This window comes from Lontra canadensis, unplaced genomic scaffold (genome assembly GCF_010015895.1).
Source record: "Lontra canadensis isolate GAN:19392208 unplaced genomic scaffold, GSC_riverotter_1.0 scaffold206, whole genome shotgun sequence".
Taxonomy (NCBI): domain Eukaryota; kingdom Metazoa; phylum Chordata; class Mammalia; order Carnivora; family Mustelidae; genus Lontra; species Lontra canadensis.
In genome coordinates this window covers 1,221,019-1,363,811 of record NW_022631200.1, presented here as the reverse complement: position 1 = coordinate 1,363,811, position 142,793 = coordinate 1,221,019, and the positions used below count along the sequence as shown (strand labels likewise).

At 47.5% G+C, this 142,793-nt stretch overlaps 8 protein-coding genes and 1 pseudogene across 8 annotated transcripts in view; all 9 read left to right on the top strand.

Annotated features, from left to right (window-relative positions):
- The first annotated feature begins 7,323 nt into the window (after positions 1-7,323).
- On the top strand, positions 7,324-12,974 carry LOC116861794 (leukocyte immunoglobulin-like receptor subfamily A member 6). Its single transcript, XM_032848629.1, has 8 exons — positions 7,324-7,413; positions 7,572-7,607; positions 7,808-8,092; positions 8,532-8,834; positions 9,032-9,328; positions 9,537-9,845; positions 12,219-12,269; positions 12,406-12,974. The coding sequence occupies exons 1-8, from the start codon at positions 7,380-7,382 to the stop codon at positions 12,537-12,539; spliced, it is 1,449 nt and encodes a 482-aa protein (XP_032704520.1). The 5' UTR covers positions 7,324-7,379; the 3' UTR covers positions 12,540-12,974.
- A 16,213-nt stretch (positions 12,975-29,187) lies between these two features.
- On the top strand, positions 29,188-34,616 carry LOC116861848 (leukocyte immunoglobulin-like receptor subfamily A member 6). Its single transcript, XM_032848722.1, has 10 exons — positions 29,188-29,221; positions 29,375-29,410; positions 29,593-29,880; positions 30,025-30,327; positions 30,552-30,848; positions 31,072-31,374; positions 33,062-33,104; positions 33,184-33,221; positions 33,425-33,477; positions 34,470-34,616. The coding sequence occupies exons 1-10, from the start codon at positions 29,188-29,190 to the stop codon at positions 34,614-34,616; spliced, it is 1,542 nt and encodes a 513-aa protein (XP_032704613.1).
- A 10,143-nt stretch (positions 34,617-44,759) lies between these two features.
- Positions 44,760-48,922, top strand: LOC116861800 (leukocyte immunoglobulin-like receptor subfamily A member 6). The gene is given in 10 exon segments (XM_032848642.1): positions 44,760-44,793; positions 44,949-44,984; positions 45,161-45,423; positions 45,425-45,446; positions 45,597-45,880; positions 45,882-45,903; positions 46,129-46,425; positions 46,643-46,945; positions 48,471-48,521; positions 48,664-48,922. Coding segments are annotated over 10 exon segments (1,449 nt in total). The 3' UTR covers positions 48,801-48,922.
- Positions 48,923-62,557: 13,635 nt separating this feature from the next.
- On the top strand, positions 62,558-85,453 carry LOC116861870 (leukocyte immunoglobulin-like receptor subfamily A member 6). Its single transcript, XM_032848739.1, is given in 18 exon segments — positions 62,558-62,617; positions 62,774-62,809; positions 62,991-63,278; positions 63,420-63,722; positions 64,450-64,752; positions 66,460-66,591; positions 80,633-80,639; positions 81,189-81,322; positions 81,473-81,508; positions 81,683-81,967; positions 82,110-82,325; positions 82,328-82,411; positions 82,663-82,860; positions 82,863-82,958; positions 83,178-83,388; positions 83,390-83,472; positions 84,958-85,005; positions 85,106-85,453. Coding segments are annotated over 18 exon segments (2,670 nt in total). The 5' UTR covers positions 62,558-62,583; the 3' UTR covers positions 85,282-85,453.
- A 4,927-nt stretch (positions 85,454-90,380) lies between these two features.
- On the top strand, positions 90,381-96,368 carry LOC116861869 (leukocyte immunoglobulin-like receptor subfamily B member 3). The gene is made up of 11 exons (XM_032848738.1): positions 90,381-90,388; positions 90,491-90,858; positions 91,002-91,304; positions 91,528-91,824; positions 92,038-92,340; positions 93,585-93,701; positions 94,030-94,072; positions 94,152-94,189; positions 94,395-94,447; positions 95,192-95,353; positions 95,428-96,368. The coding sequence occupies exons 1-11, from the start codon at positions 90,381-90,383 to the stop codon at positions 95,572-95,574; spliced, it is 1,839 nt and encodes a 612-aa protein (XP_032704629.1). The 3' UTR covers positions 95,575-96,368.
- A 7,907-nt stretch (positions 96,369-104,275) lies between these two features.
- On the top strand, positions 104,276-107,385 carry LOC116861846 (annotated as a pseudogene).
- Positions 107,386-113,720: 6,335 nt separating this feature from the next.
- LOC116861806 (leukocyte immunoglobulin-like receptor subfamily A member 6) lies at positions 113,721-117,746 on the top strand. Its single transcript, XM_032848651.1, has 7 exons — positions 113,721-113,754; positions 113,909-113,944; positions 114,113-114,397; positions 114,542-114,844; positions 115,583-115,891; positions 117,421-117,465; positions 117,610-117,746. Exons 1-7 carry the CDS (start codon positions 113,721-113,723, stop codon positions 117,744-117,746), a joined length of 1,149 nt encoding a protein of 382 aa, XP_032704542.1.
- Positions 117,747-128,930: 11,184 nt separating this feature from the next.
- LOC116861849 (killer cell immunoglobulin-like receptor 3DL1) lies at positions 128,931-136,768 on the top strand. Its single transcript, XM_032848723.1, is given in 10 exon segments — positions 128,931-128,972; positions 128,974-129,046; positions 129,239-129,274; positions 130,066-130,350; positions 131,051-131,350; positions 134,267-134,573; positions 135,176-135,219; positions 135,946-136,050; positions 136,378-136,430; positions 136,527-136,768. Coding segments are annotated over 10 exon segments (1,392 nt in total). The 3' UTR covers positions 136,674-136,768.
- A 5,147-nt stretch (positions 136,769-141,915) lies between these two features.
- FCAR (Fc fragment of IgA receptor) overlaps positions 141,916-142,793 on the top strand; it is a 9,837-nt gene continuing 8,959 nt past the window's right edge. Inside the window, exon 1 of the mRNA XM_032848737.1 lies at positions 141,916-141,949. Coding sequence (XP_032704628.1) covers positions 141,916-141,949 — 34 coding nt within the window. The remainder of the gene's footprint in view (positions 141,950-142,793) is intronic.

The window sequence follows — 142,793 nt, the reverse complement described above, 5'->3', positions numbered from 1 at the left end:
GTCCCTTGGGGCCCCGTGCTCCAAAAGGCTCTGGACTTGGTTTAATGATTTACTGTGACCATTTTGAAATTGTTAATGATGGGTGAACAAGGGACGCTACATTTTCACTTGTAACACACCCCACCGATTGTGTAGGTGATTCCTGGATGGAAATACAGGAAGAGAAGAGGCCTGGGACAAAGCGTCTGAGAACGGTGACATTGAAGGGATAGCAAGAAGGAAAGGAATTTGGACAGGTCCTGGGCGGCAGCCAGAGGAAGAGGGCCAGAGAGACAGGCTCCAGGAGGTCAGGGAGATAGCACAGTCCCTCCCTGCAGTTTCAAAAGCAGGTCAACTATGATAACAAGTTTCACTGGATTTAGTAACAACCCAGAGACAGCTGTGGTCTGGGTGAGCTACAGGGGACTGGCACTGGAAGCCAGACAGGGGTAGGTGGGGGAGGCAGGGGAGAGGAGGTGAAGACCCTGGGGGGGTCTGGCAGTGATAGGAAGGAAGGAGAAATAGGGTATCTGGAGGCAGAGGTAAGGGTCAGAGAAAGAGTTCTGTTTCTTTGGTTCGTTTGGACACATTTGGTATCTTTTTGTTGTGGCTGTTTTTTATTTTTAATGTAATTTTTAGTTACACAGCTAATACATGAGTATACCCTGTTTGTAAAGAGAGAGAAAGAGAGAAATAAACCTTGACTAGTAAGGTTTTGATGACCTCCTGCAATCCAATCTCCATCTCATGTATCCCCCTGAAATTAGTTTGGGGTGCACAGCTCCCAAATAGGCTGGGTCCTTGCAAACACACAGACCAGCATTTTCCACCTGTTTGCTATTGCCATTTGGGGCTGGATCATTCTTTGTCATGGGGGGGTTGTCCTGTGTATTTGGAATGTTCAGCCACATCCCTGGCCTCCACCCACTGGAGGCCAGTAGCTCCCCTTGCCCCCACCCCCAGCATGGTCGACCAACAGTATTTCCAAATGTCCCTGGTCGGGGGATATTGCCCCTTTCTGAGACCTGCTGATGGAGATGGTGCTCCAAGAAAACATTTTAAATGCACAAATGAACTCCTACTGGATGATTTGGAGCTACTGCTTTTTTCTTTCCCACTTAGCCATTTCTTTTGGGAATCATTGATTGTTACTGCAGACAGATTTTGTTTTACTTTATTTTTTTTAGGTGATCTCTACACCCAACACAGGACTCAAACTCACAACCCCAAGATCAAGAGTCATATGCTATACCGACTGAGCCAGTGAGGAGCCCCTACATAAAAGCTTTTTTTTTTTTTTTCAAAAGATTTTATTTATTTATTTGACAGACAGAGATCATAAGCAGACAGAGAGGCAGGCAGAGAGAGAGAGAGAGAAGCAGGCTCCCTGCTGAGCAGAAAGCCCTATGCAGGGCTCCATCTCAGGACCCTGGGATCATCACCTGAGCCGAAGGCAGAGGCCTAACCACTGAGCCACCCAGGCACCCAAAGATTTTTTTTTAATTAATTTTTAAACATGGTTGGATAAGTTAGCTACTGCAGCTATTAAGGTGTGCAGGTGGGATTTGAATTCAGGCAGGCCGACCCTGACAGAGAAGGAGGATGGAATATACAGGAGAGGCATGTTCTGTGATGGAGGGGACCCCCCTGGATAAGGAAGACAGGGATCTGCCCAGTGGGACTTTCTGGAAAGATGAGAATGTCTTATTATCTGCGCTGTACACTATGGTAGCCCCATGTGGTGGCTGAGCACCTGAAATGTGGCTAACAGAACTGAAGAACTGAAATTTAAATTTTACTTAATTGACTTAGAAGGAAATTGCCAGTAGTGGCTGGTACTGGCTGTTCCAGGTCCAGAGCACATGGAGGGGAGTTAGCCCAGGGCAGGGGTGCTGCTTCTTGAAAGAGCAGGTGGAAGGTGGAGGGGTGACTGCAGCCTAGGTCATCTTATGAGGGGGTAAGGTAGGGGTGGGCAGGTGCTGGGGAGGCTCCCCCCCAGGCCTGGATCCTGGCACCAAGGGGGCTGGGGTGGACAGGCAAGGTGTTTGTTCAGCTGTGCTAGACAGGAAGGGGAAGCGGGCTCAGATCTGAGCCCCAGAACTGGTGGACAACATCTATGGAGCCCTTGCTGTGTGCCAAGCCTTGTTCTAAGTACTTCTCAAATATGATCTCACGTAGTCCTCACATCACCCTTGAAGTATGTGCTATTATTATGTTCACTGAACAGATGAGGAAATGGAGGCCGGGATAGTAGGGGTCATAGGGTGCAGTGACCAATGCACAGGCTATGGGATGTGAATGGGGGAGGCTGAGGGACGGGGTGACCCAGAGTCAGGTTTTGCCATCAGAAAGGTTTTCCAATACCCAAAAGGACTTTGAAACCCTCCCATCTAGGTTCAGAGGGAGAGGAGAAAGACCCAGAGAGGAGAGGGACAGGGACAGAGATAGAGATAGAGAGGCAGACACACACACAAAGAGGGAGAGAAATTTATGGAGAGAGGAGGCTCTGGAAAGATGGTGACAGAGAGAGAGGGAAGGATGGAAGAGGGAGTGAGGGCCATGCCAGCAGAGGGAGCCCCAGGAGAACAATTGCACTGAGACTGTGACCTGCAGCCAGTCTGCCTGCTTTCCAGGACAGCTGAGCTCTGTCTCTGGGGTTCCCTCTCATGAGTCTCAACTCCTTCCTCCTTCTGCTGAGCCATCTCACCATGCCCCATGCAACCAAGACCATTTACAGTTCCTTCCTCCTCTGCCCCAACCCCACCAGGAGAAGTTCCTGGGAGCCTACTGCAGGTTCTGTGAGAGAGAGGAGCAACTTTTCTGGTACAGGTGGCAAAGGTGAGGAAGGAGGAAAAGGCCAAAAGGTGATCCTTGCAAACTCCTGGCCAAAGTGCTTTGAGACCTGGTCTTCCCTCTGGGGTGGAGGAGGGGATTCCTAAGGTCCTTCTCTTCTTGATGCTAAATGTGGGCAGGTGGGATTGTGGCAAAAGCCCATTTGTTGGCATCAGACAGGTTTGGCTGCATGTCCCACTTCCACCAACTCTTGCCCTGTGGCCCCAGGCTGATCACTTTCAACTCTTAGTTCCAGTGTCTTCATCTGTGTCAGCTATCAGCAATCTTCACAGTAATCTACAGAAGCAACTACCATTCCGGAACACAGGCAGTTTTTCAGGCTGTGTCTTGGCACATAGCGACAAGGGTAATGATGATGATGATGATGATGATGATGATGATGATGATGGTAATAATGGTAGTAACAGCTCCCATTCTTGCATGACTGCTAACTATATGTCAGGCACTTTACACCACACATCACACATAGAAACGGTTTAGTTTCTTACCAAAACCCTATGAAGTAGGTCCTAGCATTATCCTCATTCTATAAATGACAACACAGAGACATGAGGGTGGCTTCCCCTAAGTGACAGCATAGTTAATGAGACAGAGCTATGATCAAATCCTGGGCTGCCTGGCCCCAAATCCTGCCCTCATAGCTAAACTTTTTGCCTCCTGTGAAAAGCAGAGTATAATAATAATAATCTCTGACCATCAATCTTCCAAACATTCCTATGAAGCAGGAACCATAATCACTGCAGTCTTACAGAAAATCAAAGTGAGCCTCAAAGAAGTGAGATGATATTCCCAAGGACACAGGGCTAACAAGAGGCAGCTCTAGGTTTTGAAGCCAGTTTGATGTGCCCCCAAATCTGATATCTTTTGGTCATACCCAATAGCTGGTACCCTGAACTTGGTCTGGTAAGATATGTTCTGAGGCAGATAGGGAGAGCTAACATTATATGACACCTCGAGCTGTCCCAGTGGCTGGCATGTTGGGTGTGGGGCCAACATCCTGAGCTTCCAAATTCTATCTCCATTCAGGATGCACAGATTGCCAGGGGAGTTTGAATTAATGTCAACTACAGACATCCCCCTGTATTTTTCCAATTTACCTTCACTCTCCGACTGAGTATTTTCTTTTCTTTTTTTTTTAAAGATTTAAAAAAATTTATTTATCAGAGAGAGAGAGCGCAAGCGAGTGCAGAAGCAGGCAGAGAGGCAGGCAGAGGCAGAGAGAGAAGCAGGCTCCCTGCTGAGCAAGGAGCCCGATGGGATGCGGGACTCGATCCCAGGACGCTGGGATCATGACCAAAGCCAAAAGCAGCGGCTTAACCGACTGAGCCACCCAGGCGTCCCTGACTGAGTATTTTCTATTTGACTCCTGTGTGGAGGCTATATAGGACCAACCATGGGGGCTCACTGAGGCCAACTTGCCAACCAAGATATCAGAATAGGGCAACTTTGTTGCTCCCACAGACTCTGGCCATGGTGCTGAAATGGATGGTACAGCCAAGTGCCAATCAGCACCATGGACAGCAACACAGAGCCCACCCTCCTGGAGTGGGGTCCCCATGGATGAAATGGGGAGGGTGTCTATACACAGGTCCAGGGGTGCTAGGGACACCCAAAAAAGACAATTTTGCAGTAGGCAGGGAAGCTCAACATGTAGATGAGGATGACCTTGACCACAGAACGCTGTCATCTGGGGAACTTAATTTCTTTTCTACTGTACACTGAGAGACAGCAAACATCAAAGCATGCTGGACTTGGTTTGGTCATAATGTTGTCCTTTCTGGATACAAGTATATAGTGTGACTGTGATAAAAATCCACACTCAAAATGTCAGGACTGTGCTGCTCGCTTTACAAACATTACATCTTTGCTTTTTTCCCTATTGGTGTAAAGTTCATAAATGTAAAATTGACCACTCACCATTTAAAAAGTGTACAATTCAGTGGCATCTGGAATACTTACAATCTTGTGCAATCATCACCTCTAACTAGTTCCAAGGTATTTTCATCCCCAAATTAAACCCTGTACCCATTGTATCATCTAGAGGACCAGATGCTTTTTCCCTGAAATCCACCAAAGGCATGCTTGCACACGTGGACTTCCACGGCACCCTCTCATGGTTTGTAGCATGTCCTGCTGAGCCCCTACCCTCTCCCCAAGGTCCTGCTCAGCTGCTAAGTACCACCTTCTCCCTCTGGCATCACCTCCACACCTGGACAAGGTCACCTAAGCAAGGGTCACTGACTTGGAGGTGGTCAATGCCAACAGCTATATCTATAGGGCTGAGTTTCAGCAGAGCGTCACCACCCTTTCCTCCTGCTTCTTCAGGAATCAAGGGTGGTTGCTTTCACATAGAAATAGAACTGCCTTTCTGGGGAGAGTGGCCCTGACCCCAGGCCCCAGTTTCCCTGAAGCAGGTGGGGGGACACTCTCTGTGGGAGCCACATGGCCTCTGAACCCACAGGGCTGCTTCCTGGGCTGTGTCCATGGCAGAGCTCATAGGTCTGGCCTTCTGTTCTTTGAGGCTGGGGAACACAGAGGTCAGGGCATCAGACGTGCAATTTCAGGCCAAGAATCATAGAGCAAGTGGGCCTTGATGCCCGGAGGGATGGCGGACATAGAGAGCTTGATTCTCTTGTCCTGGAAAAACAGTGGCGACAGAGGCTGGGTCTGCCCTGGGCTTGTGCACCAGGTCTGGGGAGAGCCCCACATCTATGCCCCTGGTCCAGGAACACACCACAGACCCCTTTCTCTCCCTATAAGACCTCGCCTTGCTGACCCCAGGATCCCCTAGGCAGTCCCTTCCTCAGGACTTGAGCTCTGCCTGGGAACTCTCATTTCTCTCTTTGACTATGACCAAATGTTTTATCCAGAACTTCTTTGCATTTGGAGCAGAGGGGGCCTCTGAACATGGGCCTGGTCTGCTACCTTGACTATGAAGTCTTACCCCATAGTCATTATCTTTTAAAAATTCATACTGGGGCACCTGGATAGTTCAGTCAATTAAGCATCTGCCTTTGATTCAGGTCATGGTCCCAGGGTCCTGGGATCAAGCCCCACATTGAGCTCCCTACTCATCAGGAAGCCTGCTTCTCCCTCTCCCATTCCCCTTGCTTGTGTTCCCTCTCTCTCTGAGTCGCTTTCTGTCAAATAAATAAATAAAATATTTTAAAAAATAAATAAAATAAAATAAAATTTATATTGGTAAAAACAATTAACAGGAGATCAACCCTCTTAACAAATTCCCAAGTCTATAATCCAGTATCATTACCTAAAGGCACAATGTTGCACGCAGGTACTTAGGGCTTGCTCATCTTGTAGAACCGAAGGTCTACACCTGTGGAACGTCGTCCCCCTACCTCCCCTCACCCTGAGCCTTGGCAGCCACCATGCTACTCTCTGCTTCTATGTGTCTGACATTTTAGATTCCTCACATCAGTGGATTCATGCAGTATCTGTCCCTCTGCGACTGGCTTAGTTCACTTAATACTGTGTCCTCAGCATCCATCCATGTTGTTACAAATGCTAGATTACCTCCTTCTTGAGAATATTTCCGGAATAATACCCCATGGTAGGTGGGTACCACATGTACTTTATCCTTCCAACCACTGATGGGCACTTAGGTTGTTTCCATGTCTTGGCCACTGTGAATAATGCTGCAATGAACAATAGAGTGCTAATTTTCCTTTGAGATTCTAATTCAGTCCTTTTGGATCAATACCCAAGGGTAGGATTGTGGGATCATATGGCAGTCCTATTATTAATACTTCGTAGAGCCTCCATACTGTTTTCCAGCAGTGGCACCATTTTGCCTTCCCACCAACAGTGTACACAGGTTCCAATTTTTCTGTATCCTCTTCAGTATTTTTTGTCTTTGTGTGTGTGTGTGTGTTTGAGAATAGTCATCCTAATAGATGTGCAGTGATATCTCCCTGTTGTTTTGATTTGCATTTCCCTGATGACGAGTAATGGTGAGTGCATAATCGGTCCTTAAGGATACCCCATCAGAATGGGTACAAGGTTTTTATTTTTAAATATACAGCTTATAATTCCTTACTGCTATATATTTTCATATTTCTGTGCATTTCTCTTTTTCAGATAAGTAACTGTGAGATCCGTTACTGAATGGCTGTCTTCTGATAATCTGAGCCCTCACTGTGACTACATCTTCTCGTTCACAGATGAATGTTCAGGGCCTGGAAAAAAATCTGAGGGTTCAAATGGACATTGGCTGGGTGAAGGGCTGACAGAAAGACATCCCCATAAATGGAAATCTTGAGAAGGGAAGTGGTATTCCCTTGGGCACACCCAGGTTGTAGTGGCCAACAGAGCCGACTCAGGACTGGAAATGTCTCCACCCTCTTCAGGAAGAAGGTCACGCCTGGTAGATGGAAGGTCGGGCACACCACAGATCAGGTCTCACTTGTCTGCAGGGAAGCAGGCATCCTCTGGAGCCCCTTCCTCTGAGCCCAACGATGGGAAAGCCCCCTGCTGCCTGCATCCTGCCCAGGCATCTGTCTGTGAAGGCTTGTCCAGTGGGAGGCAGCACCATGACCATCACCTTTATGGTCCTTCTCTGCCTTGGTGAGTTTTCAGAAGGATGGGGATAGACACCTGTGTGGGAGAGGGGAGCCCTCTCAAAGCCAGGCTGTATTCTCTCAGATCTCATGAACTTGGGGTGCTTAGAAAAGGTGGGGATCTGCTCAGGAGTCAGTGGCCTCTCACTGGGATCTCTCTTCCAGGACTGTGTCTGAGCCAGATGATGCATGTGCAGGCAGGTGAGCCTATCCCCAGGGGTCCCAGGTCCCACCTCCTCCTTGGGCACAATATAGGACCCCCCCCGCCCGGACATCTGGAGGATAGAGGAGAGGAATCTTAAACTGATCAATAAAAACATGTACAAGGGGCCCCAGGGCTGAAAACCAGGGGAAACTGAGGCATAGAGAATACCAGGACTGCAACTCTGACTCTATTCCAGAGACGCTGCCCATACCCATCATCTGGGCAGAGCCAGATCCTGTGGTGGCCCAGGGGAAGCCTGTGAGCATCTGGTGTCAGGGATCTCAGAATGCTGACCAGTACTGCCTGTACCAGGAAGGGGTCCCAGAGCCCTTGAGGAGGGAGTTTCCCCTGGAACCCAGCGACAAGGCTAAGTTCCCATTCCCACACATGACCTACCACCTTGCTGGTCGCTACTCCTGCTTGTATCACAGACAAACAAGCTGGTCAGTGCCCAGCAAGCCTCTGGACTTGGTGGTCACAGGTGAGCCAGCTTTTCTGTCTGCACAGGTGAGGTGGCTGTGCCCCGGGAGGGACCTTCCTTTCTATAGCACAGTCCCATCGACCATTGGGGGTGGTGTTCCTTCCCCCCACCCAACATGAGATCTACCTTCTTCACAAACTTCTGAGTGCCCAGCACAGTACTGTTATAGGCACAGGGCTGCACAGCAGATCTCCAGAACTGAACCGTCTTGCAAAACTGAAACTGTACACATGACCCTCCCTCTTCCCCTCCTTGCGGCCCCTGGCAACCACCATTCTACTCTCTGCCTCTACGAATCTGACCATCTTTAGGTTCCTCATAGACGCAGAATCATGCAGTACTCATCCCTCTCTGCCTACCTTATTTCACTTAACGTGATTTCCTCAGGTGCCCCCCCCCCACCCCGCCCTTCTAACATACCAGGCTTGTTCTCTTCCAGGAATGTTCAACAAACCCAGCCTCTCAGCCCTGCCCAGCCCCATCGTGACCTCAGGAGGGAGCGTGACCCTCCAGTGTGGCTCATGGCAGGAATTCGACTGGTTCGTTCTGTGCAGTGAAGAAGGAGAGGGCCACCTCAGGCACTTGGACTCACAGCACCAAGCTGACGGGTGGTTCCAAGCGCTCTTCACCGTGGACCACGTGAGCCCAAGTCACAGGAAGACATACAGGTGCTATGGTTATTTCTCGAGCTCCCCCTATGTGTGGTCTACCTCCAGCCACGTTTTGGAGCTCCTGATCTCAGGTGAGGAATTCAGGGCAAGGCTCTAGAACTCCTTGGTTCTCCAGACCAGTGAGAGGAGCATCATCCCAGGTGGGGCACTGGGGACGATGAAGTTGGGGCAAAAGAGCTCAGGACGCTGGGAGCCAGCAGTGGGAGGCCTGCGGGAGGAGCAGGAGAAACCTGACCCTCTTGGAATCCAGAACCACCTTTTCTCCCAGGTGTGTCTAGGAAACCATCCCTGTCAGTCTTGCCAGGGCCCGTGGTGGCTCCTGGGCAGAGCCTGACCCTCCAGTGTCACTCTGATGTCGGCTACGACAGATTCGCTCTGTCTAAGGAGGGCGCAGGTGACCCTCCCCAGCGGCTTGGCCGGCAGACCCAGGCTGAGCTCTCTGGGGCAGACTTCCCCCTGGGCCCTGTGAGACCCTCCAACGGGGGCCGGTACACGTGCTACGGCGGACACACCCTCTCCTCCGAGTGGTCGGCCCCCAGTGACCCCCTGGACATCCTGGTCGCAGGTAGGAGCCATATCCCAGCCCACACTCCCACTTTTCCTGGGCTGGCATCTCAGGCACTTGTTGGAAGTGCGGGCGGGGAGCACAGGCAGAGAGAGGCGCCAGGGCGGGAAGCGCGAGTTTAAGACAACCGGACAGAGAAGAAGCCTGGAGCCGCGCTTGGGTGGGGCACCTGCGGAGCCGCCCCTAACACCCGACTCTCTCCTCCCAGTCCAGCTCCCACAGGGGCCACCTCCCACCCTGTCTGCGCAGCCAGGCCCCGCCGTGGCCGCAGGAGAGAATGTGACCCTGCGGTGTCAGAGTGCCAGCTTCTTTGATGCGTTCCTTCTGTCCAAGGAGGGGGAGGCTGGGCCGCCCCTGCACAGCAGGTCTCAGCACCAAGATGGGGAATTTCAGGCGGACTTTCCCTTGCGCGCCGTGACTCTGGACCGCGGCGGGACTTACAGGTGCTACGGCTCACTGAGCAGCACCCCTTTCCTGCTGTCGCACCCCAGCGACCCCCTGGAGCTCGTGGTCACAGGTGAGGGGCTCTCTGAATGTCTTCCTCCCCATCCCCTCTGTCTCGTGTCTGGAAGTCCTCCCAGCAGGCGCCTCTCTGGAGGCAACTTGTCCTTCCGTCCTCTGCCCCACACCTCCCACTGGTGCGTGGGATCCCACTGGGCCGGGATCCACGCGTGAATGCAACATCTCTGAAAAAGCCAGAAGCCAGGAGTGCATTCGCATGGTGCATCCCGGAAACTGTTCACAAATGGGCTACAAAAAGAGTAGTTACCTTGCAGTCTCCGCTACCACTTGCTCAAACCCCAAATCAACCCCATCACACTCGGCTACCTTTTCCCCCCAAACATTCAGGGAGACCCTACAAACATCTTCCGCGAGTGGACAAACATCAGCATCTTATAGACACAGTTCTGACCAGCTCTGTTTTGTTTTGTTTTTTAATGAAATGATACATTCTAAAGAATCATCTGATATCAGTAATATAAATCTCTTTTAGACTTTTTAATGGTTGTATGGTAGTTTCTCGCTTGAATGTGTCAGGATAAATGTATCCAATACCCTATACTTTGGCAGTTCGTTCGTTCCCAGGCTTTTGATATTTCAAAGTAACCTATGATGAATATCCTTGCACGTACCGATGCACAGGGGTATGCAGAAGCAATTACTCCTTCTCTCTTGGTTAAATTCTTAGAACAGAATAGCTTAGGCAAAGGCCGTGGACATTCATCATGTGATAAATATTGGCACTCTCTCTTCCTATGCCTCACTGTCACCCTTCCGTGTTGACTTAAAATCCTCTTCCAAATGTCACATTGGCTGTGACCCTATACAAATACCTCATTAACACCTTTTGTAATTTTAAAAAAGTGTTTGATCAGTCCTAAATGTATTACAGACTTTTCTATTTATAGCTCCACTTTATCTGATACACATTTCCCCCCTCCTTCTCCTCCTTCTTTTTCTTCTTCATTGGGTATGGAGCCCAATGCAAGGCTTGAACTCACAACCCTGAGATCAAGACCTGAGCTGAGATCAAGAGTCAGATGCTTAACCAACCGAGTCACCCAGGCACTCCACATTTTTCTTCTTCTTCTTCCCCTTCTTCTACTATTACTACTACTACTTCTTCTTCTTCTCCTTCTCCTTCTTCTTTCTTAAGATTTTATTTATGTACTTGACAGAGATCACAAGTAGGCAGAGAGGCAGGCAGAGAGAGAGGGGAAGCAGGCTCCCTGCTCAGTAGAGAGCCTGACGTGGGGCTCGATCCCAGGACCCCGAGATCATGACCTGAGCTGAAGGCAGAGGCTTTAACCCACTGAGCCACCCAGGTGCCCCTCCACATTTTTCTTCTTAATAAGAACATTGATTATTCTTTATTACCTTCACCAAGACACACTTGGGCATGCTGGTACCACATACCGATGTGTATTGTATACTTACAAGTGTCTCACCACATATGTCTTATTTACATACAGATATACATAGTATATAAAATACATTATATAATACATAATATGTATATCATATGTATTTATGTGTAGTACGTATTTCATACATTTTTATGTATAAACACATCCTATACCATACGTGTCAATAATGTACATAAATACACACATATGTATGTAAGTACGTCTGTTATATTTTCAGACGGTCTGTAACTAGTGGCTCTAGTGAATGAATGAATGTGTGAATGAATGAATGAATGAATGAAATAACAAAAGAAAACCATTTGAAGGTTCTTTTGTTTTAAAGATTTTATTTATTTATTTGACAGACAGAGATCACAAATAGGCAGAGAGAGAGAGGGGAAAGCAGGCTCCCTGCTGAGCAGAGAGCCCGATGTGGGGCTCAGTCCCAGGACCCTGAAGACCATGACCCAAGCCAAAGGCAGAAGCCTAACCCACAGGTGCTGTGAAGGTTCTTAACATAGGTGTAGGATGAGACTGACTGGGCCGAGGCTGAGGAGAGACTGGTAGCCTGGGGTGCCCACCCCTTCGTGTTTCTGACCCTCAGGAATCCGTGGGCGCCCACCTCCCATCCCTAAATCCAGGATTCCCCGATGAAGGTTAACTCGGGACTCTCTTCCCCAGGAAATCAAGCTCAGGGTGGGCTGTTGCTCAGTCTGATAAGAGAGCAAGAGGACATGAGGGATTTCCGCTTGTGGCATGGAGCGTGGCTGAGCCTTTTTTGTCATCAAGACCCCAAAGCAAAGTCTAAATGCAAAGGAGTTGGAGACAACGGGGTTCACACCTTACCTGTGGCTGCAGGAGGGATCACTGTGAGGACGAGCTTGTTCCTCAGGACAGGAGAAGGGAGAATTGATCATTCAGATCCTCAGGGGAATGCTGGGCTGAGCAGCCCCAACTACTCATGTTCTCTGCTTTCCTCTCAGGGGTTCCTGCTGCTGTCACCTCATCACTGCAGACCCCAGACTCCACAAGTGGTGAGTAACGGGACATAGGCATCCTGGGGTGCATATGACCTGTTCAAGGGGAAGGGAGACCTAGATCTCCCCTCTGCGTGTGGTGGTAGGCATGACCTGTCCTGCCCTGCATGACCCTCTGCCCCACTGTCCCTAGCCTCACGCACAGATCACACGCTGGAGAACCTCATCCGAATGGGTCTGTCTGCACTGGTGCTGGTGGTGCTAGTGGTGTTGGTGTTTCAGGCATGGCACAGCCAGACAGATTCCCAAGGTGAAACCAAGAGGTAAACGGAGGATGGCGCTGCACATGCTTTGGGGTTTGAGAATCTTAGAACAGAATCACACATACACAGAAGGTTGCATTAACCCAGAAGATTCTGAAGCGGTCCATGAACTGTGTGAACTCTGCGCTGAAAACCTAAAGGCAATGAAGCGGTGTTGTCTGTGCAGGAGGCAAGGACAAGGCTGGGAGAGCTCCCCAGAGGAGGGTCCTCCACCATGAACCCTGCCCCCTGCCTTGCTGTCTCCTTAGTGTCCGGCTTCTCTTATTCCCTCACCATGATGACATGAGACTTTATCCACATGAACGTTTGTGTCCATAACTCCACTCAATTTTTTTGGTTCTGCTCCAACACTGTGTATCACAAAAGTCTTTTTACCACATGCACACTCCCTGATGTGAGTTTCCAGTCAGTGCCTCCAGCTCTAAGTGCAGAGACTCAGGTAATGAGCAACTGTTTCGATGGATTGAAATTTATATCCAGCCTGGAAGGTGCAAGCCCAGAATGACATCCCAACCCCTGTCTGGATTCTGCAGGCTTCTCTCTCTTCACCAGGTGCTTCCTGCACGGCTCCTCCCCCAGCATCAGCACCTGGAATCAGCACTCTCCCGCGTAAGCCTCTGGTGCTTTCCCGTGTGACTGTTAGTCATGATGCCTCTTTCAGGGCTGTGGTGCCAATTAAATGAGATTGTGAATTCCAAGATGATAGATAGATGTTTGCTGTTTGTTTTGATTTCAATATTAATTTCTGGGGAGCAGGTAGCATCTCACAGACCTCTGGTAGGTGTGTAAATTGCTCCAGCCAGTTTGGTAGGGGGTAGTGTGGATTTCCTGGTTTGGGGGAAAAGATATGCAGCTATGATCAAGCAGTCCAGCACCTAGAGGTTTGCCCTGGAGAACCCTGTGCACATATACCCAAGGATATAAAGCACCAGAGTCAGGGGAGAAGCATTGCTCCCACTAGCCAAAAACTGTAAACAACAAAATTCCACCAACTGAAGGATAAATGAGTATTTTGTGTTACTTTTATACAGTGGAATGCAATACAACAGTTAAAATGCATAAAGTAGGATGACAAACAGAAAAAAATACAGCTTGATCTCACAAATACAACGATGAGTGAAAGAAGGAAGCCAAAAAGAATGTATGTGATATTATTGCATTATTAACAGGACACAACATAAATTATGTAAGAGTCATAAAAGGTACAAAAACCATGAAAAGGGGTGAAATGATTAATTTAAAATGATGGTCACCTGTAGAGAGGGTGCAACCGCAGGGTATGATCACAGTGAACATTACTATGGGAAACCATGTGGGAAATAGCAGATTGTCTGAATCCCCAACCCAGGCTCTGGTCTAGAGAGGAATCCAGTACCCTGGTTGTATGTTAACATCGGGTGGGATAGCCTTGTATGGGGTGGACGTCTGACTTTTTAAGTCTTATGGGAATGATCAATATTGCACAGGGGTTATGGGGCAAAGATGGTCAATCTGGACTTTGGGGTTTAATTCATTATCCATTGGGCCCAGTACAGTTAAGCAATGGGTGGGGATCAGGCATGGGATTTATTCTATTCTGATAAAATTTTTTCTTTGTCCCACTAAATTGATAGTCTAAAGAGAACTATGTACACATGGAGAAAGGCAGAATCTAGCAAATTGTCAGAAAGACCTAACTGGGGGGGACAACTGACAATACTCCACAGACAATACTCTAATGCTGGCATTTTGGGGTCTCCCCACCATGTGACAGTAAACTCCCCGAATGGTCCACATTAACTAAATCCAATCAGAACACCAAGCAACTTGAAGTTGGAGCCGGGACTTTTCCTTCCCAATGTCATGTAAGTTACTACTGAAGATGAATCCCAGAATACCCATGTCCCCCAATTAAAATGGAAGTCAACCATTTATTTCAATTAGGTAGTGTTTTGAGTATCCACAAAGGTTTGATTTTAATGGAACACACTCAGGAATCAGCTAATTTTTTTTTATTTCTTAGGATTTTTTATTTCTTCTCATGTGTGAAGATTCACCCATTTGAAGACCTTTGCTCAAGATAGTCTACAGTACTTCCTTCTTCCTCTTAACCCCACTTAATTTCTGTAATGCCAATTCATTCTTGGCATGTAGCTGCAACTTACATAATTTAATTTTCCCTCATCACCTTCAATCTGAAATCCATAAAGTAGGTTATATCTTTATCTTATGTTGTCCTGTTGCTTTAAAGCTTTCCTCTGTGGGACTAATCCTTGTCCCTATGTTAGACTTATTTGTGTAATTGGTTTATTATAAAGAATTTATTTATTTATTTGACAGAGATCACAAGTAGGTGGAGAGGCAGACAGACAGAGAGAGAGAGAGAGAGAGAGAGAGGAAACAGGCTCCCTGCTGAACAGAGAGCCTGATGTGGGACTCGATCTAGGACCCTGGGATCATGACCTGAACCAAAGGCAGAAGCTTTAACCCACTGAGCCACCCAGGCGCCCCATGTGTAATTGGTTTATTAATTGGGCTTTCCCAAAGACTCTAGACTTCACATGAGGCCAGAGAATATATCCGCTTCGCTCAACGTTGTCTCTTCATTTCCTGGGGCAGCTGCGGGTTGACATGGTTAGAGATTTCTGAAATGTACAGGGGTAAGATTCCTGAATGGTGAATGAGTGAATAAAGGAGTAAGAAGTCTTGGGCTGGCTGTGGTAAGGAATCATATCACCGGGGGAAAGAAAAACCTCATGGCATTTTCTAGCCTTTAAATTAGTGTGAGTGACTCTGAAAGCAGGAGCTAAGACAAGAATATGACTGCAGGTGGTTTATTTGGAAGCAAGAGTGAGTGAGATGGGGAGAGGGGTTCCTGAAATAGGGATGCATTCTTGAGATCACTGCAGTAGGTCACGTGGATAAGACTCCCCCAGATCTCTAAGACAGAACAGAATACCACCCAGAATTTTCCTTCCAAACAATGAGACATTTGGGCATATGCTTACGGGCTCCCATTCCCTATTGCTTTGAGTTTTCCTCCAGGAATTGTAAGATCCTTCAGTTTGGGGTTCAGTTTGCTTCCGATGAAGTCCTTATTCCAAATGTGGGGAGATGCATGGGCATCTTTGAGATGGGGTAAACACACACACACACGCGCACGGTTCTGAATTGTGCTGGTCTGTCAGTGATATCTAAGAGGAAGTCAGCAGTCATCCAGAGGGAGATGAAATGGGGATGCTTTAAAACATAAATTCAGTGGATTTAATGCAATATCTGCTAATTTGACTCCTGGCCCTTCTGCAAGTTTCCTTTTTTTATGCCTTCGTGTGTATTTTACTAGTATATAAAAAATTGATTTATCCCAGAACACTCAGGAATCACAGAAAAGTAGGAAGAAGTAAAAACCTAATAATCCCATAATCCAACACTAGCAGGTGTTTTCCTGCTAGTCTTTTCTCTCCATGGGCATAATAAAAAATTAAGATCACCTGTAAATATATATCCCTTCATTCCCTGACTTCTTTGCTCAGTAAGATCTGTTTCTTCTCAGATAATTGAACGTCCTTAACTCTGATTTTAACTAGCTGGGGGTGGTCTGTAACCAGAACTGGACTGACCATATCTTCACTGAAAGGTGGGTACTCACAGCATTTCCACTTTTCAGGGGTCATAAACAGTCACCTCAGGCAACACAGAGCTCACTGGTCATTGTCCCCTTTGCTTTGAGTGTCTTCAAAGACCCAGTCATTTGACCAAAGAAGCCAGAACCTGCTCCCACAAATGTAGGAAAGAAAGCCCTCAATTTCCACAGCGAACACACAGGTTAGCCTGGGGATAACCTTCAAGTTTGGCTTTGATCAAACCTCTGCTTCTTTGCCTTCTGGACCACAAGATGGAATGACTTCACTTTTGCTTTGAGCCCAGCTTCCTCTTTCCCCTCCATCTTCTGTTTCACTTCCGAAATCGGAAGCCCCTTTCATCCTTTTTAGGGAGAACGGAGCTGAACGGCGGCCTAGCAAAGACCACAATATCAGATCATTCCAGGTCATACCCATTGGAACGGATAGTCAGCTGGAGCTAGATGCTTGCTGGGCTCACTACAAGTAGGCATCTGAGGGTGGAAACCACATCCTGGCCGGTGAGGACAGCTGTCTGAGCAAAGCAGAAAGACAAGCAGGCACTGGTTACTTGCCTGCACCTTCAGCATGTGCTCAGGGGTAGCTGAGAGGATAGGAGAAACCTGGAGTGGAGGGGGTTGATTATGCTATAGGAAGAAACATCTAAGAATTTTCTGGAAGGCCAAGGTAAAGAAAGCATCATAGCCAAAGGGCCTCCTGCCTTAGCATGTCACTGGGTCCCCTCAGCTCTTAAAGAAGCTCTAAGAGGGAGCCTGGCTCATTCAGAGGAGCATGTGACTCGATCTTAGGGTCATGAGTTTGAGCCCCAGTAGAGACTACAAAAGAAAAAAACGAAAAGAAAAGAGAAAGAAACTACTTCTGGAAGTTCTGGCTTAGGAAAAAGCATTTATTCCTTTTGTTTTTCTTATCATTTTGTACTTTTGGATTCTTTTTTTTTTTGTAACACCATTGACTCTCCAGATTAGACATATATTTACAATGCTTGTATTTCCACAAATTTTTCATTGTGCTCTGTGCTATGAAAACAGGCCAGTTACCAAGGAAAAACAAGGAGGGTATAAGACTCAGAATGGGCCATAGCCACTTTTTTGTTTTTACTGAAATTTTGGCAATGCAAGACCTTATGCTCTTGTGGATTGTGGTGGTTCTACTCTGGTGGCGACATTGAGTGGAAAACAGAGCTGAAAATGCAGGATGAGCCAGTTCTTTGAAGACTTTGAGTAGCGGGAGAATTTGATTGTGTGGTCGTTAGGGAACTGGACAAACAGGGATGTGGGTGAGGAAGGCTGTGTCACGAGTGAGAGTGCATGGCAAGAAAGCCCTAGGAATGCCATGATAAAAGCCACTCAGTGGTAAAAAATATCAAATACACTCAACTAATAAATCATTGAACATTATATCAAAAACTAACGGTGTACTATACCTTGGCTAAATGAATTTAAATAAATAAAAAATATCAAATGTGTTAGCTGTTACAAAATTAATTTCTAGGAACAGCTCTCATACACACAAATAAAACCCAACCTCTTTTATTGAAGAGATTGTCTTTTTTCCACTGTATATTTTTTCCTGCTTTGTTGAAGATTATTTGACCATAGAGTTGAGGGTCCATATCTGGGCTCTCTACTCTGTTTTACTGGTCTGTGTTTCTGTTTTTATGCCAGTACCATGCTGTCTTGGTGATCACAGCTTTGTAGTAAAGCTTGAAATCAGGCAACATAATGCCCCCAGTTTTGTTTTTCTTTTTCAATATTTCCTTTTTTAAAAAAAATTTCTTTTCAGCGTAACAGTATTCATTGTTTTTGCACCACACCCAGTGCTCCATGCAATACGTGCCCTCTCCTGTACCCACCACCTGGTTCCCCCAACCTCCCACCCTCCGCCCCTTCAAAACCCTCAGGCTGTTGTTCAGAATCCATATTCTCTCATGGTTCACCTCCCCTTCCAACTTCCCTTAACTCCCTTCTCCTCTCCATTTCCCCATGTCCTCCATACTATTTGTTATGCTCCATAAATAAGTGAAACCATATGATAATTGACTCTCTCTGCTTGACTTATTTCACTCAGCATAATCTCTTCCAGTCCTGTCTATGTTGCTACAAAAGTTGGGTATTCATCCTTTCTGATGGAGGCATAATACTTCATAGTGTATATGGACCACATCTTCCTTATCCATTCATTCGTTGAAGGGCATCTTGGTTCTTTCCACAGTTTGGCAAGCGTGGCCATTGCTGCTATAAACATTGGGGTACAGATGGCCCTTCATTTCACTACATCTGTATCTTTGGGGTCAATACCCAGTAGTGCAATGGCAGGGTCATAGGGAAGCTCTCTTTTTAATTTCTTGAGGAATCTCCACACTGTTCTCCAAAGTGGCTGCACCAACTTACATTCCCACCAACAGTGTAAGAGGGTTCCCCTTTCTCCACATCCCCTCCAACACATGTTGTTTCCTGTCTTGCTAATTTTGGCCATTCTAAGTGGTGTAAGGTGGTATCTCAATGTGGTTTTAATTTGAATCTCCCTGATGGCTAGTGAAGATGAACATTTTTTCATGTGTCTGATAGCCATTTGTATGTCTTCATTGGAGAAGTGTCTGTTCATATCTTCTGCCCATTTTCTGATATGATTGTCTGTTTTGTGTGTGTTGAGTTTGAGGAGTTCTTTATAGATCCTGGATATCAACCTTTTGTCTGAACTGTCATTTGCAAATATCTTCTTCCATTCCATGGGTTGCCGCTTTGTTTTGTTGACTGTTTCCTTTGCTGTGCAGAAGCTTTTGATCTTGAAGAAGGCCCCAAAGTTCATTTTCGCTTTTGTTTCCTTTGCCTTTGGAGACCTATCTTGAAAGAAGTTGCTGTGGGTGATATCGAAGAGGTTACTGACTATGTTCTCCTCTAGGATTCTGATGGATTCTTGTCTCACGTTGAGATTTTTTATCCATTTTGAGTTTATCTTTGTGTATGGTGTAAGAGAATGGTCGAGTTTCATTCTTCTACATATAGTTGTCCAGTTTTCCCAGCACCATTTATTATTATAGACATTTTAACAATTGATGCAGAAAAAGCATTTGACAAAATCCAGCATCCATTCCTGATTAAAACACTTTAAAGTATAGGGATAGAGGGAACATTCCTGAACTTCATAAAATCTATCTATGAAGAACCCACAGCAAATATCATCCTCAATGGGAAAAAGCTCGCAGCCTTCCCGTTGAGATCAGGAACACGACAAGGATGCGCACTCTCACCACTCTTGTTCAACATAGTATTAGAAGTCCTAGCAACAGCAATCAGACAACAAAGAGAAATAAAAGGTATCCAAATTGGCAATGAAGAAGTCAAACTCTCTCTCTCTTTGCAGATGACATGATACTTTATATGGAAAACCCAAAAGACTCCACCCCAAACTACTGGAACTCATACAACAATTCAGTAATGTGGCAGGATACAAAGTCAATGTACAGAAATCACTGGCTTTCTTATACACTAACAATGAAAATACAAAAAGGGAAATTAGAGAATTGATTCCATTTACTAGAGCACCAAGAACCGTAAGATACCTGGGAATAAACCTAACGAAAGAGGTAAAGGATCTATACTCAAGGAACTACAGAACACTCATGAAAGAAATTGAAGAAGACACAAAAAGATGGAAGACCATTCCATGCTCTTGGATCGGAAGAATAAACATTGTCAAAATATCTATACTGTCTAGAGCAATCTATACTTTTAATGCATTTCCAATCAAAATTCCATGAGCATTGTTCAAAGACCTGGAGCAAATAATCCTAAAATTTGTATGGAATCAGAAGAGATTCTGAATCGCTAAGGAAAAGTTGAAAAACAAAAATAAAACTGGGGGCATCACGTTACCTGATTTCAAGCTTTACTACAAAGCTGTGATCCCCAAGACAGCATGGTACTGGCATAAAAACAGACACATAGACCAGTGGAACAGAGTAGAGAGCCCAGATATGGACCCTCAACTCTATGGTCAAATAATATTCTACAAAACAGGAAAAAATATACAGTGGGAAAAAGACTGTCTTTTCAATAAATGATGCCGGGAATACTGGACAGCTATATGTAGAAGAATGAAACTGACCATTCTCTTACACCGTACACAAAGATAAACTCAAAATGGATAAAAGACCTCAATGTGAGACAGGAATCCATCAGAATCCTAGAGGAAAATATAGGCAGTAACCTCTTCAATATCAGCCACAGCAACTTCTTTCGAGATATATCTCCAAAGGGAAAGGAAAGAAAAGTGAAGATGAACTTTTGGGACTTCTTCAAGATCAAAAGCTTCTGCACAGCAAAGGAAACAGTCAACAAAACAAAGCGGCAACCCATGGAATGGAAGAAGATATTTGCAAATGACACTACAGACAGCAGGTTGATATCCAGGATCTATAAAGAACTCCTCAAACTCAACACACACAAAACAGACAATCATATCAAAAAATGGGCAGAAGATATGAACAGACACTTCTCCAATGAAGACATACAAATGGCTATCAGACACAAGAAAAAATGTTCATCATCACTAGCCATCAGGGAGATTCAAATTAAAACCACATTGAGATACCACCTTACACCACTTAGAATGGCCAAAATTAGCAAGACAGGAAACAACATGTGTTGGAGGGGATGTGGAGAAAGGGGAACCCTCTTACACTGTTGGTGGGAATGCAAGTTGGTGCAGCCACTTTGGAAAACAGTGTGGACATTCCTCAAGAAATTAAAAATAGAGCTTCCCTATGACCCTGCCATTGCACTACTGGGTATTGACCCCAAAGATACAGATGTAGTGAAAAGAAGGGCCATCTGTACCCCAATGTGTATAGCAGCAATGTCCACGGTTGCCAAACTGTGGAAAGAACCAAGATGCCCTTCAACGAATGAATGGATAAGGAAGATGTGGCCCATATACACTATGGAGTATTATGCCTCCATCAGAAAGGATGAATACCCAACTTTTATAGCAACATGGACAGGACTGGAAGAGATTATGCCGAGTGAAATAAGTCAAGCAGAGAAAGTCAATTATCATATGGTTTCACTTATTTGTGGAGCATAACAAATAGCATGGAGGACAAGAGGAGATGGAGAGGAGAAGGGAGTTGAGGGAAATTGGAAGGGGAAGTGAACCATGAGAGACTGTGGACTCTGAAAAACAATCTGAGGGTTTTGAAGGGGCGGGGGGTGGGAGGTTGGGAGAACCAGGTGGTGGGTATTAGAGAGGGCACAGATTACATGGAGCACTGGGTGTGGTGCAAAAACAATGAATACTGTTACGGTGAAAAGAAATAAAAAATAAAAAAAGATAACATAGACGGGTGCCTGGGTGGCTCAGTCAGTTAAGCATCTGCCTTCAGCTCAGGTCATGGTCCCAGGTTCCTGGGGTGGAGTCCCACATCAATTTTCCTGCTCAGCGGGAAGCCTGCTTCTCCCTCTGCTCACTCCTCCTGCTTGTGCTTGCTCTCTCATTCTGTCAAAAAATAAAGTCTTTAAAAAAGTGAAAATAAAAGAGAGTTCAAAATCCAGATGCAGTGCCAAGAAATAATGGAAATTGGGCTACATAAAAATTAAACACATCTTTTCATGGCAAAAAAATAAGAGAAGGTCCAAACACAGATGGAGACTAAGAGAAAATATTTATAACATACATCAAAGGTTCTGTATGTATGTGTACATGCATATACATATATGAGGATATTACATATATATATGAATGTCAATTATAGAAGAAAAATAGGCAAATGGTAAACTATACAAGTACGAAATTTTAAAAAGATTAAAATGGCATTTATGATGAACACAGGTGATGTATGGATATATTGAATCACTACATTGTACACCTGAAACTAATATAACTCTGTATGTTAAGTATTATAGAATGTTTTTAAAAAATCCTTAAAAAATTAAAAACATTAAAAAATTAAAAATAATAAAAAATAAATATCCAGAATATTTTTACTCCACAATGACAAAGGAAATGACCCAATACATGTTTATTATAATGTGCTCTATTCTTTTCCAGATTAATTTTAGTATTTTCCATGAAAATGAACATTCTTCTACAGCATAAAATAGAATAAAATGCCACTTTAACATACGAAAATTTGTTCAGATTTATTTCTATAAAAAGAAATGCAAATTTAAACTAAACTGAAATGGTTTTTTTTTCATATTTTTTTAATCATTTTTTTAAATTTATTTTCAGCATAACAGTATTCATTGTTTTTGTACCACACCCAGTGCTCCATGCAGTCTGTGCCCTCTCTAATACCCACCACCTGGTTCCCCCAGCCTCCCACCGCCCCCACCTCTTCAAACCCTTCAGATTGTTTTTCAGAGTCCATAGTCTCTCATGGTTCACCTCCCCTTCCAATTTCCCCCAACTGCCTTCTCCTAACTCCCCATGTCCTCCATGCTATTTGTTATGCTCCACAAATAAGTGAAACCATATGATAATTGTTATTTTTCTATTTGGCAAAAATTAGAAGCTTGCCAACTTGCTTTTACAAATCTGAATAAACAGAATAAATAGAAATGTTCTCATATTGTTGGTAGGAATGCAAGATTGAAATATGGATACATAGAAAGCTGGCATGTGTGGAAGGTATTGTTATGTTTTAGGTAGTAAATGAAAAATTTCAGTCTCACTCTAGTATTTATCTAAATACATAGCCACCCAGATCCTCAAAGTCCATATTATATCTTTGGGAAATACCAATTTCCTTAAGTTGAAGGGATTGCTTTTTGGTGTAAAAAAAAAAAATTGGGCAGTTCACAATTAGGGGAAATTGTCATTATTTACCAAGCAACATATGGCAATTATGCTTCTGCCCCAGGAAATGCCCTTCAAAAATATGAAAAGATATGTCCCAAGGCTACTGATTGAAGTATTATTTGTACTTGTGAGATACTGGGAAACTGGGTTAAATAAACTCAGGTTCATCTCAACATGGAGCCGTTTACCACTGCACAGGAAAAGAGAAAGTTAGTTTCTTTTTTTCATTGGAGGATATTTGACACATAATGTTAAATTGGTGTCAGGGGCACAACGTTGCGACTTAACTTCTCTTCATGGTCCCTCTGTACTCACCACAAATGTAGCTCCCATCTGTCACCACACACACTATCACAGTATCATTGACCATATTCCCTGTGCTGTGTCTTTTTTTAAAATTTATATTTATTTATTTATTTTTTTTAAATTTTCAAATTTATTTTCAGCGTAACAGTATTCATTGTTTTTGCACCACACCCAGTGCTCCATGCAATCCGTGCCCTCTCTAATACCCACCACCTGGTTCCCCCAACCTCCCACCCCTGCCCCTTCAAAACCCTCAGATTGTTTTTCAGAGTCCATAGTCTCTCATGGTTCACCTCCCCTTCCAATTTCCCTCAACTCCCTTCTCCTCTGTGTCTTTTAAAAGATTTTATTTATTTATTCATGAGAGAGAGTGTGAGGCAGAGGCAAAGGGAGAAGCAAGCTCCCCACTAAGCGGGGAGCACTTGATCCCAGGACCCTGAGATCATGACCTGAGCTGAAGGCAGAGTCTCAACCCACTGAGCCACCCAGATATCCTGGACTGTGCCTTTTATTCTCATGACTTATTCATTTCGTAGCTGGAAGCCTGTGCCTCTGGTTCCCTTTCAAGTCCTTTAGCACATCACCCTCCATTGCCCTCCCCTCTGGCAACCACCAGTTTGTCTTCTGTATTTGTAGATCTGATTCTGCTTTTTGCTTCTTTGTTTATCCATTTATTCTCTCTCATTTTTTACCTTCTGCATATGAGCAAAGTCATATGATATTTATCTTTCTCTATCTGACTAATTTCACTTAGTGTAATACCCTCTAGGTCCAGCCATGTTGTCACAAATGATAAGATCTCATCCTTTTTAAGGCTGAGTAATATTCCATTACGTGTATATGCATATGTACATCTCATCATCCTTACCCACACTTCGGTTGCTTCCATATCTTGGCTACTGTAAATGATGCTGTTGTAAACATAGGGGTGAATATGCCTTTCTGAAAATATTTATTTTATTTAGTTTAGAGAAAGAGAGAGAGCAAGAAGGCAGGGGTAGGGGCAGAGGAGAGGGAGAGAAAATCTCAAGCAGACACCCCACTGATCTCGGAGCCTGACTCAGGGGTCGACTTCAACCCCAAGATCATGACCTGAGCCCAAATCAAGAGTTGGCCACTTACCCAGGGGTGAATATGTCTCTTCAGATCAGTGTTTTTTTTTTCCTTTGGATAAATATCCAGTAGTGGAATTATTGGATCATATGGTATTTCTATTTAAATTTTTTTGAGGAATCTCCATAGCGTTTTCGAGTGGCTGCACCAGTTTGCATTCCTGCCAACAGTGCATGAGCGTTCTTTTTTCTCCACATCCTTGACCACTCTTGTTTCTTCTCTTTTCATCTCTAGCCACTCTGGCAGGTGTAAAGAGATATCTCATTGTGGTTTTGATTTGCATTTCCCTAATGATGAGTGATGTGGAGCTCTGTTCATGTGTCTATCGCCCATTTGGGTGTCTTCTTTAAAAATATTTATTCAGGCCCCCTGCCAATTTAATTGGATTATTTGTGGGTTTTTGGTGTTGAGTTGTATAAATTCTTTGTATATTTTGGATATTAACCCCTTTGTCAGATATGTCATTTGCAAATATATTCTCCCATTCCATAGGTTGCCTTTTTATTTTTTGATGGCTTCCTTTGCTGCATTTTATTTTGATGTAGTCCCAATCGTTTAATTTTGCTTTTGTTTTTCTTGCCTGAAGAGACATATCTGGAAGAAGGTTGCTATGGCCAGTTTTGGAGTAATTGCTGCCTGTGTTCTCTTCCAGAACTTTCATGGTTTCAGGTCTTACATCAAGGTCTTTAATCCATTTTGGGTGTATTTTTGTGCATGTTGTTAAGATAGTGGTCCAGTTTCATTCTTTTGCAATAAAGTTATCTTTACATACAGTGAATTTTAGGGTGGACTTTTAAATGAAAAAAGGAAATGGTAAAGAGAAGAAAAATAGTGCTGGGAGAACATCAGATACCACTAATCAGAAAGCCAGACGCCTTTGTTTATTACGGCAGAGATAAATACAAGGAGTATCAGTCACAGTTTCACAAGCGTTTAATAGCAACAAGATACTATCAACATTGTTATTTCCATAGCAATGAATCCAGAGGGGGAAAGAGAAGGCATTTGCCTCAGCATAATAGTCAGTGGCTGATAGAATGAGCTAAGTGGAAGTTTAATGGGGAACATGTTGTGTACACACTCTCAAAGTATCTCCCTACAAATCAAGTAGTAATTACAAAAGGCAAATAACGACGTTACTATGGAGAAACCTGGGGGATGCCAAATTAACCAACTTATGAAAATGAAAATCACCCATAAGGAAAAATAAGGACAGTGGCGCTGGAGTGGTATTCCACTGTCAAATGCACGACCTGAATCTAAGTGGGAGGTGCCCTTGGACAAAGCTCTTCTTCTGTATGCATCATGGTTTCTTTCCCTTCAGAGCGTCCCCCTTCTCCTCGGCCCCTGAGTCATTGCCCCTCACCACAGCCCCATGACCAATGGCTGGGAGGAAAGGCACCCAAGGTCTCCATTCATGCACTTGTTTTAAACGTCATTAATTCGGATGGCATTCCGTGAGCTAGGGGAGCTCTGGAAGTGCACACAAACCACACGAGTGTGGGGAGAGGTGGTGACTTGGGCAGGACCCAGGAATCTTCTGACCGTCCAGCTCTGAACCAGGCACTGGGCAGTCTTCCCTCGATGGCTCATTTGGACAGTGCCTAAAATGTAGAACTGTGCACTTACAGCAGGTAGAAATGGTTTTCTGACAAAGGAGAAGCCCACATTTTCTTTGGGACCAGTACAGAGACTGACAAATGAGGAAGTAGCCATTCTGCTTCCGGTAAAATGTCGGTGTTGAAACACAGCGGGGATGGGCAGGTAATGCACGCCTACCCACGCATCCTGTTTCTCAGTGTGGCCTTTCAGACTCTGCCCCCGGGGCCCCTCTGCACAGCTGGGGCAGGCAGGAAAGTCACCAAGGTTGCAAAAATCACCATCCTGCTCTGCCTTATGCTGCAGGGAAGGAAAGTGAGTCATATTTTTATGATATCATTTTGTACTTTTAGAATGAGCCTTGAATTCCACTTTAAAATTCGCCTCAAGTTATCTTCTCGGTGGTGTCTTACCAATTTACTATTCATGAATAAATAGTCTTAAATTGAGCATTGGCAATCAATTAAGCAATTATCAACCAATCATTGATAAATGTAGTCATTTGCTGTGTAAATATTCGTTTATTGTCTTCTACAGGCTGAAGTTCAGTGTGAGGTGTGCTCATGATTCAACGATGAGAAGATACAGCTTAGAATTCCATGGGTGATTTATGGCTTAACTCCTGCTTGTTTACAGAATCATTCTAACAAATTCTCAGATATAACTCCCTACCTTACCAGGGACGATTATTTATGAGGCATGGAGAGACACTGACTGTGTAAGTAGCATAAGATCAGTTTGAAATGCAAAATTAGTCACTTCTGTGTAGGTCCTAGACACCTGTGAGATTATGTTGGATCTGTAGGGGAAGGGGACCCTTGGGTGGGACTTCAGGAGAGATGGGAGTGGGGACACCAAGAGAGGCAGACTCAGATCTGGTATTGACTTTGAAATGGGAAGTCAGAAAGTGGGAACTTCTATTTAGGAGAAATGGGTTGAGGAGTTTTTTCCAGTAGAGTCTGTTTCTTCAGAGAGGAGGAAGATCAAATGAGTTGTGCGTCATGCACATTCAGTTTTCAGAAAGTGTGCAGGAAGTTGAGAGTGGACAGAGTCTCCATTCCCTGGGCACAGGCTTCTCCCCTCATTTAAAAACAATGTCATTGCCTTCTTCACTGGTAAAATAGTAACCTGTTTCCTCCTGCGGATATTTTCTCCCCTAAAACGTGCCTTGTTGATCTTACCATTTTGTTAAATATTCAATTATTTCTGGAGGCTCCCAAAACACTGAGCTTTCTGCGTGGACCAGTGAGAGTGGAAGCTCAAGGAGGAGGTGTGATTAGTGGGTCCCTGGACCCACCCTTGTGGTTATTTCTCTCATTCTGGAACAGACACCCTCAACAGCAGACACGGGGTTTCTGATGCACGGAGTAAGAGATTCAGTGAAGGAAAGGCCTGGTGGAAGGTGCTGGAAACACCTTCCCTACCAGAATAGGGAAACAAGTAAGTCTGCACTCTTGGAGAGATTACAGATTCATGCCATCACCAAGAACTCAGAAAGACACAAGTACCAGGGATGCCTCCCACTCCTCACTCGACCTGCCTGCTTAGTTTGCACAAAGAGAGACGGACCTTGGAGAATTGGGTTCTTGTACACCAGGTGATTCTAATTTCCACTTCTGTCCAGCTGAAAACTCATATAGAAACCTATCTCCCGGCACCAGGTGCACAGCTGTAGATTGGTGTGTTTATTTTCTTGGGTCCGCCCATAAAGGTCTTCAGGTTCAGTTTGCCTTTAGTTCTCAGAGCCAGCCACACACTGTCCGCGTCCACACTTGTTCTGGTCCATGTCACGTGTTCAGCCCTGCTCATCTCCAGCCCTGCGCGCGTCTCCAGCCCTGCACGCGTCTCCAGCTCTGTGTTATCCAGGCTGCGGGGACCGTGACTGTCCCTCCATTGCAGAGGACATCACTCAGGTCCAGTACACACCATGTGGATTCCATCTGTGAAACAGGAAGTAGCAACTATGCTAGTGCTTTGTAAGATGGTAGGAAATAAATCTCCCCAGATTTCAGGTTCTTGCCACCTTGGTGACATTTCCTGGACTCCAGCTGCCTGAGACATGTTGAGATACCCCACCCAAGGTGAAGACTCATTGCTCCATCGCATCCTCCTACTAATGAGACAATAGCTCAGTCCCTAGTGGGCCATCTTTGGAAGGTGGAGACAACATACGGCTCCCTGGGCGTGCTACTGCTATGCACTTACTGAGTGTCTGGAGAGGCTGTTGGTTTTGAGTGGAGTCCCGGACAAGAGAAGTCCTTGCGACGGGCCCAGGCTGCAGAAAGCCCGAGATTTATGATCCCAAAGATCCAGTGGTGTTTGGAGCTTTGGTGGCAGATGGGGTTGACATGGTTTGGCAGGGAACTATATAGATGAAGCACAACACAGACATTAAAGATTTTGGAACCACACTATGCTGATTCTGCAGAGAACTACTCTCCTTTTGTGAAGCAGCTCAGGGTTGCTCCTGGGCTTTAGTGGAGGCAGAGTGCTTGGCCGTGAGTCATCACAAGGGTCCTCATGACTGAAGGAGGGGGTCAAGGGGCCAGAGATGAAAGGAGGGCGGCAAGGCATATGGGCAAGGCACCCAGCTTGGAAAGGAAAGGGAATGGATTCGCCCCCAGGGGCTCCAGAAGGAGCACAGCCCAGGACACCTCAACAGTCACTCAGGGGTGTCCATGTTGGAATTCTGCCCTTCGGAACGATAAGATAATACGTCTGTGCTGCTTTAACCCACCAGCTTGTAGTGATTGGTTACGGCAAGAACGCAACGGGAAAATAATACACCAGACAGTCCTTTTTTGATTGTGCTTTTTTGCTTTTAGTTTTCTGTTTTGCTAATCTGAGCTCCGCAAACTAGCTCTAATCAGGCTAGTCCAGTCTAGTGTTTCTGGACCAGACAAAATGCAAGCATTCAATAAAACCTGTTGGAGCTTGGTCCACAAGGCGGGGTATCGGGCCAGGAAGACAGGAGTTCATGGGTCGGGGGAGCCTTAGAGGTGGTCAGAAAAATCTTCAAAGCACATTGCCTGCCCCAGCCTCAGCCCTGGGGATATGACAGCCACACTGTTCCCCTTCCTGTGGGACAGCTGACGTGACAAACCCGTGATGGGGAGGGCTGGCCTCCGAGTGCCCACACCATGTGTGTCTGCCTGTCCTGCGGTCACAGTGGGCCCTCCTTCTGCACAGCCGGAACCAGAAAGAGGAGACACCATGACCCCCACCCTCATGGCCCTGTTCTGTCTTGGTGAGATCTGAGGAGGGGAGGGAACAACCTCGTCTTGGAGGGACCCGCCCAGCCAGGACCTGGTCTATTGGAGACCCCAGGCTCAGGAAGCTCATGGGGAGGAGGGGTTCTGCTAGGATTTGGGGCAAACCTCTCACAGGGACTCTCTTCCAGGGCTGAGTGTGGGTTCCAGGACCAGAGCGCAGACAGGTGAGTCTGTCCCCAGGGGTCCCAGCCCCACCTCCTCACTGTGGACAGGGTTCACCCACCAGGCAACGAGGGATGGAGAACAGCAGTTCTAGGCAGATGGAGGGGGAATGTCTGGGGGTTTGGGGCTGAGCTGGGACCTGGGGTTGGGGAAGGTCTGTGTCCCAGCCTCTGTTTCCTTCCAGGGACCCTCTTCAGACCCACCATCTGGGCTGAACCAGGTTTTGTGATGCCCTGGGGGACACCTGTGACCATCTGGTGTCAGGGGAGCCTGGAGGCCCAGGAGTACCTCCTGCGTAAAGAGGGAGAGTCAAGGACCTGGGACAGACAGAAGCCGCTGGAGCCCAGGGACAAGGCCAAGTTCTCAATCACACACATGACAAATGTACATGCAGGAAGATATCACTGTAGCTACTTCAGTCCCACCGGCTGGTCAGAGCCCAGTGACCCCCTGGAGCTGGTGGTGATGACAGGTGCGAGCCCACTTAGGGTCCCAGCCCCAAGCTCTGCCCTCAGGAAGGGGGTGGGCTCTCAGGGGTCTCTCTAACACAGCCCAGCCTGGGGATAATGTGGGGGGTCTGAGCCCCATTTCATACCACCTCCTCCTTCTCTCCTAGGATCCCAGGGCAAACCCAGCCTCTCAGTCCTGCCCAGCCCTGTCGTGACCTCAGGAGGGAATGTGACCCTCCAGTGTGCCTCATGGATGGGATTCCACAGGTTCGTCCTGATGAAGGAAGGAGAAGGTCAGCCCTCCTGGACCCTGGTCTCCAGGCCAGTCCCCCATGGGGGAACCCAGGCCCTGTTCCCTGTTGGCCCCGTGACCCCCAACCACAGGTGGATGTTCAGATGCTACGGCTATTACAGCAACACCCCCCAGGTGTGGTCAGACCCCAGTGAACCCCTGGAGCTGCTGGTCTCAGGTGAGAAAGTCTGATTGTTGCCCCATCCGTGTTTTGAGGCACCAGACATGTTAACAGGGACTCTGCTCCCAGGGGAGCCTCAATGAGAGGGTGGGTGAGGGGACCACGGGGACTCACAGGTCAGAGTCATGGAGGGTGATGGACAGTGAGACCCTGGGGTCAGGAGGGGAGAAGAGAGGTTTGGGGAGAAGCAGCCCCTGCCATCCACAGCTGGTCTCTTCCAGGTGTGTCAGGGAAGCCCTCCCTCCTGACCCAGCAGGGCTCTGTCGTGACCTCTGGACAGAGCCTGACCCTCCAGTGTTGCTCTAATGTTGGCTACGACAGATTTGCTCTGTCAAAGGAGGGGGCACCTGACCCTCCCCGGCAGCTTGGCCGGCAGACCCAGGCTGGGCTCTCTGGGGCAGACTTCCCCCTGGGCCCGGTGAGACTCTCCCACGGAGGCCGGTACACGTGCTACGGTGGACACACCCTCTCCTCCGAGTGGTCGGCCCCCAGTGACCCCCTGGACATCCTGCTCGCAGGTGAGGGCTCACGGCATCAGTCAGGACCCTAGATTCTGCACAGGTCCTGCCAGGGGAGCCCAGGTGGTGGCCGGGACCAGGGGTGTGGGGTCCCCAGGGAGGGAGAGACAGAGAGACAGACAGAGAGAGAGGGGGGATGGGAAGGGACAGACTCGGAGGACACAGACACACTCAGTTCAGATCAAGGGCTGGACAGCCCCTCACCCGCCCTTCCTCTCTCTAGGACAACTGCCCTACACACCCTCTCTCTCGGTGCAGCCGGGACCCACGGTGGCCCCAGGAGAGAATGTGACCCTGCTGTGTCAGTCACGGAGCCCTGTGGACACTTTCCTTCTGTCCAAGGAGGGGGCAGCCGATCCCCCCCTGCGTCTTAGATCACAGTACCGAGCTGAGCAGCACCAGGCTGAATTCTCCATGAGTCCTGTGACCTCAGCCCACGGGGGGACCTACAGGTGCTATGGCTCTTCCAGCACCTCCCCCTACCTGTTGTCACAGCCCAGTGACCCCCTGGAGCTCCTGGTCTCAGGTGAGAGTCGCTGACCCTGTTCCTTCTGTGTCCCAACATTGTCTTTAGGCTCCTGGGACCAGGAGGGCTCTGGTCTAGGATGGGAGTGAGGGGCTCCAAGGGAGCGTCCGCAGAGGGGTCCACCCCTCAAGCTGCAGAATGGAAACAAGATCCTCCCACCCTTGCCCGTCCCTTGCCTCAAGCCCCAGGATTCTTCTGGTGGAGGAGGAGCCACAGGGCACATGAGGAGGAAGACCGTGAGCAGTGATAGGGTCTCAGGGGAAGCTCCAGCCTCCCCCCTACAGTCCTGTATTTTCCCCAGGACCCTCTATGGATCTCGGCCCCCCGACCACGGGGCCCCTGCCCACAGGGCCAGGCTCAGCGGACTGTGAGTCACAGGGGCTGCTGTCCAGGGTCTTTTCTTCTAGGCTCTCAGAGATCCCAGGGGACAACGGGGCTCTGGAGGCTCTGAGGCTGGTGGAGGGCAGGGGTCCCGAGTGGGGGAGGAGAAGCCAGATGCAGTGGGGAGCACAGCAGGTCCTGCACCTCACCCTTTCTGACCCCAGGAGTCTCCGAGGGTGAGTGAGGGTCTCTGTCAGCCTTGGTGAGTGGGTCCATGGGGAGCACTGAGCTGCACCCTCAGTTAAGGGTCCTCTGGAGGTGCTGGGTTGCACATACCCCTCCCCTGTGTGGGCCTCAGTTTCCCCAAGTGTAAAGGAGAGAGTCGTGGACCAGAGTAGATTTCCCCTCAGTTCCGACTGTGGCTCTGATCCTGGGAGAGGAGGGCTCATGGGGAAGCCCCCCAGGTCATGATCTATGGGGGGGATCTGTCCCTTTGCAGTGATGACAGTGACATTGTACAGGGAAGGGAGGGAGGACAATGGCTGGGAGCATTCAGGTAATAAGGGGAATCTGGAAGGACTCTTGGCTCTAGAAGAAGATGCTAGGACAGGCTGTGCCCCAGATGAAGGGCCCAGAGCCCTGAGCTGGTGTACCCACAGGGGAACACAGGGAACCCATGGCCCTAGTTCCAGTCTCAGCCCTGCTGTGTCCATGCTGGGCGACCTGAGACATATGAATGACCTCTCTGTGCCTCAGTTTTCTGTCTGTGGAGTGGGCGGGAGGGGCAGCAGTCGTCTGCTGGGTGATCGTTGATGGGGTCAGAGCTGAGTGCACAGAGCCCAGCAAGTGCCTGGCACACAGTAGGTGCTCAGGTAAATGGCATCACTGGCTCATTCATCATGTAGCTCCTGCCCAAGGTCCCCACTGGTACCTGTATGTACTCATCGCGGCCGCGGTGGCCTTTGTCCTGCTGCTCGGCCTCCTCGTCTTCCTCCTGTTTCAACACTGGCATCGGGTCAAATGCAGAAAGCCAGGTGAGAAGAGGAGGGGGTGGAGGGCTCCAGGGGTGGTGGCTGCCCCATGGGCCAAGAGGGTGGGCTCAGGGCAGCGGCCAGAGGGAAGCCAGAGTGGTGGGAAAGTCTGTGTAGGAGGACAGTTGTGCAGAATCTCAACTCAGAGAATCTAGAAAGAAACCCCCAGGTCGGCCCCCAAATGCCAATTGAAGGTTTTTCCCTCTATTCAATCTGGGGAGATGGAGAAACACACAGACAGTATATATGAAGGGTGCCTTTCCCTGGAATCACATGGTTAGAGGGGAGTTGTACCCTCAAAGCACAGAAGGAGACTGATTCCCAATGTCCTGCAGGGGCTGCAGACCCGGAGCCCCAGGACAGAGACCTGCATCACAGGTAACTCCTGCCCGCAGTCCCCCAGACTCCCACCCACCTTCCCCCACTATGCCCCCCTAACACTCTGTCTCCTCCCCAGCTCCAGCCCAGCCCTTGCCGCCCAGGAGGAGAGCCTCTGTGAGAGAAAGGGGGCCGCCCTGGGGGGTGGGCTGGGAGGGTCCGGCGTCGGGGGTGAGGACTGAATTCCCACATGCCCCTCAGCCCACTGCTGAATCCCTGGCATGGCAGATGCCCTATCTGGGAGCAGGGTGGGGTCTGCAGCCCTCAGAGGAGGGCTCAGGGGACCTTGCCAAGAGACATACCCTGTTCTGTCCCAGCAGACGCTGCCATGCAAGACACTCAGCCTGAGGAGGGGGTGGAGCTGGACCATCGGGTGAGACCCCCACTCTTGTGCGGACTCCAGGGCCCTTGTGGTGCCAAACTGACTCCAGTGGACACTTCCATGTCCTCACACCACCCAGTCTCAGTAGTGTCCTTCAGAGGCCCTCACACTCCTTGGGCACCCTGGGTCAGCCCACTGTGACCTTGTGGGGTCTCCTCTGTGCTCCCCTTGTCTGGCTCCCCAAACACTGTCTGATTTCTGGTTGTTGGGGTGCATGCCCACGTCTCAAGAGGGTGCATGAAGAAATGATTCTCCCACTGGTCACGAAGCCCCTTCATTCATTCAGCCAGCAAAAGGCACAGGGAGCCCAGCATTTGCCAGGCCCCACCTAGTGCTGCCGGCATAGCTGTGAGCAAATCTGACCTCCCTCCATGAGCTCACTTTGTGGGTGGTGGGCAATATGCACGGAATTGGGCAGCATCCTCGAGGGTGACGTGTGGCCAAGGAAAATAAAACAAGGGAAGAGGGTAGCAGGTGCAAAGGTCTTGAGGCAGCAACATGCTTTATCGGGAACATGGCCCATGCAGCTGCAACCAAATGAGCAAGAAACACTGTCTGGAATAGAATCAGAGCCAGAGTAAGAATTTTACACCTCAAGGCTCAGGAAGCCCCTGCAGAGTTCACCAGGAAAGTGACCTAATGGGCATGAAAATTTGGAAGCATCACTGTGGCAACCATGGGGAAAATTGTCTGAGGTGGTCGAGGGGAATCAAGGAGACAAACCTCCCCCTCACTGTCTGTCCGCAGCAGAACACACAAGATGAAGACCCCCAGGGACCAATGTACGCCCAGGTGAGCCCGTCAAGATCAAGACTCAGGTGGGGACTGGCTACTTCTCCTTCCCCCATGTCAGAGGGATTGCTGGACTCGGAGGACAGAGAAGCAGAGAAAGAGAGGCAGACGGACTGTCAGGTGGGTCCCTTCTCTGAGTTCCCAGGCTCCCCCTCCTCAATCACAAGCCTCCCCTCTCTTCCCCACTGCAGGTTGCTGCATCTGACACCCTCCAGGGTGTGACCTATGCCCAGCTGCACCCCTTGGCCCTCAGACAGGAGACAAGTGCATCCTCTCCCTCCCAATCAGGGGAGCCCCCAGCAGAGCCCAGCGTGTATGCTGCTCTGGCCATCCACTAGCCCAAGAGGGGCCCAGACCCCACACTCCACGGAGGGGGACCACAGGGACCCTGGAGGGCACAGGAGCTGCCCACAGTGGGTGCCACCTAATGACAACCCCAGCCAGCCTGGACTCTTCACATGGACCAGTAAGACTCCTGGGACCCTCTGGGAGTCCTGATTCTGCCATCAAAGATAGTAATACCCCTACACTTTGGAAATCAAAGCAACAGGCTTCCCAATTACCCGTGAATGAAATGAGAAAATCCAAATGGAAATGAGAGAATGTTTACACTGAAGGACAATGTAAATGTTACACATCAAATCTATGAAATGGGAAAATAAGAACCAAGAACCATCTATTAGAACAGAAAAAGACTAAAATAATTAATGACAAAACCTATTCTATCGAGAACTTGGAAGAATAGCAAGTTTTTCCAAACAAAGGTAGAAGGAGGAAAATAATAAAGACAAGACCTAGCTAGTAATGAGGACACATTTAAAAGTAGAGAAAAATCAATGAAGCTGAAAGTGTTCCTTTTTGTAAGCAACGGTCACATTTATAAATCGTAGCCACAAATCCAAGAAAAGGGTGGGGGGAAGGAGGCACATATCACCATTATTAGGATGGCGTCCCATCCTACAGACTTTAAATTTAGAATGGAACATTATTAACTCTTTTATGCTGATACATGAGACAATGTAGATGAAATGGATAAAATTCTTGAAATAGAAGCTACTAAATTGATGGAGAAGTAGAAAATATGTATCACTTTATGAATACATTGAATGCATTGACTGTGATCAAACCGTCCCCCAACTGAAGTATGTGGAAACTGAGAGAAATGGAGAGCAGAGTGGTGGCTGGTGGGGCTAGACTGTGGAAATGAGGAGGTGTTGGTCAGGATTATAGATAGAAGAAGAACAAGTTCTCTACAGTTGTAAGACCACAAGTTCTGGGGATCTCACGTACAGCATGATGACTGCAGTTCATAACACCGTACCCTATTCTTGAATGTTGCAGAGAGTAGATCTAACTGTTCTCATCACATACATGAAAGGCAGCTGTGGTATGGCATGGAAGTGTGAGCTAATGGCATGGCGATAATCATTTTGTAACATACATTTGTGTCTGTCAATGAAGCTTCATTGGCAATTTCCTAAACACTTATGCCCTTAGGAAACACACACACTCTCGCACCCACGTGGATACAATGCATACATGCACACACGCATACTCACATGCACACACACACACATGCAAACACTCACACAGAAGCATACGCTCAAACACATTCGTGCATACACACAATAAAATTATACAGGCCCTTCCTGAGAATAAAAAAAAAAGAAGAAAAATTGCATCAGGCTAAGAAGAAATAGACACCAAAACTAGGCCAGGAAATTCCAGAATGGAAAGGCACAGAAAGTTCCCTCACATAAACTCAGATGTGAATCTCTAAATGAAACGTTCACAGATGAGATTCAGCAATGTATAAAAAGGACACTAAATCATGACAGCACTGGATTTGGGGGGTAGGGGAAGGCAGAGTAGCTGAAAATATTGAAACTCAACCAATATAATGCAATACATTATCAGTAGAAGTAAAAAATGACCTTCTCACAAACCAGGGGGGAGGGGGATGGGGAGATGGGTGAACAGGTGTACAAACTTCCAGTTACATAATAACGGTGCCCAGGGGTGTAAAATACAGCTTAGGGAATATAATCCATGATATTGTAATAATTTTTGTGTGACACATGGTAACTGCACATCTTATAGTGAGCACTGCATAATGTATATAAATGTTGGCTCATTATGTTGGACTAATATATTATATGTTGACTATAATTAAAAACTTAGCACTGGGTGTTGCACATAAACAATGAATCTTGGAACACTGAAAAGATAAAATAAAAATTTTAAAAACCCTATGGAAAAAAAAGAATTAAAACATAAGAAATAATTTAACAGATGCAGACAAAGCTTTTGATAAAACACACCAACAATTCATAATGAAAACAAAAACTCAGCAGAAATAAAAAGGTGCTTCCTTCCATTTATGAAGGCATGATTAGCAATTAGTATCTGGACATCAACTTTTAAGGTGGGAACCCTCTTATACCATTGTTGGGAATGCAAGCTGGTGCAACCACTTTGGAAAACAGTATGGAGGTTCCTCAAAAATTTAAAAATAGAGCTACCCTATGACCCAGCAATTGCACTACGGTGTATTTACCCTGAAGATACAGATGTAGTGAGAAGAAGGGCCATATGCACCCCAATGTTCATAGCAGCAATGAACAATAGTCCACAATAGCCAAACTGAGGAAGGAACTGAGATGCCCTTCAACAGATGAATGGATAATGAAGATGCAGTTCATATATACAATGGAATATTACTCAGCCATCAGAAAGGATGGATACCCACCATTTACATCAACATGGATGGGACTGGAGGGGATTATGCTGAGTGAAATAAGTCAAGCAGAGAAAGACAATTATCATATGGTTTCATTGACATAAGGAACATAAGGAATAGCATGTAGGACATTAGGAGAAGGAAGGGGAAAATAAAGGTGGTGGGGGGAATCAGAAGGGGAGACAAACCATGAGAGACTCTGGACTCTGGGAAACAAACTGAAGGTTTCAGAGGGTTGTGGTTTGGGGTAATGGGTTAGCCTGGTGATGGGTATCGAGGACAACATGTGTTGCAGCGAGCCCTGGACTGGATGTTATATGCAAACAATGAATCATGGAACACTCCATCAAAAACAAGTGAAGTACTATACAGTGACCAACATGATGTAATAAAAAATTTGTATATAAATATAATATATATATATAAAATATGAATGTGAGAACTTGAATTCCTTCTCTCTGTGATGGGGAATGATCCAAGTATTTTTTTTTGACCATTTGTATTCAGCACAGCAATCAATTCATAATTGGAGGTACCAACTAATTAAATGAAACAAAACAAAAGGATAAGCACTGAAATGGATAGAATAATACCTGTATTGCTCCATAATTTCACAGTTTTGAACATAACTAATGAATCAGTGAACATTGTATAAAAAACTAATGATGTACTATATCTTGGCTGATTGAATTTATATTAATACATAAATAAAATAAAAATAATATAAAGATGTATTTCCCAAATTGAAAAGGAGAGGGGGAGATGAACCATGAGAGACTGTGGATTCCCAGAAACAAACTGAGGGTTATGGAGGAGAGAAGGTGGGGGGATGGGTGAGCCTGGTGGTGGGTACTAAGGAGGGCACATGGAGCACTGGGTGTGGTGCATAAACAATGAATCTTGGAACACTGAAAAAATAAAATTAAATTAAAAATAAAAAACAACGAAAAGGAGTTTTCCAGATTCACTGCATACATGGTCAATATTTAGAAGTCAATTGCATTCAGAATTCTGGTTCTGAATGAAGATGACATAAGTGAATGTTTCCCTATTCCTTGACTTTATATCTGTTAGACTCTATTTGTACTTCTGACCTCCAGAATTTTAACATAATCTATTTATGTTGTTTAAAGACACCAAATTTGTGGTAATTTGTGACAGCAGTAGTTGGAAGCTAATTCAATGACTTCAATATTCTTTGGATTAGTGTTTGTGTTGTACATTTTTCTTTCTCCTACTTTTTAATTTAATTTATTTTGTTTAAGATAGGGTAAATCATTTTTTAAAAACATTTAATTTATTTATTTGACAGAGATCACAAACAGGCTGAAAGGCAGGCAGAGAGAGAAAGGAAGAGAAGCAGGCTCCCTGCTGAGCAGAAAGCCTGATATGGGGCTCGATATGGGGCTCAATCCCAGGACTCTGGGATCATGACCAGAGCCAAATGCAGAGGCTTTAACCCACGTAGCCACCCAGGCGCCCCTCTCCTACTTTTTTAATGTAGTTGAATATACAGAACATGAAATTTACCATTTTAATCACTACTAAGATATATAATTCAGTGGCATGAACTACATTACCAAGTTAGACAATCATCACCACTATTTCTAGAACATTCTTAATATCCCAATGCAAAGTCCCTACCCATTACATAATTATTTACAGGTGGTGCTTTTGCCACCAGCCCCTGTCAATCTCTGCTCCACTTCCTGTCTCTTGAATTTGCCTCTTCAGGTCATATAAATGGAGTCACACAAGATGTGACCTCTGTGTCTGGATTTTTTTTTCTTAGCATAGTGTTTTCTAGGTTCATACACATTCTTCATTCTTTTACTTTTAACCTATTTACATCATCACATTTGAAGTGAATTTCTTACAGACACAAATAGTAGAGTCTTGCTTATAGTTGTTTTTCTTGTACCCATCTTACAATCTTTGTCTTAAGTGTTGTGTTTAGACCACTGACATATAATGTAAATACAGATGAGATTGTTATTAGATCACCACTTTACTTTTGCTTCTCCCCTCTTTTGTTTGTCCTACTATTTCCATTATCTGCCTTTTTTTGGCTTTAAGAAATCTTTTTAGGAATCCAATTGAATATCCTTATTGGGGTTTTAACTATACCTCTTGGGTGCTGTTAAGCAGTAATCTAGATATTATCATATGCATACCTAACTTAACACAGTCAACTTAGAGTTAGTATTTTACCTCTTCAAGTGAAATGTAGGAACCTGAAAACATCTAAATGAGTGTATCCTCACCCTTTTACATTGTAGTTGTTATATGTATTGTATCTAATGACACTTTCAGGATGTGACAGGCCCCATGGGACCAGGCACAGATGGGTGAGCCCTCCCCAGAAAACTTGCTTCAGCCCAACAACCCCACTGGGCAGCTGGGGGACACAGAGGGGCAGGGCTGATAATGACAAAAGTGGGAGGGCCCTTGGGGTTACAAGTGGGGAAATGAGAGGAGAAGGGCACCCTTACAACTCTCCATCTGATTCATTTCTAGGGGGTCTTCCCAAACCCTTCCTCTGGGCTGATCTTAGCCCCGTAGCCACCAAGGGGAGCCCTGTGACCATCTGGGGTCAGGTGTCTCTGCAGGCTGATGTCTACTCTCTGTATAAAGAGGGGGTCTCTGAAGCTTTCTTCATGAAGACCTCACAGGATTCCAGCACCAAGGCCAGTTTCTCCTTTGCATCCATGAGCTCACACGATTCAGGGTGATACCAGTGTGCATATCAGAGCAGGAATAGCTGGTCACAGCAGGGTGACCTCCTGTACCTGGTAGTGACAGGTAAGGGCAGGAGCTGGTTCCCTACCCCAGGCATGCCTTCTTCAAGCATAAGGGAAGAGACTGTGGCCTCAGGAGGATCTCATGCTCACAGTCCACACCAGGGAAAGGTGGGTGATGGCCCTATTTAGCACACTACCTCCTTCTCCCTCGGGAGTGTAGACTACAATTCTTTTAGTTCATTTCCTACCAATCACTCTATCTAGATGGCAAACTGAATGAGTAATTGGATTTATGTTAATTGTGGTAATCCTTCCTCCTAGACAGATTGCATGGTGGGTTGCAGAGATCCCACCATGTCATTCCTTAAAATAATATATGGCCAGATTGAAAAACAGAATGTGCTGTGGGAATAGATAATCCCAAGTCAGGGACCAGAAGGAGTTGGATGATGTGCTGGGATGAAAAGGCGGACCCTGCTTTTCACTCCTCTACTTTCCTGATTCTCAGGACAAAATGAAGCCTCACATGTTTACTTTTGCCTCCTAATTAGATGGAAGGTGAGACACTGGAGATGCTCAACACAAGGTATTGAGATGGTATTATTTAGTTTCAGGAACTCCCTAGAGATGAGGGAAGGGAATACTTAGGCATTCCTATGTCTCCTCAACCACAGGCTCTATTTTTGACCCTCTGGTGTAGCTGATACTCTCAGACCATCACAAAACAAGTCAGACTTCAAGAAAGGTGAGTGAGGAGGAATTGTGGGTTAGTGCCTGGGTCAGAGGGTCACATCCTGTCAAAGATGCAGTTGACCCCAGTGGACATGCAGGGATCCCTGGGTGATTTCAGTCTGCCCTGACCACTGTAATCTCTAGCCTCAAACAGCCAGGATTACGCAGTGGAGAATCTCATCCAGATGGGCATGTCTGCTGTGATCCTGATGGTTCTCGGGTGCTGCTCTTTCAAGTGTGGCAGTCAGAGAAGACCCCAAGATGCAGCCAGGAGAGAAATCTGAGAGAGAGAAGACTGTCTGTTCAGCAAGGTAGATCCTCACCACTGAGTGGGGTAAATTCTGGAAGAAAATCTGGAGCATTACACTGAGGGAACTATGTGTTGAGAATGTCCAAAGGAGTAAATATGGTTCTCATGTAGGAGATGTGTGGAGAGAACATTTCTTCCTTGTAGAGGACTTTTCTGCCATTAACCTGGTTATTTTCTCTCTACCGATAGTGATTGTCCCTGACCGGTCCCTGCCTTTCTCACTCCCATGACATGAGACTGCATTCATATTTCAGGCGTAGACCCACACGTATGCACATCCTCACAGGCTGGTCCACTTCTATATATATACACATTCTACTTCATTTTTTTTTTCAATGGAGATTTTTAAAAATTTCTTTTCAGCGTAACAGTATTCATTGTTTTTGCACCACACCCAGTGCTCCATGCAATCCGTGCCCTCCCTAATACCCACCACCTGGTTCCCCCAACCTCCCACCCCCTCCCCTTCAAAACCCTCAGGTTGTTTTTCAGAGTCCATAGTCTCTCATGGTTCACCTCCCCTTCCAATTTCCCTCAACTCCCTTCTCCTCTCCATCTCCCCTTGTCCTCCATGTTATTTGTTATGCTCCACAAATAAGTGAAACCATATGATAATTGACTTTCTCTGCTTGACTTATTTCACTCAGCATAATCTCTTCCACTTCCATCCATGTTGCTACAAAAGTTGGGTATTCATCCTTTCTGATATTAACCACATCCTTTGAAGCATACTTCTGTTCCTTATAGAACACAAAATCTGGTTTTTAATCACTGAATAGATGGGGTAAAAGTAGGGTCTACTTGGAAACAGATAATGGAAGACCATTCCCTAAACCCTCTCTGGACTCATAGAGCTCTTCTCTGCTCATCTGATGATAGCTGGCAGAGTTTTCCAGAAAGGCCATCAGTATTAGGGAACTCAGGGGTGTTTGAAGGGACAGCCTGGAGGTGAGCTGCTACACTGGCTCTAAGAAATAATCAGTTTTTAAAAAGCTGTCCTTCATGGCATTTCACCTTTTCTTTAGTGTAAATACACCCATCATGACCAATATCAAGGACCTCTGTGAAGGCACTGTGTGCCCAGGTGGGAGTCATGGATACACTGTCTTTCATATGTGAGTGTGATCCAGCTACAGGCACACCTCACTGGTGACCCCAACATGCATATATACCTCCTTCTATTTTATTTTTTCCCTTTCTTTTCTAAGTAGACTCCAGGTCCAGCATGGAGCCCAACACAGGGTCTGTAACACAAACCTGAGATCAAGTCCTGAGCTAAGATCATGAGTTGGATGTTTAATGGACTGAGCCACCCAGTGGACCCTCCTTCTATTTTAAACATTTATTTTACTTATTTGAAAGACATAGAGATAGAGATAGAGAGAGAGAGAGAGAGAGAGAGAGTAGGGTAAGGGGACAATGGTGAAGCGGAGGGGAAGGGAGAGAGTCTCAACCTGACTCACCTCTGAGCATGTTCACCAACACAGGGCTCAATCTCAAGTCACTGAGATCATGATCTGAATCAAAACCAAGAGTCAGACACTTCACTGAATCACCCACCAATGTGCCCCTTCTGGTGCCCAGAGTCTCCTTGGACTTGGAAATGTGGGCCCTGCTGACCCTTTTGCCTTTCTCCCTTCACAATCCCATGGGTGAGTAAGCATTCTTCACTCATCATTCCTTACAGGTGTTTTTCCCAAATCTCTATTTTTCTTCTGTTCAAAGGTCAGCTTCCGTCAACTTCCTTTACTCCACCATGAGATATGGAAACACAGATTTCATGGACACTTCCATGAATACCAGCACCTGCCTGTTTTGTCTCCATCTGTAAAACACCTGACTATTGGCCAATGCGACTGTTCCCTGACACCCTCCTCACGGCTCTCCTTCTGGAACTCACAGTACCCAGTGTCCTTCCTGTTCCCCAGATAGCTGCAGGCTTTCATTTCTGTTGTTTTGCATCCAATAAAACGTCCTCAGCATTGTCTTCCAGTTTCATGTTCTGCTCTTCAGCTGTGTCTTCTCATAGATGAAACAAGTACTTGCATTCTGTTGTATCAAGGACTTATTTATTTATTTTTATTATGTACAGTTAGCCAATATATAGTATTACATGTTGGCTAAGTTTTATTATTATTATTATTATTATTATTATTATTATTATTTTACCTCCAGAGTATTTGACTAATTCACTTCCAATTTCTATCTTCTTCCATAATATAACTTCTGTTATTGATTCAAAATCCAATGTTGGCTTTTTCAGTATTTCATGTGCTTAAAGGAAAACGAGTTTCCCATATTCTGGCTGTTTCACTGGACTATGATGGATGATTCTGTGCACAGTCTTCCATAGCACCCCTTATCACATTGGGGACACTCTCTGATATCCATTCCTGTTGGATACTCACCTCCCACACCCCTGAGTTCCAGAGACAGTTGCTCCCAGACCTGTTCTGAAGCTCAGGACTGTAAGGGGCAGATGGTCACGGCCCCAGTTACCCCTGGCATCCACCCTTCCAGCTTGGCACCTCAGCTTGGATGTGTCTGGCAGGATGTCTCCCTTGGGAGTCGCACACTCACACACAGGCAAGACACCACTCAGCTGAGGGTGCACTGGATAGAACCATTCCACACACATACACAGAGGACACGGCTCAGTGCTGACCTCTGTGCTGGGTCAGTGGGCATAGACATGTCAGTCCCCACTCCACACATGGTGGAAGGGTCACTACTTCCACAGTCAGCCAGAAACTGGATGCCCTTCCTGCTTGTGAAGTCCTGGCCACCCACCTGACCACAAGGAGGCAAAAATCAAGTTTGACCACCCCTAACTTGACCCCAGGCACTGGTGGTCACTCAGCTTGGGTCTCTGTTCTATTGAAGTTCCCCAAATTCCAGAAATGTCTGTTTCTCTTTTCTGAAATAGGCTGTTGTCAATAATTTCAGAAACATAAGTAGCATTTCTGAGTGTGAACAGCCCATGGGGTCTCTTGAGAGGTGCATCACTGGTCCACCTTCACTGTGGGATCTGACACATGGACCTCCTCGGTCTTAACCACACGCCTCTTAATCAGGTCAGGAATCTAACAAGATTGATCCCATCCAAATTCTAGGTCCCTCTGACCCCACAACCACTCTGAGAGTGGGGTTCAGGACAGCATGCTACAGACCAGGTCACTGTGCTCAAGATCACCCGGGCAGTGGACACTGGACACTGCTAACCCACCTCCTCATGTAATGACATGAGAATCAGCTCTGTCTCCCATATCAGAGCACTCACCCACGTATTGTTCCCTACAGCTTACAGGCAAGACCCCAGGGTGGTCTTGCTCTACAGCAAGGGGCACTGAGGAGCCAGGAGGGACTCACACAGGCATGTGCCCATGAATGGGGTGTGGATCATGTCACAGGAAAATAGAGAAGTCCTTGGAGGCTGTGACAAAAAGGAAGCCCACACTCTGGGGCCAGGAGAGGGGCCGTGTTTCCTTCCCTAATTGCCCGTTTTTCTCCTCTGGGCTCATTGCCACCATGACGTCGACCTGAGCCATTTAGAGAAGTCACACAAGTGTCTGTGCTGACATGAGCTCCCCAGCACAGCAGGAACCCATGTCCCCTGCAGCATCTCTGAATCTGGGGACCCGTCCATGCTGAGGACCCAGGGGTGTGCTGGGATGAAGGAGACCCAGGGGGAGGCTCTGGGAGGGAAGGACCTGCCCTGGTCTCCTCACCTGGATGGATCATCTCAGGAAGCCTCGGGGTCTACTCACTGCACTGTCATGGACACCAGAGCCAGCTGGGCCCTGCATAAGTGCTGTTCCCCTTCCTGTGGGACTGCTGACGTGACAACACTGTAACAGGTAAGACTGGACTCTCTGTGGCCACACCCTGTGTGTCTGTCTGTCCTGTGGTCACAGTGGGCCCTCCATCTGTACAGCCAGAACCAGAGAGAGGAGACACCATGAACTCCATCCTTACAGCCCTGCTCTGTTTCAGTGAGATCTGAGCAGGGGAAGGGACACCCTAGTCTGGGAGGGACCTGCCCCACAGCCAGGCCCTGGTCTGTCAGAGGTCCCTGGCTCAGGAGGCTCAAGGGAGGTGGGGATCTGCTAGGATTTGGGGCAAATCTCTCACAGGGACTCTCTTCCAGGGCTGAGTGTGGGCCCCAGGACCCAAGCGCAGGCAGGTGAGTCTGTCCCCAGGGGTGCTAACCCACCTCCTCACTAGGGACGGGGCCACCCACTAGGCATCAGGGATGGAGAACAGCAGTTCTGGGCTGACAGAGGGAATGTCTGGGCTTTGAGGCTGAGCTGGGTCCTGGGAGTGGGGAAGGTCTGTGTCCCAGCCTCTGTTTCCTTCTAGGGACCCTCCTGAAACCCACCCTCTGGGCTGAGCCAGGCTCTGTGATGCCCTGGAGGACACTTGTGACCATCTGGTGTCTGGGGGCCCTGGAGGCCCAGGAGTACCGCCTGCATAAAGAGGGAGACTCCAGGACCTAGGACAAACAGAAACTGCTAGAGCCCAGGGACAAGGCCAAGTTCTCCATGAAACACATGACAGATGTATATGCAGGAAGATATCACTGTGACTATTTCAGTCCCACCAGCTGGTCAGAGCCCAGTGACCCCCCTGGAGCTGGTGGTGACAGGTGCGAGCCCACTCAGGGTCCCAGACTCAAGACTCTGCCCTCAGGAAAGGGGGTGGTCTCTCAGGGGTCTCCCTCTCACAGCCCAGCCTGGGGATACTGTGGGGGATGGGTCTGAGACCCATTTAACACCACCCCCTCCTCCTCTCCTAGGATCCCAGGACAAACCCAGGCTCTCAGCCCTGCCCAGCCCTGTCGTGACCTCAGGAGGGAATGTGACCCTCCAGTGTGCCTCACGGATGGGATTCCACAGGTTTGTCCTGATGAAGGAAGGAGAGCACCAGCCCTTCTGGACCCTGGTCTCCCAGGCAGCCACCCGTGGGGGGACCCAGGCCCTGTTCCCTGTGGGCCCCGTGACCCCCGGCCTCAGGTGGACATTCAGATGCTATGGCTATTACAGCAACACCCCCCAGGTGTGGTCGGACCCCAGTGAGCTGACCCCTGGAGCTGCTGGTCTCAGGTGAGAAAGTCTGACTGTTGCCCCATTCATGCTTTGAGTCACCCGACAGGTTAACAGGGACTCTGCTCCCAGGGGAGTCCCAATGAGAGGGTGGGTGTGAGGACCACGGGAACTCACAGGTCAGAGTCACAGAGGGTGATGGACAGTGAGACCCGGGGGGTCAGGAGGGGAGAAGGGAGGTTTGGGGAGAAGCAGCCCCTGCCTTCCATGGCTGGTCTCTCCCAGGTGTGTCAGGGAAGCCCTCCCTCCTGACCCAACAGGGCCCTGTCGTGACACCTGGACACAGCATGACCCTCCAGTGTCACTCTGATGTCAGCTACGACAGATTCGTTCTGTCCAAGGAGGGGACACATGAACCTTCCCAGCGGCTTGTCCGGCAGCCCCAGGCTGGGCTCTCGGGGGCAGACTTCTACCTGGGCCTGGTGAGACCCTCCCACGGGGGCCGGTACATGTGTTATGGTGGAAACACCGTCTCCTCTGAGTGGTCGGCCCCCAGTGACCCCCTGGACATCCTGCTCGCAGGTGAGGGCTAATGGGTTCAGTCAGGACTGCAGACTCTGCACAGGTCCTGCCAGGGGAGCCCAAGGTGGTGGCAGCTGGGACCAGGGTTCTGGGGTCCCCAAGGAGAGAGAGAGACAGAGAGAGATGGGGGATGGGAAGGGACAGACCCGGAGGACACAGACAGACTCAGTTCAGAACAAGGGCTGGACAGCCCCTCACCCGCCCTTCCTCTCTCTAGGACAACTGCCCTACACACCCTCCCTCTCAGTGCAACCTAGACCCACGGTGGCCCCAGGAGAGAATGTGACCCTGCTGTGTCAGTCACGGAGCCCTGTGGACACTTTCCTTCTGTCCAAGGAGGGGGCAGCCGATCCCCCCCTGCGTCTTAGATCACAGTACCGAGCTGGGCAGCACCGGGCTGAATTCCCCATGAGTCCTGTGACCTCAGCCCACAGGGGTACCTACAGGTGCTATGGCTCTTCTAGAATCTCCCCCTACCTGTTGTCACAGCCTAGTGACCCCCTGGAGCTCCTGGTCTCAGGTGAGGGGCCCTGACCCTGTGCTGTCTAAGCTCTGTCAGCTCAGGACACACGTCTCAGGAAAGCCTGACACAGTAATACATGTAGGGTCACGGGGGCTCCACAGAGGAGGGTCCTGCCCTGGAGAGGTTGGGAAGATCCACAGTGTGCACCCGGTGTCCCCCATCCTGCGGTCTCAGCAGAGTAAGGAGTAGGGGCTGCGTGGGGGGTGAGTGAGGATGATGGTGAGTGGACAGTGCCTCCCACTCTCCTCCTGTCCCTCCATAGCAGAATCTGATGGTGTTGTCAGCCCCACGGGACACTCTCCTGGACAGAATCCTCCCCACCTGCGGGCACTGCTCTGCTGCCCCCGTACTCACCTGGGCGCCTCCATGCCCCTTGGTGCACACCTGAGACCCAGGAGGGGCCAATCCCGGCTCACAGGAGTCCCCAGGGAGGCTGCACCCTATGTCCATGTGCACTGGTGTCCACTCTGCATTGTGTGTGGACCCTGGTCCAGTGTCCCTGTGTCTGCTTCTCACACCTTCTAGAGCAGCACCTGCAGATGAGGACAAAGGGAACTCAGGTGACAGGGACACCAGACTCAGAAACCAGTCCTCCTTCTCCTGTGTGCATTGGGGTTATATAGATTCACAGGGTCCTTGTGGGGCACAAGCTCTGGGCACTCCCGGGTCTTAGCATGTTTTCAATGAGTCTCATTTATTTTTTGTTCATTTATTTATTATTTTTTTTAAATTTTCTTATGTAGCTCTTCTTCCCATCTCCATCCACACTGCATGAAAGCAATAAGGGTGTTCCTATGACCTAGTAACTGACCATCACCTTTCATGGATACATATTTATATGTCTGTTGTAGATGTGCACACACAGATCTCTCTCTCTCTCTCTCTCTCTCTCTCTCTCGGTCTCTGTGTGTGTGTGTCTGTCTGTCTGTGTGGCACTGTGGGTATCTGTAAGTAAATGAAGAATGAATTAATGAACATAGCCAAGGAGGAATACTGTAGGTACAGAATAAAGTGCAGACCCTGAAGGAAGGGAGCTGGTTGACATGGAGCGACAGGAACCCGACTCCAGACATCAGCCCCTCTGTGCTCCTGACAGTCAGGAGCCCCTGACTCCCGCTCCTCGTCCATGGATGCTGCTGGGACCTCGGCTACTGAATAAGTGGGAACTGTCATCTACAGGGACATGTGCCCAGGAGGTCTTGTGTCCCAGACAGAACGGAGAACATGTGAGGACATGATGATTTCTGTGCTGGGAGGACATTTTTCCCTGCAACCCTGAGCTGGTGGGGCACAGCCAGAATCTATCCCGAGTGACTCAGAAGCAGAGTCTGAAATCAAAGAGAAGAAGGAGGCTGAAGGAATCCAGTGAGGAGAGCAGAGGAAAGCCCCTAGTGCAGAGAAGGACTAGTTCAGAAACTGTACAAAAACCACATAGTGACAGGCTGAGGATAGAGACACAGAGCAGAGGACAGGCTGGATGGGGGTCTCCAGCTCCTTCCATCTGCTTCCATCTTCCCTGCAGAAGCCACTGGCACCGTGAGCCCACCCCAAATCAACTCAGACCCCAGCAGTGGTGAGTAGGAGAAATTCTCAGTGATGGGGCTGGTGTGGAGGGGGTGTCCTGTCTGGGGAAGCAGGTCCCCAGGGTGGACATGCAGGATATGGGTGATGTGGGTCCTCTCTGACCTCTGCAACCTCTCTGTCCTCATTCCTAGCTTCAGACCCCAGAGATTACACGGTGGAGAATCTGACCCGCCTGGGCGTGGCTGCCTTGATCCTGGTGGTCCTTGGGATTCTGCTGCTAGAGGCTCAGCACAGCCAGAGAAGGACCCCAGATGCAGCCAGGAGCTAAACACGAGTGGGAACAAGGCCACCATTCCATGTGGCAGAGCTGTGGGCATGCATTCCAGGTGCCCAGAGAGATCTGGAGGAAAGTCTGCAGCTCACCCTCGCTGATCTGTCTGCTGACAACATCGAGGGGGAGCATGGTTCAGGTGGCAGGCCATGTCTGGGCTGCTCCCTGTCCGGGACTGATCCCTCATGACTTGTGGTGGTTTCCCTCCTGCATTGTTGGACATCCTTGACTGCCCGCATCTTTCCTCATCCCTGTGACTTGAGGCTTCATCCCACACAGCAGGGCTGCTTCATACCTTCCTACAGCGGCAGCTCTGGTCCAGCTTCGTGGGATACATTTTCCTTCACTTTCCGTTTCCACCTTCCCTGATGTCCACTACTGCCCTCCGTCCCTTCAGCCCAAAACACAGTCTCTGTTTTCATAAGTAAATAAGTGGGTGAAAATTTGGACCACGTTTTAACAGATGAATCCAAAACCATTCCCTGAACCCTTTCTGGACTCACAGAGCTCTTCTGTCCTCATGTGGCGACACCTGGTGGAATCTTCCAGAAACACCATCAGTTTGAGTGAGCTCAGGGGCGTTTGAGGTGAAGTCAGGTGGGAGCTTCTACACTGACTCCATGGATTAAAAGTTTGGGTTTTTTTTTTTTTTAAGTTGTGATTCGTAGTATTTGCCCACTTCTTTGGTGTAAACACTCCCGTCATGGGCAACATCAAGGAGCCATGTGAACGCACTGTGCACCCAGGTGGGAGTCATGGATACACCGTCATCACGAGTGAGTGTGATCCAGCTGTGGGCTCACCTCACTGGTCATCCCAACGTGCACGTGTGCCTCCCTGTATTGTAAACATCCTGGTATTTTCCAGCTCAGTGTAATGCCACGGTTTCAGGGAAACTGACACACAAATCCTACTACAGCCACAGGACAGGCAAGAGAACACAATGGCAACATCCATCGTTGGAGAAAATACTGTGTACTTAGAATCCCAGTACATTCCTGGTAGGAGTATAAATTGCTAAGGACAAGTTGGGGATCAGATCAGAGTCATCTGGTGAAAGCAAGGGACGCAGCTCTGCCCCAGGATCCCACACCCTAGTGGAAACCATGTGTGTAGGCGTGGCACCTGTGGGAGAATATTGACAAGTGTGTTGCTCAGTGTAGACACAAACCATAGAGTTCAATCCCACACAATTAGCATTTTTTTAATTTTTAATTTTTTCAACGTAACAGTATTCATTATTTTTGCACCACACCCAGTGCTCCATGCAATCCGTGCCCTCTCCAATACCCACCACCTGGATCCCCCAACCTCCCACCCCCCGCCCCTTCAAAACCCTCAGATTGTTTTTCAGAGTCCATAGTCTCTCATGGTTCACCTCCCCTTCCAATTTCCCTCAACTCCCTTCTCCTCTCCATCTCCCCTTGTCCTCTATGCTATTTGTTATGCTCCACAAATAAGTGAAACCATATGATAATTGACTTTCTCTGCTTGACTTATATGAACAGACACTTCTCCAATGAAGACATACAAATGGCTATCAGACACATGAAAAATGTTCACAATTAGTATTTAATGGCAAATGTGGAATGGGATGTTTTAAGGTTGAAAAATCACAAACTGAAACCACCAGCAGTGTACAGATCAATTTCATCCTCCACATCGTGTATAGGAAAGCACATGTCAAGAACCCTGCATATAGGATTAATCCATCACATACATAATGTTCGTGAAGAGACCAGTCATTTTTTAAGCACAACTGACTAACTTCAACCCCATAAATAATGGGAGGAAAAGCTTCCCATAATCCATTATGGCGGTAAACCATACAAATGCCTGAGCTACGTATAGGTCCGTCTCTAAGAATCTGTCTGTTCTTCCTCATGGACTCGCCCTCTGTCCTACCAGACCATCATCCTGAGCAGCTGGGAGGAACCTCAGTTCCAGCTCATTCCTTGTCTGTCCCATCCCTAATCTCTGAGAGTTCAGGGCAGACAGCTGTGTGCAAGGGTGCTGGTCTCCAGGGTCAGAGTTCTCTCTACTCCATTCCTAGATGGAAACTTATTAGGGGCTGGACCTTGAAAACAGATGCAGAACCCCTCGACCTTAGTGTTGTATTAAGAAGTGGAAATAGGGTACCTGAGTGGCTCAGTGGGTTAAGCCTCTCCCTTCGCCTCCGGTCATAATCTCAAGGTCCTGAGATCAAGGCCCATATGGGGCTCTCTGCTCAGCAGGGACCCTGCTTTCCCCTCTCTCTCTGCCTGCCTCTCTGACTACTTGTGATCTCTCTCTGTCAAATAAATAAATAAAATATATATAAAATATATATAAAATAAATTTTATTTTTAAAGTGGAAATGACTTTTGGGTGGCAGAGAGCTTCCAACACAGGAAAACCTCTAATGACAATCCCTGGAATAATTCTTGCCCCACAGCTAATAGTTCCTTCCATTATGGATCTTACTTCTGGAGAGAGAAAAGAGTGGGACCCGTGAAGAAAGACCCCCATTTCCTCCGGGATTCACCATACACGAGGGTCCTAGATATGCTGACCCATTTCCATGGCAATGACAATATGACCCTCTACACCTCTACACCTGCAGAAAGAGAAATGCTCTGAGCTGGAGGATAACCAGGCTCTATGAGATCCCATAATAAGCCAGCAGGCCCCAAGCGATGACTGTGGGCATTGCAAATGCCACCAACAGAATGCCCCTGGCGAGTGGAGTTGTCAGGTCAGGGTCCTGTGTCTCCACATGAAGCCCATCTTACCCTTGTGACCTGAAGTACCGTAGGGACCAGACCTGGGCCACGGTGCTGCTGATTCTCACAGTAGCCCCACAGACAAATCTCTGTATGCTGTTCCACACCCTTTAGATAACAAGGTGATGTGCACTTTTGTTTTAAGTGCAACAAACAGTTTAGTTCTCTCATAAACCTCAGCAGGACTTTAGCAATACCGTTGTCATTTGGGAGAATGGTTTTCCCATCAAAATACAAAATTTCTTGGTGAAAAACACATCCACAGGGTTTGGGTGAGGCCAGGTGTTGCTTGTTTAGTAACTCAAGCCCAGAGAGATGAGTTAACTCTTTTTTTTTTAAAGATTTTATTTATTTGACAGATAGAGATCACAAGTAGGCAGAGAGAGAGGAGGAGGCAGGTTCCCTGCTGAGCAGAGAGCCCGATGTGGGGCTCGATCCCAGGACCCTGGGACCACGACCTGAGCCAAAGGCAGAGGCTTTAACCCACTGAGCCACCCAGGTGCCCCGAGATGAGTTAACTCTTGAAGGAAATGAGATTGAACTTGTATCAAATTCAGCTGCTTCCATTCAGTAAGCCAGAAGAGTTAAAATGAAGGATTACCAAAAAATGTTTGGGTGGTATCTATGTTTCTGAGAAAAGAACAGCTCAGCAGGCTGGTGAACAAGATCTAAGTCATCCAGCTACAGAAACTGCGAGATGCCAGATGATTTTTCAGACTTATTTGTGATACTTTATTTTTTATTGTTATTTTTGATTGTGTTATGTTAGTGACAACCATAATGCAATATTTGTGATATTTGAAAGATACAATAAAAGCTGAACTGATGTTGAGGGGGAGGAAACAATCTCATTTATAATAACATCAATAATAAAATATTTGGGAATAAATTTAGCCAAGGAGGTGAAAGCTATACCCTGAAAACTGTAAGACTTTTGATGAAAGAAAATGAAGAAGACCCAAACAAATGAAAGATGTCCCATGTTTATGGGTCAGAATACTGTTGTTAAAGTATCTCTATCGCGTGTATTATCTAGATATGCATTGTAGCCAGATATCTATAATAATGAGAATGGAAAAATACATGGTGATATATTCATGCAAGAAATACTATATTGCAGTCCAAAACAATGAAATGGAGCTATAAAAATTATGTGTATATCCTAGCAATATAAACTGAAACACAAAAAAGGCGGCACATGTTGTGATGAGACTGGGGATTATACACAGCTAATGAACCACTGAACTCTACCTCAAAAACTAATGGTGTACTATATGTTGGCTAACTGAACATAATAAAAAATGTGCGAAAGCTGATAATTTCAAAAATGTGAAACAGCTGTATATGCATATATGGACAGGAGAGACTGTGGACTCTGAGAAACTAAACTGAGGGGTTTGGAGAGGAGGGTGGGGGATGGGTGAGCCTGGTGGTGGGTACTAAGGAGGGCACGGATTGCATGGAGCACTGGGTGTGGTGCATAGACAATGAATTCTGTTACACTGAAAAGAAATTAAATTTTAAAAAAGATGTAAAAAAAATTTAGCACTTGATGTTTACATAAACAATGAATCTTAGAACACTGAAAAAATAAAATAAATTTTTTAAAAAACCCACTTATTGAAGAGACTGTCTTTTTTCCACTGTATATTTTTTTCTTGTTTTGTCGAAGACTATTTGACCATAGAGTTGAGGGTCCATATCTGGGCTCTCTACTCTGTTCCACTGGTCTATGTGTCTGTTTTTATGCCAGTACCATGCTGTCTTGGTGATCACAGCTTTGTAGTAAAGCTTTAAATCAGGTAACGTGATGCCGCCAGTTTAATTTTTGTTTTTCAACATTTCCTTAGTCTCTTCAATAAATGGTGTTGGGAAAACTGGACAGCTATATGTAGAAGAATGAAACTCGACCATTCTCTTACACAGTACACACAGATAGACTCAAAATGGATAAAAGACCTCAACGTGAGACAGGAATCCATCAGAATCCTAGAGGAGAACATAGGCAGTAATCTCTTCTATATCAGCCACAGCAACTTCTTTCAAGATATGTCTCCAAAGGCAAAGGAAACAAAAGCAAAAATGAACTTTTGGGACTTCATCAAGATCAAAAGCTTCTGCACAGCAAAGGAAACAGTCAACAAAACAAAGAGGCAACCCACGGAATGGGAGAAGATATTTGCAAATGACAGTACAGACAAAAGGTTGATATCCAGGATCTATAAAGAATTCCTCAAACTCAACACACACAAAACAGATAATCATATCAGAAAATGGGCAGAAGATATGAACAGACACTTCTCCAATGAAGACATACAAATGGCTATCAGACACAAGAAAAAATGTTCATCATCACTAGCCATCAGGGAGATTCAAATCAAAAGCACATTGAGGAGATGGAGAGGAGAAGGGAGTTGAGGGAAAGTGGAAGGGGAGTTGAACCATGAGAGACTATGGACTCTGAAAAGCAATCTGAGGGTTTTGAAGGGGCGGGGGGTGGGAGGTTGGGGGAACCAGGTGTTGGGTATTGGAGAGGGCACGGATTGCATGGAGCACTGGGTGTGGTGCAAAAACAATGAATACTGTTATGCTGAAAAGAAATAAACATTTTTTAAAAGCACATTGAGATACCACCTTACACCACTTAGAATGGCCAAAATTAGCAAGACAGGAAACAACATGTGTTGGAGGGGATGTGGCGAAAGGGGAAACCTCTTACACTGTTGGTGGGAATGCAAGTTGGTGCAGCCACTTTGGAAAACAGTGTGGAGATTCCTCAAGAAATTGAAAAGAAAGCTTCCCTATGACCCTGCCATTGCACTCCTGGGTATTTACCCCAAAGATACAGATGTAGTGAAAAGAAGGGCCATCTGTACCCCAATGTTTATAGCAGCAATGGCCACGGTTGCCAAACTGAGGAAAGAACCAAGATGCCCTTCAACGGAGGAATGCATAAGGAAGATGTGGTCCATATACACTATGGAGTCTTATGCCTCCATCAGAAAGGATGAATACCCAACTTTTGTAGCAACATGGATGGGACTGGAAGAGATTATGCTGAGTGAAATAAGTCAAGCAGAGAGAGTCAATTATCATATGGCTTCACTTATTTGTGGAGCATAACAAATAGCATGGAGGACAAGGGGAGATGGAGAGGAGAGGGGAGTTGAGGGAAATTGGAAGGGGAGGTGAACCATGAGAGACTATGGACTCTGAAAAACAATCTGAGTGTTTTGAAGGGGTGGGGGGTGGGAAGTTTGGGGAACCAGGTGGTGGGTATTAGGGAGGGCACATATTGCATGGAGCACTGGGTGTGGTGCAAAAACAATGAATACTGTTACACTGAAAAGAAATAAAAAAAATTTTTTTAAGAAACCCTATGGAATAAAAAAATTAAAACTTAAGAAATAATTTCAACAGATGCAGACTAAGCACTTGTTAAAACATACGAACAATTCATAATGAAAACAAAAACTCAGCAGAAATAAAAAGGTGTTTCCTACCATCTATGAAGGCATGATTAACCATCAGTATCTGGACATCATCTTATATGGTGGGAACCCTCTTACACCATAGGTGATGCAAGCTGATGCAACCACTTTGGAAAACAGTTACGGAGGTTCCTCAAAAAGTTAAAAATGAAGCTACCCTAACACCCAGGAATTGCACTACAGTGTATTTACACCACAATACATATAATAGTGAAAAGAAGGACCATATGCACATCAATGTTCGTAGCAGCAATGTCCACAATAGCCAAACTGAGGAAAGAACTGAGATGCCCTTCAACAGACGAATGGATAAAGAAGATGTGGTTTGTATATACAAGGGCATATTACTCAGCTTTCAGAAAGGATGGATACCCACCATTTACATCAGCATGGAGGGGACTGGAGGGGATTATGCTGAGTGAAATAAGTCAAGCAGAGAAAGACAATTAGCATATAGTTTCACTCATATTTGGAACATAAGGAATAGAATGGAGAACATTAGGAGAAGGAAGGGAAAAATAAAGGTTGGGGGGGGGGTGAAAAATCAGAGGAGTGGGGGAAACCATGAGAGACTCTGGACTCCAGGAAACAAACTGAGGGTTTCATAGAGGAGGAGGTCAGGGTGATGGGTTAGCCTGGTGATGGGTATTGAGGAGGGCATGTGTTGCAGTGAGAACTGGATGTTATATGCAAACAATGAATCATGGAACACCACATAAAAAACAAATGAAGTACTATACAGTGACTAACATGACATAATTAAAAAAATTATATATATGTATATGTACTTGAAGTTCTTTCCTCTGTGATGAGGAATGTTCCAAGTATGTTTCTTTTGAGCATTTGTATTCAGTACAGCAATCAATTCATAATTGGAGGTACCAACTAATTAAATGAAACAAAACAAAGGGAGAAGCACTGAAATGGATAGAATAATACTTGTATTGCTCCAAAATTTCACAGTTTTGAGCATAACTAATGAATGACTGAACATTGTATAAAAAACTAATGATGTACTATACCTTGGCTAATTGAATTTAAATGAAAAAATAAATGAAAAAAATGAATAAAATAAAAAATAATATAAAGATGCATTGCCCAAATTGAAAAGGAGAGGGGGAGATGAACCATGAGAGACTATGGACTCTGAGAAACAAACCAAGGGTTTTGGAGGGGAGGGAGGTGGGGGGTTAGGTGAGCCTGGTGGTGGGTATTAAGGAGGGCATGTTATGCGTGGAGCACTTGGTGTGTTGCATAAACAATGAATCTTGGAACACTGAAAAAATAAAATTAAATTTAAAAAAAACAATGAAAAGGAGTTTTCCAGATTCACTGCATACATGGTCAATATTTAGAAGTCAATTGCATTCAGAATTCTGGTTCTGAATGAAGATGAAGTAAGTGAATGTTGCCCTATTCCTTGACTTTATACCTGTTAGACTCTATTTGTACTTCTGACCTCCAGAATTTTAACATAATCTATTTATGTTGTTTTAAGACACCAAGTATGTAGTCATTTGTGACAGCAGCAGTTGGAAGCTAATTCGATGACTTCAATATTCTTTGGATTAGTGTTTCTGTTATACATTTTTCTTTCTCCTACTTTTTATAATGTAGTTGAATATACAGAACATAAAATTTACCATTTTATTAATCACTACTAAGATATATAACTCAGTGGCATGAACTACATTACCAAGTTAGACAATCATGACCACTATCCATTTCTAGAATATTCTTAATATCCCAATGGAAAGTCCCTACCCATTACATAATTATTTACAGGTGGTGCTTTTGCCACCAGCCCCTGTCAATCTCTGCTCCACTTCCTGTCTCTTGAATTTGCCTCTTCAGGTCATATAAATGGAGTCACACAAGATGTGACCTCTGTGTCTGGATTTTTTTTCTTAGCACAGTGTTTTCGTGGTTCATCCACATTCTTCATTCTTTTACTTTTGACCTATTTACACCATCACATTTGAAGTGAATTTCTTATAGACGCAAATAGTAGAGTCTTGCTTATAGTTGTTTTTCTTGAACCTATCTTACAATCTTTGTCTTTTAAGTGTTGTGTTTAGACCACTGACATATAATGTAAATACAGATGAGATTGTTATTAGATCTCCATTTTATTTTTGCTTCTCTCCTCTTTCATTTGTTCTACTATTTCCATTATCTGCCTTTTCTTGGCTTTAAGAAATCTTTTTAGGATTCCAATTGAATATCTCTATTGGGGTTTTAACTATACCTCTTGGGTGCTGTTAAGCAGTAATCTAGATATTATCATATGCATACCTAACTTAACACAATCAACTTAGAGTTAGTATTTTACCTCTTCAAGTGAAATGTAGGAACCTGAAAACATCTAAATGAGTATATCCTCACCCTTTTACATTGTAGTTGTTATATGTATTGTATCTAATGACACTTTCAAGATGTGTTAGGCCCCATGGGACCAGGCACAGGTGGGTGAGCCATCCCCAGAAATCCTGCTTCAACCCAACAACCCCACTGGGCAGCCCGGGGACACAGAGAGGCAGGACTGATAATGACCAATATGGGAGGACCCTTGGGGTTACAAGTGGGGAAATGAGAGAAGTCCCCCTTGCAACTCTCCATCTGATTCCTTTCTAGGGGGCCTCCCCAAACCTTCATCTGGGTTGATTCCAGCCCCATGGCCACCAAGGGGAGCCCTGTGACCATCTGGGGTCAGGCGTCTCTGCAGGCTGATGTCTACTCTCTGTATAAAGAGAAGGTCTATGAACCCTTCTTAGTGAAGACCTTGCAGGATTCCAGCAACAAGGCCAGTTTCTCCTTTGCATCCATGAGCTCACACGATTCAGGGTGATATCATTGTGCATATCAGAGCAGGAATAGCTGGTCACAGCAGGGTGACCTCCTGTACCTGGTAGTGACAGGTAAGGGCAGGAGCTGGCCCCCTCCCACTGGCACAAATTCTTCAAGCTTAAAGGAAGAGAGTGTAGCCTCAGGAGGATCTCTTGCTCACAGTCCACACCAGGGATAGGTGGGTAATGGCCCTCTTTAGCACACTACCTCCTTCTCCCTCAGGAGTGTAGACTACAACTCTTTTTGTTCATTTCCTACATCACTCTATCTAGATGGCAAACTGAATGAGTAATTGGATTTATGTTAATGTGGTAATCCTTCCTCCTAGAGAGATTGCATGGTGGGTTGCAGAAATCCCACCATGTCATTCCTTAAAACAATAGATGGACAGATTGAAAAATAGAAAGTGCTGTGGAAATATATAATCCCAAGTCAGGGACCAGAAGGAGTTGGCTAATGTGTGGGGATGAAAAGGTGGGTCCTGCTGTTCACTTCTCCACCTTCCTGATTTTAAAAACTGATTATTTCTTTCAGCCCGTGTAGCAGCTCACCACCAGGCTGTCACTTCGAACACCTCTGGGTTCCCTCAAACAGATGGTAATTCTGGAAAGCTCTACCAGGTCTCATCGGATAAGCAGAGAAGAGCTCTATGAGTCCAGAGAGGGTTTAGGGAATGGTCTTCCATTATCTGTTTCCAAGTAGACTCTCTTTTTACCCCATCTATTCAGTGATTCAAAACCAGATTTTGTGTTCTATAAGGAACAGAAGTATACTTCAAAGGATGTGGTTAATAAAAATGAAGGAGAATGTGTATATATATAGAAGTGGACCAGCCTGTGAGAGTGTGCATACGTGTGGGTCTGAGAATGCAGTCTCATGTCATGGGAATGAGAAAGGCAGGGACCAGTCAGGGACAATCAGTACTGGTAGACAGGAAATTACCAGCTTAATGGCACAAAAGTCCACTACAAACAAGAAATGTTCTCTCCACACATTTCCTACATGCGAACCATATTTACTCCTCTGGACATTTTCAACACACAGTTCCCTCAGTGTAATGCTCCAGATTTTCTTCCAGAATTTACCCCACTCAGTGGTGAGGATCTACCTTGCTGAACAGTCTTCTCTCTCTCAGATTTATCTCCTGGCTGCATCTTGAGGTCTTCTCTGACTGCCACGCTTGAAAGAGAAGCACCCCAAGAACCATCAGGATCACAGCAGACATGCCCATCTGGTTGACATTCTCCACTGTGTAATCCTGGCTGTTTGAGGCTAGAGGTTGTGGTGGTCAGGGCAGACTGAAATCACCCAGGGATCCCTGCATGTCCATTGGGGTCAACTACATCTTTGAAAGGATGTGACCCTCTAATCCCAGTCAGATAACCCACAATTCCTTCTCACTCACCTCTCTTGGAGTCTCACTTGTTTTGTGATGATCTGTGGGTATCAGCTACACCAGAGAGTCAAATATAGAGCATGTGGTTGAGGAGACAGGAATGGCAAAGTATTCTCTTCCCTCATTTCTAGGGAGTTCCTGAAACTAATACCATCTCAATCCCTTGAGGTGAACATCTCCAGTGTCTCACCTTCCATCTAATTAGGAGGCAAAAATAAATATGTGAGACTTTATTTTGTCCCAAGAATCAGGAATCAGATGTCTCCGTTCATCTGATGATAGCTGGTAGAGTTTTCCAGAATTACCATCTGTTTGAGGGAACTCAAGGGTGTTCAAAGTGACAGCCTGCTGGTGAGCTGCTACACTGGCTCTAAGAAATAATCAGTTTTTAAAAAGCTGTCCTTCGTGGCATTTTACCTTTTCTTTAGTGTAAATATGCCCATCACAGCCAATATCAAGGACCTCCGTGAAGGCACTGTGTGCCCAGGTGGGAGTCATGGATACACTGTCTTTCACATGTGATTGTGATCCAGCTACTGACACACCTCACTGGTGACGCTAACATGCTTGTATGCCTTCTTCTATTTTATTTTCCCCCTTTCTTTTATAAGTAGACTCGGTCCAGCATGGAGCCCAACACAGGGTCTGTAACATGAACCTGAGATCAAGACCTGAGCCAGATCAAGTCAGATGTTTAATGGACTGAGCCACTCAGTGGCCCCTCCTTCTATTTTAAACATTTATTTTATTTATTTGAGAGAGAGAGAGAGAGAGAGTCTCAACCTGACTCATCTCTGAGCATGTTCACTGACACAGGGCTCAATCTCAAGTCACTGAGATCATGTTCTGAACCAAAACCAAGAGTCAGACACTTCACTGAGTCACCCACCAATGTGCCCCTTCTTCTAGCGCCCAGAGACTCCTTGGCCTTGAGAATGTGGGCCGTGCTGACCCTTTTGCCTTTCTCCCTTCACAATCCCATGGGTGAGTAAGCATTCTTCACTCATCATTCCTTACAGGTGTTTTTCCCAAATCTCTATTTTTCTTCTGTTCAAAGGTCAGCTTCCGTCAACTTCCTTTACTCCACCATGAGATACGGAAACACAGATTTCATGGACACTTCCATGAATACCAGCACCTGCCTGTTTTGTCTCCATCTGTAAAACACCTGACTATTGGCCAATGCGACTGTTGCCTGACACCCTCCTCATTGCTTTCCTTCCAGAACTCACAGTACCCAGTGTCCTTCCTGTTCCCCAGATATCTGCAGGATTTCATTTCAGTCTGTCTGTTTTGCACCTCACAAAGCATCCTCAGCATTGTCTTCCAGTTTCATGTTCTGCTCTCCAGCTGTGTCTTCTCACAGATGAAACAAGTACTTGCATTCTGTTATATCAAAGATTTATTTATTTATTTATTTTTATTATGTCCAGTTAGCCAATATATAGTACTACATGTTGGCTAAGTTTTTATTATTATTATTATTATTATTATTATTATTTTACCTCCAGAGTATTTAACTAATTCATTTCCAATTTCTACCTTTTTCCACGATATAACTTCTGTTATTACTTCAAAAATCCAATGTTCACTTTTTCAATATTCATGTGCTTAAAGGAAAATGAGTTTCCCATATTCTGGCTGTTCCACTGGACTATGATTGACGACTCTGCACACAGTTTTACATAGCACTCCTTATCACACTGGGGCCACTCTCTGATGTCCCTTCTTGTTGGACACTCACTTCCCACACCCCAGAGTTCCAGACACAGTTGCTCCCAGAGCTGTCCTGAAGCTCAGGACTGTAAGGAGTAGATGGTCACAGCCCCAATTACCCCCTGGCATCCATCTTCCAGCTTAGAAATGGAGCTTGGATGTGTCTGGCAGGGATGGCTCCCATGGGGAGCCACACACTCTTACATGGGCAAGACACCACTGGGGGTGGTGCACTGGATGGAACCATTCCACACACATGCACAGAGGATGTGTCTCAGTGCTGACCTCAGGGCTGGGTCAGTGGGCATAGACATGTCAGTGCCCACTCCACACAAGGTGGAAGGGTCACTACTTCCACAGTCAGCCAGAAACTGGATGCCCTTCCTGCCTGTGAAGACCTGGCCACCCATCTGACCTCAGAGAGGCAGAAATCAAATTTGACCACCCCCAACTTGACCCCAGGCACTGGTGGTCACTCAGCTTTGGCCTCTGTTCTATTGAAGTCCCCCAAATTCCAGAAATTTTTGTTTCTCTTTTCTGAAATAGGCTGTTATCAATAATTTCAGAAACATAAATAGCATTTCTGAGTGCAAACAGCTCATGGGGTCTCTTGAGAGGTGCATCACTGGTCCACCTTCACTGTGGGATCTGACACATGGACCTCTTCGGTCTTAACCACACCACTCTTAATCAGGTCAGGAATCTAACAAGATTCATCCCATCCACATTCCAGGTCCCACTGACCCCCACAACCACACTGAGAGTGGGGTTGAGGACAGCATGCTACAGACCAGGTCACTGTGCTCATGGTCACCCAGGCAGTGGACACTGGAGTAGTAATGACATGAGAATCAGCTCTGTCTCCCATATCAGAGCACTCACCCACGTATTGTTCCCTACAGCTTACAGGCAAGACCCCAGGTGGGGAGCATGACTCTGTCCCTGCAGCAAGGGGTGCTGAGGAGCCAGGAGGGACTCACACAGGCATGTGCCCATGAATGGGGTGTGGACCATGTCACAGGAAAAGAGAGAAGTCCTTGGAGACTGTGACAAAAAGGAAGCTCACACTCTGGGGCCAGGAGAGGGGCCGTGTTTCCTTCCCTAATTGCCCGTTTTTCTCCTCTGGGCTCATTGCCACCGTGACCTTGACCTGGACCATTCAGAGATATCACATGCATGTCTGTGCTGACATGAGCTCCCCAGCACAGCAGGAGCCCATGTCCCCTGCAGCGTCTCTGAGTCTGGGGACCCATCCATGGTGAGGACCAAGGGTTGTGGGGATGAAGGAGACCCATGGGGAAGGCTCTGGGAGGGAAGGACCTGCCCTGGTCCCCTCACCTGGATGGGGCATCTCAGGAAGACTTGGGGTCCCCCTGCTGCACTGTCATGGACACCACAGCCAGTCTAGGCCTGGGGAGGGGCCGTTCCCCTTCCTGTGAGGCTGCTGATGTGACAACCCTGTGACAGGCAGGACTGGCCTCCGTGTGGCCACACCCTGTGTGTTTGTCTGTCCTGTGGTCACAGTGGGCCCTCTGTCTGCAGAGCCAGCACCAGAGAGAGGAGACACCATGACCCCCACCCTTACGGCCCTGTTCTGTCTCGGTGAGATCTGAGGAGGGGAGGGGACACCCTAGTCTGGGAGGGACACGCCCCACAGACAGGCCATGATCTCTTGGAGACTCCAGGCACAGGAGGCTCATGGGGAGGAGGGGATCTGCTAGGATTTGGGGCAAACCTCTCACAGGGACTCTCTTCCAGGGCTGAGTGTGAGCCCCTGGACCCAAGTGCAGACAGGTGAGTCTGTCTCCAGGGTTCCCAGTCCCACCTCCTCACTGGGGACAAGGGTCACCCACCAGGGAGTAGGGGATGGAGACCAACAGCCCTGGGCTGACAGAGTGGGACGTCTGGGGGTTTGGTGCTGAGATGGGACCTGGGGGTGGGGAAGGTCTGAGTCCCAGCCTCTGTTTCCTTCCAGGGACCCACCCAAAACCCACCATCTGGGCTGAGCCAAGCTCTGTGATGCCCTGGGGGACACCTGTGACCATCTGGTGTCAGGGGAGCCTGAAGGCCCAGGAGTACCGCCTGCGTAAAGAGGGAGACTCATGGAACTGGGACTCACAGAAGCCACTGGAGCCTGGGGACAAGGCCAACTTCTTCATCACACACATGACAGATGTACATGCAGGAAGATACCGCTGTGACTATCTCAGTCAGACCGGCTGGTCAGAGCCCAGTGACCCCCTGGAGCTGGTGGTGGTGACGGGTGCGAGCCCACTCAGGGTCCCAGATTCAGACTCTGCCCTCTGGAAGGGGGAACTCTCAGGGGTCTCTCTAACACAGCCCAGCCTGGGGATAATGTGAGGGTCTGAGCCCCATTTAACACCACCCCCTCCTCCTCTCCTAGGATCCCAGGACAAACCCAGCCTCTCAGCCCTGCCCAGCCCTGTTGTGACCTCAGGAGGGAACGTTACCCTCCAGTGTGCCTCATGGATGGGAATCCACAGGTTCATCCTGATGAGGGAAGGAGAGCGCCAGCCCTCCTGGACCCTGAACTCCCAGGCAGCCCCCCGTGGGGGGACCCAGGCCCTGTTCCCTGTGGGCCCCGTGACCCCCAACCACAGGTGGAGATTCAGATGTTATGGCTATTACAGCAACACCCCCCAGGTGTGGTCGTACCCCAGTGACCCCCTGGAGCTGCTGGTCTCAGGTAAGAAAGTCTGACTGTTGCCCCATATGTGTTTTGAGGAGCCAGACAGTTAACAGGGACTCTGCTCCCGGGGAGCCACAATGAGAGGGTGTGTGAGGGGACCACGGGGACTCACAGGTCAGTCACGGAGGTTGACGGACAGTGAGACCCGGGGGTCAGAACAGGAGAAGGGGAGGCTTGGGGAGACTCAGCCCCTGCTATCCACGGCTGGTCTCTCCCAGGTGTGTCGGGGAAGCCCTCCCTCCTGACCCAGCAGGGCCCTGTTGTGACCTCTGGACAGAGCCTGACCCTCCAGTGTCACTCTGATGTTGGCTACGACAGATTCGCTCTGTCCAAGGAGGGGGCACCTGACCCTCCCCGGCAGCTTGGCCGGCAGCCCCAGGCTGGGCTCTCTGGGGCAGACTTCCCCCTGGGCCCTGTGAGACCCTCCTACGGGGGCTGGTACACATGCTACGGTGGTCACACTCTCTCCTCCGAGTGGTCGGCCCCCAGTGACCCCCTGGACATCCTGCTCGCAGGTGAGGTCTCACGGTCAGGACCCCAGATTCTGCACAGGTTCTACCAGGGGATCCCCAAGTGGTGGTGGCCAGGACCAAGGGTGTAGGGTCCCCAGGGAGGGAGAGACAGAGAGAGACAGGGGATGGGATGGCACAGACTTGGAGGACACAGACAGACGCACTTCAGAACAAGGATTGGACAGCCCCTCACCTGCCCTTCCTCTCTCTAGGACAACTGCCTTTCACACCCTCCCTCTTGGTGCAACCAGGACCTACCGTGGCCCCAGGAGAGAATGTGACCCTGCTGTGTCAGTCACGGAGCTCTGTGGACAATTTCCTTCTGTCCAAGGAGGGGGCAGCCAATCCCCTGCTGCGTCTAAGATCACAGTACCGAGCTGGGCAGCACCGGGCTGAATTCTCCATGAGTCCTGTGACCTCAGCCCATGAGGGGACCTACAGGTGCTACGCCTCTGCCAGGACCTCCCCCTACCTGTTGTCACAGCCCAGTGACCCCCTGGAGCTGCTGGTCTCAGGTGAGTGGCCCTGACCCTGTCCTGTCTGAGCTCTGTCAGCTCAGGACCCACGTCTCAGGAAAGCCTGACATGATAACAAACATGGGGTTCATGGGGTCTCCACAGAGGAGGGTCCTGCCCTGGAGATGTTGGGAAGATCCACAGTGTGCACCCGGTGTCCCCCATCCTGCAGTCTCAGCAGAGTAAGGAGTAGGGGCTGCATGGGGGGTGAGTGAGGATGATGGTGAGTGGACAGCGCCTCCCACTCGCCTCCTGTCCCTCCATAGCTGAATCCAATCCGTGGTGTCAGCCCCACAGTACTGTGTCCAGGACAGAAGCCTCCGCACCTGCAGACACCGCTCGGCTGCCCCCATGCTCATCTGGGGGACTCCATGCTCCTTGGTGAGCACCTGAGACCTGGGAGTGTCGATCCAGGCTCACAGGAGTCTCCAGGGAGGCTGCACCCCATGTCCATATGCAGCCTGGTGACCACTCTGCACTGTGTGTGGACACTGATCCAGTGTCCCTGTGTCTGCTTCTCACACCTTCTAGAGCAGCACCTGCAGATGAGGACAAAGGGAACTCAGGTGACAGGGACGCCAGACTCAGAAACCATCCTCCTTCTCCTGTGTGCATTGGGTTAGACTGGATTCACAGGGTCCTTGTGGGGCACAAGCTCTGGGCACTCCTGGGTCTCAGCACATTTTCAATGAGTCTCATTTATCTTTTTTGTTTGTTTATTGGTTGGTTGGTTTATTTACTTATGTAGCTCTTCTTCCCATCTCTATCCACACTGCATGTGAGCAATAACGGTGTTCCTATGACCCAGTGCCTGACCATCACCTTTCGTGGATACATATTTATATGTCTGTTGTAGATGTGCGCACACAGATCTCTCTCCCTCTCTCTCTCTCTGTGAGTGAGTGTGTGTGTGTGTGTGTCTAGCACTGTGGTATCTGTAAGTATTTGAAGAATGAATTAATGAACATAACCAAGGAGGAATACTGTAGGTATAGAATAAAGTGCTGACCCTGAAGGAAGGGAGCTGGTTGACATGGAGGGACAGGGACCCAGCCCCAGACATCATCCCCTCTGTGCTCCTGACAGTCAGGAGCCCTTGGCTCCAGCCCCTTGTCCATGGATGCTGCTGGGACCTCAGCTACTGAATAAGTGGGAACTGTCATCTGCAGGGACATGAGCCCAGGAGGTCTTGTGTCCCAGACAGAACAGAGAACATGTGAGGACATGATGATTTCTGTGCTGGGAGGCCATTTTTCTCTGCAACCCTGAGCTGGTGGGGCACAGCCAGAATCTATCCCAAGTGACTCAGAAGCAGAGTCTGAAATCAAAGAGAACAAGGAGGCTGAAGGAATCCAGTGAGGAGAGCAGAGGAAAGCCCTCTAGTGCAGAGAAGGGCTACTTCAGAAACTGTACAAAAACCACATAGTGACAGGCTGAGGATAGAGACACAGAGCAGAGGACAGGCGGGACAGGGGTCTCCAGCTCCTTCCTTCTGCTTCCATCTTCCCTGCAGAAGCCACTGGCCCCGTGAGCCCACCCCAAAACAACTCAGACCCCAGCAGTGGTGAGTAGGAGAAATTCTCAGTGATGGTTCTGGTGTGGAGGGGGTGTCCTGTCCGGGGGAGGCAGGTCCCCTGAGTGGACATGCAGGATATGGGTGATTTGGGTCCTCTCTGACCTCTGCAACCTCTCTGTCCTCATTCCTAGCCTCGGACCCCAGAGATTACACGGTGGAGAATCTGACCCGCCTGGGCGTGGCTGCCTTGATCCTGGTGGTCCTTGGGATTCTGCTGCTAGAGGCTCAGCACAGCCAGAGAAGGACCCCAGATGCAGCCAGGAGCTAAACACGAGGCGGAGCAAAGCCACCACTCCCTGTGGCAGAGCTGTGGGCATGAATCCCAGGTGCCCAGAGGGATCTGGAGGAAAGCCCGCAGCTCACCCTCGCTGATTTGTCTGCTGACAACATCGAGGGGGAGCATGGTTCAGGTGCAGGAGGTGCACCTGGGCTGCTCCCTGTCCAGGACTCGTCCCCCTTGACCTGTGGTGCTTTCCCTCCTGCATTGTTGGACATCCTGGTCTTGCCCCTCCTTCCTCATCCCTGTGAGTTGAGGGTTCGTACCACAAGGCAGGACTGGTTCATACCTTCCTACAGCGGCAGCTCTGGTCCACCTTCGTGGGATACATTTTCCTTCACTTTCCATTTCCACCTTCCCTGATGTCCACTACTGCCCTCCATCCCTCAGCCGAAAACACAGACTCTGTTTTCATAAGTAAATAAGTGGGTGAAAATCAGGTCCACGTTGGAACAGATGAATCCAAAACCATTCCCTGAACCCTCTCTGGACTCACAGAGCTCTTCTGTCCTCATGCGGCAACACCTGGTGGAATCTTCCAGAAACACCATCAGTTTGAGTGAGCTCAGGGGTGTTTGAGGTGAAGTCAGGTAGGAGCTGCTACACTGACTCCAAGGAATAAATGGATTTTCCTTTTTTTTTTTTTTTTTTTTAGTTGTGATTTGAGCGCCTTAGAGTTTCTTTCTGTGCGGCACCTGCCTTGGGCTCAGGTCATGATCCCAGGGTCCTGGGATGGAGTCCTGTGTTGCGGGATGCCTGCTGAGTGGGGAATCTGCTTCACCCTCTGTCCCTCCTTCCCGTTTGTGTTCGCTCTCTGTCTCTCTCTCAAAAATAAACAAATAACATCTTTAAAATAAATAAGTAAATGAATGTACGAATGAAGATAAAGTTGTGTGTAACCGTCCCTCAGAACAAGGTACTGACCACACATGCTTGATCATGGACCAGCAGGCGTGCCTTGGAAAGGATGATACACGTCCTTGCAGTGGAGCAGCTGGGGTCGCCCGCCTGCTCAGGGCGGTACTTCCGTTTTCTCCCCTTCTCCAGAGATCACCTGTAGTTAATTAGATGATTCCTCCAAATGCCTTTACTCAACCACTAACCCCATCCTGCTTGGTCAGGCATATCTGGTTTATCTATAATCTGCTTCCTCCTTTGTTGATTGTTATCTCGTATCTAACAAAGACGGGACTGAGGTGTTGTTCTGGGTTGCAGTCTCCGCACCTGCCGACCCCTGCTCCCACTCTCTGGAAGCGGACTTGTTTGTGCCTCGTTCTTCCCCCGAGTGCCGTTGGGAAGTGGCAGTTGTCATTGTGGCTTCTGCCTGTTTCCTTGCATGTTTATGTAAGGTAAGTTATGAAACACTTCATAATTGTATACATTTGAGCAAGCATTTAGCGTAAAAATTGATTTTGTGCACTCACACATCTTAGGAATAGATTTGTAAATCTGATAATCTTACGCAGATTTTTTGTTATTTAGTCACCACACAGTACATCATTAGTTTCTAATGCAGAGTTCCATGATTCATTGTTTGCATACAACACCCAGTGCTCCCTGCAACCGGTGCCATCCTGAACACCCAACACCAGGCTTACCCATTCCCACCTTCCCCTCTAAAAACCTCAGTTTGTTTCTCAGAGTCCTCATGATTCATTCCCCCTCTGATTTACCCCCTTCATTTTCCCCTTCCTTCTCTCGATGTCCTCCATGCTATTCCTTATGTTCCACATAAGAGTGAAACTATATGATCATTGACTTTCTCCGCTTGAATTATTTCATTCAGCATAATCCCCTCCAGTCCTGTCCATGTTGATACAAAAGTTGGGTGTTCATCCTTTCTGATGGCTGAGTGATATTCCATTGTATATATAGACCACATCTTATTTTAATAGTGACTCTGAATTAAATGGGCCTAATGCTCTAATCAAAAGAGACAGGGTATTGTTGGGCTGGCAGAAAGAAAGGGCTACTTAAGATGGCGTAAGTTCCCGCCACAAAACCTGAGCTCGGACAGGAGAACAAAGACCCAAGCAGGAATCTGAAAACCCCACCCCCGGCCCCGGGCTCCCGGGGACCAATAGGACCCTGACAAGCGGGAATCTGAGACCCCCACCCTGGGCTCCCGTGAACCAATGGGACCCTGACGAGCAGGCGAAATATCCAAATAGGGGAAACTTGCCAAAAGACCCCCGAACTCCCCTCGAGGCCCCTTAAAAGCCCCCTTCTCCCTGCCTTGGGCACGACTTGCCCCACTCTGCTTTCCAGAGTCTTGGAACCTCGCCCGAGGGTGCCCACCTCCTCCCGGCGCAACTTTCCTGGCTCCCCTTCTCCTGAGCCCTGAAACTGCGCCGGAGACGCCTTTAATAAATCTTGCCTTGCACCCACTTTGCTTGGTGTCGTGTTTATCTCGCCGGAAAAACTTTACAGGTATCAGATTGAATAAAAAAATAAGAGCCATCCACATGCTGTCTAGAAGAGACCAGCAGAGTTTCACTCACTTGTGGGGCACAAGGAATAACATGGAGGACATTAGGAAGGAGTAGGAAAAGGAAAAGTGAATTGAGGGAAATCGGAGAGGGAGACGAACCGTGAGAGATTGTAGATTCTGAGAAACAAACTGAGGGTTTTGTAAGGGTGGGGTTGGGGGAGCCTGGTGGTGGGTATTAAGGAAGGCAGGTATTGCATGGAGCCATGGGTGTGGTGCATAAACAATGAATTTTGGAACACTAAAAATATAAAATTTAATTCAGATATTTAAAAAAATGTTAAATAATAAATAAATAAATAAATAAAACTTCATTGATTTCCTAGATTAAAAAAAAAAGAAAGAGAAAGAAAACATTGCCTTATTCCAAGTAAAAGAGGGGACCCAACGGTGAGAAGCTGCGAACACACCTGCTGGGGGGCTCTCCTCCTCCCTCACAGAGATGAAGCCCAAGGCTACACGAGGTCCCTGTCTCCTTGTGCTTGAGGATGTGGGCTCTGCCGACCCTTTTACCTTTGCCTTTTTACCTAAAGCTCCCTTGGGCGAGTAAGGCATCCCTCACTCATGATTCCGTATAAGCACATGTCCCGAATCTCTCTGCTTTTTTTTTCTGCTCAAAAGCTCCCATCAACTTCCTTTGCTTTATCGGGAGACACGGAGACACAGATCTGAGGGACACATCCATGCATGCCAGCAGCCTCCTGCTCTGTCCGTGTCTCTTTACAACACCTGACCACTGGCCCCTGGGACTGTTGCCTGACATCCTCCTCGCTGCTCTCTATCCAGACTCACAGTATCCACCGGTCCCCTGTTCCCTGGGTATCTACATGTTCTCCTTTCAGTCTGTCTGTCTGGCATCGCACAAAACATCCTCAGCATTTTCTTCCAATTTTGTGTTCAGCCTTTGAGCTGCTGCTTCTCACAGATGTAATGATTAGTCACATTAGTTTTTATTTTTATTTTTTTACCTCCAGAGAATTTAATTAATTCACTTCCTAATTTCTATCTTCTTTGCATAATATAACTTCATTATTGCTGCAAACATTCAACGTGCTCTAATTTTTCAGTAGTTCACATTTTTTTTAAAATTTCTTTTCAGTGTAACAGAACTCATTGTTTATGCACCACACCCAATGCTCATGCTATACGTACCCTCCATAATACCCACGGCCAGGCTACCCCAACCTCCCACCCCTCACTCCAACAAAACGCTCAGATTGTTTTTCAGAGTCCACAGTCTCTCGTGGTTCATTTCCCCCTCCAATTTCCTCCAACTCCTTGGTCCTCTCCATATTCCCATGTCCTCCATGTTATTTCTTATCCTCCACAAATAAGCGAAACCATATGATAACTGACTCTCGCTGCTGGACTTATTTCACTCAGCATAATCTCGTCCAGTCCCGTCCTATTGATACAAAAGTTGGTGGATGGAGGCATCCTTTCTGATGGAGGCATAATACTCCATAGTGTATATGGACCACATCTTCCTTATCCATTCGTCCGTTGAAGGGCATCTTGGTTCTTTCCACAGTTTGGTGACCGTGGCCATTGCTGCTATGAACATTGGGGTACAGATGGCCCTTCTTTTCACTACATCTGTATCTTTGGGGTAAATACCCTGTAGTGCAATTGCAGGGTCATAGGGAAGATCTCTTTTTAATTTCTTGAGGAATCTCTACACTGTTTTCCAAAGTGGCTGCACTTGGATTTCCAAGTGGCTGCACTTGCATTTCCACCAACAGTGTAAGAGGATTCCCCTTTCTCCACATCCTCTCCAACACATGTTGTTTCCTGTCTTGCTAATTTTGGCCATTCTAACTGGTGTAAGGTGGGATCTCAATGTGATTTTAATTTGAATCTCCCTGATGGCTAGTGATGATGAACATTTTTTCATGTGTCTGATAGCCATTTGTATGTCTTCATTGGAGAAGTGTCTGTTCATATCTTCTGCCCATTTTTTGATATGATTGTCTGTTTTGGGTGTGTTGAGTTTGAGGAGTTCTTTATGGATCCCGGATATCAACCTTTTGTCTGTACTGTCATTTGCAAATATCTTCTCCCATTCTGTGGGTTGCCTTTTTGTTTTGTTGACTGTTTCCTTTGCTGTGCAGAAGCTTTTGATCTTGATGAAGTCCCAAAAGTTCATTTTCGCTTTTGTTTCCTTTGCCTTTTGTCACAGCCGGTGTGACAAATTGACCAGGGTCGAGAGGGTAAGAGGATGGTGAAAAGAAATTAAGAGACAAAGAGATGGGGCAGGAGGAGCGCCAAGGAGGATGTCCAATAGTGCCAATTTTATTCAAGGCAGCAAGGCATTATATAGCTAACAGAAACAATCATAAGAAAGTATCTATTTTTAGCTGATTACTAAAGAGTTTGCAACATGCACAGAAAATCCTTCAAGCTTTCCCATTATCTATTTCCCAAGCACCAATAGCAGACCTTCTAGCGCCAGATGTTCTGACTTCAAGGCCACTCAAGACATAGTTTATGTAAGCACAGCACAGTCTTGCAATGGTGTAGTCTATAGCCCGTGCAAGGACAGTAAGGACCAGCCAAGAATTTCTGACCCCGACCAAATTGCCTCTATCTGACTAGCAAACATGTGGGAAGTCACGTAGGCGAGTGCACAACACATAGCACAGACCCTTTCTCAAGGCTACTCGACTTCATCGACCTAAGCCTTTTGTTCAGCCATTCAGCCTTTAAAGGAGGCACGAGTCAGGGCCTGGTTTGGTCCTCGTCTCAAGCCTTGCCGTGGCCTCCCCCAGCCTTTGGAGACATATCTTGAAAGAATTTGCTGTGGCTGATATCGAAGAGGTTACTGCCTACGTTCTCCTCTAGGATTCTGATGGATTCCTGTCTCACGTTGAGGTCTTTTTCCATTTTGAGTTTATCTTTGTGTATGGTGTAAGAGAATGGACAAGTTTCATTCTTCTATATACAGCTATCCAATTTTCCCAGCACCATTTATTGAAAAGACTGTCTTTTTTCCAGTGTATATTTTTTCCTGTTTTGTCAAAGATTATTTGACCATAGAGATGAGGGTCCATATCTGGGCTCTCTACATGTTCCACTGGTCTATGTGTCTGTTTTTATGCCAGTACCATGCTGTCTTGGGGATCACAGCTTTGTAGTAAAGCTTGAAATCAGGTACCATAATGCCCCCAGTTTTGTTTTTCTTTTTCAACATTTCCTTAACAATTCGGGGTCTCTTCTGATTACATACAAATTTTAGGATTATTTGCTCCAGCTCTTTGAAAAATACCAGTGGAATTTTGATCGGAATGGCATTAAAAGTATAGATTGCTCTAGGCAGTATAGACATTTTAACAATCTTTATTCTTCCAATCCAAGAGCATGGAGTGCTCTTCCATCTTTTTGTGTCTTCTTTGATTTCTTTCATGAGTGTTCTGTAGTTCCTTGAGTACAGATCCTTTACCCCTTTGGTTGGGTTTATTCCCAGGTATCTTATGGTTCTTGGTGCTCTAGTAAATGGAATCAATACTCTAATTTCCCTTTCTGTGTTTTCATTGTTAGTGTATAAGAAAGCCACTGATATCTGTACATTGACTTTGTATCCTGCCACATTACTGAATAGAACTGTATGAGTTCTAGTAGTTTGGGGGTGGAGTCTTTTGGGTTTTCCATATAAAGTATCATGTCATCTGCGAAGAGAGAGAGTTTGACTTCTTCACTGCCAATTTGGATACCTTTTATTTCTCTTTGTTGTGTGATTGCTGTTGCTAGGACTTCTAATACTATGTTGAACAAGAGTGGTGAGAGTGCGCATCCTTGTCGTGTTCCTGATCTCAACGGGAAGGCTGTGAGCTTTTTCCCATTGAGGATGATATTTGCTGTGTGTCTTTCATGGTTGGATTTTATGAAGTTCAGGAATGTTCCCTCTATCCCTATACTTTGAAGCATTTTAATCAGGAATGGATGCTGGATTTTGTCAAATGCTTTTTCTGCATCAATTGAGAGGACCACGTGGTTCTTCTCTCTTCTCTTATTAATTTGTTCTATCACATTGATTGATTTGTGAATGTTGAACCATTCTTGCAACCCTGAGATGAATCCCACTTGCTCATGGTGGATAATCTTTTTAATGTGCTGTTGGATCCTATTTCCTCGGATCTTATTGAGAATCCTAGCATCCATATTCATCAGTGATATTGGTCTGAAATTCTCCTTTTTGGTGGGGTCTTTGCCTGGTTTGGGGATCAGGGTAATGCCGGCTTCATAAAAAGAGTCTGGAAGTTTTCCTTTTGCTTCAATTTTTTGAAACAGCTTCAGGACAATAGGTATTATTTCTTCTTTGAAAGCTTGGTAGAATTCCCCAGGGAGTCCATCAGGTCCTGGTCTCTTGTTTTTTGGGAGGTTTTTGATCACTGCTTCGATCTTGCTACTAGATATTGGTCTATTCAGGTTGTCAATTTCTTCCTGGTTCAATTTTGGAAGTTAATAGTTTTCCAGGAATGCATCCATTTCATCTAGGTTGCTTAACTTATTGGCAACTTAATATCCACTTATTAACTGTTGATAATAACGTCTGATGATTGTTTCTATTTCCTTGGTGTTAGTTGTGATCTCTCCCTTTTCATTCATGATTTTATAAATTTGGACCTTCTCTCTTTTCTTTTGGATTAGTGTGGCCAATGGTTTATCGAGCTTATTGATTCTTTCCAAAAACCAGCTTCTAGTTTCATTGATGCATTCTACTGTATCTCTAGTTTCTATCTCAGTGATCTCTGCTCTAATCTTGATTATTCCCCTTCTTGAGTGTGGAGTTGGCATAATTTGTTGTTGATTCTCCAGTTCTTTAAGGTATAGAGACAGCTGGTGTTATTCTGGATTTTTCAATTGTTTTGAGGGAGGCTTGGATGGCTATGTATTTCCCCCTTAGGACCGCATTTGCTGTATCCCATAGGTTTTGGGCCGAAGTGCCTTCATTCTCATTGGTTTCCATGAATTGTTTCAGTTCTTCTTTGATCTACTGGTTGATCCAAGCATTCTTAAGCAAGGTGGTCTTTAGCTTCCAGGTGTTTGAGTTCCTTCCAAACTTTTCCTTGTGATTGAGCTCCAGTTTCAAAGCATTGTGATCTGAGAATATGCAGGGAATAATCTCAGTCTTTTGGTATCAGTTGAGTCCTGATTTGTGACCCAGTATGTGGTCTTTTCTGGAGAAGGTTCCATGTACACTTGAGAAGAATGAGTATTCTGTTGCTTTAGGGTGGAATGTTCTGTTTATATCTATGAGGTCCATCTGGTCCAATGTGTCATTCAATGTTCTTGTTTCTTTATTGATTTTCTGCTTGGATGATCTGTCTATTACCGAGAGTGGCATATTAAGATCTCCTACTATTAATGTATTCATATCAATATGACTCGTTCTCTTGATTAACAGTTCTCTTATGTAATTGGCTGCTCCCATATTGGGGGCATAAGTATTTACAATTGTTGGATCTTCTTGGTGGATAGTCCCTTTAAGAATGATGTAGTGTCCTTCTGTATCTCTGCCTACAGTCTTTAGTTTAAAATCTAATTTATCTGATATGAGAATCGCTACCCCAGCCTTCTTTTGAGGCCCATTGGCATGAAAGATGCTTCTTCATCCCTTCACTTTCAGTCTGGGTGTATCCTTAGGTTCAAAATGGGTCTCTTGTAGACAACATATGGATGGGTCCTGTCGTTTTATCCAATCTGCAGCCCTGTGTCATTTTATGGGCACGTTCAGGCCATTCACGCTGAGAGGGATTCTTGAGAGATACGTTTTTATTGACATTGTGTTACCTGTGAAGTCTTTGTTTCTATAGATTGTCTCCATATATTTCTGTTCGATGATATTATTGGGATTTTTCCCCTTTAAAGAACCCCCTTTAATATTTCCTGCAGTGTCATCTTGGTGGTCACATACTCTTTTAAACCTTGCTGGTCTTGGAAGCTCGTTATCTCTCCATCCATTTTGAATGTCAGTCTTGCTGGATAAAGTATTCTTGGCTGCATGCTCTTCTCATTTAGTGCTCTGAACTCAGCTTGCCAGCCTTTTCTGGCTTGCCTGGTTTCTGTGGACAGGCCTGACGTTATTCTGATGGGCTTTCCTCTGTTCGTAAGGAATTTCTTTGCCCTAACTGCATTCAAGAGCTCCTGTCTACAGTTATGATTCATCATTCTCACTATCAGGTGTCTTGAGGTCTTTCTAGATTCTATAATCTTGGGGGCAAAACGTTCTGCCTCCAGTACATGAATGCTGGTTCGATTCGTGAGATTGGGGAAATTTTTGTGGAGAATTTGTTCAACTATATCTTCTAGTCTTCTTTCTTTCTCCTCCCCCTCAGGGATTCCAATAATTCTGACATTGGAACGTTTCATGACATCATTTATTTCCCTAATTCTGTTTCTGTGGCTTCTAAGCTGTTTTCTCCAGGCTTCCTCCTGATCCTTTTTCTTGTTTTTCCTCCAGATTACTAATTCTATCTTCCGTCTCAGTTACCCCAGCTTTTAGAGAATTTAGATTAGATTGGAACTCAATGAGAACATTATGAATATCATCCCTGGTGCCTTTCAGTTCTGCCCTAATCAATTCCATTTTGTCATCCATGGCTTTCTCCAACCTAGTTATTGTCTGGATAATTGTTAGCCTGAATTCCCTTTCTGACATATTGTCTACGTCCATAGTCATTAGCTCTGTTGCAGAAGGCCCAGTCTCTGTATTTTTCTTCTGTTGGGCATTCCTCCTCCTAGTCATTTTGCTGAGAGATGTCCGAACGGATGTAGCTGAATGTATTGACCGTGGTGCAGGCAAGGTGCACCCTGGAATGCTACTGAGCAATCAAGAGTCCCCACCGAAAAGAAAGAAAAAAGAAAAAAAAAAGGAAAGAAAAAGAAAAAGAGAGAGAGAGACAGGAAAAAAAAGAAAGATAAAATAAAAGAGAAGGCCCAGTGCAAATGGGTCCAAGGTAAGATTTATGAAGTATACAAACAAAAACAGACAAACAAAAAGGCTGATAAAAGTAGATGACAAGAGAAAAAAAATAAATATATAAAAACAAAGAAACAAAAAAAGAACCTTGTCAAAAAGAACCCCAAGTATAAGATTTATATACTACCAGGACAAAAACAAATACACAGAAACACTGGCAGAAGAAAAAGATAGGAGAGTGGTTATAAATTCTCAGTGTGGGTGAGGAAGGTTATTTTGATTCTTCCTGGATGTATCTTGATATCTTTGTTAAAGGACTCAACTTTCCTGAGATAAAGGGGGATTAAAAACCGGTTTACTTATAGGGGTGCATTGATTAGGGAAAGGGGATTACCTTGAAGTTTAACTCTACATGAATGTTAAAAAAATAAAAATAAAAAAAGAATAAACTAAACTAAACTAAAATTAAATTAAAAAGAGAAAAGCAAAAGAAAAACACAGGTATATGTATCAAAAAGTTCTGCTTAAAAGGTTATTATAGAGTTTGATGTACTGGATTCTCACTATGATGGTAAATAGGTTTAAAATTTATCTAAATTTAAAAAAAATGATTATAAAAAATGCATGTGACATAATAATTAAAGAGTGAATATTAAAATAAAACTTCTCTTAGAACTGTTATATATGAGGTATACTATTTAAATACAGTGCAAAAAACACAGAAGCATTAATGATAAATTATTTATTAAAGATTTTTTGGATAATTCTAAAAAAATTTATCTATAAAAAAATGAGCCAGAATAGTGGGAACAAATTAAAAATAAAAGCTGTATCTATGAAGTAGTAGTGGTTGTCTTCTTTCTTTTTTCTTTTTTTTTTTTTTTTTTTTGGTTGGCCTTCTGAGGGAGGGGCCTGCCGCATGGGTTTTCAGGCAGTGTTCCCTGAGTTAAGTCCTCCTGCCCCCATCAAGGGGGTGGGCTCTGAGGAAACCGATTTTTCAGGCTTTTGATCTCTGGAATTTTTGATTCATTTGTTTTCTCTCCCCTTGGCGGCTCTTGATGGGTTTGGAGGTTTCGAGGAAAGCAAAGTGCCCCCAGACCTCCCTCTCAGAGACAAGCCTCAGTCTGTTCCCCTCTGAGTGCTCCAGGGCACATCAGTCCCCCCTCGGCCGCGGGCAGAGCATGTTCCCAGTCACAGTCTCTGGGGTCACAGGACCTCCCGCTTGTATCCAAAACCTCGATAACCGCGGCTGTCTGGGTAGCTCCAGACCTCCAGAGGGGTCCCAAGCATGGATAGCGCACTGAGATTCTCCCACTGGCCGGGGCTGGGAGTGCTCAGATTCTCTGGGGTCCCAGAGACCTCCAGATGGTGCCTGCACGCACCTCTCTCAGGCAGGGGTGTGGGGCGTGACTCAGACTCTGGTAGTGCAGCAGAGAGTGCAAAAGGCTGTGGTTCTCCTGGATGGCGAGGCTCCCTGCCCCTCACAGGAGCGGCCACCCAGATGCTCTCGGGAGCATTGGTGGCTCAGGGACCAAGACCTGGCTTCTTCCCCGCACTCTCTCTGGCTCAGGACCAGGGGTGGCTGTGCTGGTTCTGGGGACTTGAGCCCCTGTCCCTAACCGCCCAGATTCCCACAATTTCACCCCATGATCCTTTGCTCTTTTTCAGTGCTTTCAACAGATTCCAAGTTAATGCTGGTCCCCAGTCACAGGGCACTCTCGTATTGGGGTATTACTTTCCAATGGTCACTTCTGGTGGCTCTCTCCCCCTTTTGTGTATCTTCCAATATCAGTCCAATGTTCCCACTCTGCTTTACCTGCCCATTGTCATCTTCTGCCCCCACTGAGATCCAGAAGAGTATAATTCTAATCTGAGGCTGATTTCATGGGGGATCAGAGTTCTTTGGTAGGTAATCAGCTCACTTTAGGGTACAGGTTGAAACAGTGCCTCCTCTTACTTCCGCGCCATCTTGTCTTGTTTTTCTCATTTCCAATTTCTATCTTCTTCCATAATATAACTTCTGTTATTGCTTCAAAAATCCAATGTTCACTTTTTCAATATTTCATGTGCTTAAAGGAAAACGAGTTTCTCACATTCTGGCTGTTCCACTGGACTATGATTGACGACTCTGCACACAGTCTTCCATAGCACTCCTTATCACATTGGGGCCACTCTCTGATGTCCCCTCCTATTGGACACTCACTTCCCACACCCCTGAGTTCCAGACATAGTTGCTCCCAGAGCTGTCCTGAAGCTTAGGACTGTAAGGAATAGATAGATGGTCACAGCCCCAATTACCCCCTGGCATCCATCTTCCTGCTTAGAACCGGAGCTTGGATGTGTCTGGCAAGGATGGCTCCCATGGGAGCCACACACTCATACATGGGCAAGACACCACTGGGGGTGGTACACTGGATGGAACCATTCCACACACATACATAGAGGATGTGGCTCAGTGCTGACCTCTGGGCTGGGTCAGTAGGCATAGACATGTCAGTGCCCACTCCACACAAGATGGAAGGGTCACTACTTCCACAGTCACCCAGAAACTGGATTACACAATGGAGAATCTCATCCAGATGGGCATGTCTGCTGTGATCCTGATGGTTCTCGGGTGCTGCTCTTTCAAGCGTGGCAGTCAGAGAAGACCCCAAGATGCAGCCAGCAGAGAAATCTAAGATAGAGAAGACTGACCATTCAGCAAGGTAGATCCTCACCACTGAGTGGGGTAAATTCTGGAAGAAAATCTGGAGCATTACACTGAGGGAACTGTGTGTTGAGAATGTCCAGAGAAGTAAATATGGTTTGCATGTAGGAAATGTGTGGAAAGAACATGTCTTGCTTGTAGAGGACTTTTTTTCTTTTATTTCTTTTCAGCATAACAGTATTCATTGTTTTTGCACCACACCCAGTACTTCATGCAATCCATGCCCTCTACAATACCCACCACCTGGTTCCCCCAACCTCCCACCCCCCACCCCTTTAAAACCCTCAGGTTGTTTTTCAGAGTCCATAGTCTCTCATGGTTCACCTCCCCTTCCAATTTCTCTCAACTCCCTTCTCCTCTCCAGCTCCCCTTGTCCTCCATGCTATTTGTTATGCTCCACAAATAAGTGAAACCATATGATAATTGACTCTCTCTGCTTGACTTATTTCACTCAACATAATCTCTTCCAGTCCCATCCATGTTGCTACAAACTTGGGTATTCATCCTTTCTGATGGAGGCATAAGACTCCATAGTGTATATGGACCATATCTTCCTTATCCATTCGTCCATTGAAGGTCATCTTGGTTCTTTCCACAGTTTGGTGACCGTGGCCATTGCTGCTATAAACATTGGAGTACAGACGGCCCTTCTTTTCACTACATCTGTATCTTTGGGGTCAATACCCAGTAGTGCAATGGCAGGGTCATAGGGAAGCTCTCTCTTTAATTTCTTGTGGAGGACTTTTGTGCCATGAAGCTGGTAAGTTCTTCTCTACTGATATTGATTGTCCCTGACCGGTCCCTGCCTTTCTCACTCCCATGACATGAGACTGCATTCAGGTTGCAGGTGTGGACCCACACATATGCACACCCTCACAGGCTGGTCCACCTCTCTATATATACACATTTTCCTTCATTTTTATTAACCACATCCTTTGAAGTATACTTCTGTTCCTTATAGGACACAAAATCTGGTTTTGAATCACTGAATAGATGGGGTAAAAGTAGGATCTACTTGGAAACAGATAATGGAAGACCATTCCCTAAACCCTCTCTGGACTCATAGAGCTCTTCTCTGCTCTTCTGATGATAGCTGGCAGAGTTTTCCAGAAATACCATCTGCTTGAGGGAACTCAGGGGTGTTTGAAGGGACAGCCTCGTGGTGAGCTGCTACACTAACTCTAAGAAATAATCAGTTTTTAAAAACCTGTCCTTCATGGCATTTCACACTGGCCAGGGGGTGCACTCGATGGAACCATTCCACACACATACACAGAGGACGTGGCTCAGTGCTGACCTCTGTGCTGGGTCAGTGGGCATAGACATGTCAGTGCTCACTCCACACAAGGTGGAAGGGTCACTACTTCCGCAGTCAGCCAGAAACTGGATGTCCTTCCTGCCTGTGAAGACCAGGCCACCCACCTGACCACACAGAGGCAGAAATCAAATTTGACCACCCCCAACTTGACCCCAGGCACTGGTGGTCACTCAGCTTTGGCCTCTGTTCTATTGAAGTCCCCTGAATTTCAGAAATGTTTGTTTCTCTTTCCTGAAATAGGTTGTTGTCAATAATTTCAGAAACATAAGTAGCATTTCTGAGTGCGAACAGCTCATGGGGTCTCTTGAGAGATGCATCACTGGTCCACCTTCACTGTGGGATCTGACACATGGACCTCCTCGTCTTAACCACACCCCTCTTAATCAGGTCAGGAATCTAACAAGATTCTTCCCATCCACGTTCCAGGTCCCACTGACCCCCACAACCACACTGAGAGTGGGGTTGAGGACAGCATGCTACAGACCAGGTCACTGTGCTCATGGTCACCCGGGCAGTGGACAGTGGAGTAGTAATGACATGAGAATCAGCTCTGTCTCCCATATCAGAGTGCTCACCCATGTATTGTTCCCTACAGCTTACAGGCAAGACCCCAGGGTGGGGAGCACGACTCTGCCCCTGCAACAAGGGGCACCGAGGAGCCAGGAGGGACTCACACAGGCATGTGCCCATGAATGGGGTGTGGACCATGTCACAGGAAAATAGAGAAGTCCTGGAGGCTGTGAGAAAAAGGAAGCCACACACCAGGGCCAGGAGAGGGGCCGTGTTTCCTTCCTTAATTACCTGTATTTCTCCTCTTGGCTCATTGCCACTGTGACCTCGACCTGATCCACTCAGAGACATCACATGCGTGTCTGTGCTGACATGAGCTACCCAGCACAGCAGGAGCCCATGTCCCCTGCAGTGTATCTGAGTCTGGGGACATATCTGTGGTGAGGACCATGGGTTGTAGGGATGAAGGAGACCCATGGGGGGGTTCTGGGAGGGAAGGACCTGCCCTGGTCTCCTCACCTGGAAGGGGCATCTCAGGAAGCTTCAGGGTCCACCCCCTGTACCATCATGGACACCAGAGCAGGTCTCAGGGGAGAGGCTGTTCTTCCTGTGGCACTGCTGATGTGTCAACCCTGTGACAGGCAGGCGGGTATCCATGTGGCCACACCCTGTGTGTCTGTCTGTCCTGTGGTCACAGTGGGCCCTCCATCTGCCCAGCTGCAACCAGAGAGAGGAAATACCATGACCTCCACCCTCACAGCCCTGCTGTGTCTTGGTGAGATCTGAGGAGGGGAGGGGACACCCCTGGGAGGGACCTGCCCCACATCCAGGCCCTGGTCTGTTGGAGGCCCCAGGCTCAGGAGGCTCACAGGAGGAGGGAATCTGCAAAGATTTAGGGCAAACTTCTCACAGGACTCTCTTCCAGGGCTGAGTGTGGGCGCCAGGACCCGAGCCCAGGCAGGTGAGTCTGTCCCTAGGGGTCCCAGTCCTCACTGGGGACAGGGGTCACCCACCAGGCAGCAGGGGATGGAGAACAGTAGCTCTGGGATGACAAGGGGGAGTGTCTGGGAGTTTGGGGTTGAGCTGGGAGCTGGGGGTGGGGAAGGTCTGAGTCACAGCCTCTGTTTCCTTCCAGGGACCCTCCTCAGACCCACCATCTGGGCTGAGCCAGGCTCTGTGATGCCCTGGGGGACACCTGTGACCATCTGGTGTCAGGGAAGCCTGGAGGCCCAGGGGTACCTCCTACATAAAGAAGGATACTCAGGGACCTGGGACAGACAGAAACCGCTGGAATCCGGGGACAAGGCCAACTTCTCCATCACATACCTTACAAATGTATATGCAGGAAGATATCACTGTAGCTACTTCAGTCCCACCAGCTGGTCAGAGTACAGTGACCCCCTGGAGCTGGTGGTGACAGGTGTGAGCCCACCTAGGGTCCCACCTCAGGTTCTGCCCTCAGGAAGGGGGTGGGCTCTCAGGTTTCTCCTCTCACAGCCCAGCCTAGGGATACTGTGGGGGGTCTGAGCCCCATTTAACACCACCACCTCCTCCTCTCCTAGGATCTCATGGCCAAGCCAGCCTCTCAGCCCTGCCTAGCCCTGTTGTGACCTCAGGAGGGAATGTGACCCTCCAGTGTGCCTCACGGATGGGATTCCACAGGTTCGTCCTGATGAAGGAAGGAGAGCACCAGCCCTCCTGGACCCTGAACTCCCAGCCAGCCCCCCGTGGGGGGACCCAGGCCCTGTTCCCTGTGGGCCCTGTGACCCCCAGCCTCAGATGAGGTTCAGATGCTATGGCTATTACAGCAACACCCCCCAGGTGTGGTCGGACCCCAGTGGCCCCCTGGAGCTGCTGGTCTCAGGTGAGAAAGTCTGACTGGTGCCCCATCCGGGTTTTGAGGCTCCCTTAAAAAAACAGCCACCACCATTTTGAGACAGGTTAATGGGGACTCTGCTCCCAGGGTGGACCCAACGGGAGGGTGGGTGAGGGGACCATGGGGACTCACAGGTCAGAGTCACGGAGGGTGATGGACAGTGAGATCTGGGGGTCAAGACCAGAGAAGGGATGTTTGGGGACATTCCGTCCCTGCCATCCACGGCATGTCTCTCCCAGGTATGTCAGGAAAGCCCTCCCTGCTGACTCAACAGGGCCCTGTCGTGACCTCTGGACAGAGCCTGACCCTCCAGTGTCACTCTGATATCAGCTACGACAGATTCGCTCTGTCCAAAAAGGGGGCACCTGACCCTCCCCAGCAGGCTGGCCGGCAGCCCCAGGCTGGGTTGTCTGTGGCAGACTTCCCCCTGGGCCCTGTGAGACCTCTCATGGAGGCCGGTATATGTGCTACGGTGGACACACCCTCACCTCTGATTGGTCGACCCCCAGTGACCCCCTGGACATCCTCCTCGCAGGTGAGGGCTAATGGTGTCAGTCAAGACTGCAGACTCTGCTCAGGTCCTGCCAGGGGAGCCCCAGCTGATGGTGGCCGGGACCAGGTGTATGGGGTCCCCAGGGAGAGAGAGACAGAGAGAGACAGGTGATGGGAAGGGACAGACTCGGAGGACACAGACAAACTCCGACTCCACAGAGCAAGGGCCGGACAGCCACTCACCTGCCCTTCCTCTATCTAGGACAGCTGCCCTACACACCCTTCCTCTCAGTGCAGCCAGGACCCACGGTGGCCCCAGGAGAGAATGTGACCCTGCTGTGTCAGTCACGGAGCCCTGTGGACACTTTCCTTCTGTCCAAGGAGGGGGCAGCCGATCCCCCCCTGCGTCTTAGATCACAGTACCGAGCTGGGCAGCACCGGGCTGAATTCCCCATGAGTCCTGTGACCTCAGCCCAGGTGCTATGGCTCTTCCAAAATCTCCCCCTACCTGTTGTCACAGCCCAGTGATCCCCTGGAGCTGCTGGTCTCAGGTGAGGGTCCCTGACAATGTCCTGTCTGAGCTCTGTCAGCTCAGGACTCACGTCTCAGGAAAGCCTGACATAGTAACACATGTGGGGGCCACGGGGGCTGCACAGAGGAGGGTCCTGTCCTGGAGAGGTTGGGAAGATCCACAGTGTGCACCCGGGGTCCCCCATCCTGCAGTCTCAGCAGAGTAAGGAGTAGAAGCTGCGTGGGGGGTGAGTGAGGATGATGGTGAGTGGACAGCACCTCCCACTCACCTCCAGTCCCTCCATAGTAGAATCTGATGGTGTTGTCAGCCCCACGGGACACTCTCCTGCACAGAAGCCTCCCCACCTGCGGGCACCACTCTACTGCCTCCCACCTGTGCTCACCTGGGCATCTCTATGCCCCTCGGTGCACACATGAGACCCAGGAGGGACCAATCCCGGCTCACAGGAGTCCCCAGGGAGGCTGCACCCTATGTCCATGTGCACTGGTGTCCTCTCTACAATGTGTGTGGACGCTGGCCCAGTGTCCCTGTGTCTGCTTCTCACACCTTCTAGAGCAGCACCTGCAGATGAGGACAAAGGGAACTCAGGTGACAGGGACGCCAGACTCAGAAACCAGTCCTTCTTCTCCTGTGTGCATTGGGGTTAGATGGAATCACACGGTCCTTGTGGGGCACCAGCTCTGGGCACTCCCCGGTCTTAGCACGTTTTCAATGAATCTCATTTATCTTATTTGTTTGTTTATCGGTTGGTTGGTTTATTTACTTATGTAGCTCTTCTTCCCATCTCCATCCACACTGCATGTGAGCAATAACGGTGTTCCTATGACCCGGTGCCTGACCATCACCTTTCGTGGATACATATTTATATGTCTGTTGTAGATGTGCGCACACAGATCTCTGTGTGTGTGTGTCTGGCACTGTGGGTATCTGTAAGTAAATGAAGAATGAATTAATGAACACATCCAAGGAGGAATACTGTAGGTATAGAATAAAGTGCAGACCCTGAAGGAAGGGAGCTGGTTGACATGGAGCGACAGGAACCCCACCCCAGACATCATCCCCTCTGTGCTCCTGAGAGTCAGGAGCCCCTGCTCCAGCCCCTCATCCATGGATGCTGCTGGGACCTCGGCTACTGAATAAGTGGGAACTGTCATCTACAGGGACATGAGCCCAGGAGGTCTTGTGTCCCAGACTGAGCAGAGAACATGTGAGGACATGATGATTTCTGTGCTGGGAGGCCATTTTTCCCTGCAACCCTGAGCTGGTGGGGCACAGCCAGAATCTATCCCAAGTGACTCAGAAGCAGAGTCTGAAATCAAAGAGAACAAGGAGGCTGAAGGAATCCAGTGAGGAGAGCAGAGGAAAGCCCCTAGTGCAGAGAAGGGCTAGTTCAGGAACTGTACAAAAACCACATAGTGACAGACTGAGGGATAGAGACACAGAGCAGATGACAGGTTGGACGAGGGTCTCCAGCTCCTTCCATCTGCTTCCATCTTCCCTGCAGAAGCAGCTGGCACCGTGAGCCCACCCCAAAACAACTCAGACCCCAGCAGTGGTGAGTAGGAGAAATTTCCACTGATGGTGCTGGTATGGAGGGGGTGTCCTGTCTGGGGAAGCAGGTCCCGTGTTGGACATGCAGGATCCTGGGTGATTTGGGTCCTCTCTGACCTCTGCAACATCTCGGTCCTCATTCCTAGCCTTGGATCCCAGAGATTACACGGTGGAGAATCTGACCCGCCTGGGCGTGGCTGTCTTGATCCTGGTGGTCCTCGGGATTCTGCTGCTAGAGGCACAGCACAGCCAGAGAAGGACCCCAGACACAGCCAGGAGCTAAACGTGAGGGGGAACAAAGCCACCATTCCATGTGGCAGAGCGTGGGCATGCATTCCAGGTGCCCAGAGGGATCTGGAGGAAAGCCTGCAGCTCACCCTCGCTGATCTGTCTGCTGACAACATCGAGGGGGAGCATGGTTCAGGTGCAGGACATGTCTGGGCTGCTCCCTGTCCGGGACTGGTCCTTCATGACCTGTGGTGCTTTCCCTCCTGCATTGCTGGACATCCTGGTCTTGCCCCTCCTTCCTCATCCCTGTGACTTGAGGGTTCATCCCCCACAGCACGCCTGGTTCATACGTTCCTACAGCGGCAGCTCTGGTCCACCTTCATGGGATACATTTTCCTTCACTTTCCATTTCCACCTTCCCTGATGGGCGCTACTGTCCTCCGTCCCTTCAGCCCAAAACACAGACTGTTTTCATAAGTAAATAAGTGAGTGAAATTAGGTCCGCTTTGGAACAGATGAATCCAAAACCATTCCCTGAACTCTCTTGGACTCATAGAGTTCTGTCCTCATGTGGCAACACATGGTAGAATCTTCCAGAAACACCATCAGTTTGAGTGAGCTCAGGGGCGTTTGAGGTGAAGTCAGGTGGGAGCTGCTACACTGACTCCAAGGAATAAATGGGTTTTCCTTTTTTTTCTTTTTTAGTTGTGATTTGAGTGCCTTTGAATTTCATTCTGTGAGGCATCTGCCTTAGGCTCAGGTCATGATCCCAGGGTCCTGGATGGAGTCCTGTGTTGGGGGATCGCTGCTCAGTGGGGAATCTGCTTCTCCCTCTGTCCCTCCTTCCTGTTTGTGTTCGCTCTCTGTCTCTCTCTCTCTTTCTGTCTCTCTCTCAAAAATAAACAAATAGAATCTATAAAATAAATAAATAAGTAAATGAATGTATGAATGAAGGTAAAGTTGTGTGTAACCATCCCTCAGAACAAGGTACTGACCACACAAGCTTGATCGTGGACCAGCAGGGGCCCCTGGGGAGAGGACAATACACGTCCTTGCAGAGAAGCAGCTGGGATCTCCCACCTGCTCAGGGCGGAACTTCTGTTATCTTCCCTTCTTGGGAGATCACCTGTAGTTAATTAGATGATTCCTTTAAATGCATTTACTCAACCCCAAATCCTATACTGCTTGAACCGGCTTATCTCTTTAACCTATAATCTGCTTCCTCCTTTTATTGTTATCTCATAGCTAATAAATACGGGACTGAGGAGTTGTTCTGGGCTGCAGTCTCCTCACCTGTGGACCCCTGCTCCCCCTCTCTGGAAGCGGATTTGTTTGTGCCTCGTTCTTCTGCTGTTCACTGTCGGGAAGTGGTAGTTGTGATTTTGGCTTATGCCTGTTTCTTTGCATGTTTAGATAACGTAAGATATGAAATACTCCGTAATTGTATACATTTGAGCAAGCATTTAGTGTAAAAAATTAATTTTGTGCACTCACCACATCTTATGAATAGATTTGTAAATCTGATAATCTTATGCAGATTTTTTTGTTTTTTCATCACCACACAGTACGTCATTAGTTTCTGATGCAGTGTTCCATGATTCACTGTTTTCCTACAACACCCAGTGCTCCCTGCACTCTGTGCCCTGCTGAATACCCATCACCGGGCTCACACATTCCATTGTATATATGGACCACACCTTCTTTTAATAGTGACTCTGAAAATAAATGGACTTAATGCTCCAATCAAAAGACACAGGGTATCAGATTGAATAAAAAAGTAAGAGCCATCCACATGCTTTCTAGAAAAGACCAGCAGAGTTTCACTTACTTGTGGAGCATAAGGAATAACATGGAGGACATTAGGAATAGGAAAAGGAAAAGTGAATTGAAGGAAATCGGAGGGGGAGACAAACCATGAGAGACTGCAGACTCTGACTCTACAAAGCTGAGGGTTTTGTAACGAAGGGGATGTTGGGGAAGCCTGGTGGTGGGTATTAAGGAAGGCAGGTATTACATGGAACAATGGGTGTGTTGCATAAACAATGAATCTTGGAACACTAATAAAATAAAATTTAATTCAGATGTTAAAAAACAGTAAAAAATAATAAACAAAAATTTCTTTGATTTCCCAGATTAAAAAAAAAAGAAAAAGAAAGAAAACATTGCCTTATTCCAAGTACAGGAGGGGACCCAATGATGAGGAGCTGGGAACACTGCTGCTGGGGGGCTCTCCTCCTCCCTCACAGAGATGAAGCCGAAGGCTTCATGAAGTCCCTGTCTCCTTGTGCTTGAGGATGTGGGCCCTGCCAACCCTTTTACCTCTGTCCTTTCAAGCTCCCTTGGGTGAGTAAAGCATCCCTCATTCATGATTCCATATAAGTGCATATCCCGATCTCTCGGCTTTTTTCTTCTCCTTAAAACTCAGCTCCCATCAACTTCCTTTGCTTTATCAGGAGACACGGAGACACAGATCTCAGGGACACATCCATGCATACCAGCAGCCTCCTGCTCTGTCTGTGTCTCTTTACAACACCTGACCACTGGCCCGCACACCTTCCTTGCTGCTCTCTGTCCAGACTCACAGTATCCACCCGCCCCCTGTTTCCTGGGTATCTGCATTTTCTCATTTCAGCCTGTCTGTCTGTCATCGGACAAAGCATCCTCAGCATTGACTTCCAATTTCGTGTTCTGCCTTTCAGTTGCATCTTCTCACAGATGGAATGATTATTCACATTAAGTTTTTGCTTTTATTTTTTTACCTCCAAAGAATTGAATTAATTCATTTCCAGATTTCTTTGTTCTTTCATAATATAATTTCATTGTTGCTGCAAATACTCAATGTGTTCCAATCTATCAGTAGTTCACACTTTTAACATAAAATGAGTTTCCTATATTCCTGCTGTTTCATGTCCTGGACTATGATTGACAAGTCTGCACACAGTCTTCCTGAGCACTCCTTATCACATTGGGGTCCCACTCTGATGTCCATTCCTGTTGGACACTCACCTCCTACACCCCTGAGTTCCAGAGACAATTGCTTCCAAGGCTGTCCTGAAGCTCAGGACTGTAAGGGCTGGGTGGTTACAGCCCCACTGACCTCTGGCATCCACTGTCCCACTGCAGGGATCCACTGTCCCTGAGCAGGGATGTGTCTGGCAGGGATGACTCCCATGGGAGCCACACCCTCACACGTGGACTGCTGCCTGTGGGGCTTTCACTGGGCAAAACTCTTCCACACACACACACAGAGGGGACATGGCTCAGTGCTGATGTCTGGGCTGGGTCAATGGGCATAGACATGCCAGGACCCACCCCACACATGGTAGAAGGGTCACACTGCTTCCACAGTCAGTGAGACACTGGATGCCCTTTGTGCCTGTGATAATGTGGCCTCCTGTTCTGGTCACACAGAGGCAGAAATCAAATTTGACGACCCCCAACTTGACCCCAGGCACTGGCGGTCACTCAGCTTTCACTTCTGTTTCTATTGTGGTCCATGTCAATTTCAGAATCTTTTGTTTCTCATTTCCTGCAAATGGCTGTTTCCAATAATTTCATAACATTACAAATAGCATTTCTCAGTGTTAAGACACATGGGGTCTCTCAAGGATGTGGAGACCTAACTGCAAGCTGACAGGGTCCTTGCAGTCTCGGGAGTCTTGTCAAGGAATAGCTCCCCCAATCCCTACAGTTCACTCACTACTTGATTGGGCTCACATAAATGCTCTAGGTCATGCTGACACAGTCCTTGAGCTCCTCTGTAAATATGCTTGAGAAAAGTCTCTTGCTTTGAAGAAAGGCGGTCACCTGGGACTTGTGGTCCTCAACCTCAATCTCCCTGATGAACATTCTTGTTATTGAACTGTAAAATAAAGTCTCTTAGGCATGTTGGGGCTCTACTGGGTCATCAGCTGTGGAGAACTCCTGATCCCAGCTTTCTCTCTCTTGTTTTTCTTAATTCCCACCGTTCTCTCTCAGTTTCCCTGGGACTTCTCACAATGATCAAATATCTAACCTGACTGTGGGGTCTGACACATGGTCCTCTTCGGTCTTAACCACACCCCTCTTAATCAGGTCAGGAATCTAACAAGATTCATCCCATCCACAATCTAGGTCCCACTGACCTCACAACCACTCTGAGGAGTAGAGTGAGGATAGCATGCTACAGACCAGGTCACTGTGCTCATGGTCACCTGGGCAGTGGACACTGGAGTAGTAATGACATGAGAATCAGCTTTGTCTCTCATATCAGAGCACTCACCCAAGTATTGTTCCCTATAACTTACAGGCAAGACCCCACGGTGGGGAAGACATCTCTGCCCCTGGCACTGAGGAGCCAGGATGGACTCACACAGGCATGTGCCCATGAATGGGGTATGGACCATGTCACAGGAAAAGAGAGAAGTCCTTGGGGGCTGTGACAGAAAGAAAGTCCACACTCCAGGGCCAAGAGAGGGTCTGTGTTCCCTTCCCTATTTGCGTCTATTTCTCCTCTGGGCTCTTTGCCACCATGACCTCGACTTGAGCCATTCAAAGACATCACACGAGTGTCTGCGCTGACATGAGCTCCCCAGCACAGCAGGAACCCATGTCCTCTGCAGCAGCTCTGGGTCTGGGGACCCATCTATGGTGAGGACCAGGGTTGTGGGGATGAAGGAGACCCATGGAGGCTCTGGGAGAGAAGGACCTGCCCTGGTCTCCTCACCTGATTGGGCACCACAGGGAGCCCCAGCGTCCCCCGCGGCACCATCATGGACACCAGAGCCAGGTTAGGCCCCTGGGCAGGGGTTGTTCACCTTCCTGTTGTCATATCCTGTGTACGTGACAACCCCATGATAGGACAGCTACCTCTGAGAACCACACCCTGTATGTCTGCATGTCCTGTGGGCACCGTGGTCTCACCCTCTGCACAGCCAGAGTGAGAGAGACGAGACACCATGACCCCCACCTTCATGGCCCTGCTCTGTCTCGGTGAGATCTGAGGAGGGAAAGGGAGGCCTTAGTCTGGGAGGAAGCCACCCCACAGCCAAGCCCTGGTCTGTCAGAGACCCCAGGCTCAGGAGGCTCATGGGAGGAGGAGTTCTGCTAGGATTCGGGGCAAACCTCTCACAGGGACTCTCTTCCAGGGCTGAGTGTAGACCCTAGGATGCAAGCATGGGCAGGTGAGTCTGTCCGCAAAGGTCCCAGTCCTACCTCCTCACTAGGGACAGGGGTCACCCACCAGGCAGTTGGGGATGGAGAACAGCAGTTCTGGGCTGACCCAGGGGGCACTTCTGGGGGTTTGGGGTTGAGCTGGTACCTGGGGATGGGGAAGGTCTGTGTCCCAGCCTCTGTTTCCTTCCAGGGACCCTCCCCAAACCCAAAATCTGGGCTGAGCCCAGCTCTGTGATGCCCTGGGGGACACCTGTGATGATCTGGTGTCAGGGGAGCCTGGAGGCCCAGGAGTACCACCTGCATAAAGAGGGAGACTCATGGACCAGGGACACACAGAAGCCACAGGAGTCCGGGGACAAGGCCAACTTCTCCATCACATACATGACAGATGTACATGCAGGAAGATACCGCTGTGACTATGAATGCCCCAATGACTGGTCAGAACACAGTGACCCCCTGGAGCTGGTGGTGGTGACAGGTGGGAGCCCACTCAGGGTCCCAGCCCCAGACTCTGTCCACAGGAAGGGGGTGGGCTCTCAGGTGTCTCCCTCTCACAGCCCAGCCTGGGGATACCTTGGGAGTCTGAGACCCATTTAACACCACCCCCTCCTCCTCTCCTAGGATCCCATGGCCAACCCAGCCTCTCAGCTCTGCCCAGCCCTGTTGTGACCTCAGGAGGGAATGTGACCCTCCAGTGTGCCTCACGGATGGGATTCCACAGGTTCGTCCTGATGAAGGAAGGAGAGCACCAGCCCTCTTGGACCCTGGTCTCCCAGTCAGTCCCCAGTGGGGGGACCCAGGCCCTGTTCCCTGTGGGCCCTGTGACCCAGAGCCTCAGGTGGATGTTCAGATGCTATGGCTATTACAGCAACACCCCCCAGGTGTGGTCGGACCCCAGTGACCCCCTGGTGCTGCTGGTCTCAGGTGAGAAAGTCTGACTGTTGCCCCATCTGTGTTTTGAGGCACCAGACAGTTAAGGGGGGCTCTGCTTCCAGGGGAGCCCCAAAGAGAGGGTGGGTGAGGAGACCACGGGGACTCACAGGTCAGAGTCACGGAGGGTGATGGATAGTGAGACCCGGGGGTCAGGATGGGAGAAGGGAGCTTTGGGGAGAAGCAGCCCCTGCTATCCACGGCTGGTCTCTTCCAGGTATGTCAGGGAAGCCCTCCCTCCTGACCCAGCAGGGCCCTGTCGTGACCTCTGGACAGAGCCTGACCCTCCAGTGTCACTCTGATGTCAGCTACGACAGATTCGCTTTGTCCAAGGAGGTGGCACCTGACCTTCCATGGCGGCTTGGCCGGCAGACCCAGCCTGGGCTCTCCGGGGCAAACTTCTACCTGGGCCTGGTGAGACCCTCCCACGGGGGCCGGTACACGTGCTACGGTGGACACAACCTCTCCTCCGAGTGGTCGGCCCCCAGTGACCCCCTGGACATCCTGCTCGCAGGTGAGGTCTCACGGTGTCAGTCAGGACTCCAGACTGCCCAGGTCCTGCCAGGGGAGCCCAAGGTGGTGGTGGCTGGGACAAGGGGTGTGGGGTCCCCAGGGAGAGAGAGACAGAGAGAGATGGGGGATGGGAAGGGACAGACTCGGAGGACACAGACAGACTCAGTTCAGATCAAGGTCTGGACAGCCCCTCACCTGCCCTTCCTCTCTCTAGGACAACTGCCCTACACACCCTCCCTCTCGGTGCAGCCGGGACCCACGGTGGCCCCAGGAGAGAATGTGACCCTGCTGTGTCAGTCACGGAGCCCTGTGGACACTTTCCTTCTGTCCAAGGAGGGGGCAGCCGATCCCCCCCTGCGTCTTAGATCACAGTACCGAGCTGGGCAGCACCGGGCTGAATTCCCCATGAGTCCTGTGACCTCAGCCCACGGGGGGACCTACAGGTGCTATGGCTCTTCCAGCACCTCCCCCTACCTGTTGTCACAGCCCAGTGACCCCCTGGAGCTCCTGGTCTCAGGTGAGAGTCGCTGACCCTGTCCCCTCTGTGTCCCAACATTGTCTTTAGGACCCTGTGTCCATGAGGGCTCTGGTCTAGGATGGGAGTGAGGTGTCCAAGGAAATGTCAGGAGAGGGGTCCACTCCTCATGGTGCAGGAGGGAAACAGGCTCTTCCCACCCTTGCCCTGCCCTCACCCACAGCACCAGAATTGTCCCGGTGGAGGAGGACATTTGGGGCCACAGGGCACATGAGGAGGAAGAGCATGTGCAGCGATAAGGTGTCAGGGGAAGCTCCAGTCCCCCCGCCCCACACTCCTGTCTTTTCCCCAGGACCCTCTATGGGTCCTGGCCCCACAACCACAGGGCCAGGCTCAGCTGACTGTAAGTCACAGGGGCTGCTGTCCAGTGGCTCTTCTTCTAGGCTTTCAGAGATGTCAGGGGGACTTCGGGACCCCAGGGGCTCTGAGGCTGGTGGAGGGGGCCGGGGTGGTCATGGCAGAGGGAGGGGGAGGGGCCCAGTAGGGGAGGAGCAGTCAGGTGCAGTGGGGAGTCCTGCAGGCCCGCACCTCACCCTTGCTGACCCCAGGAGGCTCTCAGGGTGTATGACGGTCTCTGTCAGCCTTAGTGGGTGGGTCCGTGGGGAGCAGAGGCTGAGCTGCCCCCTCGGTTCAAGGGCCTCCGGAGGTGCTGGCTGGCACGTGCCCCTCCCTTGTGTGGGCCTCAGTTTCCCCAAGTGTAAAGGAGAGAGTCGTGGACAGAGTAGATTTCCCATCAGACCATGACTCTGATCCTGGGAGAGGAGGGCTCACAGGACTCTATGGGTCCTTTCGCAGCAATGACAGTGACATTGTATGGGGAGGGGAGGGAGGACAATGGCTGGGGGCATTCAGGTAATAAGAGTAATCTAGAAGGACCATCAGCTCTGGAAGAAGATGCAGAGAGAGGCTGTGCCCCAGATGTGGGGCCCAGAACTGTGAGCTGGTGTCTGCACAGGGGACAGCATGAGGAGATCACAGGGAAACCACAGCCCTGGTTTTAGTCTCAGCCCTGCTGCCTCCATGCTGGGCGACCTGAGACATGTGCATGACCTCTCTGTGCCTCAGTTTTCTGTCTGTGGGGTGGGCGGGAGGGACAGCAATTGTCTGCTGGGTGATTGTTGACGGGGTACAGAGCTGAGTGCACAGAACCCAGCAGGTTCCTGGCACACAATAGGTGCTCAGTTAAATGGCATCACTGCTCATTCATGGTGTAGCTCCTGCCCAAGGTCCCCACTGGTACCTGTACATGCTCTTCGGGGCCGCAGTGGCCTTCATCCTGCTGCTCGGCCTCCTCGTCTTCCTTCCAGTTCAACACCGGCATCGGGACAAAGGCAGGAAGTCGGGTGAGAAGGGAAGGGGGTGACCGGCTCCAGGGGTGGTGGCGACTCTGTGGGCCGAACAAGGATGAGCTCAGGGCAGCAGCCAGAGGGAAACCAGAGTGGTGGGAAAGGCCAGCATAGGAGGACACTTGTGCAGAATCTCAACTCAGAGAATCTAGAAAGAAACCCCCAGGTTGGCCCCCACGTGCCAATTGAAGGTTGTCCCCTCTTTCGATCTGGGGAGATGGAGAAACACACAGACAGTATGTGTGAAGGGCATCTTTCCCTAGAATCAAAAGGGGGGGTCATACCCTCCCAGCCCAGAGGGACACTGATTCCCAACATCCTGCAGGGGCTGCAGACCCGGAGCCCCAGGACAGAGGCCTGCACGACAGGTAACTCCTGCCCGCAGTCCCCCAGACTCCCACCCACCTGCCCCTGCTATGCCCCCCTAACACCCTGTCTCCTCCCCAGCTCCAGCCCAGCCCGTGCCGCCCAGGAGGAGAGCCTCTGTGAGACGAAGGGGGCTGCCCTGGGGGTGGGCTGGGAGGGTCCGGCAGCGTCGGGGGTGAGGACTGAATTCCCACATGCCCCTCAGCCCACTGCTGAAGCCCCGGGATGGCAGATGCCCTATCTGGGAGCAGGGCAGGGTCTGTAGCCCTGAGATGAGGGCTCAGGGGACCTTGCCAAGAGACACACCCTTTTCTGTCCCAGCAGACGCTGCCATGCAAGACACTCAGCCTGAGGAGGGGGTGGAGCTGGACCATCAGGTAAGAGCCCTGCTCTCGTGCAGACCCCAGGACCCCTGTGGTGCCAAACTGAATCCAGTGGACACTTCCGTGTCCTCACACCACCCAATCTCAGTAGTGTCCTTCAGAGGCCCTCACACTCCTTGGGCACCCAGGATCAGCCCACTGTGACCTTGTGGGGTCTCCTCTGTGCTCCCCTTGTCTGGCTCCCCAAACACTGTCTGATTTCTGGTTGTTCACGTCTCAAGAGGGTGCATGAAGAAATGATTCTCCCACTGGTCACGAAGCCCCTTCATTCATTCAGCCAGCAAAAGGCACAGGGAGCCCAGCATTTGCCAGGCCCCACCTAGTGCTGCTGGCATAGCTGTGAGCAAATCTGACCACCCTCCATGAGTTCACTTTGTGGGTGGTGGACAATATGCACGGAAGTGGGCAGCATCCTCAAGGGCAACATGGGGCCAAGGAAAATAAAGCAGGGTACAGAGTAGCAGGTGCAAAGGTCCTGAGGCAGCAACATGCTTTATCAGGAGCATGGCCCATGCAGCTGCAACCAAATGAGCAAGAAACACTGTCCAGAATAGAATCAGAGCCAGAGTTGAATCACACGCCCCAAGGCTCAGGAAGCCCCTGCAGAGTTCACCAGGAAAGTGACCTAATGGGCAGGAAAGTTTGAAGCATCGCTCTGGCAACCATGGGGAAAATTGTCTGAGGTGGTCGAGGGGAATCAAGGAGACAAACCTCCCCCTCACTGTCTGTCCGCAGCAGAACACACAAGATGAAGACCCCCAGGGACTTCCGTACGCCCAGGTGAGCTGGTCAAGATCAAGATTCAGGTGGGGACTGGCCACTTCTCCTTCCCCTGTGTCAGAGATATTGCTGGACTCGGAGGACAGACAAGCAGAGGAAAACAGGCAGATGGACTGTCAGGTGGGTCCCTTCTTCTCCAAGCATTCAGGCTCCCCCTCCTCAATCACAAACCTCCCCTCTTTTCCCCACTGCAGGTTGCTGCATCTGACACCCCCCAGGATGTAACCTATACCCAGCTTCACCCCTTGACCCTCAGACAGGAGACAAGGGCATCCCCTCCCTCCCAATCAGGGGAGCCCCCAGCAGAGCCCAGTGTGTATGCTGCTCTGGCCATCCACTAGCCCAGGAGTGGTCCTGATCCCACACTCCATGGAGGGGGACCACAGGGACCTTGGAAGGCACAGGAGCCGCCCACAGTGGGTGCCACCTAATGATGACCCCAGCCAGCCTGGACTCTTCACATGGACCAGTAAGAACTTCTGGGACCCTCTGGGAGTCACTGATTCTGCCATCAAAGATAGTAATACCTCTACACTTTGGAAATCAAAGCAACAGGCTTCTCAATTACCCATGAGTGAAATGAGAAAATCCAAATGGAAATGAGAGAATGTTTACACTGAAGGACAATGTAAATGTTACACATCAAATCTATGAAATGGGAAAATAAGAACCAAGAACCAATCTATTAGAACAGAAAAAGACTAAAATAATTAATGACAGAACCTATTTTATTGAGAATTTGGGAAAAGAATAGCAAGTTATTCCAAACAAAGTTAGAAGGCAGAAAATAATAAAAGACAAGACATATCTAGTACTGAGGACACATTTAAAAATAGAGAAAAATCAATGATGCTGAAAGTGTTCCTTTTTGTAAGCAATGGTCACATTTATAAATCTTAGCCACAAAACCAAGAAAAGAGAGAGAGAGAGGGAGGAGGCACACATCACCATTATTAGGATGGCGTCCCATCCTACAGACTTTAAATTTAGAATGGAACATTATTAACTCTTTTATGCTGATATATGAGACATGTAGATGCAATGGATAAAATTCTCAAAATAGAAGCTACTAAAATGATGGAGAAGTAGAAAATATGTATCACCTTATGAATACATTGAATGCATTGACTGTGATCAAACCCCATCTGAAAAGTATGTGGAAACTGAGAGAAATGGAGAGCAGAGTGGTGGCTGGTGGGGCTGCAGTGTGGAAATGGGGAGGTGTTGGTCAGGAGTATAGGCAGAAGAAGAACAAGTTCTCTACAGTTGTAAGACCACAAGTTCTGGGGATCTCACGTACAGCATGATGACCACAACTCATAACACTGTACCCTATTCTTGAATGTTGCAAAGAGAATAGATCTAACTGTTCTCATCACATACAAGAAAGGCAGCTGTGGTATGGCATGGAAGTGTGAGCTAACGGCATGGCGATAATCATTTTGTTATATTTGTGTCTGTTGAGGAAGCTTCATTGGCAATTTCCTGCAAACACTTACACCCTTAGGAAACACACACATGGTTACACACATGCATAGACACACACCAAAATTACACAAACCTTTCCTGAGAATAAAAAGGGAGGAAGCAATATTGGATCAGGCCAGGGAACTGTGAACACCAAAAACTGGCAAGGTAATTGCGAATGAAAAAGGCGCAGAAATTTCTCTCACATAAACTTAGATGTACATCTCTAAACAAAACGTTCACAAATAAGATCCAGCAATAGGACTCTACACCATGACCACACTGGATTTTGGAGGGAGGGGAGGAACAGAGTAGCTTAACTCAATCAATATAATCTGATACATTAACAGAATAAGTAAAAATGATCATCTCACAAACCAGAGGGAGGGGTATGGGGAGATGGGTGAAAAGGTGAAGGAGATTAAGACGTACCAACTTCCAGTTACACAATAAATGAGCACCAGGGATGAAAATTACAGTTTAGGGAATATAATCAGTAACATTGTAATCATTTTTTGTGTGACACATGGTAATTGGATTTCTTAGAGTGAGCACTGCCTAACGTATATAATTGCTAATTCACTATGATGGACACTTGAAACTAATATCATATGTTAACTATAATTCAAAATTCAAAAATGATGTATTATAAGTTGGCAAATTGAACATAATAATAAAAACTTAAAATTAAGAAATACTCTCCACAGATGCAGACAAAGCTTTCAATAAAATACACCAACAATTCATAATGCACACAAAAGCTCATCAGAAATAAAAAGGAGTTTCCAACAATTCATGAAGCCATGGTTAGCAATCAGCACCTGGCCTTCATCTTTAAAGGTGAGAACTTGACGTCTTTCTCTCTGTGATGGGGATGGTCCAAGTATGTTTCTAATGACCGTTTGTATTCAGCACAGCATTCAGTTCATATAATTGGAGATACCAACCAATCCTTAAACCAGTTAGCATGGCAAAAATTAACAAGACAGGGAACAACAAATGTTGGCGAGGATGTGGAGAAAGCGGAACCCTCCTACACTGTTGGTGGGAAGGCAAATTGGTGCAGCCACTTTAGGAAACAGTGTGGAGGTTCCTCAATTAAAAATAGAACTACCATATGACCCAGCAATTGCACTACTGGGTATTTACCCCAAAGTTACAGATGTAGTGAAAAGAAGGGCCATCTGTACCCCAATGTTCATAGCTGTAAGGACCTATTTAGCCAGAGCGATTCCATCTTGGTTAAATAGCCATCTTGTTGTTTGTGCAGTAAACTTAAATTGACCCCGCCCCCAAGAGAAACTTACTTAGAAACAAGTCCGGGAAACCAGTAAAATGTAGTTGGCTAGTTCCTGATAACAGAGCCCAGAATACAAGGACGAGTCAGGCCAGATGGAGACATCTAATCAGTACGAAGTACTACTTATAACACTGAGAAGGTCTTGCCCAAACCAAAACCACTCCATCTTGGGAAGGACGACCATCTTATTATTCACACTGAATATCTTAACTGACTAAGCCTTCCTGAAAAGTACTGTTTGTAACAGCTCCTGGTATGGGGTAATCGTGAATGACAAGTCACCAGACCCAATGGAGCTAGCCAATCAGCAAGAGACACACAAACCCGGTGGGTTGAGATACCAAGATGTGGGTTGCAGTTGCGCCCAATAAAAGCTGGCCTGTAAGATTGGGAGGGGTGGCTCTCTTTAGAGGCGGCCCTGACGGGTCAGTTGATTCTTGAGCCTGTAGACTGGAGGGGGTCGCTCTCTTCAGAGATGGCCCTGGCCGGTCAGTCTGACTTCTAATGCTTGGCATAAAATAGATCTTTGCATAATTTTTACTTTGTCTCAGTCTCGTTCCTTTGAAAATGGACCCTAACAATAGCAGCAATGACCACAGTCGCCAAACTGTGGAAAGAACCAAGATGACCTTCAATAGATGAATTCTTGCCTTTGTAATTGGTGTAAGGTGGTATCTCAATGTGGTTTTGATCTGATTTGAATAAATAAAATCTTGAAAAAAAACTAATGATGACTTGAGGAGATTATGCTGAGTGAAATAAGTCAAGCAGAGAGAGTCGGTTATCATATGGTTTCACTTACTTGTGGAGCGTAAGGAATGACAAGGAGGACATGGGGAGATGGAGAGGAGAAGGGAGTCGGGGGAAATCGGAGGGCAGATGAACCATGAGAGACTGTGGACTCCGAGAAACAAACAGGGTTTTGGCGGGGAGGGGGTTGGGATGGGTGAGCCTGGTGGTGGGTATTCAGGAGGGCAGGGATCCCATGGAGCACTGGGTGTGGTGCATAAACAATGAATCTTGGAACACTGAAAAGAATTTAAAAAAAAAGAATACAGACTTTAAAAGCAAAATTCAGACATAGGATCTATACTGACTCAGACAAATGAGAACATATGCCTTTAACGATTTACATTGATTAGCTTTCTAAATTCAACAACACCAGTATTTGGGCACTTCTGTTGGATGGCAGATGCTGAGAACACATGAAACATGAAATGTAATTAAACCATTTTTCCTCGTCTAAAAAAACCGATGATGTATTTATGCTGCTTAATTGAATTTAAATTTAAAAAATAAACCTGGTCCCTTCTAGACATGTGGATGGCTCTTACTTTTTTATTCGATCTGATACCCTGTGTCCTTTGATTGGAGCATTAAGCCCATTTAATTCAGAGTCACTATTAAAGAAGATGTGGTCCATACACACAATGGAACATCACTCAGCCATCAGAAAGGATGAATACCCAACTTTCGCATCAACATGGACGGGACTGGAGGAGACTGTGCTGAGTGAAGTACGTCAAGCAGAGAGAGTCAATGATCATGTGGTTTCACTCATATGTGGAACATAAGGAGAAGCACGGAGGACATTAGAAGAAGGAAGGGGAAAATGAAGGGGGTACATCGGAGGGGGGATGAACCATGAGAGACTGTGGACTCTGAGAAACAAACTGAGGGTTTTAGAGGGGAGGGTGGGGGGGTGGATAAGCCTGGTGATGGGTATTCAGGAGGGCATGGATGGCAGGGAGCACTGGGTGTTATACGCAAACAATGAATCATGGAACACTGCATCAAAAACTAATGATGTGTGGTGACTAACATCACACAATTAAAAATTTTTTTTAAAGATATGAACTTAGTGCCATTGTATTGCCTATAACATCCTCTTTCTGTAGATTGTTTCTTAGTGGTCCGTAATACTTTGGGCTCTCTCTTTGCTTACAGAATGTCCCTTAATATTTCCTGCAGGTCTGGCTTGGAGGTCACATGTCCTCTCAGTTTCTGTCTGTCCCGAAAGTGCTTCACCTCTCCATCAGTTCTGCACAACAGCCTTGCTGGGTGAAGGATTCTTGGCCGCATGTTCCTCTCATTTAGTACCTGACTGTGTCCCGGCTGCCCTTTCTGGCTTGCCAGGTCTCTGTGCACAGGTCTGATGTTGGGGTGATGTTTCTCCGTCCACAGGTTAGGAGCTTCTTGTCCCAACCTGCTATCAGGATTTTCTCTTTATCTCTGAAATTTGCAAGCTTCAGTATTACATGCTGGGGTGTTGATCTATTTTTATATTGATTTGGGGAGGGGTCATCTCTACCTCTTGGACATGAATGCTTGTTTCCTTTCCCAGGTTAGGGAAGTTCTCAGCTCTGGTTGCTCAAATACACCTTCTGCCCCCACCCCCAGGTTCCCAATAATTCTGATGTCGATGTATTTCATAACATCCCTGATTTCTCAAGGCCTCTCCTCATGAGCTGTTAGTTGTTTACCTCTCTTTCCCTCGGCTTCCTTCCTTCACACCAACCTGTCTTCTACGTCACTCACTCTCTCTTCTGCCTCCTTTACCCTCGCTGTTAGAGCATCCAATTTAGGCAGCATCTGCTAGAGCATTTTTAATTTGGCCTGATTAGATCTCATTTCTGCACTAAGACATTCTCTAATGTCTTTTATGCTTTTTTCAGGCCCAGATATTAACTTGATCATCGCTATCCAGAACTCCATCTCTGACATTTTACTGGTATCCATATGGATTACATCTGTGGCAGAGAACATTACCTCTGGTTCTTTGTTTTGTTGTGAATTCCCACTTCGAGTCATTTTGCCCAGAGAAGAATGGGTGAGTGAGTGAGCAGAATCAAAATATACCAAATATATGGGGGGTCTGGGTGGCTCAGTGGGTTAAGCCTCTGCCTTCGGCTCGGGTCATGATCTCAGGGTCCTGGAATCGAGACCCGCATCGGGCTCTCTGCTCACCGGGGAACCTGCTTCCCCCACCCTCTCTGCCTGCCTCTCTGCCTGCTTGTGGTCTCTCTCTCTCTCTGTCAAATAAATAAATAAATAAAATCTTTTAAAAAATATCAAATATGACCCAAGCAGAATACACACTAGACAATTCTGAAGAGGTCAGAAATGGAAACAGAAAAGGAAATAAAAGGGGGGAGGAGGGTGATCTGCTTGTTCCTGAGTGAATTTTGGTCTGTGTTTGAGATTTGACACTTTTTTGACACTAATTTGAGATTAAGACACTCGATCTCAAAATTGCAAAGAAAGCAAACTTACATATATACACAAATAAAACTGAAGAGTGAAAGGAGGCCCAAAATGACCAACATATGTATAAAATGTAGATGTAAGAAATGAAAGTTAAAACATGACTTAAAAACGAATTGATAAAATAGGAAAATAGTTAAAAAGAGAAACAAGATAAAAGAGAAATGGAAAATTTTAAACTGAAAGAGAAATGAATCATGAGGGAAAAAATCGCATTCTCTCTACTATGTTCCCATAGTGCTGGAGTTTTACAGTCTTGTGTGATCCGTAAACTTGTGTACCTGTGTCTTCTGGGGGAGGGGCCTGCTGCGATGCTGCTTCTCAGATGTCCTTGCCTGGGCGGGAGTTCACTGCCCCTTGCCAGTGGGCTAGGCTCAGGGGAAGCTGGTCCTCTATGTGCCTTTTTTCCCCTGAAGGCTTTCTGTGGCTCTTTAGAGGATCAGAATAAAAATGCCTGTGCCCAAATCTCCAGCCCAGAGCTGAAAAGACTGTGGTCCCCTCCCTGTGAACCCTCTGGGATAAAAGGTCCTGACTTTCATGTGTGCCAAACTCGGCAGACTCCTGCAGTGCACGTCCACAGTGATCCTTCAGGAGAAAGTCGAGGGTCCCACGATACTGCCCTTTGTAGGGTACTGGAACTGAGAGCAGTCACCGTATGGAACGCACAAGCTCTGCCCCTCCTGGGGGAAGGCAGAGGGCAGCTCTGTACTGTCCTTTACTGGCCTGTCACCCTCAGAGCTGTTGCCTGGTCAGGACTGGACCCATTTTGCCGATCCCGGAGGATGGTGGAAGGTCCCCATGTTCCAGTCCTCTGCAGGGTGCCCAGGCTGACAGCAGTCCCCCCAGTTGGCACAGCTCGGGGCTTATGGTGAATCAAGCTGAGGGCCCCCCCCGCCCCCCGGGCTCACTGACCATAACCAGTTTCCCCGATCCACTGCTTTGAACTCTACCGGCTCAGGCACTACATTATTTTTGAGGCTCCTGGGATCCAGGGACCACACTGATGACCCACCTAGAAGTCTTTCTGTTTCATCCCAAGAGCCCCTTTCAGGCAGCCATATCTCTCACTGGAGGAGATTTCTAAGGGTTCATATTTTGCCCTCGGGGGCTATAACACTTCTTGGTGGAGGACACAAGGAGGCTCCCGCCCCTCCATTTGTCTTTGGTATCTCCCCTCAGATTCACATCTCTGGACATCCCACCTTAAAAAAAGCACTCACTTCTCTACTTGTAGAGTTCCAGGTATGTTTTTTGCTTGGATCTCAGGTTGAATTCATGTTGTGCAGAATGGATTGATAGTTACATAGCTAAATTCAAGGGGCCGGATGAGACGGGGTCCCCCACTCTTCCACCTTCTTATCTCTTCCCTTAAATATTTCACATTCTTAGTGCAAAATGCCTTTCCCACATTCCTGCTGTCCCACGACCTGGACCATGATGGACCACTCTGCACACAGTCTTCCATAGCACTGCTCACATATTGGGGTCACTCTCTGATGTCCATTCACCTCCCACACACTCACCTCCCACACCCCTGAGTTCCAGACACAGTTGCTTCCAGAGCTGCCCAGATTTCAGGACTGTAAGGGGTGGATGGTCTCTGTTGCCCTCCCCTGTGGCATCCACTCTCTGAACTTAATGTCTGAGCAGGGATGTGTCCATCAGTGATGGCTCCCATGGGAACCGCACACCCACACATGGGCAGACACCAGTGGAGGGTAGGTCCACGGGACAGAACCATTCCACACACACACAGAGGGAATGTGGCTCAGGGCTGACCTCTGGGCTCAGGCAGAGGGCAGAGACATGCCAGCGCCCACCCCACACATGGTGGAGGGTCACGCTGATTCCACAGTCACCCAGAAACTCGATACCCTTCCTGCCTGCGAGAATGTGGCAACTCTTTTGGCCACACAGAGGCGGAAATCATATTTGACCACCCTCAGCTGGACTCCAGGCACTGTGGTCAGTCAGCTTTCATCTCTGTTCTGCTGTGGTCCCTCTCAATTCCAGAAACTCTCGTTTCATATTTCCTGCAAAACGCTATTGTAAACCATTTCATAAACGTCACCAATAGCATTTCTCATCTGTAGAGTGACATAGGGACTCTCGAGGATGTGCATCTCTGGTCCACCCTGATTGTGGGGTATGACACATGGACCTCTTGTGTCTCAGCCACACCCCTCTTAATCCATTCAGAAAATACCAATGATTGATCGCAACCGCTTTGAGTGGGGTTCAGGAAAGTATGCTACAGACCAGGTGATGTGCGCAAGGTCACCAGGGCAGTGGGCACGGCAGTAGTATTCACATGAGAATCAGCTTTGTTCCTCAAATCACAGCACTCACCCATGAATTACCCCCTACAGCTCTCAGAAAGGACCACAGTGTGGGGAGGATGTCCCTGCCCCTGGATCAAGGGACAGAGGAGCCAGCAGGGGACTCAGAGGTGTGCTCCCTGGAAGGGAAAGTGGACAGCGTCAGAGGAAAATAGAGAAGTCCACGGAGGCTATGCAGAAAGAAAGCCCATGCTCCAGGGTCAGGAGAGGGGCTGTGTTTCCTTCCCTATTTGCCCCTATTTCTCCTCTAGCCTCATTGCCACCATGATTTCATCCTGAGCCGAGCAGATTTGTCACAGGTATGTCCATGCTGACATGACCTCCACAGGGCAGCAGGAACCCACATCCTTCACAGCATTCCCGGGGTCTGGGGACCCTCTCCATGGTGAGGACCAGGGATGAGCTGAGGATGAAGAAGACCCAGTGGGGAGGCTCTGGGTGGGAAGGACCTGCCCTGGTCTCCTCACCTAGATGGGGCATCTCAGGAAGCCTCAGGTCCCCCTGCAGCACCATCATGGACACCTGAGCAGGACTCAGAAGAGAGAATATTCACTTCCCTCGTTTCACATCCTGCTAACATGACAACCTCATGAAAGGAAGACCAGCCACTGGGTATCCACACCCTGTGTGTCTCTCTTTCCTGCAGGCACCATAGTACCAACAATGGCACAGCTGGAACCAGAGAGAGGAGACACCATGACCCCCACCCTCATGGTCCTGCTGTGTCTCGGTGAGATCCGACGAGGGGAGGGGAATCCCTACTCTGGGAGGGACCCGAGGGACCCGCCCCACACTCAGGTCTGGTCTTTCGGATACCCCAGGCTCAGGAGGCTCATGAGGAGGAGGGGATCTGCTAGATTCAGGGCAAAGCTCTCACAGGGACTCTCTTCCAGGGCTGAGTGTGGGCCCCAGGACCAGACCGCAGGCAGGGGAGTCTGTCCCCAGAGATCCCAGTCCACCACCTCACTGGGGACATGGGTCACCCACCAGGCAGCAGGGGATGGAGAACAACAGTTTTGAACTGACTGAGGGGGACGTCTGGGGGTTTGGGGCTGAACTGGGACCTGGAGGTGGGGAAGGTCTGTGTCCCAGCCTCTATTTCCTTCCAGGGACCCTCCCCAAAACCACCATCTGGGCTGAGCCAGGCTCTGTGATGCCGTGGGGGACACCTATGACTGTCTGGTGTCAGGAGAGCCTGGAGGTCCAGGAGTACCGCCTGCATAAAAGGGAGACTCGTGGACCTGGGACAGACTGCTGGCACTGGAGCCTGGGGACAAGGCCAAGTTCTCCATCACACACATGACAGATGTATATGCAAGAAGATATCACTGTGACTATCTCAGTCCCCCTGGCTGTTGACCAGGTCAACAGCCAGGGGGACTGAGATAGTCACAGTGATATCTTCCTGAGATATCAGAGCCCAGTGACCCCTGGAGCTGGTGGTGACAGGCGTGAGCCCACTCAGGGGCCCAGGCCCAGGCTCTGCCATCAGGAAGGGGGTTTGCTCTCAGGTGTCTCCCTCTCACAGCCCAGCCTCTCACAGCCCAGGATAGTGTAGGGGGTCTGAGGCCGACTTAACACCACCCACTCCTCCTTTCCTAGGATCCCATAGCCAACCCAGCCTCTCAGCCCTGCCCAGCCCTGTCGTGACCTCAGGAGGGAACATGACCCTCCAGTGTGCCTCACAGATGGGATCCCACAGGTTCGTCCTGATGAAGGAAGGAGAGTGCCAGCCCTCCTGGACCCTAAACTACCAGCCAGCCCCCTGTGGGGGGACGCAGGCCCTGTTCCCTGTGGGCCTCATGACCTCCAGCCTCAGGTGGATGTTCAGATGCTATGGCTATTACAGCAACACCCCCCAGGTGTGGTCGGACCCCAGTGACCACCTGGAACTACTGCTCTCAGGTGAGGGTCTGTGACCCTGTCCTGTCTGAGCTCTGTCAGCTCAGGAAAAAGTCTCCGGAAAGCCTGACACAGTAGCACATGTGGGGATCACGGGGTCTCCACAGAGGAGGGTCCTGCCCTGGAGAGGTTGGGAAGATCCACAGTGTGCACCTGGGGTCCCCCATCCTGCAGTCTCAGCAGAGTAAGGAGTAGGGGCTGCGTGGGGGTGAGTGAGGATGATGGTGAGTAGACAGCGCCTCCCACTCACCTCCAGTCCCTCCATAGCAGAATCTGATGGTGTTGTCAGCCCCACGGGACACTCTCCTGGACAGAATCCTCCCCACCTGTGGGCACCACTCTACTGCCTCCTGTGTTCACCTGGGCGCCTCCATGTCCCTTGGTGCACATCTGAGACCTAGGAGGGGCCGAATCTGGCTCACGGGGATCCCCAAGGAGGATGTACCACATGTCCATGTGCACTGGTGTCCACTCTCCTTTTTGTGTGGATGCTGGTCCAATGTCCCTGTGTCTGCTTCTCACACCTTCTAGAGCAGCACCTGCAGATGAGGACAAAGGGAACTTAGGTGACAGGGACGCCAGACTCAGAAAGGAGTCCTCCTTCTCCTGTGTGTATTGGGTTAGACGGATTCAGAGGGTCCTTGTGGGGCACAAGCTTTGAGCACTCCCGGGTCTTAGCACACTTTCAATCAGTCTCATTTAATTTTTTTTGTTCATTTATTTATTATTTGTTTATTTACTTATGTAGCTCTTCTTCTCATCTCCATCCACACTGCATGCAGGCAATAACGGTGTTCCTATGACCAACGGACTGACCATCACCTTTCATGGGTACATATTTATATGCCTGTTGTAGATGTGCGCACATAGATCTCTCTCTCTTTCTCTGTCTCTGTCACTCTGTGTGTGTGTCTATCTGTTTGTCTGTCTGGCACTGTGGGAATCTGTAAGTATTTGAAGAATAAATTAATGAACATAGCCAAGGAGGAATACTGTAGGTACAGAATAAAGTGCAGACCCTGAAGGAAGGGAGCTGGTTGACATGGAGGGACAGGGACCCGGCCCCAGACATGGGCCCCTCTGTGCTCCTGACAATCAGGAGCTCCTAACTCTAGCTCCTCATCCGTGGACACTGCTGGGACCCTGACTACTGAATAAGTGGGAATTCTCATCTACAGAGACATGAGCCCAGGAGGTCTTATGTCCCAGACTGAGCGGAGAACATGCGAGGACATGATGATTTCTGTGCTGGGAGGCCGTTTTTCCCTGCAACCCTGAGCTGGTGGGGCACAGCCAGAATCTATCCCAAGTGACTCAGAAGCAGAGTCTGAAATCAAAGAGAACAAGGAGGCTGAAGGAATCCAGTGAGGAGAGCAGAGGAAAGCCCCTAGTGCAGAGAAGGGCTAGTTCAGAAACTGTACAAAAACTACATACTGATAGGCTGAGGGATAGAGACACAGAGCAGACAGGTGGGACAGGGGTCTCCAGCTCCTTCCATCTCCTTCCATCTTCCCTGCAGAAGCAGCTGGCACCGTGAGCCCACCCCAAAACAACTCAGACCCCAGCAGTGGTGGATAGGAGAAAGTCCCAGTGATGGGGCTTGTATGGAGGGAGAGTCCTGTGTGGGGAAGCAGGTCCCCTGGGTGGACATGCAGGATCCTGGTGATTTGGGTCCTCTCCGACCTCTGCAACATCTCTGTCCTCATTCCTAGCCTCAGACCCCAGAGATTACACGATGGAGAATCTGACCCGCATGGGCGTGGCTGTCTTGATCCTGGTGGTCCTCGGGATTCTGCTGCTAGAGGCTCAGCACAGCCAGAGAAGGACCCCAGATGCAGCCAGGAGCTAAACACAAGGGGGAGCAAAGCCACCATTCCCTGTGGCAGAGCGTGGGCATGCATCCCTGGTGCCCACAGGGATCTGGAGGAAAGTCTACAGCTCATGCTCGCTGATCTGTCTGCTGACAACATCGAGGGGGAGCATGGTTCAGGTGCAGGACATGTCTGGGCTGCTCCCTGTCCAGGACTCGTCCCCTGTGACCTGTGGTGCTTTCCCTCCCACATTATTGGACATCCTTGACTGGCCCCTCTTTCCTCATCCCCGTGACTTGAGGGTTCATCCCACAAGGCAGGGCTGGTTCATATCTTCCTATGGTGGCAGCTCTGGTCCACCTTCGTGAGATACATTTTCCTTCACTTTCCATTTCCACCTTCCCTGATGGGCGCTACTGTCCTCCATCCCTTCAGCCCAAAACACAGACTCTGTTTTCATAAGTAAATAAGTGGGTGAAAATTTGGACCACGTTTTAACAGATGAATCCAAAACCGTTCCTTGAACCCTCTCTGGACTCACAGAGCTCTTCTGTGCTCATGTGGCAACACCTGGTGGAATCTTCCAGAAACACCATCAGTTTGAGTGAGCTCAGGGGCGTTTGAGGTGAAGCCAGGTGGGAGCTGCTACACTGACTCCAAGGAATAAATGGGTTTTCCTTTTTTATTAAGTTGTGATTTGGGCGACTTAGAGTTTCATTCCATTAGGCACCTGCCTTGGGCTCAGGTCATGATCCCAGGGTCCTGGGATGGTGTCCTGAGCAGGGATCCCTCCTCAGTGGGGAATCTGCTTCTCCCTCTGTCCCTCCTTCTGGCTCCTGTTCACTCTCTGTCTCTCTCTCTCTCTCAAAAATAAATAAATAAAATCTTTAAAATAAATAAATAAGTAAATAAATGTGCAAATAAAGATAAAGTTGTGTGTAACCGTCCCTCAGAACAAGGTACTGACCAAACATGCTTGATCGTGGACCAGCAGGGGCGCCTGGGGAGAGGATGATACACGTCCTTGCAGAGGAGCAGCTGGGGTCACCGGCCTGCTCAGGGGAGACCTTCTGTTTTCTCCCTTTCTCCGGAGATCACCTGTAGTTAATTAGATGATTCCTTTAAATGTGTTTACTCAACCACAAATCCTATACTGCTCGATCAGGCATATCTCGTTTATCTATAATCTGCTTCCTCCTTTGTTGATTGTTATCTCATATCTAATGAATACGGGACAGAGTTGTTCTGGGCTGCAGTCTCCGCACCTGCCAACCCCTGCTCCCGCTCTCTGGGAGCGGACTTGTTTGTGCCTCGTTCTTCCCCCGAGTGCCGTTGGGAAGTGGCAGTTGTCATTGTGGCTTCTGCCTCTTTCTTTGCATGTTTATGTAAGGTAAGTTATGAAACACTTCATAATTGTATACATTTGAGCAAGCATTTAGCGTAAAAATTGATTTTGTGCACTCACTACATCTTATGCATAGACTTGTAAATCTGATAACCTTTTTTTTTTTAATTTGACAGAGAGATCACAAGTAGGCAGAGAGGCAGGCAGAGAGAGGGAAGCAGGCTCCCTGCTGAGCAGAGAGCCCGATGTGGGGCTCAATCCCAGGACCCTGAGATCATGACCTGAGCCGAAGGCAGAGGCTTAAACCACTGAGCCACCCAGGTGCCCCTAAATCTGATAACCTTATGCAGATTTTTTTGTTATTTAGTCACCGCACAGTACGTCATTAGTTTCTGATGCAGCGTTCCATGATTCATTGTTTGTGTACAACACCCAGTGCTCCCTGCAACCCGTGCCCTCCTGAATACCCAACACGGGCTCGCCCATCCCCCCCCCCCCCCCCCCCCCCAGCCCCCCTCTGAGCGCCCCGCCCCCCCCCCCCTCCGCGCCCCCCCCGGCCCCCCCCCCCCCCCCCCCCCCCCGCAAAACCCTCAGTTTGTTTCTGAGGGTCCGCAGTCTCTCGTGGTTCATCTCCCCCTCCAATTTACCCCCGTCATTTTCCCCTTCCTTCTCTCGATGTCCTCCATGTTATCCCTTATTTCCACATAAGAGTGAAACATATGATAATTGACCTTTTCTGTTTGACTCATTTCACTCAGCATAATCTCCTTCAGTCCTATCCATGTTGATACAAAAGTTGGGTATTCATCCTTTCTGATGGCTGACTGATATTCCATTGTATATATGGACTCTTCTTTTAATAATGACTCTGAAAATACATGGGCTTAATGCTCCAATCAAAAGACACAGGGTATCAGATTGAATAAAAAAGTGAGAGCCATCCACATGCTTTCTAGAAAAGACCGGCAGAGTTTCACTTACTTGTGGAATAACATGGGGGACATTAGGAATAGGAAAAGGAAAAGTGAATTGAAGGAAATCGGAGGGGGAGACGAACCAAGAGAGACTGTAGACTCTTGACTGTACAAAGCTGAGGGTTTTGTAACAAAGGGGGCTTTGGGGGAACCTGGTGGTGGGTATTAAGGAAGGCAGGTATTGCATGCAACAATGGGTGTGTTGCATAAACAATGAATCTTGGAACACTAATAAAATAAAATTTAATTCAGATGTTAAAAAACAATAAAAAATAATAAACAAAAATTTCTTTGATTTCCCAGAAAGAAAACTTTGCCTTATTCCAAGTACAGGAGGGCCCCAATGATGAGGAGCTGGAAACACAGCTGCTGGGGGGCTCTCCTCCTCCCTCACAGAGATGAAGCCCAAGGCTTCATGAAGTCCCTTTCTCCTTGTGCTTGAGGATGTGGGCCCTGCCAACCCTTTTACCTCTGTCCTTTCAAGCTCCCTTGGGTGAGTAAAGCATCCCTCATTCATGATTCCATATAAGTGCATATCCCGATCTCTCTGCTTTTTTCTTCTCCTTAAAACTCAGCTCCTGTCTTCTGCCCATTTTTTGACATGATTATATATATATGATTATATAAAAAAATGGGCAGAAGATATGAACAGACACTTCTCCAATGAAGACATACAAATGGCTATCAGACACATGAAAAAATGTTCATCATCACTAGCCATCAGGGAGATTCAAATTAAAACCACATTGAGATATCACCTTACACCAGTAGAATGGCCAAAATTAGCAAGACAGGAAACAGCATGTGTTGGAGGGGATGTGGAGAAAGGGGAATCCTCTTACACTGTTGGCAGAATGCAAGTTGGTGCAGCCTCTTTGGAGAACAGTGTGGAGATTCCTCAAGAAATTAAAAATAGAACTTCCCTATGACCCTGCAATTGCACTGCTGGGTATTTACCCCAAAGATACAGATGGAGTGAAAATAAGGGCCATCTGTACCCCAATGTTTATAGCAGCAATGGCCACGCTTGCCAAACTGTGGAAAGAACCAAGATGCCCTTCAACGGACAAATGGATAAGGAAGATGTGGTCCATATACACTATGGAGTCTTATGCCTCCATCAGAAAGGATGAATACTCAACAACTTTTGTAGCAACATGGACGGGACTGGAAGAGATTCTGCTGAGTGAAATAAGTCAAGCAGAGAGAGTCAGTTATCCTGGGGTTTCACTTATTTGTGGAGCATAACAAATAGCATGGAGGACATGGGGAGTTAGGAGAAGGCATTTGGGGGAAATTGGAAGGGGAGGTGAACAATGAGAGACTATGAACTCTGAAAAACAATCTGAAGGATTTGAAGAGGTGGGGGGTGGGAGGTTGGGGGAACCAGGTGGTGGGTATTAGGGAGGGCACGGATTGCATGGAGCACTGGGTGTGGTACAAAAACAATGAATACTGTTATGCTGAAAATAAATTTAAAAAATGATTAAAAAAAAAAAACCTCAGCTCCTGTCAACTTCCTTTGCTTTATCAGAAGATATGGAGACACAGATTTCAGGGACACATCCATACATACCAGCAGCCTCCTGCTCTGTCTGTGTCTCTTTACAATACCTGACCACTGACCCCTGGGACTGTTGCCTCACACCTTCCTCACTGCTCTCTTTCCAGACTCACAATATCCACCAGCCCCCTGTTCCCTGGGTATCTGCATGTTCTCATTTCAGCCTGTCTGTCATCGGACAAAGCATCCTCAGTGTTGTCTTCCAATTTCACGTTCTGCCTTTCAGCTGCATCTTCTCACAGATGGAATGATTATTCACATTAAGTTTTTGCTTTTATTTTTTTACCTCCAGAGAATTTAATTAATTCATTTCCAGATTTCTATGTTCTTTCATAATATAACTTCATTATTGCTGCAAACAATGTGCTCCAATTTTTTAGTAGTTCACATTTTTAACATAAAATGTTAAATTTTCTTATAAAATATAAATATAACATTATTATAAAATATAAATTATTATAAAAAATTAAAATTATTATAAAATATAAATGTTATATTCCTGCCATTTCATGTCCTGGACTATGACTGACGAGTCTGAACACAGTCTTCCTGAGCACTCCTTATCACATTGGGGTCCCTCTCTGATGTCCATTCCTATTTGGCACTCACCTCCTACACCCCTGAGTTCCAGAGACAATTGCTTCCAGGGCTGTCCTGAAGCTCAGGACTGTAAGGGCTGGGTGGTTACAGCCCCACTGGCCTCTGGGATCTACTGTCCCAACTTAGCATCTGAGCAGGGATGTGTCTGGCAGGGATGACTCCCATGGGAACCACACCCTCACACGTGGACTGCTGCCTGTGTAGGACTCCACTGGACGGAACTCTTCCACACATACACACACACATAGAGGGGACATGGCTCAGTGCTGATGTCTGGGCTGCGTCAGTAGCATAGACATGCCAGGGCCCACCCCACACATGGTAGAAGGGTCACACTGCTTCCACAGTCAGCCAGAAACTGGATGTCCTTTATGCTGTGATAATGTGGCCTCCTGTTCTGGTCACACAGAGGCAGAAATCGAATTTGACGACCCCCAACTTGACCCCAGCACTGGCGGTCACTCAGCTTTCACTTCTGTTTCTATTGTGGTCCGTTTCAATTTCAGAAAATTTTGTTTCTCATTTCCTGCAAATGGCTGTTTCCAATAATCATAACATTATAAATAGCATTTTTCAGTGTTAAGAACACATGGAGTCTCTCAAGGATGTGGAGACCTAACTGCAAGCTGACAGGGTCCTTGTAGTCTCAGGAGTCTTGCCAAGGGCTAGCTCCCCCAATCCCTACAGTTTACTCATTACTTGATTGGGCTCACATAAGCACTCTGGGTCATGCTGACACAGTGCTTGAGATCCTCTGTAAATATGCTTGAGAAAAGTTTGCTTTGAAGCAGGGGGTCACCTAGGACTTGGGGTCCTCCAACCTCAAGCTCCCTGATAAATATTCTGGTTATTGAACTCTAAAATAAAGTCTCTTGGGCATGTTGGGGCTCCACTGGGTCATCAGCCCTTGGAGATCTCCTGATTCCAGCTTTCTGTCTCTTGTTTTTCTGAACTTCCCACTGTTCTCTCTCAGTCTTCCTTGGGACGTCTCACAATGATCACTGATCTAACCTGACTGTGGGGTCTGACACATGAACCTCTTCTGTCTTAACCACACCCCTCTTAATCAGGTCAGGAATCTAACAAGATTCATCCCATCCACTATATAGATCCCACTGACCCCACAACCACTCTGAGGAGTAGAGTCAGGACAGCAGGCTACAGACCAGGTCACTGTGCTCACGGTCACCTGGGCAGTGGAGACTGGAGTAGTAATGACATGAGAATCAGCTTTGTCTCTCATATCAGAGCACTCACCCAAGTATTGTTCCCTACGGCTTACAGGCAAGACCCCAGGGTGGGGAGGACATCTCTGCCCCTGCAGCAAGGAGCGTCGAGGAGCCAGGAGGGACTCACTCAGGCATGTGCCCATGAATGGGGTGTGGACCATGTCACAGGAAAAGAGAGAAGTCCTTGGAGGCTGTGACAGAAAGAGAGCCCACAATCCAGGGCCAAGAGAGGGTCTGTGTTCCCTTCCCTATTTGCCTGTATTTCTCCTCTGGGCTCATTGTCGACGTGACCTTGACCTGAGTGATTCAAAGACGTCACACAAGTGTGACGCAGGAATCCATGTCCCCTGCAGCAGCTCTGGGTCTGGGGTCCCACCAATGGTGAGGACCAGGATTGTGGGGATGAAGAAGACCCTTGGGGGAGGCTCTGGGAGAGAAGGACCTGCCCTGGTCTCCTCACCTGATTGGGCATCACAGGGAGCCCAGGGTCCCCCTGCTGCACCGTCATGGACACCAGAGCCAGGTTAGGCCCCTGGGCAGGGGTTGTTCAGCTTCCTATTGTCATATCCTGCATACATGACAACCCCATGAAAGGACAACTGCCTCTGAGAACCACACCCTGTGTGTCTGCCTGACCTGTGGGCGCCGTGGTCTCACTCTCTGCACATCCAGAGTGAGAGAGAAGAGACACCATGGCCCCCATCCTCACAGCCCTGCTCTGTCTTGGTGAGATATGAGGAGGGAAAGGGATGCCCTATCTGGGAGGAACCCACCCCACAGTCAAGCCCTGGTCTGTCAGAGACCCCAGGTTCAGGAGGCTCATGGGACGAGGGGATCTGCTAGGATTCAGGGCAAACCTCTCACAGGGACTCTCTTCCAGGGCTGAGTGTAAACTCCAGGACCAAAGCACAGACAGGTGAGTCTGTCCCCAGAGGCCCCAGCCCCACCTTCTCACTGGGCACAGGGGTCACCCAGTAGGCAGTGAGGGACGGAGACCAGCACTTCTGGGGGCACGCTGGGGGTTTGGTGCTGAGCTGGGACCTGGGGGTGAGGAAGATCTGTCCCAGCCTCTGTTTCCTTCCAGGGACCCTCCCCAAAACCACCATCTGGGCTGAGCCAGACTCTGTGATGTCGTGGGGGACACCTGTCACCATTTGGTGTCAGGGGGGCCTGGAGGCCCAGGAGTACCACCTGCATAAAGAGGGATACTCATGGACCTGGGACACACAGAAGACCCTGGAGCCCGGGGACAAGGCCAACTTCTCCATCACATACATGACAGTTGTATATGCAGGAAGATATCGCTGTGACTATGAACAACCCAATGACTGGTCAGAGTACAGTGACCCCCCAGAGCTGGTGGTGACAGGTGCGAGCCCACTCAGGGTCCCAGCCCCAGATTCTTCCCTCAGGAAGGGGGTCTGCCTCTAAGTGTCTCCCTCCCACAGCCCAGGCTGGGGATGATGTAGGGGACCTGAGCCTCTTTTTACACTGTCCACTCCTCCTCTCCTAGGATCCCAGGACAAACCCAGGCTCTCAGCCCTGCCCAGCCCTGTTGTGACCTCAGGAGGGAATGTAACCCTCCATTGTGCCTCACGGATGGGAATCCACAGGTTCATCCTGATGAGGGAAGGAGAGCGCCAGCCCTCCTGGACCCTGAACTCCCAGGCAGCCTCCCGTGGGGGGACCCAGGCCCTGTTCCCTGTGGGCCCCGTCACCCCCAGCCTCAGGTGGACGTTCAGATGCTATGGCTATTATAGCAACACCCCCCAGGTGTGGTCGGACCCCAGTGACCCCCTGGAGCTGATGGTGTCAGGTGAGAAAGTCTGACTGTTGCCCCATTCGTGCTTTGAGTCACCCGACAGGTTAACAGGGACTCTGCTCCCAGGGGAGCCCCAATGAGAGGGTGGGTGTGAGGACCACGGGAAGTCACAGGTCAGAGTCACGGAGGGTGATGGACAGTGAGACCCGGGGGTCAGGATGGGAGAAGGGAGGTTTGGGGAGAAGCAGCCCCTGCCTTCCACGGCTGGTCTCTCCCAGGTGTGTCGGGGAAGCCCTCCCTCCTGACCCAGCAGGGCCCTGTCGTGACACCTGGACAGAGCATGACCCTCTAGTGTCACTCTGATGTCAGCTACGACAGATTCGTTCTGTCCAAGGAGGGGACACATGAACCTTCCCAGCGGCTTGTCCGGCAGCCCCAGGCTGGGCTCTCTGGTGCAGACTTCTACCTGGGCCTGGTGAGACCCTCCCACGGGGGCCAGTACATGTGTTATGGTGAAAACACCGTCTCCTCCGAGTGTCGGCCCCCAGTGACCCCCTGGATATCCTGCTCGCAGGTGAGGGCTAATGGGTTCAGTCAGGACTGCAGACTCTGCACAGGTCCTGCCAGGGGAGTCCAAGGTGGTGGTGGCTGGGACAAGGGTTCTGGGGTCCCCAAGGAGAGAGAGAGACAGAGAGAGATGGGGGATGGGAAGGGACAGACCCGGAGGACACAGACAGACTCAGTTCAGAACAAGGGCTGGACAGCCCCTCACCCGCCTTTCCTCTCTCTTAGGACAACTGCCCTACACACCCTCCCTCTCAGTGCAGCCTGGACCCACGGTGGCCCCAGGAGAGAATGTGACCCTGCTGTGTCAGTCATGGAGCCCTGTGGACACTTTCCTTCTGTCCAAGGAGGGGGCAGCCGATCCCCTGCTGCGTCTTAGAACACAGTACCGAGCTGGGCAGCACCAGGCTGAATTCCCCATGAGTCCTGTGACCTCAGCCCACAGAGGGACCTACAGGTGCTACGGCTCCACCAGCACCTCCCCCTACCTGTTGTCACAGCCCAGTGACCCCCTGGAGCTCCTAGTATCAGGTAAGGGTCCCTGACACTGTCCTGTCTGAGCTCTGTCAGCTCAGGACCCACGTCTCAGGAAAGCCTGACACAGTAACAGATGTGGAGGTCAGGGGGGCTCCACAGAGGAGGGTCCTGCCCTGGAGAGGTTGGGAAGATCCACAGTGTGCACCCGGGTCCCCCATCGTGTAGTCTCGGCAGAGTAAGGATTAGGGATCATGTGGGGGGTGAGTGAGGATGATGGTGCGTAGACAGCGCCTCCCACTCACCTCCTGTCCCTCCATAGCAGAATCCAATCCGTGGCGTCAGGGACACTCTCCTGGACAGAAGTCTCCCACCTGCGGGCACCACTTGCTGCCCTCCATACTCACCTGGGAGCCTACATGCCCCTCGGTGCACACCTGAGACCCAGGAGGGTCGAGTCTGGCTCATGGGAGACCCCAGGGAGGCTGCACCCCATGTCTGTGTGCACTGGTGTCCACTCTGCATTGTGTGTGGTCGCTGGTCCAGTGTCCCTGTGTCTGCTTCTCACACCTTCTAGAGCAGCACCTGCAGATGATGACAAAGGGAACTTAGGTGACAGGGATGGCAGACTCAGAAACCGTCCTCCTTCTTCTGTGTGCATTGGAGTTAGAAGGATTCACATGGTCTCTGTGGGGAACAAGCTCTGGGCACTCCCAGGTCTTAGCACATTTTCAATGAGTCTCTTTTTTTGCTTGTTTGTTTGTTTGTTTACTTATGTACCTCTTCTTCCCATCTCGATCCACACTGCTTGTGAGCAATAACGGTGTTCCTATGACCCAGTGCCTGACCGTCACCTTTCGTGGATACATATTTATATGCCTGTTGTAGATGTGTGCACATAGATCTCTCTCTCTCTCTCTCTCTCTCTCTCTCTGTGTGTGTGTGTGTGTGCGCGCGCATGTGCGTCTGTGTGTGTGTGTATCTGGCACTGTGAGTATCTCTAAGTATATGAAGAATGAATTAATGAACATAGCCAAAGAGGAATACTGTAGGTAAAGAATAAAGTGCAGACCCTGAAAGAAGCAAGCTGGTTGACATTGAGGGACAGGGACCTGACCCCAGACATCATCCCCTCTGTGCTCCTGACAGTCAGGAGCCCCTGGCACCAGCCCCTCATCCATGGATGCTGCTGGGACCTTGGCTACTGAATAAGTGGAAACTGTCATCTTCAGGGACATGAGCCCAGGGGATCTTGTGTCCCAGACAGAACAGAGAACATGTGAGGACATGATGATTTCTGTGCTGGGAGGACATTTTTCTCTGCAACCCTGAGCTGGAGGGGCACAGCCAGAATCTATCCCAAGTGACTCAGAAGCAGAGTCTGAAATCAAAGAGAACAAGGAGGCTGAAGGAATCCAGTGAGGAGAGCAGAGGAAAGCCCCTAGTGCAGAGAAGGGCTAGTTCAGAAACTGTACAAAAACTACATAGTGACAAGCTGAGGGATAAAGACACAGAGCAGAGGACAGGCTGGACGGGGGTATCTAGCTCCTTCCATCTGCTTCCATCTGCTTCTGTCTTCCCTGTGGAAGCAGCTGGCACTGTGAGCCCACCCCAAAACAACTCAGACCCCAGCAGTGGTGAGTAGGAGAAAGTCCCAGTGATGGGACTGCTGTGGAGGTGGGTGTTCTCTTTGGGGAGGCAGGTACCTTAGGTGGACATGCAGGATCCTGGATGGTTTGGGTCCACCCTGACCTCTGCAACCTCTCTGTCCTCATTCCTAGCCTCGGACCCCAAAGATTACACGGTGGAGAATCTGACCCGCCTGGGCGTGGCTGCCTTGATCCTGGTGGTCCTCGGGATTCTGCTGCTAGAGGCTCAGCACAGCCAAAGAAAGACCCCAGATGCAGCCAGGAGCTAAACACGAGAAGGAGCAAAGCCACCATTCCCTGTGGCAGAGCTGTGGGCATGCATCCCAGGTGCCCAGAGGGATCTGGAGAAAAGTCTGCAGTTCACCCTCGCTGATCTGTCTGCTGACAACATCAAGGGGGAGCATGGTTCAGGTGCAGGACATGTCTGGGCTGCTCCCTGTCCAGGACTCGTCCCCCCTGACCTGTGGTGCTTTCCCTCCTGCATTGTTGGACATCCTTGACTGCCCCTGTCTTTCCTCATCCCTGTGACTTGAGAGTTCATCCCACAAGGCAGGGCTGCTTCATACCTCCCTACAGCGGCAGCTCTGGTCCACCTTCGTGGGATTCATTATCCTTCACTTTCCATTTCCACTTTCCCTGATGGGCGCTACTGTCCTCCATCCCTTCAGCCCAAAACACGGACTCTGTTTTCATAAGTAAATAAGTGGGTGAAAATCAGGTCCACGTTGGAATAGATGAATCCAAAACCATTCCCTGAACCCTCTCTGGACTCACAGAGCTCTTCTGTCCTCATGTGGCGACACCTACTGGAATCTTCCAGAAACACCATCAGGTTGAGTGAGCTTAGGGGCGATTGAAGTGTAGCCTGGTAGGGAGCTTCTACACTGACTCCATGGATTAAATGTTTGGGTTTTTTTTTTTTTTTAAGTTGTGATTCATAGTATTTGCCCACTTCTTTGGTGTAAACACTCCCGTCATGGGCAACATCAAGGAGCCATGTGAACGCACTGTGCACCCAGGTGGGAGTCATGGATACACCGTCATCACGAGTGAGTGTGATCCAGCTGTGGGGTCACCTCACTGGTCATCCCAACGTGCACGTGTGCCTCCCTGTATTGTAAACATCCTGGTATTTTCCAGCTCAGTGTAATGCCACGGTTTCAGGGAAACTGACACACAAATCCTACTACAGCCACAGGACAAGCAAGAGAACACAATGGCAACATCCATCGTTGGAGAAAATACTGTGTACTTAGAATCCCAGTACATTCCTGGTAGGAGTATAAATTGCTAAGGACAAGTTGGGGATCAGATCAGAGTCATCTGGTGAAAGCAAGGGATGCAGCTCTGCCCAAGAATCCCACACCCTAGTGGAAACCATGTGCGTAGGCGTGGCACCTGTGGGAGAATATTGACAAGTGTGTTGCTCAGTGTAGACACAAACCATAGAGTTCAATCCCACACAATTAGCATTTTTTTAATTTTTAATTTTTTCAACGTAACAGTATTCATTATTTTTGCACCACACCCAGTGCTCCATGCAATCCGTGCCCTCTCCAATACCCACCACCTGGATCCCCCAACCTCCCACACCCCCGCCCCTTCAAAACCCTCAGATTGTTTTTCAGAGTCCATAGTCTCTCATGGTTCACCTCCCCTTCCAATTTCCCTCAACTCCCTTCTCCTCTCCATCTCCCCTTGTCCTCTATGCTATTTGTTATGCTCCACAAATAAGTGAAACCATATGATAATTGACTTTCTCTGCTTGACTTATATGAACAGACACTTCTCCAATGAAGACATACAAATGGCTATCAGACACATGAAAAATGTTCACAATTAGTATTTAATGGCAAATGTGGAATGGGATGTTTTAAGGCTGAAAAATCACAAACTGAAACCACCAGCAGTGTACAGATCAATTTCATCCTCCACATCGTGTATAGGAAAGCACATGTCAAGAACCCTGCATATGATTAATCCATCACATATATAATGTTCTTGAAGAGACAGTCATTTTTTAAGCACAACTGACTAACTTCAACCCCATAAATAATGGGAGGAAAAGCTTCCCATAATCCATTATGGCGGTAAACCATACAAATGCCTGAGCTACGTATAGGTCCGTCTCTAAGAATCTGTCTGTTTTTCCTCATGGACTCGCCCTCTGTCCTACCAGACCATCATCCTGAGCAGCTGGGAGGAACCTCAGTTCCAGCTCATTCCTTGTCTGTCCCATCCCTAATCTCTGAGAGTTCAGGGCAGACAGCTGTGTGCAAGGGTGCTGGTCCCCAGGGTCAGAGTTCTCTCCACTCCATTCCTAGATGGAAACTTATTAGGGGCTGGACCTCGAAAACAGATACAGAACCCCTCGACCTTAGTGTTGTATTAAAAAGTGGAAATAGGGCACCTGAGTGGCTCAGTGGGTTAAGACTCTGCCTTCGCCTCAGGTCATGATCTCAGGGTCCTGGGATCGAGACCCATATGGGGCTCTCTGCTCAGCAGGGACCCTGCTTTCCCCTCTCTCTCTGCCTGCCTCTCTGACTACTTGTGATCTCTCTCTCTGTCAAGTAAATAAATAAAATATATATAAAATTAAAAAAAATTTTTAAGTGGAAATGACTTTTGGGTGGCAGAGAGCTTCCAACACAGGAAAACCTCTAATGACAATCCCTGGAATAATTCTTGCCCCACAGCTAATAGTTCCTTCCCTCATGGATCTTACTTCTGGAGAGAGAAAAGAGTGGGACCCGTGAAGAAAGACCCCCATTTCCTCCGGGATTCACCATGCACGAGGGTCCTAGATATGCTGACCCATTTCCATGGCAATGGCAATATGACCCTCTACACCTCTACACCTGCAGGAAGAGAAATGCTCTGAGCTTGAGGATAACCAGGCTCTATGAGATCCCAGAATAAGCCAGCAGGCCCCAAGTAATGACTGTGGGCATTGCAAATGCCACCAACAGAAAGTGCCCCTGGCGAGTGGAGTTGTCAGGTCAGGGTCCTGTGTCTCCACATGAAGCCCATCTTACCCTTGTGACCTGAAGTACTGTAGGGACAAGACCTCGGTCACAGTGCTGCTGATTCTCACAGTAGCCCCACAGACAAATCTCTGTATGCTGCTCCACACCCTTCAAATAACAAGGTGACATGCACTTTTGTTTTAAGTGCAACAAACAGTTTAGTTCTCTCATAAACCTCAGCGGGACATTAGCAATACTGTTGTCATTCAGGAGATTGGTTTTCCCATCAAAATCCAAAATTTCTTGGTGAAAAACACATCCACAAGGTTTGGGGGACACCAGGTGTTGCTTGTTCAATAACTCAAGCCCAGAGAGTCCAGTTAACTCTTGAAGAAAATGAGATTGAATTTGAATCAAATTCAGCTGCTTCCATTCAGTAAACCAGAAGAGTTAAAAATGCTGATTACCAGGGGCAACTGGGTGGCTCAGTGGATTAAAGCCTTTGCCTTTGGCTCAGGTCATAATCCCAGGGTCCTGGGCTCGAGCCCCACATCAGACTCTTTGCTCAGCAGGGAGCCTGCTTCCTCCTCTCTCTGCCTACCTCTGTCTACATGTATTCTCTGTGTGTCAAATAAATAAATAATCTAAAAAAAAAAGAAGGATGACCAAAAAATGTTTGGGTGGTATCTATGTTTCAGAGAAAAGAACAGCTCAGCATGCTGATGAACAAGATCCAAGTTTTCCAGCTACAGAAACAGCAAGATGCCAGGTGATTTCTCAAACTTATTTGTGATATTTTATTTTTTATTATTATGTTTGATTGTGTTATGTTAGTGACAACCATAACACAATATTTGTGATATTTGAAAGATACAATAAAAGCTGAATTGATGTGGAGGGGTGGAAACAATCTCATTTATAATATCATCAATAATAAAATATTTGGGAATAAATTTAACCAAAGAGGTGAAAGCTATACCCTGAAAACCGTAAGACTTTTGATGAAAGAAAATGAAGAAGACCCAAACAGATGAAAAATGTCCCAAGTTTATGGGTTGGAAGAATACTATTGTTAAAGTATCTCTATTGCCTGTATTATCTAGATAAGCATGCTAGCCAGATATCTATAATAAGAAGAATGGAAAAATACAGGTAGATATATTCACGCAAGAAATACTATATTGCAGTCCAGAACAATGAAATGGAGCTATAAAAATTTTTATGTGGAGAACGGTGTGGAGATTCCTTAAGAAATTAAAAATAGAGCTGCCCTATGACCCTGCAATTGCACTACTGGGTATTTATCCCAAAGATACAGATGTAGTGAAAAGAAGGGCCATCTGTACCCCAATGTTCATAGCAGCATTCATAGCCACAATTCATAGCCACAGTTGCCAAACTGTGGAAAGAACCAAGATGCCCTTCAATGGACGAATGGATAAAGAAGATGTGGTCCATATACACAATGGAGTATTACACCTCCATCAGAAAGGATGAATACCCAACTTTTGTAGCAACATGGACAGGACTGGAAGAGATTATGCTGAGTGAAATAAGTCAAGCAGAGAGAGTCAATTATCATATGGTTTCACTTATTTGTGGAGCATAACAAATAACATGGAGGACAAGGGGAGATGGAGAGGAGAAGAGGGTTGAGGGAAATTGGAGGGGGAGATGAACCATGAGAGACTATGGACTCTGAAAAACAATCTGAAGGTTTTGAAGGGGTGGGGTGGGAGGTCGGGGGAGCCTGGTGGTGGGTATTATGGAGGGCACGTATTGCATGGAGTACTGGGTGTGGTGCATAAACAATGAATTCTGTTACACTGAAAATAAATTAAATTGGGAGACAAGAAGGTGGGGAAGTAGGAGGAGGCGCCGTTTCAACCTGTATCCTAAAGTGAGCTGATTACCTACCAAAGAACTCCGATCACCCATGAAATCAGCCTGAGATCAGAATTATAGACATCTGGATCTCTACAGGGGCAGAAGACGCCAGTGGGCAGAAGCGTTCCAAGGTGCACCTTGACTGCACCATGGTTGATACATCCAGCTACATCAATTCAGCCATCTCTCACCAAAATGACTAGGAGGAGGAATGCCCAACAGAAGAAAAATACAGAGGATGGGCCTTCTGCAACAGAGCTAACGGCTATCAACATAGACAATATGTCGGAAAGGGAATTCAAGCTAACAATTATCCAGGCAATAGCTAGGTTGGAGAAAGCCATGGATGACCAAACAGAATTGATTAGGGCAGAACTGAAAGCCACCAGGGATGATGTTCACAATGCTCTCAATGAGCTCCAATCTAATCTAAATTCTCTAAAAGCTAGGGTAACTGAGACAGAAGATAGAATTAGTGATCTGGAGGACAAACAGATAGAGAGAAAGGAACAGGAGGAAGCCTAGAACAAACAGCTTAGAAGCCATGAAAACAGAATCATGGAAATAAATGATGCCATGAAACGTTCCAACATCAGAATTATTGGAATCCCTGAAGGGGAGGAGAAAGAAAGAAGTCTAGAAGATATAGTGGAACAAGTTTTCCATGAAAATTTTCCCAATCTCACAAATGGACCAGCTTTCATGTACTAGAGGCAGAATGGTTTCCCCCCAAGATTATAGATTCTCAAAAGTCCTCGAGAAACCTAATAGTAAGAATGAAGAATTATAATTGTAGGCAGACCCTCTTGAAAGCTGCTAGGACAAAAAGCTCCTTACGTACAGAGAAAAGCCCATCAGAACAACGTCAGACCTGTCCACAGAGACCTGGCAAGCCAGAAAGGGCTGGCAAGATATATTTAGGGCACTAAATGAGAAGAGCATGCAGCCAAGAATACTTTATCCAGCAAAACTGAAATTCAAAATGGATGGAGAGATAAAGAGTTTCCAAGACCGGCAAGGTTTAAAATACTATGCAACTACCAAACCGACACTGCAGGAAATATTAAGGGGGGTTCTATAAAAGAGGAAAAATCCTAAAAATACCATTGAACAGAAATATAGAGACAATCTACAGAAAGAAAGACTTCAAAGGTAACACGATGTCAATAAAAACGTATCTATCAATAATCACTCTCAATGTGAATTGCCTAAATGGGCCCATAAAATGACACAGGGTTGCAGATTGGATAAAACGACAGGACTCATCCATATGTTGTCTACAAGAGACTCATTTCGAACCTAAGGATACACCCAGACTGAAAGTGAAGGGATGGAGAAGCATCTTTCATGCCAATGGGCCTCAAAAGAAGGCCGGGATAGCGATTCTCATATCAGATAAATTAGATTTTAAACTAAAGATGCTGAAAAAGAATCAGAGGGATTTGAAGCGGTTGGGGGTGGGAGGTTGGGGGAACCAGGTGGTGGGTATTAGAGAGGGCACAGATTGCATGGAACACTGGGTGTGGTGCAAAACAAGGAATACTGTTATGCTGAAAATAAAAAAAAATTATAATAAAAAATAGTAAAAATAAATAAATAAATAAATTTTAAAAATTAAAAAAAAGATGTCTATCAAAAAAACAAAACAAAACAATGAATACTGTTATGCTGAAAATAAATAAATAAATAAATAAATAAATAAATAAATAGGCCGGGGTAGTGATTCTCATATCAGATAAATTACATTTTAAACTAAAGACACTGAAAACAATCTGAGGGGTTTGAATCGGCAGGGGTTGGAGGTTGGGGGAACCAGGTGGTGGGTATTAGAGAGGGCAGGAATGCATGGAGCACTGGGTGTGGTGCAAAAACAATGAATACTCTTATGCTGAAAATTAAAAAAAAATAAAGACTGTAGTCAGAGATACAGAAGGACAACACGTCAAATTTAAAGGGACTATCCACCAAGATGATCTAACAATTGTAAATATCTACACCCCCAATATGGGAGCAGCCAATTACATAAGAAAATTGTTAATCAAGATAAAGAGTCATATTGATATGAATACATTAATAGTAGGAGATCTTAACACGCCTCTTTCAGTAATAGACAGATCATCCAAGCAGAAAATCAATAAAGAAACAAGAGCATTGAATGACACATTGGACCAGATGGACCTCATAGATATATATAGAACATTCCACCCTAAAACAACAGAATACTCATTCTTCTCAAGTGCACATGGAACCTTCTCAAGAATAGACCACATAGTAAATGAAATCGAGTCTCTAATTTCCCTTTCTGTATTTTCATTGTTAGTGTATAAGAAAACCACTGATTTCTGTACATTGACTTTGTATCCTGCCACGTTACTGAATTGCTTTATGAGTTCTAGTAGTTTGGGGGTGGAGTCTTTTGGGCTTCCCATATAAAGAATCATGTCATCTGTGAAGAGAGACAGTTTGACTTCTTCATTGCCAATTTGGATACCTTTTATTTCTCTTTGTTGTCTGATTGCTGTTGCTAGGACTTCTAATACTATGCTGAACAAGACTGGTGAGAGTGGGCATCCTTGTCGTGTTCCTGATCTCAGCGGGAAGGCTGCAAGCTTTTTCCCATTGAGGATGATATTTGCTGTGGGTCTTTCATAGATAGATTTTATGAGGTTCAGGAATGTTCCCTCTATCCCTGTACTTTGAAGTGTTTTAATCAGGAATGGATGCTGGATTTTGTCAAATGCTTTTTCTGCATCAATTGAGAGGACCATGTGGTTCTTCTCTCTTCTCTTATTGATTTGTTCTATCACATTGATTGATTTGCGAATGTTGAACCATCCTTGTGGCCCAGTTATGAATCCCACCTGGTCATGGTGGATAATCTTTTTAATGTGCTGTTGGATCCTGTTTGCTAGGATCTTGTTGAGAATCTTAGCATCCATACTCATCAGTGATATTGGTCTGAAATTCTCCTTTTTGGTAGGGTCTTTGCCTGGTTTGGGGATCAGGGTAATGCTGGCTTCATAGAAAGAGTCTGGAAGTTTTCCTCCTGCTTCAATTTTTTGAAACAGCTTCAGGACAATAAGTGTTATTTCTTCTTTGAAAGTTTGGTAGAATTCCCCCAGGGAATCCGTCAGGTCCTGGGCTCTTGTTTTGTGGGAGGTTTTTGATCACTGCTTCAATCTCGTTACTAGATATTGGTCTATTCAGGTTGTCAATTTCTTCCTGGTTCAATTTTGGGAGTTTATAGTTTCCCAGGAATGCATCCATTTCATCTAGGTTGCTTAGCTTATTGACATATAACTGTTGATAATAACTTCTGTTTTACTTCTACTTCCTTGGTGTTAGTTGTGATCTCTCCCTCTTCATTCATAATTTTATTAATTTGGGCTTTCTCTCTTTTCTTTTGGATTAGTGTGGCCATTGGTTTATCGATCTTATTGATTCTTTCAAAAAAACAGCTTCTAGCAAAAAAAAAAAAAAAAAAAGATTATCCACCATGACCAGGTCGGATTCACCCCTGGGTTACAAGGATGGTTTAACATTCACAAATCAATCAATGTGATAGAACAAATCAATAAGAGAAGAGAGAAGAACCACATGGTCCTCTCAATTGATGCAGAAAAAGCATTTGACAAAATCCAGCATCCATTCCTGATTAAAACGCTTCAAAGTATAGGGAAAGAAAGGGAAATTAGAGAATCGATTCCATTTACTATTGCACCAAGAACCATAAGATACCTGGGAATAAACCTAACCAAAGAGGTAAAGGATCTGTACTCAAAGAACTACAGAACACTCATGAAAGAAATTGAAGAAGACACAAAAAGATGGAAGACCATTCCGTGCTCTTGGATCGGAAGAATAAACATTGTTAAAATGTCTATACTGCCTAGAGCAATCTATTCTTTTAATGCCATTCCAATCAAAATTCCACTGGTATTTTTCAAAAAGCTGGAGCAAATAATCCTAAAATTTGTATGGAATCAGAAGAGACCCCAAATTGCTAAGGAAATGTTGAAAAACAAAAATAAAACTGGCGGCATCATGTTACCTGATTTCAAGCTTTATTACAAAGCTGTGATCACCAAGACAGCATGGTACTGGCATAAAAACAGACACATAGACCAGTGGAACAGAGTAGAGAGCCCAGATATGGACCCTCAACTCTATGGGCAAATAATCTTCAACAAAACAGGAAAGAATATACAGTGGAAAAAAGACAGTCTCTTCAATAAATGGTGCTGGGAAAACTGGACTGCTATATGTAGAATGAAACTCGGCCATTCTCTTACACCGTACACAAAGATAAACTGAAATGGATAAAAGACCTCAATGTGAGGTAGGAATCCATCAGAATCCTAGAGGAGAACATAGGCAGTAACCTCTTTGATATCAGCCACAGCAACTTCTTTCAAGATATGTCTCCAAAGGCAAAGGAAACGAAAGCAAAAATGAACTTTTGGTACTTCATCAAGATCAAAAGCTTCTGCACAGCAAAGGAAAAAGTCAACAAAGAAGAAGAAGCAACCCACGGAATGGGAGAAGATATTTGTAAATGACAGTACAGACAAAAGGTTGATATCCAGGATCTATAAAGAACTCCTCAAACTCAACACACACAAAACAGATAATCATATCAAAAAATGGGCAGAAGATATGAACAGACACTTTTCCAATGAAGACATACAAATGGCTATCAGACACATGAAAAAATGTTCATCATCACTAGCCATCAGGGAGATTCAAATCAAAACCACATTGAGATATCACCTTACACCAGTTAGAATGGCCAAAATTAGCAAGACAGGAAACAATGTGTGTTGGAGAGGATGTGGAGAAAGGGGAACCCTCTTACACTGTTGGTGGGAATGCAAGTGGGTGCAGCCTCTTTGGAGAACAGTGTGGAGATTCCTCAAGAAATTAAAAAGAGAGCTTCCCTATGACCCTGCCATTGCACTCCTGGGTATTTAGCCCAAAGATACAGATGGAGTGAAAAGAAAGGCCATCTGTACCCCAGTGTTTATAGCAGCAATGGCCATGGTCGCCAAACTGTGGAAAGAACCAAGATGCCCTTCAACGGACGAATGGATAAGGAAGATGTGGTCCATATACACTATGGAGTATCATGCCTCCATCAGAAAGGATGAATACCCAACTTTTGTAGCAACATGGACGGGACTGGAAGAGATTATGCTGAGTTAAATAAGTCAAGCAGAGAGAGTCAATTATCATATGGTTTCACTTATTTGTGGAGCATAACAAATAACATGGAGGACAAGGAGAGATGGAGAGGAGAAGGGAGTTGAGGGAAATTGGAAGGGGAGGTGAACCATGAGAGACTATGGACTCTGAAAAACAACCTGAGGGTTTTGAAGGGGCAGGGGGTGGGAGGTTGGGGGAACCAGGTGGTGGGTATTAGGGAGGCATGAATTGCATGGAGCACTGGGTGTGGTGCAAAAACAATGAATACTGTTACACTGAAAATAAATTTAAAAAATTTTAAAAAATTTAAATCATGCATCTTTGGCAGGAATGCCACAGAAATGAGGTTGTAAGTCCTTTTCTCTTTGTAATTAGAAATTAATTTTGTGAGAAGCTTCTTTTAAACTATGTAAGAATTTCATTTCTCATCATATTGTTAATGTATTCATTTATTTATATCAGGATAGACTCATGCATTCTAATTTTATTAAATGGCATACATCCATTATTACTATTGTCTATAGTGATGTTCAGTTTATCCCAAATTTAGTTAGTGGCACCCTATTTCAGATGGATCTGACACCCTTCTGATATGTCCCTGTCATCCTTTGAGTATTCCTTTAGTTTATGGCATAAGATGTTCCAGCATCATCTTGTAATCCCCCATTCCAAGCCCTGAAATCAGCCATTCTTTCCTTTCATGTCATTCCTTTAAATAAATTGTGTTTAGAAATCAAAAAACAAATAAAAAATAAATAAAATAAAAAATTTTAAAATTTAAAAAGAAGAAATTAAATTTAAATTTTTTTAAAAGAAGGTGAATTTACCATAGCATTATATTAATGAATATTTAAATTTATGTAACATTGAGAGAGATATATATAGATAGACACAGACAGATGAATCTCTGAGTTTGGATTTCTGGGTCATACAATGAATTTCAAGTAAAACCATACGATCCAGAATTTACATGCACTGTTCTTTGCTAATAAAGTGATATTCGATGATTCTAAATGAGTGCATAATCCTTCAAAAGGGAAATTAAATGATTTTTAATAAATATGGGTTCAGTACCAGAAATGTCAGCTTAGAAAATCATTTTGATTCATATATTATAATTCTTTTTATAATAGTATCTACTAGATATGTTGTGTTACATATGGAGATTTTGAAGCTTAGATTTAAAAAAAAAACTACTATCTTTTCATCATTTTGGGTATGAGACATTGTGTTTGAGATGTGTTTCAAGTCTGACCACAGTAAATGATGTGACACGACAGGTCCAGTCTAAATGATTTCCAGGAAGCCCAACTTTACCCTCCACTGAGCCCCCACAGCCACCTAGATGCAGAGTAAGAAGAGTGTCTGTGCGTCACCTTTCCTCACTGTGGTCAGCTTATGAACATGAACAGGGCCCCATTTCACGACATCCTGTGTACTTGTCAACTCTGTTGGGTCACCGTGCAGCAGGAGCAGCACCATGTCCCCTGCAGTCATCAGCCTCGCATGTCTTGGTGAGTCCCAGAAGGGGACGAGGAGAGGGAATGCATGGTGGGAATATTGGCCTGGGAGGCTTGGTCTCCCCACAGCAGAACATTCCCATGGGGAAAAAGCAGACCTGATGGTGACGCTCAAGCCAGGTTGGGGGAGTGGGTGGCTGGGTCTTTTATGGAGATGGACAATCCATTGTGAGTCTTTCTTTCCAGGGTTCTTCTTCAACCAGAGGATCGGGGCACAAGTGGGTGAGTCCTTTCCCCAAACCTTGGGCTGCCATCCACTCAGAATAAGAGAATTCCTGTAATAGGAAGGCAGATGGCACAGGAAGTTGGGTGATGGTTTGACTGTGGGAGGAATTGTGGGTGAATCTCTTGTGAACTAGAAAGTAGGGGACCCAGGGAAACCCTAGTCCCAATTTTGGTCCAGAGACCCTCCCTACACCTTCTTCCCCTTGGCTGAGCCAGGCTCTAAAGCCATCTGGAGGATACTGCTCCTCAGACCTGGGGGTTCTAGGAGGAACTGGTGTTGTCTGTAGATCAGAGTTGGCAAGCAGTGCCAAGAACAACAGACTGTCTGAGGCTGGGACAACTACTCGAGCTCCCCAGCACACCCACAAGGGTAGGAGCCCCAGGCAGCTGCCACTGATGTTCTCAGCAGAGGGGAGAGATCCCCATGCCAGGACCCCTGGAATTCCAGCACATTCCGACATGGCACTATCATGTAACCTGCTTCATGGGTTTGCTGATGTTATGGCATACACATAGGTCATTACTCTTCTGTTCAGCATCTCCTTTGTCTTCTTTTACATAACTGACTTACATTACTAACACCTAGGAAGAGCCCACTGTTCAGTACTCACCCAGAACTCTCAGCTGACATGTGTGTTGTAGGAGGGGTTTACATGTCTGTGTGGTGTGGGGAGCCTATGTGTGGTGTGGGCATGATGGGAGGGGAAAGGAGCCATGGAGACTTGGAAAGAAGGGGGGCCTCTGAGTCAAGGGAGGGGAAACCAATACTGTGCCTCCTCCTCCCCCAGGTGGTCAGAACAAGCCCTCCCTCTCTGCCTGGCCAAGCCCTGTAGTTCCTCAAGGGCAGCATGTGACTCTTCATTGTCGCTCCCATCACAAGTTTGAAACATTCAGACTGTACAAGGACAATGACATCTTCATCTCCAAGCTCCACAGCACAATATCGCAAAACGGTGTTCTCATTGGCCCTGTAACCCCAGAACATGCAGGGACTTACAGCTGTCGTGGATCCTACCATGATTCCCCCTCTGTGTGGTCAGCACCCAGTGACCCCCTGGTGATTGTGGTCACAGGTCAGAGAACACCTGTCTAGAGGGGCTAGTCACTGTCCCAATCTTCCTAATGTCAGATTTCCTGATGGGAGTGTTAGTCAAGTCCATTTAGAACAATGGGAATGGCTCCAAGTATTATAGATAAAAGGGCATTTCATGCAGGTGGGCAGAATAATGGCCCCCCAATGATGTCTATATCATAACACTCCAAGTCTATGAATAGTCCAAGGGCAATTAAGGGTGAATATGGAATTAAGGTTATTAAGCAGTGGCCCTGACATGGGGAGATTATCCTGGATTATCCAGGTGAGCTTACTGTAATTACAAAGTAGAAGGAAGCAGGAGAATGAGCTTCAGAGTCATGCTGCTTGAGAGAGTCCACCAGCCACTGCTAGCCCTGATGATGGAGGAAGGAGTCACAAGACAGGGAATACAGGCAGCCCCCAGGAGCCAGAAAATGCTCAAGTTCGAATTCTCCCCCTGAGCCTCCAGAAGGAACCTAATCCTGTCAACCCCTAGCCCATAAGACCTATGATCCTAGCCCATAAGATCCTACCCCATAAGACCCATGTTGGCAGAGATAGACGTGGACATTCAGACAGAAAAGGACACAGAGGAGAAGGAGACAGACAGACACAGGGCACCCTCAGTCATTTCAGATCCCAGGAAATGGGGTGAGGCAGGGTGGCTCCTTCTCAATTTACAACATCTATGTTCTTAGGAATCTACAGAAAACCTTCCTTGTTAGCCCAGTCGGGTCCCCTGGTGAAATCAAGAGGGAACATGACCTTGGTCTGTTGCTCAGAGATCCTGTTTGAAAGCTTCATTCTTCACAGAAAGAGGGTATCCAAGGACCCCTTGTACCATGCTGGTCAGCACCATCATGGGGGCTCCCATGCTAACTTTTCCATGGGTCCTGTGACAGCCGCCCATACAGGGACCTACAGGTGTTTCCGTTCTCTCAATTGCTCCTCCCATGTGTGGTCTGCCCCCTGTAACCCCCTGGACATCATGATCACAGGTGAGACTGTCCAGACCTGTCCTCATCCTCTTGGAGATACAGATAAGACCTGGAAGCCCCAGGTGGTGAAGAAAGAGACAAACATGGGTTTATGTGAAGAGAGGCAGCCTTGGCAAGAGCTACACCAAGAGAGACAATGACAGAAGAGAAACAGTAGAAACTGCTTGTTAGAGGGGGCAGAGACAGAGAGTCAGTAATGCAGACAAAGAGCAAAGGGACAGATAGAGTCGTGTACACCCCAATCAGAGACAGGGTGCCCTTCCACCTTGAGTTTGTTCAGAGACCTGGGACAGTTTAGAATGTGGTTTCCAGTTAATGTCCATGCCCTTTTCTCTACCAGGTGAACCCAAAGACACACCATGTATGTGACCAAGTTTCAGGGCCAGGCTGGCCTGTCTCAGGCTGGTGACCGATGGGCCCCAGGTCCTCACCGCATGTGGCACCCACAGACGCTGCATGCACTCTCACACGCCTTCATCCCATGTCGTTGAGCCACAGTAGGCCCCAGGAAACCATGCTCCTGGGTGGAGGAGCCAGAACCAGCCCCTGTGTGGGGGGTGTTTTATGGGTTCCCAAAGCTGATTCTCAGGCCTATGTTGAAGGTCACCCAGGATGTTACAGGATTATTGAGGTCAAAGCCTACAGAGAGCTGCCATCAGAGAGAAAGCAGAGTCGATGTGTGCCAATGTACATATAAAGTTTCTGTGTAAATAGACCAGAAATGCATGTGTGCATGTGAACACACACACAGAATGGAGGGACAACAGAGAAAGACAGATGGATAGACAGACAGACATTGGCTTGAAGGCACAAAACACAAAAGAAAGGAAAAGGGATAGAGAAATAGAAAGATGGAGAGTGCAAATGTTGAGGGAAATTGGAAGGGGAGGTGAACCATGAGAGACTATAGACTGAAAAACAATCTGAGGGTTTTGAAGGGGGCAGGTGGGAGGTTGGGGGATCCAGGTGGTGGGTATTGGAGAGGGCACGGATTGCATGGAGCACTGGGTGTGGTGCAAAAACAATGAATACTGTTACGCTGAAAATAAATTAAAAAAAAAGAAAAGAAAAAAAAAACCCTAAAGGACTGAGACCAGAGAGTGGAGCACATACCCTGTGTGTCTGCTGTCCTGTAGTCGCAGTGGGCCCTCCGTCTGCACAGCTGAAACCAGAGAGAGGAGACGCCATGACCCCCACCCTCACAGCCCTGCTCTGTCTCGATGAGATCTGAGAAGGGGAGGGGACACCCTAGTCTGGAGGGACCTACCCCACAGCCAGGCCCTGGTCCGTAGGAGACCCCAGGCTCAGGAGGCTCATGGGAGGAGGGGATCTGCTAGGATTCGGGGCAAACCTCTCACAGGGACTCTCTTCCAGGTCTGAGTGTGGACCCCAGGACCCGAGCCCAGGCAGGTGAGTCTTTCCCCATGGGTCCCAGTCCCACCTCCTCACTGGGGACAGAGGTCACCCACCAGGCAGCAGGGGATGGAGAACAGCAGCTCTGGGCTGACATAGGGGAATGTCTGAGGGCTTGGGGCTGAGCTGGGACCTGGGGGTGGGGAATGTCTGTGTCCCAGCCTCTGTTTCCTCCCAGGGACCCTCCCCAAAACCACCATCTGGGCTGAGACAGGCTCTGTGATGCCCTGTGGGACTGGTGTGACCATCTGGTGTCAGGGGTGCCTGAAGGCCCAGGAGTACCACCTGCATAAAGAGGGAAAGTTAGAGACCAGGGACAGACAGAAGCCACTAGAGCCCGGGGACAAGGCCAACTTCTCCATCACACACATGACAGATGTATATGCAGGAAGATATCACTGTGACTATCTCAGTCCCACTGGCTGGTCAGAGCTCAGTGACCCCCTGGAACTGGTAGTGACAGGCGTGAGCCCACTCAGGGTCCCAGCCCCAGGCTCTGCCCTCAGGAAGGGGGAGGGCTCTCAGGTGTCTCCTTCTCACAGCCCAGCCTGGGGATAATGTGGGGGGTCTGAGCCCCATTTCACATGTGCTCCTCCTCCTATCCTAGAATCCCAGGGCAAACCCAGCCTCTCAGCCCTGCGCAGACCTGTTGTGACCTCGGGAGGGAACGTGACCCTCCAGTGGGGCACAAAGAGAATGATGTTGTGGGGGTGGGTGACAGAGATCCCAGAAGAGGACTGGGGACAGAGAAACAGAGCAGGTCACAGAAACCAAGGTGATGGAGATAGATGATAGATAGGGAAATAATGATGATGATGATAGATAGATGATAGATAGATAGATAACAGACTGATAGATCATGATAGATAGAAGACAGATTGATAGATGATAGATAGAGAGATGATAGATAGAGAGATAGGTGATAGATTGATAGATGATAGATAGATAATAGATAATAGATTGATAGATGATTGATAGATTGATAGATGATAGATACATAAATAGGTGATAGATTGATAAGTGATAGATGATAGAGATGATAGATGATGATGATAGATGATAGATAGAGAGGTGATAGATTGATGATAGAAAGATACATAGATAGATGATAGAAAGATACATAGACATATAGTTAGATAGGTGATTGATAGATGATAGATGATGATATATAGATAGATGATAGATAGATAGATAGATAGATAGATAGATAGATAGATAGATAATGCAGAAAGACAAAGACAAGGTGGAATGAGAGACTCATAATTAAAGTAAAAGGCATCTCAAACCAACAGATCCCAGGAGAGGCAGAGAGAGTAAGGCAGCACAAAAGGGAAAAAGGATAGGAGGGAGGCAAGCACAAGAAACAGTAGGAGAGGTGAACATGAGGGGACACAGTGGGCCTTGGGCTCTGGGAACAGGGGGAGAGAATTCTCAGTCCAGGTGTGAAGGACACTATGAGCAAGGAAGAGCCTCTCTGTACTGAACTGCCTCCACTTCCTCCAGGTCTACACAAGAAACCTTCTCTCTGGGCCCAGCCAGGCACCGTGGTGAGGACAGGAGAGAACGTGACCTTGTCCTGCTGCTCAGAGTGGTCCTTTGATGTGTACCATCTATCCAGAGACGAGCAGCCCCATGAGTGCTGGCTCGCTAAGGGGCAGAAGCATGGCAGTACAACCCAGGCTGACTTCCCTCTGGGCCCTGCACATCCAGCCCTGGGCGGGACCTACAGATGCCATGGCTCCTTCAACCCCTCTCCTTTTGAGTGGTCAGGCCCGAGTGACCCACTGTACCTTTCTTTCACAGGTGAGGAAGTCCAGAACCTGCCTTGTGTCCAGTGATTCAGGATAGATTTGAAGGTCATACGGGAGGGGCATCCTGCTGGTACTAGTGGGATGCTTAGGAGTTCTAGGGAGATGGAAGCATAGATAGAGACAAGGAGGGAGAGACTGGTGACTCACCTCCAGCATCCTCCTGCATGGCTGTGGTGACCCAAACTGGGGATCTCTGTCCCCAGGAAGATGGAAAGAGGTCATGGCAAACCCAGGATCAGGAGAGAAGAGGCTCGGTTTAACATCGATATCAGATGTTGCATTGGCCCATCACCATTACCCACTTCCTAGCAGCCCTTCCTCACCTCTCGCCCACAAAGTGCTCTCCCAGGTAGTATGAGTGTCTTTACCACAAGATGGAGAAGCCTCCTCTGTAGTAGAGGCCCTTTTACCCTTTTCATCATCAACCTCTCCCGTCTCCTCTCAGCAGCTTGAAGCCCCAGGGAGTCAAGGCCCCAGAGATTCTGGGGAGGGGTTCTAGGAGCTCCCAGGAGCTCAGTGTTAGATGATGAGGAGCTTCAGTGGATAGAAGACAGTCAGTTCCACTTCTCCACCTCTCTCCTGGCTTGTTTTTTATGAAACTCTCCAATAGTCGTCTCCCATCCACAAAACCAACCTCCAAAACTGGTGAGTAAAGAGTCCCTTTTATCCCTGTTTGTGGAAACCTGACAGAGAGAAGCCTTGGGTTTGAGTGTTGGCTCAGCCACCTTCCGGTTCTGTGATCTTGGGCTTATTACCTTCCCTCTCTGATCCCGAGACTTTATGACAGCAGAAGCAGTCTGGGTCAGCACGGGGCCAGTGAGGACTCTTAACCTCTAATTTTCTGCAGCAGAGACCTCCTCCAGGAGAGGAGGGTGAGAATAAACCTGATCTCCTGGCTGGGAATAATGCTGGGCTTACTCTGTCCCCATTCCTAAGTGGAGATAAGATTTGTGGGGACTTGAGGGCAGGGGGAAGGAAGAGAGCATTTGGTGAGGGGCAGGCAGTGCTTAGAGAAGTTCCATTTGCCAAGAAATTAGCTCTTGTCTTTCAGGCTGCAACCGTGAGGTACCCAGTAGAGGGAGAGAGAACTGAGAATGCAGTCTGCCACCCAAATTCACAATTGCCTCATTTATTAATTCAAGCACTGCTCCACTATACATCCTTGTGCTGGATGTGCGCTTTGTGTCCATTTCCTGTTGCTGCTATAACAAATCTCTACAAGCTCAGTGCATGAAACAACACAGTTTTTTAAATAATCTTACAGTTGTGTAGGTCATCGATCTGAAATGGTTTCATGGGGCTGGAACCAAGATGGCAGTAGACTGGGTGCCTGCCTGGGTTTGCTTCTATTGGATTCATTTCTTCCTACAGGTAACCCCAGACACCAGCATGTTCTGGCTGTGCCCTTAGTGGTCATCGTCTTCCTCGCCATCCTTCTTTTCTTCCTCACTCGTCAGTGGTGCCCTCCCAAAGAGGGTGAGTCTTGGGAAGTAGAGGCTAGTGCCTGTCTGGGGAGGAGTGGGGGAGTGGGGGGACCTCTGTGTGCAGGCTGACTCCTGGTTCAAAGCAGGAGCCACAGAGGTCGGGCTTTCTAGACAGAACCTCCATGCCCCCATCCTCATCAACAGAATGGAAATAGGGAGACACGAAGGGGATACATCTTTGAACTTCAGAGAGGTAGAACTTCTGACTCTACTTTGTGGCAGTAATTCCAGGCCTTCGCTGTACCTCTCTGTGCTTTGGTATCTGTATCTATAAAATAAGAACCTTCCAAGTTTTTCTGATGACTTCCATTCCTTGCAGATGCTGCTATAATGAACAGAGAACCTGAAGTGGATAGAATGGTGAGCAGGGAGGTAGGTTGTCCTCACCTCACCCTCTTCAGGGCCATCTCATCTCCTCTAAATCCCCTGAGTTTGTGCTCATCCTCTTAACCATTTCCTGTCATGCAGGACCCTCAAACAGAAGACCCACAGGAAGTGACATACACGCAGTTGGATCATCGCATTTCCATGCAAAAAAACACCACTCTTACTTCCCAGAGGCCTGGGGAGCCCTTGCATGATGAAAGTGTGTACATGGAACTCGCAACAGGCTGAGACCAATCAAGGCATAAATCCTATGCCCCAAGAACCCACAAGAAGACTCTGAGGAGGCTCTCCATGGATGCCATAGCACTTTCTGAACACACCCCCCCCCACTCAACAACAGGCAGAATCGGAAAACAGAAGTCTTCATCTTCCTCTCTTCCTAAGAAGGAATAACAATCTCAGAACCCCCCTAGAAAACCCCCCCCATCCCTTCTAGGATACTATTATGATGATCCAGACATTTCCAATATTGTCCACAAAACCACCTTTCCTTCTCAAGGGTAAGTTCTGACTTGTGTTGTTATGTTATATAAACAAATAAATCTATCATCTCATCAGTCGTGTTTCTTCCTAGCTATTATTGAGTTTCATCTACATGGAATCACATAGTATGCATTTTTGTGACTGACTCCTTTCATTCAACATTGTATGTTTGAAAATTTTTTTAATTTCTTTTTTTAATCATTTTTTAATTTATTTTCAGCATAACAGTATTCATTGTTTTTGTACCACACCCAGTGCTCCATGCAGTCCGTGCCCTCTCTAATACCTGGTTCCCCCAACCTCCCACCCCCCACCTCTTCAAACCCTTCAGATTGTTTTTCAGAGTCCATAGTCTCTCATTGTTCACCTCCCCTTCCAATTTCCCCCAAATGCCTTCTCCTAACTCCCCATATCCTCCATGCTATTTGTTATGCTCCACAAATAAGTGAAACCATATGATAATTGACTCTCTCTGCTTGACTTATTTCACTCAGCATAATCTCTTCCAGTCCCGTCCATGTTGCTACAAAAGTTGTTGAGTATTCATCCTTTCTGATGGAGGCATAAGACTCCATAGGGTATATGGACCACATCTTCCTTATCCATTTGTCCGTTGAAGGGCATCTTGGTTCTTTCCACAGTTTGGCGACCGTGGCCATTGCTGCTATAAACATTGGGGTACAGATGGCCCTTCTTTTCACTACATCTGTATCTTTGGGGTAAATACCCAGTAGTGCAATTGCAGGGTCATAGGGAAGTTCTATTTTTAATTTCTTGAGGAATCTCCACACTGTTCTCCAAAGAGGCTGCACCCACTTGCATTCCCACCAACAGTGTAAGAGGGTTGCCCTTTCTCCACATCCCCTCCAACACATGTTGTTTCCTGTCTTGCTAATTTTGGCCATTCTAACTGGTGTAAGGTGATATCTCAATGTGGTTTTAATTTGAATCTCCCTAATGGCTAGTGATGATGAACATTTTTTCATGGGTCTGATAGCCATTTGTATGTCTTCATTGGAGAAGTGTCTGTTCATATCTTCTGCCCATTTTTTGATATGATTATCTGTTTTGTGTGTGTTGAGTTTGAGGAGTTCTTTACAGATCCTGGATATCAACCTTTTGTCTGTACTGTCATTTGCAAATATCTTCTCCCATTCCATGGGTTGCCTCTTTGTTTTGTTGACTGTTTCCTTTGCTGTGCAGAAGCTTTTGATTTTGATGAAGTCCCAAAAGTTTATTTTTGCTTTTGTTTCCTTTGCCTTTGGAGACATATCTTGAAAGAAGTTGCTGTGGCTGATATCAAAGATATCAGTTCTCCTCTAGGATTCTGATGGATTCCTGTCTCACATTGAGGTCTTTTATCCATTTCGAGTTTATTTTTGTGTACGGTGTAAGAGAATGGTCAAGTTTCATTCTTCTACATATAGCAGTCCAATTTTCCCAGCACCATTTATTGAAGAGACTGTCTTTTTTCCCACTATATATTTTTTTCCTGCTTTGTCGAAGATTATTTGACCATAGAGTTGAGGGTCCATATCTGGGCTCTCTACTCTGTACCACTGGTCTATGTTTGAAATTTAATCCTATCCATGCATGTAAGAGAAGTGTCTTCCCTCCTGTGTAGGAATCCATTGTGTGACTATGTCACAGTTATGTATCTAGTCATGGTAAGTCTCTCAAACTCTGATGTCTTAAATTTCTTGCCCTCCTTCATCCTTCTAGAATCATCTGGATAGGTTTACCCATTCCTACTGGAATCTGGGAAGCCATGCTAGGGCAGGTCCAAACATCCTCAAGTGAGAGACACCTGGTAACTCTTGTTGGTTGCCAGAGAGCACCTGGCTGGTGTCCCCAGCATGGGGACTGGCTCTCTCCCACCACCTCTGCAGCTCCCACTTCAGGGCACATTAAAGGGTCCCATGCACACCATGTCTCAACTCAGTATAGACGATTGCCCCCAAGGCTCAATCAAGGAGATCCAGTAGGAGCAAGTGGATCTATCTGGATGATTCTGGAAAAACAAAACAGTGTAAGAAATTAAGACATCTGAGTTTGGGAGGCTCATTAGAACATAGGTCTAGCAATATTTTGAATGCAGAATTAGCATCAAAGCTAGTAAACATCTTTGTTAGTGAACAACAGTGAAAATGATAGGTGTCTTTGTGGCAATGACAGGAATTCACACCTTTTTGAGCACCTGTTTAATGAAATGTGCTTTACGTATGTTTCCTTGATGAATCTTTATGTAAAATTTGCCAGAGCTCCTTGTTATCTCCACTTTGCAAAGTAGGGAAATTCAAAGAGATTAAGTGCCTTGCAAAAGAGAAGATGTGTCTTGTCAAAGGCCACACAACACAGCACAGTTGTTGACCATCATGGGGCCCCAAAGAGAAGACCCCTGAGCCCATCCATACCACCCCCTATAAACAAAGGTCACACCTTGGATTTAGAGGATTGTTCCAGATATGGACTTTAAAACACACTTGAGTTTAGGAACCAAGTATGGCCTTGGACTTGGCTCAAAAAATTTCCAGGAAGTCAGTTAATTTTGTTCATCACACATTGTGGGAAAACAGCTACAATTAGAAAGGAAGTTTTTCAGCTTCCTCTTCCTTGAAATCAGTTTGTAGAGGGACCTGAACAGTGATGACAGGGCCTGACAGACCGCACCCAGGGTATGGATCAGTTCTGTGGGGCTCCTGGTTTCTGCACAACATAGGTGTACAATAACCAGGGAAGGAAAACAAGCATGTTATATCTTACTGAGATCTCCAAGGGGAAACATGGTGGAGTTACCTGGAATTCCCCAGACATCAGGCATGCATGAACCCATAATTATCACATGGACAACTGAGGTTTTCTGCAACCCCAGCCTAGATGTGGCTTTTTGAGCAGAGTTTCAGCATGGATGCTAGGGTTAAGGCAAGAGTTTGGAAGAGAGGTTAAGTCTCCAGGTAGCTTCTCATGAAGTGTTATGAATGAATGTGAGAAGGCAAGTTTTTCCTCCAGACTACAGTGTCTTCCTCCTTGGTAGAGAAGCAAGAGATTCCTTCAGGGTAGTTGGAAGGAAAAAACAGGGTGTTTAGGATAGGTTTGATTCTGGGAGGAACTTGTTGAGACCTCAGGGTTAAAGGAACACTTTGAGGATTTGTGCTTGGAAATGTGCTCTAGAGGCCTTCCCACTGGACTGATCTACGTTCTGCGACCCTAAGTGGGGCCTACATCCTGTAGAACCTAAATGCCTCAAGGAAGGGAGGTGGGATGCTGTGGGATGTATGAAGCTAAGTGATGTCTCAGAACAAGGTCCAGTTCCACAGCCCGCATGTGCCAACAGATGGTGCAGGACACTGGTTCTCAGTTGGGGCAATATTGCCCACCAGGAACCATTATGGCAATGTCTGAAGACATTTTTAGTTGTCATGACTGTGGAGGGGGTTGCTACTGGCATCTACCACGCAGAGGTCAGGGATGCTGCTCAACACCCTTCAATGTCCGGGATGGCCTCCTCCACACACACAGGGAGCAAAGAATCCTTCTCCAGCTCCAAATGTCAATAGTACTAAAGCTGAAAAAACCTGTGTCTAGGATACAATGCTGGTCACCATTTCAAAACACTAGCAGCTGGGAAATGTGATATATCCTGAAGTAAACTCATTTTTTTTTCAATGACAAAGGCATATTTTATTAGACAGTGATCGATATATATTATAACTATATATATAGATAAATAGATATATGATGTAGTTATATAGATAGATAGTATAGTTATATGTATATCTAGATATAAATAGATATTATAGATAGATATATCTTATAGCTAGATAGCAACACTTCCATTTATTCTCTGACATACAACATAAAATATTCACATATCAGTATATACTAAGAAAAGCAACTTTCACCATTTCTCAAAGTAGATCCCTCGGGTCTTTTCAAGTCGGCCCTTCCCTCAAGGGTAAGTCACTATGTTCCTACAAGCAAATAGAAAAATCCACGCTCTATCGATCACTGGAATGTAACAAATTGGTCATGATCATCTCATCCCAGGATGAAGTGATCAAATAACCTTAGCATCTCCCCTGGAGAGTCCAAGACATGCTTCAGAGATCAATATTTTTTGGATGTTTAACAATTAAATTTTATTTTGCTCCTTCTTAGCTGCAGGGTCTTTGGCAAAGTCATTTCTCTTGAAGACTCATTTTCACTGTTTTTAAAATCTGACTGTTGGTGGTGCCTTCCAAAAGATGGGAGAAGCTCACTTTGGGCATTTGGTGTATTGGAAGGCAAGAGTGTATGTATTATAATGAAAATGTGGCAAATGTTAGAGAATTTGATTTGGAATATTTGACTTCCCATCCCATCTTACAGCTAAATATCTATCTATCCAGTATCTGTATCTAGATATATAGATAAGAATAAGTATAGGTATAAGACTTTCTTTCCCTACAGATGATGAATAGCTCCTGAGAAAATTCCTCTGCATGCTGGCATAAAGAAAATCCCCTGTGTAAGAGTATATTGTCTTCCTGATCAAGCCCAAGGGGATATACTTAGTCCCTGAATTCCAGAGAGGGCACATGGATCCATAACAGGCAAAGACATGTGGCTTTTGACTAATGGTCCAATGAAGACGAATCTCTGTCTGTATGGCACCATCTGACACTCTGTCCCAGGCCCCTCCACTTGGACGTGGGCTCTGTTTTAAAGAAGGATTTGAGCCCCAATAGACATCAGTTGAGGAAAACACTCACTTCTCATAGGAAACATAAGCAGTAAGATTGGCCTCCTCTCAGGCCCCACCCAAGAGCTATCCAGAACTAAGTTCTTGGGAAGGAACCATTATTTGTGGGGCAATAGATGGAGAAATTCTCTGACCAGAGACTCTGACCTCATACTTCCTGCTGATCTATCTTACTGTCTACAAGATCTCTCATTCTGCAAATGTACACCAACAAGAGACTAACTGGGCTGAGGCTGTTTCAGAATCATGGATCCCAGAGACACCATCCTTCTCTGTTTTGGTGAGTCCCCAAAAGCAAGTGGGTCCAGGGGAAGGAGGGGGAGTTCCAAAACAGTAAATGTCCCTCTTACTATGAGGACTCAGAAGATTCTAACCACCATATTGGAGAGTTGGCCTTTGCCCAGGTGTCTATAACTGTGTCTGCCCAAATCCAAGTAGCTTATGGGACCTATTCAACCCATGTAATGCTGTCTAGAGATCCATGAGGGGTCCAGAATTCCTATAGATGAGAGCCGTAGGGCCTGGAATCTAGAAGATAAAACTAAAAGATGAGCCTCAAAGCGATGCTTGCTGTGGAAGAAAAAAAATTACACCCTGCATGTCATTAAGCAGGGTGACTTGAAATAAAGGTAGAAACTGGAGAACTGATCTCTCATGAATCTCTCTCTTCCAGTGCTCTGTCAGAGCCAGAAGATTTGGGCACAGGAAGGTAAGTGTTCTGCTAACTCTCTCCAAGATACCTTATATCTTAGGACAGAAGGGTTGGAAGAGCAGTCAAAACCCCAAGCAAATTCCAATTTTATTCCCCATCCCAGCCATCTCTGCTGTGTTCCCCTCTCCAAACACATCTCACTCAGACCTGGATTTAGTGTTTTCTTCCATTAGTGTTTTCTTCCATTGTCTTCCCCAATATCAAAGACACATATTTAACTGACTGTTCACAACTTCAGGGGTGAGGAAGTTGGGAACCATTGGTGATTGCCCAGTATCTGTCCCTGTGTCAGACCTGCTTGTTTTCACAATCTAATTCTCTCCACTCTAACCACTTTGCTTCATCTAATGGGATGTTACCTTAGTCCCACCCTCACAAGCTGTCTCTGTACCGGACACCAAGTAGCTCTCAA

Bases quoted from the DNA above. Each gene is read 5' to 3' on its own strand.
- LOC116861848 (XM_032848722.1), top strand. From the start codon at position 29,188: ATGACCCCCACCCTCATGGCCCTGTTCTGTCTTG. The intron at 29,881-30,024 runs GTGCGAGCCCAC...CTTCTCTCCTAG, and splicing joins GGAGCTGGTGGTGATGACAG to GATCCCAGGGCAAACCCAGC. The intron at 31,375-33,061 runs GTGAGAGTCGCT...AATGTCCTGCAG, and splicing joins CCTGGAGCTCCTGGTCTCAG to GGGCTGCAGACCCGGAGCCC.
- LOC116861806 (XM_032848651.1), top strand. From the start codon at position 113,721: ATGGCCCCCATCCTCACAGCCCTGCTCTGTCTTG. The intron at 114,398-114,541 runs GTGCGAGCCCAC...CTCCTCTCCTAG, and splicing joins CCCAGAGCTGGTGGTGACAG to GATCCCAGGACAAACCCAGG. The intron at 117,466-117,609 runs GTGAGTAGGAGA...CCTCATTCCTAG, and splicing joins CAACTCAGACCCCAGCAGTG to CCTCGGACCCCAAAGATTAC.
- LOC116861794 (XM_032848629.1), top strand. From the start codon at position 7,380: ATGACCATCACCTTTATGGTCCTTCTCTGCCTTG. The intron at 7,608-7,807 runs GTGAGCCTATCC...ACTCTATTCCAG, and splicing joins GATGATGCATGTGCAGGCAG to AGACGCTGCCCATACCCATC. The intron at 8,093-8,531 runs GTGAGCCAGCTT...GTTCTCTTCCAG, and splicing joins TCTGGACTTGGTGGTCACAG to GAATGTTCAACAAACCCAGC.
- LOC116861869 (XM_032848738.1), top strand. The intron at 94,073-94,151 runs GTAACTCCTGCC...TCTCCTCCCCAG, and splicing joins GACAGAGGCCTGCACGACAG to CTCCAGCCCAGCCCGTGCCG. The intron at 94,190-94,394 runs GTGAGACGAAGG...CTGTCCCAGCAG, and splicing joins CGCCCAGGAGGAGAGCCTCT to ACGCTGCCATGCAAGACACT.